Raw genomic sequence first — 144,179 nt, forward strand, 5'->3', positions numbered from 1 at the left:
ATCTCATCAGAGAAAAGGTTAAAAGGGACATAATCATGATTTATAACTACACACAAGCAATTAGAAAAGCTGATACTACAGAGATCAATATAAGCAATCAAATGCACAAAAGACCAAAATAACTTAAGGTGGAGCTAAAAATGCAAATAGAAAATCAAGCGAAAAATGTACCTAGGGTAATTAACTATTGCAACAGGAGGTATGAGTGAATTCTCATCACTTGAAGACTCTAAATTAATATTAAATGCCTTCCTAAAATATGTATGTTCAGTTCAAAACAAAGCCACTGAATTTAATAGAGAAACTGCTCGTTGAAATTCAATGGCCTGTTGAATTTAAAAATAAATCCTCATTATGGTGCCTTCTTGACTTATATATTTATAAGATTTATTTTGAAATATAACAACTAAATGGAAGGGGGTTACCAAGGAAAAGGTATTCTTTCTTTTTCTTCCCAGAGCACAGTAACATTTAAGACTAGATTTAAAGCTAAATAAACTGCAGCTGCATTTTGGAAAAATACGCCTTTTTTTCCCCCCCCTGTTTATTTTTCCTATTTCTTTTTCAGTTGCACAGTCCACTTAGTCAACTGTGTCTGATTTACATAATCATGTAGTTATTCTTCAGTTTTTCTGTTCCTATTTATAAACCATTCACAAACCATCCACTTAAGTAACAGCATGATTTATTGTAAGAATGATTATGGTTGTTTCACAGGGAAAATGGAATGTGATTAAACGAAGAATGAACAAGGACATTCTAGAAACAAAGCCTCTAATCCTACGAAAGGATTTGTAAATGAAACCTGCCTCTCAAGCCCCATCCCAAATAGCCAATGAACTACTGAGGGAATTCAGCAGATACCTTTACAGCTGCACAGCCAAGAGCTTAGCAGAAGACAAAAAAAATAGATAAAACCAAACCAACCAACCATGCACACAATATCTTATGGAGAAATGGTAAAGCTCCTAAAGCCATCTGCACTTTAGGGAGAAAAAAAAAAAAAAAAAAAAATTAGTGAACTGTATGTATACCGTTGCTGATATGACTCTTCCAACACAGGTCTGAATACCAAGGCTCTGGAGGGAGATCTGCAAGCAGATCTTTGCTCTTGGATAAGTTCCAGTGTCTGAGATAAATGCACCAACCAAGGAAAGGTTGGATATTTAAGCTGTGGATCCAGGAGAACAGGATCTTTTCTGTATGCAATGTATGTTTTGCAGGTGCCACAGGAACCCTAATAATCCACGCTTCCTACAAAAATGGCAAACAGTCTGATGGAAGAATATCAAAGTTCAATATTTTCACCTCAAGTACTTATTCTCTGCTCTCTCAGAAAGAACAAGTGGTGGAAAAACCCCTATTTACCAGTAACACTGCCATGCTTACCAACCAGCTACCCACCAGGAACCGCTGAGAGGCTCCACAAAGGAGAAGCAATGCTACAGAGCCCCATTCACTAGAAAAGACAACCATGCAAATGAAATCCCGCATAGGCATTCATACACAGTACTGCTCTTACACGTTCGTGTTAGTCCAAAATCAGCAGCAGTGATAGATCAACATCCTTGCTCATACACAGAAAAACCCGGTCCATTTGGACAGCGCATGCACCAGCAAGAACTTAGGAGATCCCACACTAAATTGATAGAACTGCTTCCAAAATTTATAGTTACAGAGCCATTCAGAAGAGCACAGTAATTTTTGCTAGTACACTGTCTTACAAGCCGTGGTTCCCAAACAGTGAGGGGGAGAAGAATATTTTAGGTGAAGCCAAGCATGGAGCCCCACAAAGTCAGCTTTGCACGATCTGTGTGAAATTCCCCCTTGAACTAGTCTAAGAGCTGCAGACGGGCTCAGCTGGGGGACTGGCAGAAGGCAGTGGCAACATCCCTGCTGCAGGGACATGGAGTTACCCTGAACATTGCCGGCTTTTCGAGGGGAACGCACTGAGCCACTCTCTTCAGAAGTAGCACTATTATTTCAGATAGAGGCAACTGCCCCTGTTACTACTGCAGTTATTTAGGTGTTGGCAGTAAGGAGTACAGCTGAGACCGCAGCTAGTAGTAATGCCCTGGCTAAAAGAAAAAACCTGCAGACTCAATACTTACAAGTTGTACGCTAAAATCTATTTTTACTCAAGAGTTATAGAAGGCTGAGAAACTTAAAATTCCAGGGACTCTTCTAAGATAATTATGATGTCTATGGCTGCACCCATGTTCTAGGGTCTAGCATTTCTGTGATGCATTTCTGTCTAGGGGTTGGCACCGCTTTGGTTTCAGACTCGGTCTTGTTAACCAACGAAATGGGATTCCCATGACCAGCTAAACTGGTTTTTCTACAAGAACCAATTTTGCGAGGAGCAGCAATGGGTGTCTGCAACTGCTGCATTTTCATAGGTAACTCTGAATCAAAGGAAGAACTACTAGCAGACGCGTGATCAGACTTCTCCCGGTTTTCCTTGCCCAATTGCTCTGTGTTTACGTGTGCTTTTGCACTGTACGGTGACTTATCGGAGGGTGGAGGTGGAGCTCTTCTTTTCTTTCCTCTGTTATCATTAGGACTTGTAATATCTCTTTTTGGGCCCAGATGCATGTTTTTCTGAACAACCATCTCATGAGATCCGTCAAAGAGAGGAGCCCATAAGGAAGATGCAGACTCTTTTTGCTGGCCAAGCAGGAACTCACCATCACTCTCTTCAATTTTTCTTTGTATGATATCAGCTAAGCCCTCATGTTTCACTGGAGAATCAATGCCTGTAATTTGAAGGGACAGCAATTAACTCGGATTAAAACATTACCGATGACTTTACTGCTACCTATTTCGTTATTACTATTCAGAATACAAAACCATATTAACTATGTCTCATAAAAAGTCTGGACTACTATTAAGAGTATTAATGGATGAAATGGAAAAGATTACGTATGCTTCCAAAGAGAACTGAGGTGACAGGAAGGAATTGTTTTCATGACAGCTGGATTGAGGAATGGGGTAGGCATTGACATTTCTTTCCAAGTAGAAGTAGAAAAAATAATGTACTACTAGGAAACCTATATGTACTTGATATTAAACATATTTTGTTGTATAGTGCTTTGAAATTTTCGTTTCACAGAAGGCCCATGAAAGTCTATGACTAAATATTCTTGTGCTTCCAGCCTGCAGAAAATGGGACATCTTTACATATATCATTTTTCTTTATGTGCTTTAAGACCGTCTTGCCCCATTTCTTATCCCTCATATTGAGTCTTCTACGTATACTGCAGTAATACTAGCCTCAAACAGCAGTAATATCTTTTCTATTGCATGCCACACGTTAATGATTTTCATCACATTTTTAAACACAGGGTTTTACCTATGGTAAAAAAAAAAAAAAAAAAACAAACCACAGGGTTTTACTATAAATAAGCAGGGAAAAAACCCTGGTATATTAGGAGTGAAACAGAGTTTGTGTTCTGCTCCTCACTGATATACCCGAATATCAGTAGAATTATGCTACCTTGTTACCTTCATAAAACTTCTATATAGTTGATTTACTGCTTTTCTGCTCTGCCTTCATAGCTTAGATAGGACTCTCTTGACTGTTCAGTGCTCTGATGCACGGTAACTCAATGACCCGCATGGCATTTTGAGCACCTTCACAGTTCCAATCTCAAGCAGCAAGCAGTCAGGCATTTATAGTTGTACAGTGTTTCTCAGCCAATACTGCATCGGATCCATTAAAACAAAGTGACCTACTTTTTCTAGTCTGTAAATATTATTTCTGTAATGAAACTATTAAAATAATCCTGCTGCATACCATTTTGCTCTGTAAAAATACAAGTCTCAAATACATGCTAGCTAGATTTTCCAAGCGTATTTTTCGACACCATTACCAAAGACCAAACAATTAGGTAAGTTATGTTAGGTAAGCCTTTAAATAGCTTTAAGAACAGCAAATTAATTTCATGCAACTAGTTAAAGACATTATTGGTTTGCAGACTGGACTATTTTACCTTTACATTTCCTGAGCTTTACACCACTCTTACGAAGAGCGTTTATTTCTAGTGACAGCTTTTTTGAACGTGTTCAGGGCTCCCTAGTTAGAGTTCAGATTGCAGATTTTTTGGCTCAAGGTATAAAAATGTATTCATTATTTGTGCTATTACAAATTCAGATTTAATATGAACTCCTTGGTATGCAATTATGTTGCTCTTTCATTGTCTGAATTGTCCTTGAAAAACTCAGTGTTTCAACATCAACACCAGAAGCCATCTGAATACAATGTTGTTTCTGTTACCCTGCAACTTGAAAAGACAAATCCCACTTACTCATATCATGGTAGACGGAGGTCGCTTCTTTTGTCAAGAACAAAGGTGGTTTCCGTGGTGACATAATCTCAATTTTCATAAATTCTTCACAGCAATGTTTCCACTGGCCTGAGAGAGAAAAGAGAACAATGACTGGAACTTAAACACTTCAGCTTGAAAATAATTGAAGTTATTAGGTTGTGTTAGGAGACTATCTCCAAAGCAATGCTAAACAGTAAGCATTTACTTGTGTTTAGCAGGAGTGCTCAGGATGCATTTGTATTTTCCACTCTGTACTCATTCTCTTAGCACAAAGGTCGTAAGGTGACCATAAAATAAAGGTCATACCTTTAATTTAAGCATTCCAGTAGTACAGTTATCCTATGCAGGTTAAATATCATAATTTGCCTTCAAATCCCCAAACCCAGAAAAAATAAAACACCTGAAAAAAGTAATAAATTAAGGTTAGGGAAGCTTCACCAAGCTATTGGGGACAACCTGCAATATACTGCAAACTGGATGTTATACAACTACGTTACAATGTTATAGTAATGTTCTGTCTTTAATAGAGGATAACTTGCCTTTTATCCGTTAGCAGACAAGGAAACCTCTTTTTCTATTAATAGATTTTGACCTTAAGGAAAACAAGACACAGTAAAATTACTTTGTTCATACCAATCATTCCAAGTTTTCTGAGCACATTAATTTTAAGAGAATTTTAGAACCAGGGAAGAAAAAAGGCATTTAAATGCCAAGTGACCCATTTTTTCTGAACCTAAGGAAAATGTCTCAAAAAATCCATCGGTATTCTATCTATAATGAATAAGAAGTAGTTCTTTTACCCCACTCTGCGCTAATTTAAAGAGGATGCCCTAGTTTTTGCTTGGTATGTTTCTTTAATTGATAGAGCCTTTTCTCATTGTAAATCAGAGCTAGAAAGGACTAGAAATATGAACTACAATGGTGAGTTTCCACAACCTTAATTCACTGATTTTTATTGGTGTGGTCTCTGACTAAAGTCTGATATTTCGTTAATTGACCTGGTTCTGTTTTCTGACCTGATAAAAATGACTATCGGAAACCAACTATACCTTGTCAATGACAGCATAATAACTGACAGCTTTGTACTACTCCTAATAAACCTGTGGGTCAAACTACTAAAGCAGAGGAAAAAAACAAAGACAAATTAATCTCTATAGTTCTTATAATAAATATATGGTGTTAATCAAGCAACACAGTATACTACTTCAATACAGTTTCACTGTTTTACACTAATAAATGAATTTTTTTCTCTTATGTAAGAACAGCGTTGTTCCAGGTTAGCCAAAAGATCAGGGTATCAATTCATCATCTCATTTGTATCATCTGTTCCCAAGCCTCAGGTGCAGCATTTACCAGGTTCAAGTAAGCAGTGTGTATTTGCATAACTGGACTGGAGCGTGCCTAGGTGAGCATATTCCCATGTAATAAGGGGTACCAAAACCTTGGAATTACCAACAGAATCATGTAATGCCTATTGCAATAAATTACAATTTTATTCATCCAAAATACTATTGAGCAAAGAAATCCCATATACATGTGCCTACTTACAAGAGTTGGCAGAGTCTGCACCCTAGCCACGGCCCCAAATGAATCCAGCATCCCCACCACTTCCCACTAACGTTTCCACACCCAAGGGTTTTATATGTGCAGAATCTCACCAAACCAACACACCACTGGTAGGATGCCCAGGCAGAGGTGGGCTCTTCCTGCTACAGTAGAGGAAGAGGTGGTGAGAATTTAGCAGTCCTTAAAAAAAATATCTAGAACACTGCTAAAAGAGACCAAGTTCTTTTGAGATTGATGGACATATTCTGCTTTTGGTTTCCTGCAAAAACCCAGACTGAAGACGTGGACTTTGGTTTAGCCAAATATTTGCTTTCCAACAGCTTAGACCACCACCTAATATTATCCCAAAGAACGTTTTTCTTCCCATCGTTGCAAACAAAGGCTTATGAGGCAATTCCAATTCAAATTGTTCAAAGATCCCTTTGATGTTACATAACACCCCACTCGGAGGGCACGCTGCCAGCACTGTCTGCTTACTTACTCAGATCATAAAAGTGCTGCCAGAAAGCCTCCATCCACTTATGAAGTTCGTCCCTACTGTCAGTAGCAAAAAGTTGCGTCACAGCCTCTCCAGACACAGGGTTGATAACAGAGAAGTTACTAGTTCTTCTCTTGGAGTCCTTATCCACAGCTCGAATTCTCGTTTCCTAGGAACAGCAAACTGTGGTCATGAGTTATTGCTTCAGCTCCACATCAGTTTCACCTTATGGCCAATGACAGTGTAAGGGAAATATCATCTCTTTTTATCTAATCCAGATTAATTTCCAATTAATAAAGAAAAAAAAAAAGTGAACTAATGTCAAGAGCTGCTCATAAAAATATTTTCTCATAAAACTATTAAAATGGTATAAAATACAAAAAATAAGGGAATGGAGCACAATTATTGCAGTTTAGTTCTGAATTACAGAATGTGCATTCTGTGTTTCCCCTCTCTCTGCCTTCGCCAGCTCATCTCACGCGGCTCGTTCTTCTCCACGGTAGTTTAGTGAATAATCTAAAAAAACAGCAAGCAGGGCCTTTCCTCTGGACAACCACATCGTTACAGCTACTGTTTGTCTCCTAATGTACTTCTGTGGGCATTGTTTATGTAATCTATTCTAAAGTTGTATCTATTTTATTTCATCTTAGTTAATCAGGACATTCGGGGCTAATACTACAGTTAAAGGAAACTTATCTAGTCCAAATTTAAAGGAGCATTTGTAGCACTAACCCATGCCGTTCTCGTAGAACAAATATCCAGCATGAAAAAACATTTTGTTCTAATATAAAAAAAAATCCTTTTTGTCACTTCAAAATAGACGTTTTAGTTTTGCCTCAATTAGGGAAAGCTACACAGAAACAATTAAAAATATCCATACGGGAATGTCTTTGCATACACGATTCAACCTGGCTGAACAAGCAACAGCCTACCACAGCACTGCTCCTGAAGGGATTTTTGGCGAACCCAGGAGAGCAGCACAACCCCAAGTCCTGGCGGGACGATGAGGCTCGGCACCAGGAAGCCGGGCGGCAGCCGACAGGAGCCGGGCAGGGCCCTCCTGCCGCACCGGGGTGCCCCTCGCACCGGGGTGTCCCCCCGCGTTTTGAAGGAAGGCAGCCACCACAGCCAGGGCTGTGCTCGAACGTCTCCCGCCTGGGTGGACGGTGAATCTTGACCACAGAGGTGGCCTCGGGGCATTCCTCAAAAGACGGTGGGGACAGACCAACCACGTTCCTTTTTACACGATTCAACCAAATGTCAAACATCTGCTAAAGATGTCAAACACACACCTACAGAAATTAAATTTACACATGGGATCCCATGGGGATAAGCCTAGTTCTGATACTCAGAAAAACAAAAATTATTCCACAGAACGTTCCCCAGATTTTAAATGCATTACTGAAGTAACCATTTGAAATACCAACAGCTGCTTGTAGCATATCTGATGGATATGCTCATTTAAATTCTTCTGTCTAAAAATAGGAGATGAAGTAATTCATCCATAAGTGCTCTATATCCCATTAACTCAGGTAACCATAGATACCAGCAAAAAAATTAAATCAAATAGATTAACATTTGACAGGTAAGAACTTCAAGCATACCATACACACAAGTTTATTTAATGATGTTTGCTGCAGGTTTTATCCCACAACTATGGTATTATTCAAAGGAGACAAATCCTCAAGCAACGATCTATATCTGATGCTTGAATATTTAAAGGAGGGATACAAGATGCCGTTACGGTAATGGGCTGATGAATTTACCAAGCTTGGGTGAACTATGCTACATGCCCAGTTCCACTTAACAACAACAACAACGGGAAAAAAAAAAAAAAAAAAAAAGCCCAGCACCAAACAAAACACAAAAAAAAACAAAGCAAGGATAAAAAATGTGTCTTAAGGTATCATGTTATAATAATGCTCAATTTTTCACAGTCTTATAGACAACTGACTCAACTCTGCTACAGTTATGGTAAAGACCAGAACAATCAGTGGATCAGAATAGGAAAAACTGAACTGAATCTTGAACTCAGACGACTCTTCTGGGGAAGCTGAAGCCAGTTTTACATCTTATATGCAAGATTAATTTTTTGAAGGTGAGGAAAGACTAAATGGGAAAATGATATTTTTTTTTTTAATGGAATACAAATACAAACTTTCCTCTATATTTTTCTCCTCAAATAAAAAAATCTCTTTGCCTAATATTACCTCTCTGAAAAGCTCATCTTTTAAGTCTAAAAGAAAATAGAAACAATAAAGGAAGAAAAAAAAAGAAAAAAAAAAAAAAGGAGAGAACAAAGTTTTTTATTGCTGAGGTGCAACACTTTCCTGCTAAGCCAATCCTGGCACACTGAGGGGCACTGATTATACAGATCATTTTAAGACATCAAAACAAATTATAATTCTTGAGAAAAATATTGAATAACCTAAGATCCATTTCTGTGTATCTACCTTGTGTTAAACAAGCCAAATCACATATAACAAACTTCTTTCATGTTTTTAGTACCAAAAAATAAACCAAGAAATTACAACACAACAACTGGAAACAAAATATAATCTCTTCATGTGTTGGTTTCTGCTGTAATGTTAATAACTTGCATGGGGTCTGTTTTAGGCAGGCAGGAGAATATGATTAAATTTAAAATTATGGCTTTCAAATACATTAATGCATAAGAGCAAATTCACCAGATCAGCTACAAGTATTTTCTCCTTTCATCTTCATTGTTTTGTGAAGTTGTATTAATTTAACATCCTTGTGGCCACTTGGATGGTAAGTATTATATGGAAAAGCAATATTAGGATTTCTGTGTCATTTTAGCTAGCTTCAGTGCAACGCTGCAGCTAAAAACCAGGAGAAGGAGATGGCATTATATGACCAGCCAGCATTCTGCGGAACACCAGGGAACCATAAAGCACAGTTTCCAAACCACTCAATCTGAGCATGTGTGTTATAAGGTCAACCGTGTGGGATTTGGGTATTATATCTGCTTTCCCTGCCCGCATCCACAATCTCTTTCAAGCAACTGCAGGACTAAATTGAGCGATGCTATGTGAGATACCAGACATTTGGAGGCACTTAGTCTGTGCTTTTCCAAAATATTTTCACAAGTATGAAGGCTTGTCTAAACCAAGCAGTGGGACAAAGTCTTTACTACAGAGAACATAGAAGTTTTCACAGCTCCTCTTTTTTCACCACTGCTGGAGTTCCCTGACACACACAGAGAATATTGCTCGTATTGCTGGCTCCCTAAACGTTTACACGGTCAAAACCTCATATCAATATCCTCCTGCTCCAGTCCAAGGGTGAAATCCCTGGTTTCCCAGAAATACCGCATGATTCCCTTGAAATTATGCTGCTGCAGACACTGGTACATTTTCTAATGAATTCCTCTACCTCATCTAGCCCAGGATGACGTTCCAAGAAGAAGGTAACAGTCTGCAGAAGTGCCAGCTTGATTTTGTCCTTTCACTTCTGCTACACTGTTAAGCAACCATGAGCCCATGGCTGCAAACACTTTGCTGTTCTTCATCCTGCTCACCTCAACGATTAGCACGAACACGGAGATAGCTCTGGGCCGGCTGCACTGTGTGATACCAGAGCAAAGATTGCACTGGCAAAGTGTGCCAGAAAGAAAATAATGGGCCTACATTAATTCGAAGTGGCGTCCCAGAATTCCTCAAGCTTCAGGCATACCTGGCACAAAAAGAGCCCTATAATCTATGACCAGAACACAATAGAATGTGTATTCCAAATACTGAGCAACTAACGGCAACTGCTGGCACATGCACCAATGTGCTGAGCTATCAGGTATAGGCAAGGCCTTTATTAATAATTTCAAACTAAAGAAAGCTTGAAAAAATTTCAGGAACCGGCTCATAAGGAATATTTCTTGTTCAAATTGGATTTCAGCAAATTTTCTTTGCTACAGAAAATATCATTTCTCTTTTCCTACTTAGTTGTGCAATATAATATGTTATAATCACATTTAGCTGGAACAATAATAGTAGCACTTGCATAATAGAAACTGCAGAACCATTCTTGCTCAACAGCAGTAGCAGTGAAGTCATCTGAAGTTGAAGTAATGACTTTGCTGGTCTTAATGGCTTCTTCAAGTCTCGATTCAAAGGGAATGGGAAATAAGGCTATCAGTGTGAATATTTTCCAGAGAGTTTCTCATAAATCCAGATGATTTCATTACTTTTCAGAAAGTATCTTTCAATTACATGTAAAGGATCAGCTTCACATTGCAAATGAAAATGCCACATATGCAACCAGAAGAGATTTTAGTTAGAACGTCTAGAGCTGATGTTCAATCTCAACTTTCATTTTGAAATTGCTGTTTCTATAACAACATGTAGCAGACAAGCCCATATGATTAGTTTGCTTTCACTTAATCCGTAAAAGAAATTTCTCAACAAAGAAATCAAAAAAATATCTGCAGACATTAAGTTATTTTCAAGAGAAACTGTTTAAGCAGTAAAGTATCCAAATACGTTTTAAATAGCAACTTTTTTCTGGTTTTAATTTAAATTGAAGAATTCACAGTCATATTCTCCAGCAGTCTGACATTTTTGTAAAATGGTATAAGAAACATGATTTATATACCTTCTCCATGTTAGCTTTAAGGGTACTCTGCAAATGTACGGGACAGTCTCCCAGCAAAGGCTTATTAAGCTGGGTTTTAGGTTCTAAGTGTTTTGGTATCTTGAAAGAGCAAAATCCCTTACTAGAATGTGGTTATTTTAAAAGGAAAAGCAAAACTAGGATACAGATCAAAACACAGAGACCTCCAAGGAAAGATATGAGGTAGCCCGATAGATAATTTTTTTAAATATTACCATCACATTTTAGAATATGGATTTAGCCATTCTATAATTTACTAAAGTTTACCATTTCTTAACTGATACTGTGAACAGCTGGAAAACAGAATTATGGCAAATGCTGACTAGTACAATTAAAAGTGACTGAAAGGGTAAGCAAGCAAGCCTTCTTAAAATTTAAATCACAGTCCAAATATTTAATGTAAATGCATGAACAATTAGAAGAAAAAAATGGTTTTGATAAAAGATATGGCACTAGCAGAAAGTTGTTTTTAATTAAGGAATCAACTTAAATCTTAGCATAGTTAAAAAGAAATCCTAACACAAACAGCCTAGTTTAAATGTTTGGTTTATATACAAGTCTCACTCTAGGTGAGAATGCAGTCATATTTTCCAGAAGCTTTAAAGCCACCAAAAGCCGATCTTGCTGTTGTAAGAAGCAGTTCTTTATTACTCTATGTCCCTATGCGTTCCCGATCATAGCCTAGCCTCTTTCTTGTACCACACAAGCATTTGTGTAGCCATGGAGTGAACTGGGTGAGAGAATTTATTAAGGGAACCACTGTTGAAGCGAACCTTCCTCCTGCCCCCCAAACGAGCTAATTTTAATCCACATCAGTTCCCTTGTCCAATTCATCGGCCAGCTGCCCTGCACAAAGCAGCACAGCAGGCTGAACAAGCGACTGGACGGGAGGAATGCTTCCTTCAGAATTAGGGTTGGCATCACGCGTTCACAGTAGTACAGCAGCCGAATCCAGATCGACCTGTGCTTAGCACAGTTTCCAAATGTGACTGTCTACTTATATGAGACGAATCCAGCTACATCAACTGCAAATAACATTAAATTCCTCCGTTCATCCTTATGTGATATTAACCCTTGATGACTGCACCAAAACCGGTTTTTGAAAGCATTTGTTCACTCTAACACTTGCCATTCTAGAAGGTCCTTCCAATAACATTCCTACGCTGAACACTTAAATTTTACTTCAGATGAAATACTTAATGTTTCTTCAGCCAAGTAGTAAGTAACATTTTCTCTTTAAGTTTTACTCAGCCTTTCCAATCAGGGTATCAAAAGCAGCAGTAATATGAACCTAGAGAACAGAACTTCCAAAGTTATTGTGCCCTGCACAAAACCAGTATTAAGAAAAGCAGCTTATTTTAAGGCAGTGAAATATTTTGAAAAACTTTCCAGCTCTCCTTCTAATTAAGACTGTGGCCAAGTAACACACAACAACAAAAAAGCTTTTGTTAAAATTCTACCTTGCTAAGGACAAAACTCTACCGGAGCATTGCTAAGGGACTGTAAGCAAGACATTTCCAAGGGCTGTCTTATGGAACTGTCATATAACAACTTACCACTTTTCCTAAAGAAAAGCATCCTCCTTTTTACCTCTATGTTAACCAGTTTAATGCAATAGAAGGAACTTATGTCCACAGCTAAGAAATTTAATGTCCTTGCTAAAAAATTCAGGGACTGCAAATTTCACTGAAGCATATCCCACCCACATGCTACCTATAAAGCATTTCGCATACCAGCAGCTTAGAGCCCAAATGACCATAGGTATGTCTTTAAACAAAAACAACCACCCCCCAAAATAAACAAAAACTCCAAACCAAAACAAACCCATACAGCCAATTGTACCTTGTGGATGGGAACTGTCAATGCTGGCTCCAATTTAGCCTCAATTTCTTCTGGTGAGTAATAACAAAAGAGCTTGCCACCTCTTAGTACGCAATACAACCTCCTCCAGCTAGTCAGGCTTCCTATCGTTTGCTAAAGGGAAGAAACAGTCAGAAATTGCCAAACATAAACTATAGATTAAGAGCATATTACAAAGTATACACAGATCAGTCCTATGTGATCAAAACTTAGCCACACTGAACTCTTTCCTGAAACAAAGACTTTCTGTTGCAGAACATTTCAGAATCACTGACTTTTCAAATGTTAGCAATGCTTTAAATGTCCTTTGGTGTTTTACAGTTTTCGCAGATTTACTGTCATGTGACACTAGTGATACAGAATCTGTGGATTCACGCAGAATGAAGTCTAGAACTGATGTCTTCTGTAAGAAGGAAACCACCTTTATTAGCTACAGTAATTACATAAGAGAAATAAAAAGAGTATCTCACTTTGGAAATACACACCACATTCCACAAATGTCAAGCAAAGACATTCGTCTAGAATTTCCACTTTCGCAAATTAATTTTCTGAACAGCTTTCATAAATGCATTTATAGTTTCATAACCAGTTTAAAGCTAATGACCCAAGCCCCTCTGTCCCTCTGCTACCACCTTCTGTTTTGGCTAGTTGTGCAATGAGCCAAAATAGAGAAGTAAGAAGAACTGTTTTTGAAGGGATGAATTTAAATATGGCTCACATCAGCAGCCAGATTCACCATGCTGCGATATGAACTCTTGGGCCAGCACAATGAGGGGTATGTACAAGGATGAGAGCCACTGGATTATTAGGATTGCTGCCAGCAAGTACCAGCCTAAACCAATTCTGAAACAACAATTATATTTGGTCTTTATGTAACAGCCTAAATAATTTTATTGATAAACACACCAAGGAAACATTTACTTCTTCGTGCTTAGGCACTGAAGATACCGTTTGTAAATGCAGCTGTGAGATAAATTTTTCCCTTGTTCTAGGTAGAACAGGTGAAAAATAACAGTTCTCATGGAACCACTTCAGGTAAAAGCAAACATTTTAACAATTGACTCCTAGTGACAGCTATTAACAGAAGAGGATGTAAACACAAGCAAGGTCTTCCTACCTGCTGATTAAGAAATCCTTCCATCACATCCCTCGCCATGCAGGAAGGCTGAGCAACTAAACGGCAACACATGTTTCCATAGAGAGGGAGCCAAAAAGAAGATTCCTCTGGGGGAAAAGACAAGGCAAAAAAAAGACAAACACTTAGTTCCACACATTTGACCTAAATACATAGTTTAGCTTTCTACATCCATTTCTATATTAAGATCATAAATGTAAATAAGCATTTTTTATATTTAAAGAAAGAGATTTTATCCTGTAGGATTAGATTAAAACTGATTTTTAGTCTTCAGTAAGTTTTTTTTAATTAAAAAAAAAAAATCCAAAAGAATTTCAAGTAAAAATGGAGCTATTGCTGTGCAAGAATAAGGTTTTTTTACATAAAGTATAGCTCAATCTCATTTCACAGCTAGAAACATTTTGAAAGATAAGTACAGTAGCCATCTCTTCTAAGTAGGATCCCTGAGCCCATCCCATCGTGGTGCACAGCAACATTTACACATGAGCACTTGGCTTCAGATTGTTTTACTAAGGCTCAGAATTCACATCTACTTCTGTCTTCAGCACTAGGAGCATTTAGGATTCCAAGGAGTTTCAAATGAATTGCAATATCCCCCCTAGCTCAGCTCTGCTATATAATGGGCTCTCTCTTCTGTAATTAGAAGCAGGTAATACAACTTTCCATTGACGTGACTCTGTCTTTGGTCATGTTTTAGAAACGCTTGTAATGAACCAAAATATCCGGGTATGTCACTTCTCACCAGACTAAATTATGTAAATTAATGACAGAAAAAGGAATTTGAAGGAGAAAGTATAAAGTACTAATAAAGAAAGGCTTACAAATATCAAAGAGACTCAGAATTATTCATCCAACCCTTCAAGAAACAAATGCCCCATAATCTTCAAATCTGTACTTATTCGGAATTTATGAAGTGTAAAGAATGAAATTCTCTTTGAGGTCAAGTTTACCCAAGTAAAAGATAAGTTCCCAGAAGCTACAGTGAAATTCAGTGAAAGTCCCATGCCTTAAGTTAACTATTAGAGGGTGGCTTATGGGAGGGGCCATCCTTTCAGAAAATAACGGACGACGAATCAAAACCTGGGCTCCTGCTACTTAGAACATTACCTCCAGTTGCCGTGTAATCATAGGCCCTGTGTTGTGTTCGCATCCAGGTTGACTGCTGCCAGCTTGTGCTGTCCCAGAGCTGAGGTACGGCGACCAACACAAATTGCAAGCACACATGCTTATGTCCCGTGTTAAATCTGGGCCTGAAACAACCTAGCTCAACTAAAGCTATTCTTCTACTTTCCTTATGACTAGAGAGGAAAAAGCTGTTCTTCATTCTGATACCCTTCCGTGGTTGTGAGGAAGGGGAAATAATGTGTGTATAGCTACAACTCGCATAAGACCGAGATGCAACTGACAGAAGAAACTCCCCAAAGAACTAAATTTTCATCTGGACTTGAAATTTTACTCAACGTAGAGTTTATTCAGCTGTGTACAGATGCCTATTTTAGAGCTGTTAAATATTTTATTAAAGTTGTTCTATATTAAGTATCAAGAAAAATAATCTCTTTAAGCTCTTTAGTTTACAAGAGAGAAAAATGCAAAATGTTACTGGTTTTTTATTTCCTTAAATTGGTACCATATGTACTTACCATTTCCTGTAATGGTAAGGTTGTGGGTCCTGAAATTGTCCTCAGCACTCTCCAGCCCCAAAGTGGTATATGCCAGCAAACTGTACTTTGCTCCACTAAATGTGAAAGAAAAGGCACGTTCAAGACACTTCTGTTTCATGTTGCTCAGGCAGTAATTAAAGGGAGTCTAGACATGCCTGAGAACACATTTGGGTACCAGGGAACGCTAAGGTGCAAGGCAGCACGTCAGTGACCACAGGCTGCCACCTCCCAGCCTCTTCCCACAGAACTCCCATATCTCTGGATTTCCTTGTAAATCAACACTGTCCCACAGCCTCTTCATCTGCTTCCTACAGCCTTATCTCCTGCCTCCACCCCGTGCACACCCCCAGTTCCCTCCCACCCCCCAACTTCCAGGCCAACGCCACCCGGCCCCATCAGGCAGCTCTTCCCACCGCCACTTCTCTGGGACCTGCCAGCCAGGGGACCCGCGAGCCCACAGACGACCCGCGAGCCCACAGACAGACGGCCCGCGAGCCAGGCTCACGCCAACTGCTGAGCCAGCAGCTGCCAAACTCAGGCCCAAAGGCTATGCTACCCAACCTCTCTGCACCCTGAGGATGCTGAAAGCGTCTTTCTTCTCTAGTCAGACACCAAGTAACTTTTAATAGTTTTTCAGCTTTTAGTCCTAGGCCTAAATCAACTAGATTTGGTAATAGGTTCAAAAATTGATATAGTTAATAGAACAACTGATGACATAAACTTTATCTGAAAATACAGGTTAAAAATTAAAAGGCTCCTCCACATTGCTCTGCTCTTTTGCTTTGCCTGTGTAGAATACACTTTATAGAAGAGTTGTTTATATATGTATTTTTTACTAGTATCTAATAGCTTGATTCTTCACATGCAGTAATCTGCACAGAGGTGCTACAATTAGTTTTGTAGCATAAAGCACTTTCACTTATTGTGCTTACAGGTTTCAGAATGTTATATCTTTGGTTTGGATTTTGCCTGGGAAAAAAAAAAAAAGAAAAAAAAAAAAATCACATTGACAATTCAGCACAGTGAACGTGGAATGCAATTCCTGGAATAAACTAGTATAAATTTGGTACATGTTTAACCTATTCCCCCAAATACTCTTCAGACCAAGTAACAGATTTACAGTCCAGTAATGCAGTAAGAATTCCACCTGGCTAATGGCAGTTTAAACAAAGTTCACAAGAAAACAAACCCCTTAAAATAACTAACTACTCTCCCTAACAGGATCTAGCATAAGATCCTTAAAATATTTTTAGTACAGCATAAGATAACTTAGTGGTGAAAAAGGTGAGAAGACACTATTGAACTAACATCACTAAAAAAATAGTTTTCTACCATAGTATTTTTCAAATGTTATTTCTACCAATAGCACAGTGGGAACATAAGCTTTTAAAATCTTTGGCTCTGCAGAGGAACAAGGCAGATGCCTATCTAGCCCTAACCCTAATGAAAGAGGAGGAGGAAAAGTAGCAAGTTTGTTAGCAAGGAGGCCTGTTACACATCTATCTCAAGAGAATAAAGAGAAAATTAAATATAACATTCTGGGAAAAAAAACACTGCTGTGAAACATTTCAAGAGGGCAATCTGAACAAAATCTCATCAGCATTTGTATATATTGCCTGCTAGACTGTTCCCTAACAAAAGATTCTCCACTGATTATGTTTTGCCATGCAGTTGAGCAATACATCACCATTCTATTTATACTGTACCAAAAAGTTCAGTTTCTTCTCACAGATAAAACTTCTGTGCTGATTTTAAAGTTACTTTTTTTATAAAGCATGACTAATTACCACAATAACCTTGCCAAAAAAAATAGCTACTTCACTTTTAAAATATGCTTCACAGTAACATTTTAGTTCTAAAATATAACGGTCATTCCTTTCAGCCAACTGCAATATAATTTAGAAAAGTTTTATCTGTACATATTTTTCAAATTTAACTGACTAATCGCGATTGTTGACTATGTTTTGCCTCTACATTTCACAGAATTAGCTAACTGCCTTAAATGGCAGTTTCTTTGTCTAACAAAGAATAATCTTTTTACTGCATCTCACTCAGTACTTTGCATATCTATAGTATTTTTCCATGTAATAACTTTAAAAAAAAAAAATCAGCTCAACTTCATAACATGCTGTGGCAAAGGTTCGTTGTTAAATCTGTTTGCTGATCAAGAGACAGAGGCACCAAAGCTGCCACACAGACACTGGCGTGGGAAGGTGTAATTATATCACCCTTTCTATAGATGCATATTAATTAATACATCTCAGATCTCAGAATCTGTTCCTCAATATTAATCCCAATGTTAGAAATCCCAGTCTTAGTTCACTCATGCAGATATATAGAGCAGAGGATTTGTGAGTCAAAAAAAAAAAATCTAATATGCTCACCTTTCAAACAGATCTTAAATAATAGAAGGTAAAAACAAATACAACCTTCAGGTACTAAAAAGAACCCAACTGTAAAAGTGAGACCACTAGGTTAGACTATGTACTTTTAGCAAAATATCCCTATGAGTTTGCCAATTCAAACCTAGGACACCATGCCTCCAGCCCAGTGGAGGACAATGCATAAAAGGCAATAACAAGTCTATATGTAGGCCAGTGAATAAACATGCACTTTACGGAGTGTCTCCAATGATTTTACCCAAAAAGCAACCTACTTACCCTGGAATTCAAAAGTATAACTGTGTTAAACGTTTTCCTTCTATGACAAATGTCAAAAGAAAAAAAACAAAACAAAACAAACAAATTTAAGCTAGAATAGAAAAATAAAGCAGGCAAAAGACTGTATAGAAATGGAAAGAGAGATAATTAAGAGTAGAGAGAATATCAGTATAACAGAAGTTAACCAACCTATGCAACCACAACCATTCAAAGCACTTTGTCACTAAGCCTTTGCAAGCAGTTACAAAGCTGACAGTTTCCTCACTAACCAGGGAGATTTCTAAGCCAAGAAGTCTGGCACAGAAGGATCACAGAGTTTTTGGAAAATGGAGAAGTTCACCCATGTGTGCTCTGAAAAGAATAAGACCTGTACAAATGAAATCTACAGAGAAAAGGTGTTCATATAATACAGAAAGTTCCCTTTTTTGTTGCAGTTTAATTTCACCTGCTGGACTGGTAATACTCTCTGGGAATACTTGAAAGATCTCTTGTAATCTTGCAACCTCTTCCCCTTTATAAGGGCTACATACCAAGGTCTTACTAATATAAATTCTGAGCCTATAAAAAAAAAATTGACAACTTATTTCTGCCTATAATAACCCATTTATTTCCAAGAATCTTTTTTAATCACCTCGCAAAGTCACCATTAAACACATCTTTGTTCGTTTAACTCTGTGTAAGAGTAACAGTCACTGAGAGATGATTATTTACAGTAGAAACAACAAGCTTCAAGATGGAAGAAAGCAAAATACAATTCCAGTTGAGAAACCAAAAGCAAAACCCAAGGGAGTAGGTAGCTGTTTAGATTGTCTACTGATACTTGTTTCTTAAAAGACAGGCAATCTATATTCAAGTGAGGAAGGCCAGCAAATAAGCTAGTGGTTATATCTGAAGCAAACTGTACCTAATGATAGTGTGTCAAGCTCCAGCTGGAGCTTGTGGAAAGCACAGCCACCTGAGATGATGCAGATTGAAAGACACATTGTCATTAGGTGGGACACACTGGAAAGTTAGTGGTAAAATTTGCTTTGTTCTGTTGATAAGATCTCTTGGATGTGTATTTTTGACTGAAACAGTCATATCAGTATACAGTAATATCGGTTTGAGAAACACAGAATACGCTTGAATGTTTCCTTTTAAAACCCTAACAAATAGATATATGAAGCTAGACTAGGACTACATTCAATACCTGACAAAAATTAAGCATTGATTCTTTACTGTTCAGCTGCCAAAAAAAAAAAGTAATTCCTTGAAAAAATTTCTAAAGAAAAAAAAAAAAAAATCAATATTATTATTATTATTATTTACAATTTAGGTACTTGGCCTGCTTAAATCTCAATGAATTAAAGTACTTGGGAAATAGTAGGCAGTTAGCTTCATTAAAAAACGCATAAAAGACTTAAGATAATTTTTAAAAGGAAACAGGTAAATTACTGGGAACGGCACTTATTTCTGTGAACACTGAAAAACAGTAAGTCATTTTAAAACGGTCTGTGCTGCAGTCAATTAAGAAAACCCTTGTTAAGCAGCCCGTAACTGCAAAGTGCCTTTGAGAGTCCAGAGTTTTACTGAAAAGCCAGCAAGTGGAGCGGCCCCCATGTGCACAGCATGCACCCCAGGCACAACAAACAGTTCGGTCAGCTTCATTAGGGGAAAGAGTACAAGAGAGGTTTCTCCTGTAGACATACCATACTTTCTTATTTCACAAAAGTTGTAGCTTTAAAGACATGTCTACCTGTCTGTCAAATACGAGCAAAATTGGCTAGGTGCAAAAATAATATGAGGGAAAGAGTAAATGTGAAAGGAAGAAAGAGAGGTAGATAGACAGAGGGACACAGATAGACTGATTGTACAAGCCTGATTTCCTCCAGAGATCAAACTAAAAATATTACAGAGTTTGCAAACAACAGTGGATGTACCAGCTAGAGCTAGCTGTGCAGCAGAAAGATAAAGCCTCCTGGTGTGCTTCAAGATCAGATTAGGCCCCAAGGCCGAGCAACATGGTCAGAATTCACGCCTACTTTCTCATTTCCTATTAAAAATGTAAATTTTTTTTTTCACTTGGGTAAGTACAGAAATAATCAGTTTCTTGGCAATTTTCCAAAAATTTACAATATATTTGGCTTATTTGTATTTTAAAAATGACAAAACCAGATTATCAATATATATGGCTTACTGGATGACCGGGTCAGCGGGCAAAAGGGATTCAGTGCTGTCTTCTTCCAGTGCAGCTTTGAGTTTCTTCCCTGTAGCTTTGCTGAGGGATGTTTTAAGCCTTTTTGCTAGTTTCTTAGGAGTGTTTGTTACATATAAAGACTCCTCTGTACAGCAACTATACACTTCAACCTTCACCTGGAAATCTGGTCTTGCTTCATCACTGAAGAGGGGGAGGAGAAAATTTCAGAGCATTTGTTAATAAACTGAGTATGCAGCCAAGGAACCCTGTTGCTGCCATATATATTAAATAACATATTTCTAATCAAGGGAAGGAATGCCATAAGATTCAGGCGAAGACATACATTAATATGGAATTAAAGACTAGAGTACACAGCAGTAACTATTGTTGAAGTCGTGAGATGGATGTTATAATTAAGCCATAAACAATTGCAAACAGGAAATTCAACGTTTATGTTAAAAACTGAAAAAAACTCCCATGTTATGGAAATACACAGGCAAGACATTCAAACACACTTAAATCTGCCCTCTGCTGTTACGCAAAAATCACATGATTGAAAACTTATCCATGCCTATGGTCCTAAATCAGGTTGAACTGTTTTAAAGACATCTTAGTCTCACCCCATCCCCTTCACATTACTGAAAAAAATCCTCTCACAATCAGCAAAATTCATCATTCATAACTTAACTATCTAGTGCTGCGTTGTTCTGTCCGCAGCCCGTGCTTTCTCTGTTTTCAGTTTTACTGATTCTCTTGTTCTCAAGCTTAGTCATCAAACCAGAAGTCTAAGCCCATCTTCCAAGTACAAATGATGTCATTACACACATGCCCATAACAAAATCGCCCCAAAGGCTTTTATAAAAAGTCTTTCTTTATCTTGCAGGATACAAGGCAAGTTAGAGTGCCTTTTCTGCTTTTGTTGCAGTATTTCACAGAAAACTATAATGGTCCAGTCTCAGATCTTTGAAAACTATCTTTGCCCCCACTCTTAACTTGAAGAGGCATTTAAGAGAGTTTAAAATATTATTGAAAGATCCACTCTCTCTCAACAACTTGGTTTTCAGAATCTGGATTTAAAAGTTTTCAGCAGTTCTAGCTTTCCAGTCAGTCTTCCTCAGGAGACTGAATCTAAATTGTTAATATAAAAAATAAAGCAGGGGGAAAAAAAAAAAAAGTGCCTCTCAGGACTCTCTTAAAAATTTTAAAGCAACAAAAAAGTACATGAGGACACCTTTCTACTCTTTTCCAGATTACTTTTAAAGCTAAGTGAATAATTTCCTGTCTAGTATTCTCCAATTATAAGGACTGTGGCTATAGCACATGCTCATATGTGTACATAGGTGTAACAGAACTTGCGGTGTGGAACAAGACTGTAGCCTGCTGTACAGAATAATACCTAAAACACTGGGTGCAACATTCATGCCTATACTTTCATAACGCTTTCCAGTTTTAGTATTAATTTCATTCTGTCCTTGAGGTACAAGTTTGTTTATCTCTCTATATAAAGAAGAAAGCTTCTGCATGGCAAAAATGAAAAGAAGTACAGTTCAAGTGGTACATCTACAACCAGCATCATTATGTACATAAAAAACAACCTTCCAGAGGTGGGGATCCACCATCCACTGAAATCAACAGGACCTCTACTGATTCATTTGCCCACAGGAAAACTAAGTGGACCTCAGCCAATCTTATTCATAATCGTATCCACTTTCAAAAGAAAACAGCAATATTTATACTTCATTCAACAGAAATAAATTATACTCACAATATGGTTACATTTTCAAAACAGATATCTGTTATTGCTTTATCCACAATAGCCACCTCTGTATCAAAAACCTCAGCTCCCATTCTGAACAAACAAAAAACCGCATAGCGCTGTGATTCTGGAGAGAGCCAAAGAAATGTTTTATTAGCCATATTGCACATCACAATACTAAATGCTTCCAGTAAGCAAAAGTAGAAGAAATGGTAATTCAGACCTCTGAGGAATTGCCCTCAAATTCTTCCCACCATAAATTTTCATCATACGATTTTATGATAATTGAACTATCAAAGTTGCTGTATAGGTAGAACAACATTCACAGAGGGAAAAAAGACCCACCTCTGCTCAACATTTTTTTTTTTTTCCCCTGATAATCAGGGACAGTTTTTGCTAACAACTTTAGAAATGTTAGTAAAAATAAAAGTGATTTTAAGAAAAAAAAAAAAAACAAAAAAAAACACAACCCTAACATTTGACCAAAGCCTGTATCATTTTATGAAAGTACGATATAGGATTAGACTATTTTGCCACGCTTAGCCCCTCTGACCCTATTGAAAATCAAAGTGAAATCAATGCCAGGTGACAGCTGGAACAGATTTAAGGTTAATCTCCATGACACAGCAAAATGCATGTACTTGAAGACTATCCAATAATACACTCAACACCAACAGACAACTTTCATTTAAATTTCTCACTGGAAACAGCCTCCAATATACTCCCTCAAGTGCAGACAAGACATAGAACAACATGTTTAACCAGAAGTTTCTCAGCTAGTCATTTAATAACAACACTTTTCAGTTGCCTCCTCTGGAATTTCTACTCAGGAGGACTTTTCAGAGACTAGGGTTTAAACATACGGAACCACAGGGCTTTGAACTAACTCAGCTCGCTAGAACCAACAATTTTAAGTTAAGAGCAACTACAGAACAACCGGAGTAAAATATAGACCTACTGAAAGGTCAAAGAAGGGGTTGAAATTAGTACGGACTTCCCCATCCAGTTTAAATTTACAAGCATAAGCAATTGCTTATCACAGTAGTTCATTTCACCTTACATACTTTCTTTATTGCTGAAGTGATCAGAGCCTTTCCACATTAACGGTATTCGAATATCTAAAGGGAAAAAAAAAGTAGGGAAATTAAGTTATAGCCAATACTGTAGATCTGTGATCAAAACAAATTACAAAAAGTTTCTTGTTTCTTTTCCTGATCTTCTGGAGGTAACAGGACCTTCTACCCAAAGAACAGCATAGTTATTACAATTTTCTTATCTATGTCAAAAGAAAATTCATTGATTAGTTCAACTTGGAAGTGTCATTTTTCTTTTAGACATTACACTAGGAAAAGACTATTTTAAATCTCACTTGAAAGTACTTGAAATAACATTTCAGAGTGACTGTGTAACAGTTCTGAGAAGTATTCACAGAACTCAGAGGTTCCGAGTCCATTATTATGCATAGATGTAAACCGAAACTCTGCTTGCCTTGTGCTGAAAACCACTTATCTGACTGCAAGAAGAAAAGCTTCCTGTTTTAAAGGAAAGACTGGGATACTTACACTGCAAACACTTAAGTCTTGTTTTGCTAACCACAGAGAACATATCACTTGTAAACACATTCTCAGTTAGAATTGTCTTAGGTGGCATAAAAAGAGTTTAGAATATTTTTTTTTTTTAACTCAGAAATACCCTTCTGCTTCGGAACCATAGTAGAGAGGCAATTTTAAGTCATGCCTGTCATTTTAATATTAGGAAAGTATTTTCTTACAAAAATTTTCCAATTTATCTACTCAATCCAACACAGTACTGAGTGACATTTTCCTCCAGTTTCAAGGACTCAGGTTTAGATTCAAAGTTTCTTATTAGTCCCTTGTTAAAAGACAGATGCAGTGGGGGCTTTAAGAAACCAATTTTGGATTTATAAGTACAACACAGTATTGTTTAAAAGTCTATGCAATATATTCAGTGACACATGATGGCAGCAGTGAACAGCACTAGCTCGACTGTCTTTTGATAAAAATCTTCAATATTGTTATAAAGGAATATTGCTGACTCCAGTGTTGATCTTCATATGAGGCTGACAGAAAAATCCACATATAGTATGCTAAGATGCAAAACAGTAGTGGTAATTTGACAACAGATTGTCCCGTATTCCTACAGGGGCTTACCCACAGAACTTGTTGATTTAAGTGAAAATGCATGTAGCCACTCTGTTTCAGAAATTACATAAAATTAAAAATTTTGATTTAAAGTCATTTTGATTGTATTACGGGAGATCTTATTATAGATGCTATTTCAGTTTGGAAACTTGCAAATTCATCTATTTTTAAGTGTTCATGAAAACTAATGAAGTTTCAACAGTGACCTGCCAGTATACAGCTTGAGACTGCCACAATTTTCTAAAAATCAATACATCACCATGTTCTGAAACTGCCTTTCACTTCTAAAGATGCACTTGCATAGTAAGCATTTCTAAAAACAGCGAGTTTTTTAAAATAAACAGAAGTAGTTTAATTAAAAAGGTTATAGAAGTCTCTCTCAAACTTTAAAAGTATATATATTTATCTCTGTCAGAGACAAAGCACAGAATGGTTCTTTCCTAAAAGACAAAGGGCTTAAATTTACATAAGTATGTAAAAATAGTTACAACAAAAGCCTTTTTTCATCTTCAATCATAGCAAACTCTGAATGACAATTTTAATGCACTCAGTAGGTCTCATTAACAATTAGTGTACTAGATTAAAGATTACTTCTGTATGCCACTTTGAATATCATGCTAGGTGAAAAATTTACACCTTAGAAAATCAGCAGGATATACATAGTCAATTGCTTGAAAAAGTTTAACATGATATTGTAAATCAGTTTTCAATTCATTCTTGGATTGAGAGCGCTGCCATTTATCAAAAACAAGGATCAATTTTCACACACCTTAATTTCAGTTACCATTAGCTGTAAATCCATGTGGATTCAAATTGGATACATTCAAGCACTGCAATTAATCAGATTTAAAGCCAATGATTCCTTTATAAAATTAAATTATGATTATGCTTTTTGATCAAGATTTACTGTATCGTCTTCTGACAAAGTAATTGATTGATAACATAAATTACATCATTTATTCACACATGTGGGGGATAAATAAGTAAAAATAATGGAAGTGTGAAAATCTGTGGAATAAGGAATACACTCCCCACACAGTATCTGACATACAGTTGCTTTCTGTAGGAGTACATTCCTCAGTACTCCTGCATAGCTGCTCCTGAACTTTTGGTGTTGGCCACATGATCGCACTTTTTTTTGGTAATAGTCTAAGCTTCTGGCATGTACTAACCATATGATACATTAACATATTTATAGTTGGATGGATTACTTTACCCTAAAAAACTCCATTCTACATCTTCAATTCTTAAATTACATCCCCTGTCGTATTACATGGACTACCACTCACTCCTCATTTCCAACCTCTCCCAGACAATTCAGTCACGACATCTCCCGATTCCCACTGCTTGTACTCCCAGCTGCATTCTCAACACGGCAGCCACACGCACAGGCGCTTGTGCCTTCCAAACACACAGGGCAACTCCGGCTGCAAATCCACAGAAGGTCGGTATACAAGAGAGAAGTGCAGCATGCTCAATTTGCTACACAAGAATTGGGAAAGACAGGGAAAGAAGAATAATGGGACGTTACAGACATGAACACACTGCAGCTGTGGAAGCAAACAGGACCTGATTTGGCATGCTAAATGGACAGAGGGTAATGGGTCAGAGGACAACACAAGGAGGAACCAGGGAAGCATGTATTAATGTCATCTCAGGATGTCCCAGTCATGCATCTTGCCCAGAGGCTCCTGCCCTTGCCTATCCCCACAATTTCTTCCTGTGTACCCCAGCTCTCCACTTCTCAGCCACACGCAGTGGAAAATAAGGAGTTAATAACAGGTGATCTACAGAAAGCATAGATCTCTCAGCAGAGGCCCAATAGAACACTTAGGCTTTCCTGCTGTAAACTGGACCTGGCTAAGCTTCCTGACACGAGTATCTGAAGAGGGGCAAGGCATGGGAGCATTCTAGCACCCACAGACTTGAGTTCACAACGAGGTAGTTGATGCCTCTTTCTCTTCTTCGCCTCAGTCTATGCCACGCTTCTGAGGATCATAACCTCCAGTTTGAGAACCACTATGTTAGTAACAGGACAGAATCATTAACAGATGGCACATAATAGGAAGTGGTGTATTTCACCCTTCTATTCTCTTGTCCCATTAGCTAAATGTTTCATATGCCAAACAAATTTTTCATACTAAAAATAAAGTCCTTACACAATTCTTATTTTCTAAAGATAACAAAAGTGTATTATATGATCCTAAACTCTTCACTGCTGATAACTCTATAAATCCAAAGAAAGATGTAACCACAGCACAGACAGGCAAACAGATGCTTTCATCCAACTACCATAAGGAGGAAAGACAGATACACATTCTGCAAACAGCTGTGCTGGCAGAAAACATTATTGAACCATGTGCTCATCACTCTTCTACTAGAAGCTACCTTGCTTAAAGATATGTCAAAATACACAGAATTAACTTAAACAGTTTAAGTAGTGAGTCCTTCTACACTATTTTATTTTCAATGAAGCAGGTCAGGAAGCACAAACAGATCTGTTAGCAAAGCTAGCAGAACAGCCACAGTGAACAACTACAGGAATGCTGAATGTTGTCGATTGGCATAGGCAACCAAAAGGATAAATTCATAGTGCTGAAGTTTGAGAACAGGCCAGGAAACAGTGTACCAGCCCACTGGAAATCATTGTTAAATACTGTTGTTAATAGTTCAAATTGAAACCATACCACTATACCTTTGCTGTAGTAATGTAATCTGCATTAACTAAATAACATTTGCATACTAGTTGTAATTCTGCCTTCAATTTGTTACACATACCCTGTATGATCACATCAAAATTTGTCTTTGTGAGGGAAAAAAAAAAAAAGTTATCAGCACATTTACACTTATTTAGCTTTGAAATATATCCAGTGTTTAGTGACAAACAGAAGAAAGTATTTCCCACTGTCAAAGTCCTTGAAAGTAAAATAGAAATACTAGGTAGGATCTATAAGAGAACGTGTGTAACTTAAAAGCACAAGTCCCCTTGAAGCACAAGAGGATTTTTGCCCCTGAACCACATATGCACTTTAAAAATACCATCTTATTTGCATAATTTGTATTACAAGTTACTGTCCAGCCAATTTGCTCCTATAATTAAGTGACTACGCAAACACTTACCTGATATAGCAACCTTTGCTTTGCATGCCACCCGGTCTTTTGTCCCATTTTCTGAAGACCTGCCAAAAAGAAGAAAAGAAAAATGAGGTTGAGATCTGTGCATTCAGACTTCTAAAACTCAACCCTTTAAACATTAAAAAGTGTCAGGGTTTTCATATTAGAGTTCATTTAAAATGTTTTTCTTTAAAATTAAATTTGGTATCTCTGGTTTAAGACATGAGCCATTATATTCTTGAGGATAATCTGGAAGGGAGGTATACCATCAATTTTCTTAATTCCCTATAAAATTTTACTCCAAAGCTTATTTAACCTGCATATTAAAAGACAAGTAGATTCATCTTCCTTGTCTTTTCCAGCTCCAACAGAATCATAAACATTATCAACTTTTCCCCTTCTGTACACGTCAGTGAATAAGCACCTTAATTTATCAATTCTATTATTGGTTAGAAAATTGTGTCCTCCTCTATTAATACAGACCAATTACAAAAAGTTACATTGCTAATATTGTGATTTTACATGCAGGCAGACAGTTTGCTAAGTAGCCAGTGTAGATCTCAAGGTCAACCTTAAAATGAATCAAAAGACTCTGTAGATAATGAGTAACAACAGAGTGCTCTCCTTTTATCTGCCACTGCTCATAACTCCTAATCAATAAGGTAAAATGCAAATTTCTAGCTGTTACCAATATCCTGACTTCCAGAGGCAGTTACAGTGTCTTCAGAACTCACAGATTACAAACCCACATAACAAGAAACAGGGACAAAAATTCACTTGAAAACCCTAGAATTTTCTCTCAGCCATTGCCATCTTACCTGGATTAAGCTTTAACCAAATTCCAGTCTTGAGCAAACACTGAAAAAAGAACTGTAAATGCACTATCAACTATCAAAGATATGATCTAAATGGTAGAGAAGTAACTCTATAGCATGCATCTCTTCTAACGACCTCCACTGACAATGCAAATGACACCTTAAGACAGAACTCTAAGTAATGCATGACAGACACAAACCAAATAAACAATACAGCTGACTATGACTGTAAGAAAAAAATACAGCTGTTCAGATATCTCCAAATATCTCTGCCCTGTTCTGGACATGTACCATCACCATTCTGTAGACACTGACATCAAAGACCAGGAGTGGAGTAAATCAGCATATATACATACTTTATATTATTCCATTGTTAAAAACATAAAAACATAAAAGATGAGTCACTATAAAGTGATAAAATGTGTTCGGCCCCTCACTGACACCGAGGTCTGGAGCACGCCCAAAGGCGGGCAACAAAGCTGGTGGAGAGTCTGGAGCACGAGTCCTGTGAGGAGCGGCTGAGGGAACTGGGGGTGTTGAGCCTGGAGACAAGGAGGCTGAGGGGAGACCTCATCGAGCTCTACAACAACCTGAAAGGAGGTTGTAGCAAGGTGGGGGTCAGTCTCTTCTCCCAAGTAACAAGCAATAAGACAAGAGAAAATGGCCTCAAGTTGCGCCAGGGGAGGTGTAGATGGGATGTTAAGAAGATATTTCTTCACTGAAGGGGTTGTCAAGCGTTGGAACCAGCTGCCCAGGGAAGTGGTGGAGTCACCATCCCTGGAGGTATTTAAAAGACGTGTAGATGTGGCACTTAGAGACATGGTTTAGTGGTAGACTTGGCAGTGTGAGGTAATCGGTTGGACTTGACGATCTTAAAGGTCTTTTCCAACCTAAACGATTCTACGATTCTAAAGGCCTTCATCTTAGTAGGAAAAAGCAATACAACTGCAATAATTACAGAATATCACAAGTTATAAGTGCTAGTTTTCAAAATCAGCTTTCACGATAATATTTTATACACTCAGAAAATGCAGTTCTTTCCTTCAATAAATTCCTCCTGAAAGACTGCATTTCTGAAAGCAAAAAGCAGCAGGACTGTTCCTATAGATACACGTGACTGGACATAAGCATGTACTCAAAGACTTTTTATGATAAATTGCAATATAGTATTTCATTAAAGTAATAACCTGAGAGCAATAGTGTCTCAGCACCATGATTCTCAACATTGCATCCAAAATATATTCCATTAGACAAAAAATTATAACTTTATTCAAATAAACCAAGTAATACTTTAGCTCATTCAACAGTTAAAACATGAGAACATTTTCAACTAAACTGATTTTTCTTCCTATTACTTTGCTGCAGTTAAGAAAAGTGGCCAGCAGAGGGTACCAATTAACCATGATGATTCCATCATTAAAGGGACCTTAACAATAGAAAGAATAAGTAGAAATAGGTGTATTCTGACTTCGAGAGTTTTGTTTTGTTCCTTCAGACTGCGTTAGGTACCTTTCTGTATGTTAAAAGTAATCAAGACAATATGTCTATTATGTTACATAATATTCAGATGCTGAATTATAGTTTAATATCAGTAATAAAATTTACCCACAAAAATATGACTTGTATTTAATTTTTTAAAGTAAAAAGAAGATACTGAAATTCTCTTATAAAGTAATGTTTTAAGGCAGCAGTAAAGTATGTTTGTATGGGGGAAGACGGAAGGAAGAGTTCAAATCCACTTTCCTAGACAGGCTGGCTAAGAATTCACGTAAACAAAAGCCTGCTTCATAATGTTCCATTTGAATTGGAGCTATTACTCACCACTCTTCGGTTCTGCAGGACATCGACTCTTCTTTTTGCTTCTGGAGCTCTGTCCGGTATGCAAGTATACGAGCATTGCAAACCATCAGGTTTTTAACTGCTTGCAAGAGTTGGTCCTTCTGCGTGCTCACCGCAAGTAGTTTACAGATGCCTTCTCGCATGCGGATTTCAAAGTTCACCTTCTCTTGGATGTCACATTCCTAGATATGCAAAAGACAAACAAAGGACTAAACAAAACTACAATTAACAATATCCTGTCTTTTTAACAGGCTCTACTTATTTCACAGTTGGGATAGAAAACCCTAGGTTTTAATTATATGCAGCCATTATGATGGTTACTAAACGTAAAATGATGGCTGTCTCTTCAAGAACAAGAGTAAAACAGCACGCAACAGATTCACTACATCCATTCTACATGCAAATTCCAAGCCAGGTAGTAACATGAAACTCACAGTAGCATCTGAAAATTACTAAAAATATATGTGCCTCAATGTGTCATTCATAGAATAACAACATATGGTCCCCTCATATGGTCATTGAGAGGCATAACTGAACAAAGCTTATAAATTAACAACCCACTTCTTACAGTGATTGCTACTAAAATAATCTCTAAACTCAGGAAAATATCTGAAATATTTTAAATCAGAAATTCATCCTCATTATTTCTTTGGCCATCTTAAAATGGGTTAAAAAATGTGGGGTTTTCACTTCTGATTAATACAAAATTCAAGTAACACCAGAAGCAAAAAAAGGAGAATATCCCAACACTCGACCGCTTCAGGCAAACAGCTGTGGTAGCTTCAATACTACACAGGGATCATGCCCTGCCTGATGGCACAGCCTTGCACACTTTTCATTCAAAACTGTGAACTAAGATAGAGTTGCCTGTCTAGTCACTAGAATTCTGCATCACTGGCTTTTTTTTGAAGGAGGGGTTTTTTTTAAGGTATTATAAAAACTTCTGGGAAGTCAGCTTTTTCCTACCTCCTTTCAGAGAAAACATTTATAAACATACATTATTCCTCACTTGGCACTTCAAAGAAGTCAATCCACACCAAGACAGAAGATAGTTAAGATGAAGGATCACAGTCAGCTTGCTGTCTCCCAAAGGGGCACTCGATGCCACTGATGCCTCTGATGCACTTTCCCTTGTTATGTGGCCAACCCTGGCCAAACCAAATATTTCTGACACATGAAAACCAGAGTGTTGTCAATGCATTGCAGGGTTGCATTGCAAATACATTGCATGTCGGTGATGAGTGAATCTTTTTCAACACTGAGCAAGAGTGTCCCAACTACCTCTGGAATTAAAAGCATCATGTCAGTTTTCAGTTTTATAGCACATCTGAACTCAAAACAAGTGCTGTAGGGATGGATCTATAAGCAATTGACTGAAACTCACGGTACAGTAATTTGAATTTACAAGTTCAGCATTTCCAGCTGGAAGAAAAGTAACTGCAACTGCTCTCCCTCAAGCCTCTAAACAGGACAGAAACCAGAGGGAGCTAATTCCACCACAACTCAAGCACCTGAGAAATCTAAAACCCATGAAAGGGGTGAGGGTGGACAACTTTCTTCTTTACTTGGGACTCACTCTGTCATTAGCTGCCTTTGACAAGAGAAAGTGACCCTTCATAGCAGTCACAGGAGGCAGGTAGAAGTTCACTACATAGTTGCCACCCATTCCCTCCCAACTTTACAAGAGTGGGTTTTACTGGCTTTTGAAGGCCTGATGCCATATGTAAAGATACATGAAGTTTCAGCTGCTGTTCCATCTGCTCACAGAGCATTTCTCCTTCCAAACCACCCGCCTCCATTACCCTAATGGAAAAGTAGCTCCAGTTCATAAGCCACACTCAGCACCAGCACAGCAGCATACTCAAGTTGTAATACTCTACTATATGGCATCTGAAACAGAGCTGATCCTCAGCTACTTCAGAACCCTATTCTAAAAACCCAGAGGCCACCAGATCCCTTCAGTGTTATAAGCCTCTCCTATTTCCCACCTCTTCCAATATAGACAGCAACTTCCTTCTTGTTAAAATGGGACCTAGAACAGAACAGAAAGTTCTCCTGCCTCGTATCAAGAGCCAGCAAGTCCTTAAGCCCCCATATGCAAACACAGTTTCTCATTTCCCTCAGGTAATAAAGGAGGTGGGTTCCCCCCACCCAAGATGATAAAGACCCCAGGCTTGTGTAATCAAGCAAAGCAGGACAAATATGTGTTCTACTGAATTTGCTAGAGTTTAAGACAATTTAGTCACACAGTGAGAACACAGATGATGATGAGACACCACCGTGAAGGAGGACACTAATAAAGCACAGAGGACTCTCCAGAAACTAAGTACTCTCAATCTGAGACCCCATGAGAAATTTTTGGAACATGCAGAGGTTACCATAACACAGGCTCTCTGGAACCAGTGGGGGGTTTGGCGGTAAACAGCTCCCAAAGCTCACATCAGATGTTTTCTGTAGAAGTTCTACTGGTATTCCCTACAGGAAATATATATGAAGGCCTGGGACCCAGTATGGCACCACAGACTACCCCAGTTTCCCCCTTGATTGATTTGCTTTCCAAAGTTTCAACCACAACCAGTGCAGGATAAAGCAGTGCACCAACACCTCCACATCCCCAGCATCTGTTCCTCTATCCACTTTTTTTCTCAGTGCTCACCCCAGAAGGAAGGGAGAAGCGAATAGCTTTCATCTCTTTTATTCCAAATCAGATTTTGTACAGCTATGAAAAGCTAAGCAGAGCCCACACCTGCCCCTAAGAAATAATTACTTGTTGTTTGAGCCTACTAATACATCAGCTGTTACAAATTTCATCTCAGAAGAGTGAAACAGTACTTCCCCCTAACATTGCCCAGGGTAACAGACCTCTACAATGACCCAGCACAGACCGTGGCTCCTCTCCGGGTCTATCACCTGGTACATAACTATGGTGAGGAAATACACTCTGCTAGTTTGGGGCGTCTACATGGATTCGTATCAGGACTTTCAGAGCTACACCAAGGATTTAGCCCATGCTATTATCTCAGCCAGGCTCACATAAAACATTCTGGACTAGCATTAAATGGTTTTGGGGCCATAGTTTAAATAATTGCACCATATAAATCTCATCTGAAGGAATGACTTAGCAGCCTGATTTGGAATGTATGAAGTTCTTTGTGTCTACCAAAAAAAATTGGTCAGGATTTTTGGTTTTCTTTTTTTTTTTTTTTCTTTTTAGTTCCTTCTAAAAATACGAGCACACCATCTGGACTTGGAGGAATGACACAGCAGTGTTTTGCCATATGCTGTCTACTAATGCACTGCTTCCCTTGTGGTCTCCATCCTTCCCCCACCAGTGGCAGCATAACCCTGGCAAGATTACTAACAGCTGCCGAGATTTTCAGCCCCACACTCCAGAACTGCCTAAGCAATACTTTCAGAAAGAGTATTTGTATTCCCCACCTAAGTATACGTAGAATGTAAGAAATTTTAAAGAATTTCCAGTTCTACATAGGTGACGGAGTCACAAAGCAAACAAAAAATCCAACAGCAGCAGCTAAGAATAGTGATATGGATGCTGCTGAAGGCAGGACAGATTAATATTTTACTTTATTTAATTGATAACTTAAATACAGGCTTTCAGAATCTTATTCTGATGTACACTTCTGATTTATTACCACAGTGGCTTACATCTAAACCCCATAGGTCTACTATACTCATTTAAAATAAGCAATTAGTCAGGCAGTGAGTATTATTCTAAAACAGAGGCCATGAAGTCAACGTACTAGCTCAGGGAATTGCCTAGCTAGACACACGAACGAGTATTTGTTGCAAAGGACAGTAATAGCTTTAGAGACGCAGTTGAGCTCAACTAACTCGGGTTTTTAAGTGAATCGAGGTTTTAAGAAAAACCTTCGTTAATAAGAAAACCAACGGCTGCAGGATTAAAGCGCTGGAAAGGCTCAAGCTCCACGCTCCGGGACCCTGACGAGGGCGAGCGGGGAGCCCAGCCCAACAAAGCAGCGGCACCCGTGGGGCGGGCCGGGCACCCGTGGGGCGGGCCGGGCACCCGTGGGGCGGGCCGGGCACCCGTGGGGCGGGCCGGGCACCCGTGGGGCGGGCCGGGCACCCGTGGGGCGGGCCGGGCACCCGTGGGGCGGGCCGGGCACCCGTGGGGCTGCCGCTCCCCCCACACCCCCGCTTCCCCGCACCCGGCCGGGGCCGCCTGGACCACTCGCCCCCTCCGCGGGCAGCCGGCCCGGGGGCAGCGCTGGCTCCCTCCCTCCCGGGGCGGGCCGCCCCCCACACCCACACCCACACCCCACCCCACCCCACCCCGGAGCCGGAGCCTTCCCCGCCGCTCACCGCCTCCTCGCCACCGGCGCCCGGCACAAACCGCCGCCGCATCCTCCTCGGTTCAAAACTCCCGCCCCCCGCAACGGCCGCCGAGGCCCCGCCCCTCGGGGCCGTCCGTGGGCCCCGGGCCCACCCCCACGCGCGGCAGGAGCTGGGGGGGCGGGCAGCTCCCCCCTCGTCCCGCTGCGCCCCAGCCAGCGGCTTGCAGAAACGCCTCAGCGACTGTACCTGGCGGTATTACCACCTCCCCAGTATTTAGCCAGAATAGTGAGTGTGGAATAATAAAGTCCAAGACGGTACCTTTCTTGGCTCCCCGTTTCTTTGTTCCGTGTTAATTCAATTTTTCTGAAACAGGCCGATGCCGCTTCTTTCTGATTAATTTTTTTTAAAGGAGCGGGAAGGAGAGGCTGGTAGCCGCCTCCCCGAGGGCAGTGCAGAATGCAGCTCTGAGGCGAGCCATGAATTTTTAAGCATGTTCTTAAGTCTCCTGCAGTTCATTTAATTATGCATCTTTAATATGATGGTACTTCAATAGCTGTGCTCGTAGCATGTATTGTGAAAAGTATATTATACTATTATATATTAAAATACAAGGGCATTAATTATTCATTGGATCGACTGGAGAGGAATGGGAGCCATCTCTCTCTTCTGCTGCCAGTTTTGCAGCTCTGGTTGTCTCCAGCAGATGCAACACATGAGCCAAAATAGTGTTTCCCATCCATCCCTCATCCCTGATTTCTTGGCTTTCCTCTGAATTCCTCCTCAGCGGGTGATGGTCACAAGCACAGATCCTCATTGCCTCGCACGTGGTTGTCAACATTTGCGAGAAGTAAAATGTGCTGGAACGAGTGAGATACACAGTGTTGCTAACAGCTTTCTGCAGAAGACAGAAGTCTCCCAGCTAACATATGCTTATTTGAAATATAAGAAAGTGCAGTTAGAAGGGAAAATTTGAAAAGCCTTGTTGCTTCATCAGGATTTCACATAGGTACTTGGCAACTCTGCCTGTCCTCTGACATTTACAACCAGGACACAAACACAAGGGGCTAGCCTTCAAGGAAAATCTTGAACTTCTGGACCAGAGGTGGAGGTCAGAGGACAGGGAGCTCTGCTTCCCTCCGAAGTGTTCGAGTCTCACCTTGAGGCAGGGACGGCAGTGGCAGCTCTTTCTGTCTCCATCTTGGGCCACGCTCCTGAGGCATTCAGATACTCATGAAACACCTTCATACCATCCTGAAGTCTTCTGCATACCATTGGCAGGACGCATGCCACAGCTGGGAAGCCCTACCCTAGGTGATATACTTACAGACACTACAGTTTTTCCTGGTTTCAGATACTCCCCCCGTTCTTTAGCTACTGCGACTTTCTCAAAAGAAGTCTTTCCGCACTACATCCAGCGGAGAAATCCCATCAGGCAGCCAAAAGGCTTTTGTTTAATCAAGGTATGATCCTTACAACCTGTGTACGAACAGCCAAGATATCTAAGAGTGGGTTTCAGGGAGATCAGAAGGAAAGTCTCCGTGTAATCCTGGTGCTTCATGCATCCCAGCAGGAGCCTCGCGTTCCCATCTCTGCTACAGAGTTCAGGATTTCAGAAACATCAACAGAGACCCAGCAAAAGAGGGGAGAACACAAGGTGCCGAATCAGAGTGCCTTTCTGCTTCACGGTGAGACATATCTCTTAAGGTGTGGTCTGGCATCTCCTGAATCAGTCAGGGATGGGATCTGAGCCTCTAAAATCTCCAAGTAATTCTCTGGGCTACAGAGGAAAACTAGGAACAGTAACACGTCATGGCGAGACCATTCCTGGAATTGAAAGCAAACAAGTGAAAGTCTCAAGTTAACTGAACTGCATTATTGTTGAATCAGTGCTTGACCAAAATAAGTGAGAAGGAGCTCCAGTCTCAACAAATATCGATGGCTGAAACCCTTTGATGAATTTTACCTAAACTATGGGAGCAGCTGGAAATGATAGCTTTACTGTAGAGATAAACAAATAAAGAAAGAATCACTATAAGTCTGTCTTACCAAAATTCATTCACCAACCCACGAGATAGTGTGCTACCACAGAAAACTAATGCAGCACATAAAAAAGACACATTGAAACACTTTTCACCCAGCCTCATCCCAAGCAGTTCAGGACTCCAGGTTAGACTCTAGAACAAAGCCACTGGTTCAAGTTTTCCAGAAACGCTCCCTGCGAGACTACCGAGAACGGCTGTCCCAGGTGGGAACCAGAAGGGCTTTGTCAGAAGCCAAGGTGGCTGCACGGTTGCAATAAAAATCACTGCAAAAGGACAAGTTATGCCCCAACCTATTTCAGGCACTCAGCATCTCTAAAGCCATTTTTGCTGGTGGTGTAGACAGCTCCCAGGAATCTGTGGCACCTTTCCAAGAATTTTAGATGCTAATTAGCATGGGTTTGCAGTACAGTCTGTTCAACAAATCCTAGTCTTAATAAGTCCCAAAATGTGACTACTAATAGCGTAAAGAGCCCGTGCCTGCAGCCCTTACACGTTCCTACTGACATTGACTTGAATTGGAACCCTTAAGAAATCAGTGGGAGTTAAATATGTAGGACTCAGCCCTAATTAACATGAATAGTATCTTCTCAAGCTCAGTGCCTATCTGCTCTTGAGATGGCTTAAATGCCCAGTTTTCCACTACATTAGAAACATGTTACTGCAAAGTCTGGCTTTTCACGCTCTTGCACCTGCTTCTGCTTTGGTCCCCCTCCACATCCACTTCCTAGCGACATTCAGTTTTTTCTTTATAAAATCAAGCTTCATAATTCAGTCGATCCATCAGAAAATTAAAAAATTAAACATTTCACTGAACTTCTAGTCCTTTCTCTTAAGGGAACATGAGACTGAGGCTTTAAACAGCATTTCTGCAGGTGTTGTATGAGGCGAGATGTTCTCTCCGCACCCCCAAGCCTAACTCCAGCTATGCTGTCCTGCTGTTGCAGCACACATACTGACTGGAAATGAAGGCTTTATGCCATCTATATTATCCAGAGATTTGGGATTCAGCTAGCAACTGTTCTGCTCCCTAATTTAAGAGTAATCCCAGCAGACAGCAACAATTAAAAAGGAAGCATTATAACCATGTTTTCTTCTCCAGATAAGCCTCCACTGAAGGGCAAAGAAACCAAGGAAAATCCTGCTCAGTCACTGCTGCACTAGTTCACAGAAGCCAGAAGAGGGTAGGGTGAATTAAACAAGGGATCTATATCGTGCCTTCTGGGGTTTCTTAAGCGAAACATTTATTTCACATGAATCACACCTTCACACCATCCTTTTATTTGCCACTCTATTTGCATTGCAAAGCATTTGGCTTCCTTCTAGTATTAGGGAAACTGGAGAGCAGAGGAAAGATCATTGTCTATCTAAATCACTGTTCTGCTCAAGTGTTACATCAGCATATTATTTTAAACGTTAGGCCCATCATTTTGGTTTAGCAGGTACAAAATGTCTACACCTACTCTTGACAGCACTGCAATATTTTTCTTAATTTCTTAGTTCCCACAGCTTGCTACACCTACTCCTTGAATATCATCAGAGTGTGCCAGTAGAAATCTATTCAATTCCTATTCAGATTTATCTTAAATGGAAATATATGAAGATTTGTACTGGACACATGGAAAAGAATTTGCAGGGCTTTTTATAACTGACTTCTGCTTATTTAATTATAAACTGGAAAGCAAACTGTTGCCATTGACTGCCACGGACTTTGATTACAATGGCATGCGGCCATTATAGATTGGTTACTCTGGAATTTAGGGTGTTTGCCTGAACGCTTACTGAAGCCGGGGCTAAGTTAAAAGGCAAAATTATTAGCTTAGGTAACTACTTTCTTCATTTCAGGCTGTTGAGGTCAGTCGAAGTCTTTCCATTCACTTAGCTGGGCTGAAAGTCAAGATGTAGTCCTACAAACCAAATGAAATATGGGTCACTACCTTACTGTCATGTGCTTCTGCTTCAGTTTTGATTGCTTTAGGTGAAAATTAATCATCTGGCCAATGACAGTGAGCTAGAGCCTAACCCTGTCAACTTGAAAGCAATGGCAAGAGAAAAGTGTGTGGGCTCCATTTTACCTAACTGAGCAGTGTGAAGTAGGTATCTTCTCTGAGGTAGTCAGGGAGTCAGTCATTGAAGATGTCATCCTAAAACATGCAGGTGCCTAAATTAGCTAGGATGCATCATCCTTACCTTTCTCTGATAATTACACACAGAGGCCAGAATAGCTTAAACTCTTATTATTTCAGGTGTTCTCAGATTAATTTTGCCCTGAGAAGTTGCTCATCTTCTGCTCAAGGTTTTTTAATATTCTGCAGTCCTCCTTCAACTGCTCTAGTGCTCAGAATGGCACTGGGGCCACGTTTCTGTGTGATGCCATCACCAAAACATTGATACCAGGTGCTTCAATGAACTGTTTTGTTGATCGCTGTATATTCCTGTAGGATTTCTAAAAGAAACTGTAAAAGGCTGAAAAAGCACAAGGAACTGTTTTTCCTTCTTCCAGAAACTGGCTCCTCTCAGTACTCCTAATGTCAATCCCCTCTTGAATTGCCTCCAGATTAAATTACTGCAGCCTCTTTAAATCAGCATGTATGAGATAAATGCACTCAAAACACATTTCATAACAGAAATAGTAACTCACAAAAAATCCATCCCTGTGTGAATTTGGAAAATAATTTCTGAGATCAAACCTGAAAACCTTAAAAATCAAATTAAATACTGCATGACTTTAGGCTGCAGTTTGATGATCCTCTGTGTCTTAAAGTTGCTCATGCACAAGACTGGGTATGAAGTGTGGTTAACCGAAGTAGACCAGTCACATGTACTCCTCTGTTTCTGCTTGGGAGACCAGGGGCATTGGTTTTGAAGCCAATTCACATGTGATCCCCACATAAGTACAGAATCAACCCCATCAGAAGCATTCTGTTGGACAAAGATCCTCACAGGTGATTGATAGCTTCACTAGAAGCCTTCCTCCAGCTGAGAAGACACTTATTGTGGACACAGTATCTAACAAAGTATGAGATTTACAGCCTTTCTCTAAGATTAGAAATTTATATGGTCTCTCTTTTCTGTGTGACTTCCTATCTCCACAGGAGCTGAAGGAATGAAATTATCTTTAATTCCTTTCAACATCAAAGTTGGTTGAAACTGGCTACTTGGATCCACTGCTAATAGGGAAACATTTACACACACAGAGAAATGATGGTCATACAAAAATGATACTGCTGTGTAAGCCCAGAGAGGTCCTTTCAGCTGCTCAATATTAAAGGGACGCTCAGTACAAAAAGGATTTCTCAGAGGTCACTGTCACTCCCATATCATACCTTTATACCAGGATTTCTCTGTTGGGTATACAGTCCTGCTTTGGTTTCTTGTGCATTTACTGCAGGTGGTGTTTGGTGTATAAAATATCCATCTGAAGCAATTGCATCCACATGTTTGCTGGGCAGCCTGCTGGTGAAGTCACCATTTTGTGTTATGGGAGAATCTAACTGGGTACTGTATGTTCTGGTTTTAGGGTTGGGTCTGTTACGATTTTTCCTAAGTGATCCTGCATAAGCAAGTGAAAAGTCACTGGATAATTTAACTGGATTGCCATTTTGAATTTGAAACAGGGAGCAAGTGTGCTGACAATATCACAAATCTAAAGATAAACTCCTATAATGACAGAAAATCACCTTCCTTTTTATAGCCAGAGGACTACCATCTATTGCTGGGAGTGCAGATGCAATACCCCTTCTGATAGCAATCTCCCAGGAAAAAAGATAGATTCTCCAGTTAGAGAATCAGATTTTTTGTCTGAAGGTGGGTACAGGCTGAATACTTGCAGATGGTCTTTTTTTTTTTTGTTTCCCATATGATTTAGAATATCTCTACAGAATACAATACTTGGCAAATGGTCTCTGCCTGAAGCGAGTTTGTAGTCTGGTCTGATTTCTTCCAAGTACCTGGAATGTAGGCATGCAGGAAGAGAAAAATGGCACAGCAATGTGGTTTTGAGGCCGAGTAACATAAACTGTCCTTTGGGCAGTCACAGGCATGCAAGTTCCCCCTGCACTGCAGCACTGCTAAGGAAGTAAATAGTGACTGCCCCTTAGCAAGGCATGTTTTGAGGTGACAGCTGTCATCCCAACTAGCCGAGGCACAATAGCCCATGTCTGGTAGGACGAGTGAATCAAGCACTATTTCTGTGCATTTCACACACTTTTTGGATTGTTTTGATCCTGTCTCAGGGGGCATTTGGCAGGAATCTATAGCTTACGGCAAACTCTTATTTTGCCCTAAGAAATGTGTCTCATCAGTAAGCAACTGGTTTGTCTCAATAGTTTTCCCAGTTATACTTAGGTCTATAACTGTCTATAGTTCTATAGTTCTTCCTGCCTTGTCACAAAGCTATGGTTTTTCTGCATTTTTCTGAGTCCTGAGTTGGATACCACCGGCATAAACAGGCATTTGTCACGCAGATCAGTCCAAGAAAGAGAGAGTGCCAAAACAAAAAGGATTAAGGCAAATGTTATTTCATGAAAATAACACAGTAAAAAACAAAGAATATCTCAGCACTATCAATATACTTTTTAAAAGCAACGTAATAACCATTTGTGGCTGGAAATTTCCATTGGAGGTTTTAAGCCTTCGGTCCTTAAGTTAAACCTGGCTTGGAATTATGTCCCGTTTCTCACGTAAATAGATACCAAAAACTATTGAGCAGTTCACCCACTCAAGTGCTTAAAGAAATACATCCATAGGGATGAAAGGATTTAAATTTTCAGAACTGCCAGTAAATTTTCCATTCCAAGCATCCCTAGTCCCTGTGTCTCCACCAAATTTCCCCCCTAAATCCAAACTCGGATGTGGTTTTCTCCTGCCAGCAGAGACCAGAGGCAAGGCAGTGCCCTTTCCTCTCCCCCTCAGAGTACAACAGCACTGTGAAATAACTTGCCTCCATGAAACCTCAAAAGCAACAAAAAGCATTTGCCATGGCGTGGCCGTTTCTGGGACCCCGCTGCTCAGGGAGGTAAGGCTGCTCCTGGGAATAAGCCCGGTGTCAGAGACTACAACTTTTTTTTACGGTGATGATTTTTTGCTGAATCACTCCAGCGTTGGATCAAAATTGTCCATTCACATGTAAGAGGAATTAAAATATATTTTTTCTAAGGTAGAAACACCTAAGGAGAGAAACTTGCTGCAAAGGACACTATGCCACGTGAACGCCCCATAGCTGAGGTGACACACATCATACCTTCTTCAAGCTCATCATGGTTTCACCTCAGGAAGCCAGTCCAGCCATTTTTTCCTGTTACCACAGTTCCCATTTGTGATAAGTAATAGAAGAATTTTGCTTTCGCTAAAAGTAATTAAAAAATTACTTCTTAGGCTAAAGCTATTATTAGTACAATGATCCAAATTTTAAGAAAAGTAAAAGACTTTACTACTGGGAAAAGGGGGGAATTGATCTGAGGAAACACCAACCCAACAGCCCCCCCTCTTGGGATGCTCACCAGATGATCCATATCAAAGGGTGGTAACTCCTTTGCAATGGATTGAGAAAGAACAGAATGGGCCATCTCTGGTATCCCTGTCCTTGAGATAAGAGAGGAACTGAAACCACTGAGCCATAAAAGACAAAGGAGCTGCAAATTGGCCCAGACTTGAAGGACAAGGTGTACGTGACCACAGGACTGAAGAAAGAAGATTGTAGAAGAAGCCAGGAGGCGTGCCGAAGGTGTTGAAACCGGCAGCTGTGTGGATAAAAGGGGGTTTGAAACTTAAACAATTTGGTGAGCCTGGACGGAGCTGCGACTCCTCGGCCACCCCAGCGCTGCATTTGCTCTCTTACCTTAATAAAGATTCATTAATCCATATTTGGATGTGATTGGCCTTAATCTACCTATAACACCTTGAATTCAAACCACAGGGAGGGAATGACATCGGGCTATACCTATGTTCTCCTCAATGCAAGATGGAAACATTTCTTGCTAATGGTGGTATTCTTTGCCTAATAAGATGACCCATTTTTACTTACCATTATGAAAAAGCAGGGGTTGAGTAGCAAATGTGAGTAACTACATTCTACCTGAGGTTGGTTTGTCAGAGATTTCTATCATCCTTCTAACGGTTTCACTGCCTGCTAAATGAGCTGAGACAACACTTCATGTTACTGTTAGCATTTTAAATTATAAATAATGGTAACAATAAGTAACACCTCATGCTTTTACAGACAATTTCATCTGGAAGAATAAAAATAACTAGTTCTGCCTGGGTGCATGCGTGACTTACACATATGCACATATTTACTCGCTTATTTTAAAAACCAATTTGAGTTCTAGGAAGCTATTTCTAGCACTTGATTCTAACCGTGTGTTTGTACAGTGTCATCAAAATGTAATTGGGCTGTTTAAAGAAAACCCAACAAACAGCAAGTAAATTTTTCATAACAGGTTCTTTAAGCAGTTAACACAGACCCAGAGGGGAAGTTATCCAAGTCTGATCTGGCACACAGAGGATCACCTTTTTAAGACAATTTCCAAATACATTTGTGCAAACTAAGGCCTGAAAGAGTTTTAGTCAACAAGGTAAAATCTCTGCTTTCTCTTATTCTTTCCTGATTTGGGAATGTCTTCCCTGACCCTGTCCACCAACAGTCTCTGCCACACTGAGTCATCCTATTTACATACATAGGCATTAGGTATTGTGAGCAAAAACAAGAGCATAAGCAAGCCACTACCTAACATAAAGACCATTTTTACTTCATTTATTTCATAGTGTGGACACTCACACTACAGTCTTAATTTTTTAAAAATACCCCTGCTCTGTCATACAGTCTCTTCCAGACCTGTATCAACATCCGTCTTGTAAATACCAGCCCAGGAGGAAGCTTTGAAAGGCACAAGTGGGTTGTTGCTGCTCAGCTGCCCTTCGAGTTGCTCAGACTGTCTCCCCAAACGTACATCCCTCTCCACTCTTTTAGTGAGGGACATGTTCTTTCACACACATATGTGTGTTGTTATATCTGTCTGCTACACAGAAAAGTACATGGTCTTGCTGAATTAATTTAAACAGGCAACTGGCACCAACAGGCACTGAAGCACCCAGAACTTTGTTGGCAGCTTTCATGCAGGCAGTACACACATTACTAATCTGAACAGGTTTTTCTCATCACCACCCCAATCACACAAATTTTTAGGCATTCCTTCTAAATTATCTTACTACGCGGCATCGCTAAGTTGGTGGAGAACAACTACATCTTTGACCATTTTAGGGGTAATAACTTTCATACATAATTGGCACCATATTAGCTTACATGCCGTCAACTGAATTTTACTGGCAGTCATCTCAATAGTTGGCTAGAAAGTCATCCTATCTCTCCGAGGGCTCAGATTTTTGTAAGGAATGAATCATCCTCTTGTTGCTAATGGTTTCACCTCTGGGCATTTCTAAACTAAATTTACGGATCTAACCAAATAGCCTGAGTTTAGGATAAAATGTTTTGTCAGAGAATGGGAAGCTGACCATGTGCCCTAACTCGAATCCTGGGTAGCACGGCAGCTTTCATGTAAGCCTTGAAGAGAAACCACAGGGGAAATTACACACCCTGGGAAGGCTCACCTGAGTTTAACATAGGAATTAATCAATCTGGAGATGGGAGCAAGCCCCATTTGGATGGGATCAGTTTTGGGCTCTGTTACTGCTCCCTGTGGGAGGATCCTTGGCTGCAAACTATACAAAGTTAACAGCCATCTGGGGGCAAGAAATTTGAGGAAAAGATAGAAAGCACCATGCCACAACACTTTTTTTTTTTTCCTTTGCTGAAGACATGTTCTTCCAGTTTCCTGCTTCATATGGTGCTCAAAGCATCTAGTCACACAGCCTTCAAGACCTACTGCCTGAAAGACAGACGTGTATGTGAAAACATCTGTTTTCAGGAACCTTTTTACATATCAGCTGTTACTTATCTTTCAAATTATAAGTGTTCCTATGTTTTCATTGCAGATGTGGCAGTGGCAGAAACACAGTATTTCCCAAGGACCATGCCTTTTACTTATTTAATTCTTTCAAGGATACATACCTGTTAAAATTATCTAGAGCATGGTGTTGTCTATTTGTTTGCTACCTGCATATATATCTTTAGTTCATTGCACTTTTTAGTCCATGTGAATGAGAACACTTTGAGAACTCCAGATCCTTCTTTTGAAAAGACTTCTTTGTGCTGAACCTGCTCACGTGCTCAGTCAGTGCCTTCAAAGTGGTAAATATTAAAGATGATCCACCACCTTGCTCTGCGCTCTGCAGATTTAGCAAAGGGTAGCATTCATTATAACACCAAAAATAAAATTGTCCTTTGAAGGACAATGAACTCATGCCTCATTTTGCACTACACAAGACATTGTTTTAATGTAGGCCATTTGGCACAAAATACCTAATGTAAACAAAGTCCCATCTCTGCATCAAGCTAGTGCCTAACACTCCCATGATAAGTTCCATTTAGATAAAAGCAGGGCTGCAACAAGGGACAAACGACGCCTTACCTTCATGCTGGCCCCATGTGCTCAGGTGAGTCTCACCCTCTGTGTCTAACAAATTTCTGTTCTTGACACATGCAACCCGCTGCTGAAGAGGCAAAGGACTTCAGAATGGCTGTGCAGCCATGCTGCTTTTCTTGCCTGGTTTGAGCTGTTGTTTGACTGCAACATGAATACTGAACATTGCCAGCAAAGCTAAAACACTGGAGAGAACCAGGCTCTTTCATCTCACTAGCTCCTAGGAACTAATCAGAGCTCTGTACTTTCCTTCTAAGTCTGTCCCTATACAGTAGATCGTGTCTTCCTTCTCTTCATCATACAGGAAGCCTGTTGGTTTAAGTGACCCCCCCTCCCGTTACTTTGAAAGCCCCATTAATTCCCCCCCATTCAGTGTCCTGCCCAGTCGCAGGAACCTCCAGTCTACCAGCCGTTCTCCCAGGACAGCAGTAGCTGATCCCCTAGACCTTTACACGTAATGCAAACTAGAAACTGAACTGCTCATATGAGTATCTGAAAAGAGGAGAAAAGAGTAAAGAGGAGGGAGAATGAGGGAATAGTAGCAAATTGTCCCTAGACATCCAATAAATCAATATACTTTCAGATGGCGTTAAAGACGCATGTCTGAACTGTCTTTGTGTTCCTATATATTTGGTGTCTGTCCTGGTAGGACGAGGAGGAGGCTTTGCCTGCTTGGGTCGGGGTTGGTTGTTGGCTTTTCCTGCTTTGGTTTCGTGTTTTGAGTTAGGCTATACTTCAAAGACAGATTCCTGACAACTCTGACGTGAGCTGCTATTACACAACCTTTAGTGGATCTTTTGTCCATAAAAGAGATGAAACATAGTTCTGCTGTACTCTCTGCCTTCTGCAGAAATGCAATTCTTTCTTCCTTAGCATGTTCCTTATAACAACGGTACATCTTTGATATAGATGCACCAGTATAACATTCCCACCCTGACAGGAAGATTCCCTACTTGGTATTTGCAAGCAGATAAATACACCCTGACACGTTTTCCATTGCTCAAGGGATCTTTAAACAGGGGTAAAAAATGATCTACCCCTGAACACTGCCACTTTCTGTGCTTGCCCTGTAACGCCAACACATCTATTCAAAGCCATGTGCAAACTCCAGGAGAAGGGAATACCTCTGCTTTAAAGGCAACTGGTTCTCACCTCCTTGGCAAAAGATACTGCTGTGAAAAGCAGAGTCCCCTCTGCCCCCAGCACAGATGTCGGGGATGTGGCAGCATGGGGGAAGGTGAAGCACAGCCCCACTGCTTCCCGCAGCGCTCAGGACTGCTCTCCCACATGCTTGGCTATGGCAGAGGGCTGAATTTGCCACCACAGCTTAACACTGTTCTTTTTATATCTCTGTTTATGCAAATTAAAAACTTCTAAAACGCCAGCGCATAGGATTAGGCACCAAAGCAGCTAATTAGTTATAGATGGCAACTCTCAGTTCTTTTATGGCCTTTTTGGGCACTTTTTTCAGTTGGGAAATCAGTGTGATTTATTTCACACGTAATTCCTCAAACGTGAAAGGCATGTGGTATGGACTTTTAAAAGCGATGTTCCTTACCATCCAGTGTCTGTTGCAGAAAGAACACTATCAGAATGAAATATCTTGAAATTCTGCTTTGATGGAGAGCTTTGTACTTTTTTTTTTCCTTTGGAGAAAATGTCTATATTTTAATAAGTCCCAATGAGGAAAAGGCTTTGCTGTAAGGAGAAATCTTTCTTTAAAGATATTCTGACAAGTTTTTTGCTGTCTTTCAGTCTCTTTTTTTGAGTGGGGCAGCTTCTTCCAAATAGAAATTACTCCCTTCCTGCTGCAGATTGCATCTCACTTCAGAAGAGCTCTAGGAACAGCAATTGCTGTACACCTCTCTGCTCTGTTCTCTCTTCTTGCAGTGCATAAATCTGGTACCTAATCCCACAACTAATACCTGAGCGGGAACCCACGTGCTGCACAGAGCTGGCCTACACCAGGCCAGTTTGTTTCAGCCATATAAAACATCCTGTCCCAGTTGAAGAGCCGTGATAGGTTTGTCCCTCACTGTCACCAGCGGTGTCCTGACCCTGTTCAGCTGCTGTTACTTGTCCCCAAGTACCAGACCTCAAAGTCCCAGTGCTGTTGCCAGAGGTGCTGCTACACTGGAAGATTTCAACAGGCCACCAGCGTGAGGAGCAGGAGCGAGACAGCTTAGTTAAAAGGCTCCGAGACAGCTTAGTTAAAAGGCTCCGACTCATTCTCCCGCACATTACAACTTAGAGCTTAGACTTCCATCCCCTGAGGAAAAGGCACTGGAAACTTGATACTTTCCTCTTGCCCTTCAAAATAGGCACAGTAAAGAATAACTTGGTTGGAACGCAGGCCCCCCAACTTTTCCTCTCTCTCAAGGTGTTAGTTATATTTTGTTTATCCTCCTAACTAAAGTAAGTTTTTTTGAGGAAAAATAAAGATGGCTGAAGTGCAGGCCAGACCCACTGCTGACACTCCTCCCCACCTCGTTCTGTCTTTTGGAAAGTATGCCCACAGCCATCTCACATGTGACACCTCTCACCAGGTATGGGCTAAATGGTGCAAATCAATCCAGAAGAGAATGCTTTGCTCTCTTTTTTTACCCAGAAGTGCTTGCAAAAAATATGGGTAGAGAAGAGGAGAGCTAAACAACCTTCTGGAGTCAGCTCTACCCAGGGGCTACCTACAGGAACACTAATGGGTTTGGAAATTCTGCAGAAAAGTTGGAACCAGACTGCAAACTGGGCGGGACAATCTGCTGCAGGACCAAGAGCACTCTCGCGACACGCTGCCTCTCCTGCTTCTGTGACAACAAAACTCATTTGAAAACACAGACTTGACTGTTTTGGTTTTTGTCATTTTTTTTTTAATTTCAAAAGATGGTAAATTGACTTCCACTGATCAGACTGAGGCCCCCCTGAGAGAGCAGAAGGCAACAGCTAACCAGCACTGAACAGTCACACAAACCCAGTATGTCCATTCAAGTTCTTCTCCTTCCCATTCACTCCCTTTGCAAGCAGAGTGCTACTCAATCAGTATGCTAGAAATGCACCACAGAAAGTCTCTTTCCTACTGGGTGGGTATGAATGCCCGTGGCAGTAAAACAGACCTTGTTCTATGTTTAATGTATCCTGAATATATGTGCATGCAAAGCTAATATGAATCCCAGGCTAAGGCACCACTACCAAAAAAGTCACTAAAATACTTCTTTCTGGTTTCTAAGGCCTTTCCTCGGATTTTACTAGTCACTTGTCACTTCCTCTCAATCAACAGAGAGAGGAGATGGTAAATATTAAATGCAGGTAGGTTTCACCAACTCAAATTATCATGTGCATTTGTGGTCCACACTCAAACACCAAGAAAAACACAGCACTTCCCAGCATACAAATTAACTGAGCTGAATAAGCATACCTATTTCGGGCACAGCTTTTACAGCGGAACGGCAGGACTGTGCTACTTGCCAGAGCCAAACTCACAATCCCATCTGTATGCAGTGGTAAACGGATGTGCAGTTGTGTGCATCTATCTTTATATACCCATATATAGCTTAGTCAAGCTTCCCCAACAGAAACTCTGTGCAGATTCACATCTCTTATAAACTATCTAGATCACTTAATGAAGACCTGGGTTGGGAGCGTGGGCACGAAGGTGAGAGACAAAAATTTCCGATACCCCTTTTCAAAGCAAACCAGTAAACAAGCAAGGGAATCAGGGGTTGCAGGATGGAGCCGAAGTGATTGTAGTGAATCCAGTTCTATGCCACATGAAAAAGGCCCCCACAAACCTGTCAGTATCACAAGCCTGAAGGGGAAAGCGTCTGCAAGTAAAAACAAAACTGACTCACCTATTTACCTCTCTAGGATGAAAAAAAAAAAAAAAAAAAAAGAGAAGGTAAACAGCCAGGGTAACTCTTGAAAACTCCTTTTTTAAGCCACCTTCAGCAAAGTGGAATTATCAGCCAAACGAAATTTATTTCACTTTTGAAATACAATTTTTAAGCTTGTAGGCACCCTCAAAATAGGAAGAGGTCAGATAATCAGTCTCCACCCACAATCAGCAACTACGGTACCCAGTGTGGCAGATACAGATCACTACCTGAACAAAAGCTGGATATTCTAAATATTCCACCTTCCTTATAGCACCAGGCAGGTTGGTACATGCTGGTTTCCTGTAAGTAACTTTTATCCTTCTGGAAATCTTATTGCAAAGTGTTTAAAGAGATATTGAAAGAGAAAGATGCATACAAATAAACTGGATAATGCCACCCCAGCACCTGGCAAAATTTCAGAGATGAGTCATACATTATGGCTGTGTAAATTTGGGCTTTGTGTAAGTGATAGTGTTAGATTCTACCCACTCCAGATTTAAATCGCAGGAGATGAAGCTCAGATATGTAATGGTTGATGTACATCCTCCACTCTAAAATGCACACTTACTGATATATCAAAAGGAGATTGTTCCTCTCCGAATGCTGAGAGAACGACTGAAATGCACATACAAATGGAAGCATCGGGAGTGCATAACTGAAGAGATGAGGAGCTGGATCTCAATCCAGCAAAACAAATACTTAGAGTGCAAGTAAACCCTCAGAAATCTTAAAAGAAGAATTACTGAGGCTAGATGGTGGCTGGATTCCAGATCTAACTGACCAAAACCACGTAGCTTAGGCTGCAGATCAATGGACTCCTTCAAAGCCATCAACATTTTCTGTTCCCAAGACCGTGTGGGCTCTCGTTACCATCAGCTGGAGCGGGCGGGTGGGTGTCACACCTTCTAAACGTGGACGGAGCCTCAGGTAGCACCCCACCAGGCTAAGTGCATCTCACCTGTATAGCACTCACCTGCACCTTTGAGTATCAGCACCAAGTACCTTCCCCTGATGTGGAGGAGAAGGTAGGAAGGCAATGGGCACAACAGAGAAATAATGGACAATAGAGGACAACAGCCAAGAAAATGGGGACCGAAACAGGGTCACATCCAATGTTGGCCTCCTTCAAATAGTCAGGATCCCCAAATTTGCAGGCAAGCACAGTTTAAAGCTATTCCCTCCTGACCTCCCTTCTGGTTTTTGGTACTGCTTGATGGCAGAAGAAGGGAAAACAATCACATTTAGACAAGGTAATAGAGGACAACTAACTCATGCAAAACGTTGCAGCCTGGATGGTAGCCCACACACTTCAGAGATTAGCTGAAGCTCTGAAATGCAATTTGAGTAACTTCCTTTGATGTGCCATCTGGTGAATCATTTACTGGGAATGTCTTAATCACATCAAAGGCATCTATCAATGCACACGGATTTTCTCAGTATTTAGGACTCTGCCTGTATGTTGCACTCAAGGAACACATATATTAGTACAGAATTAAACTTTACCGCAGCGCTTTCTCCCACAGTAATAAAAAACCTGCAGCATATTACCACTATGGCCTCAAGCACTAGTTTTTAGAAGAGCAATATTTCACTATTACCTCAAAAGGGCTGCTACTCTACAATCAGCCTTGCTCATGTTTCCAAAAATTTGCAAAAACAAACAGACATCTGTGGTATATTAAAAAAAAAAAAAAAAAAAAAAAAAAAAAAAAGCTTAGAAGCATATTCTGCTATTGAAGGGACCCACTGGCAGCATGCTCTAGCATACATTACATTGATGTAGATCTAGGGTAGATTTAGATCTAGGGTAAATTTAGACTAGATAGAAGGAAGAAATTTTTTACAATAACAGTGGTAAAACACGGGAACAGGTTGCCCAAAGAGATGTTAGATGCCCCCTCCCTGGAAGGGTTCAAGGCCAGGTTGGATGGAGCTTTGAGCGACCCGGGATGGCGGAAGGTGTCCTTGCCCGTGGCACATGGGCTGGGACTAGATGGGCTTTAAGGTCCCTTCCAACCCAAACCACTCTGTGAGTCTATGGCATCTGTGCCTCGTATTCAAAGACGGAAATGCCATTACTACTGCCTCCCCCTCCCTAAATCCTGAGGCTAAATTAGGGTCGTATTTACAAAATAAAAAGGAAAATCTTTCTGGCCACCAGTTTTAAAAAAACTGCACGCAATTCCATCCCCAGGAAGCCAAGGCAAGGTTATACCCACTCACACGCGGCAGCCTCGCCTTGCTGCTCAAACACCTCCGACCGCCTGTCCCTTCGGCAGCGCCCCCGCGCGCCCCACACACCCCGCTGACGGTGCATGACCCCAAAACCCCGACAGTGCCCAAGGCGGGGGGGGACGGGGCGTGCCGGGACGCGGCTCCCCGAGGTCGCGGCGGCCCCGGGCCCCCAGACCCGTTTGGCCCCAGCCGCGCTCCCCCCCCGCCCCCCGCCGCCGCCTCTATCCCCCCCGGCCCCGCCCCGCCCCGCCCCGCGGCCGGGCGGCGAGAGCGTGTGGCGGCGGCGGCGGCGCGCTCGGCCTGATTTACGGCTCTGCTGAAAACGGCTGCCCCGCCGCCGCCCCGCCGGCACCGGCACCGGGTCGGGTGAGTGCGGCGGCGAGGGGGCGGCGACCTTGCGGCCGGCTGAGCCCCCCCCGCCGCGCCGGGGCCCGGCCCCGCTCCCCCCCGGCAAGGCCCGGGCGGCCGCCGCCGAGCCGAGGGGAGCGGAGCGGAGCCGCGCCGCGCCGCCGGGGCCCTGCGGCGGGCCGTGCCGGGCGGAGATGGCGCGATCCCCCTGAGGAATCACCGGGAAAGTTTCCCCAAGTTTCCCGGCGGGCCTGCCGGGCTGCCCCGGCCCCGGGCGGGCGTGGACGCGGGCTGTTTTCTCCCGGCCGGGGCCCGGCGAGGAATGCAACAGACGGCCCGGGATGAAGGCAGGCAGCCCTGGCAGGAGCCGCTCGGCAGCGTCAGCCTCCCGTTCCGCTGCCCGCGATGCGGCGACCACACCAGGTTCAGGAGCCTCTCCTCTCTGCGGGTGCACCTGGAGTACGGCCACAGCTACGAGGAGAGGAGCCTCCTGCCCAAGAGCAGCCTCTTCTCGCCCCTGAAAGACGCGGAGCTCCTCTCCCCACCGGAGCCTGCGACCCAGGGCAGCAGCCTGGGGAGCCCCGCCGGCGCCCTGCAGCAAAAAGGGACCTACCTGAATTTTTGTGATGTGTCCTGCCAGAGCGCGAAGCTGGAGGTGGAGGCCGAGCGGCCCGTCTCCTACATCGCAAACTATGTGCCGGCCGACTCGCCCAGCGAGCAGGTTTCTAAAGCCGGCCTCCCGGCCACTGACTCCAAAGCCTCCTTCGAGGCGCACGTCAGAGAAAAGTTTAACAGGATGGTAGAGGCCGTCGACAAAACGATCGAGAAGCGAATCGACAAGCTTACCAAGGAGCTGGCGCAGAAGACGGCGGAGCTGCTGGAGGTGCGGGCGGCTTTCGTGCAGCTGTCCCAGAAGAAGCAGGAGGTGCAGCGGCGGGAGCGGGCCCTCAGCAGGCAGGTGGACGTGGCGGTGGAGATGATCGCAGCCTTGAAGCAGCGCCTCACCGAGTCCGAGGAGGAGCTTCACCGGAAAGAGGAGTAAGTGGGGAGGCGAGAGGCGATGGCTGTGCGCAGGCCGGCGGCCAGCACCTGCGCGGGGGAAAAGCCTTCGGGGGAGAAGAGAGAGGGGATGGCCCGGCTGCTTACTGACTGTGAAAGGGCCTGGTGCTCACCGCCTCCTGATCGCTGCGTTTCTAGAGTTGTAGCCGGTGTGAGGATGTCCCCTGCGAGGCAGGGGGCAGCTCCCCGAGCAGGGGGCTTTCATGCTTACCCTCCCCAGTGCCTAACTTTTACGCTCCCTACTGCCGCTGTTGCGTCCCTGGCTTCATGGGGGGTAGGGACAAGTAGCAGCTATCATCAGCATGTAATCTGATTTACACTGACACCTCTAATCTGTTATCTTTTTAAGAAGAGATGGGCGCACAGGTGCGGGAGGGAGTATGGAAGAATTCCAAATAGCACCCTGTCCCTGAAGTCGTCCCACCACGGTCAGCAGGCTGCCTGTGGAGTGGGATGGTCTCCCGTGCAGCAGCGAAGCTGTACTGGAGACAGTGCTGAAAAGGCCACATCCCAGCAGGCGTTCAGGGATGGGCACAGAACTGTGAAACGGGAATCACTTACGGGGGAACGGGAAGCAGATGCTTGAATCGTTCTGACTAACCTAGGCCATCTAAAAATACGTTTGTGATGCAGCCATTAAAAATGTGGTGATAGCTGATATATTATTTATACATGAACTACTTAGTTTATTCAGTACTTGCTGAAACCTTTCAGGCTTTTTGGAGCAACACAACTTATTTTAGAGGAATGCAAATAAAGAGCCTTGGTAATGGAGTGCTGCTAAACCAATTTATCAGCTTACAAAGGGAAGATGAGAAATGCTAGTTGCCATGACGCTGATCTTAGAAGAAATAAGGAAGGTGGTGTAGGAGTTCAGTGTAGGAAGTTTGGAGGGCTTTCATCATTCCTTCCTGTAGTTTAAGCACTAGAAAGAAGAGTCGATGATGGCTCCCGTATCAGTAGGAGTCATCTGTGTTGAGGCAGTGCAATAGATCTCCCAGAAGAGGGGACAGCAAAGGTGCTGAGACTTGAGCCTCCAGGGTGTGTATCTTCCTTCAAGTGATATTCAATAGGACCTCTGATTTTTTTAAATATCAGGTGATCCTCATGGAGGAGGAGGTTGAAGGACTCGAGGTGAAGCTAAAGATAATAGTGGAACTGAGGCAGGTTTGAAAATATGCTGGAAGGAGGTCATGAAGATAACTTAGAGTTTGGAGCAGTTTTGGTATTCCCATCTAGCTAAGCGCCCCTTATGGGCTCTTTCACAGTGTGATTCATCCTACTTGTTCTAGAAAAATATCTTGGAGGGGGAGGGATTGCTCTGTGGAGGTCCTTCCTCCCTCTGCAGACCAGAGGGTGACCTCAGGTAAGCAGCCATCTTAGGCTAGATGCTGAACTTCAGATATCTGAAGTTAAGTGATATGACTCTTACCCCAAACTAAATGCAGAATGTGTTTTTGAAATTCAAGGCTTGAGATCCACAGGAGAAACATGACTGTCGGGAGAAAGCAGAAACCATCCAGTGGATCAAAACCAGAGTTCTGCAGTACTGCAGAAGAAGAAAAGAGCTTGCTGATAAAGAGAAAGGGGGGTGAATAGAGTTAACTGGATAGAAAGAATGGGTATGATATGGGGAAGATGGCAAAGGATGCTGATCTGTGAAAAGAACAAGATGGCAAAAGTTGTGATTTTTAACTATATTAGGAATAGGCACCAGGAAGAGGCCGCTTGCCCTCTTGGCAGACTGCTTACTAGCAGCAGTGGCAGGCTGTGGTTCTGAGGCCAGAGAAGACTGAACGCAGAATGAGAGGAGAAGTGGGGAAACACTGTCCTTCACGCTAGGACATTGCTGGGCTCAGGAAAGGGGCAGGAGCTCAGATGATTGCTGTTACAATTCTAGCCGTCTCTAAAATGGGAGGGTGAATGTGTAAGTAGATGAGGAGGTAGCTCCTAAGTTGGAGTTACAGGGAAGACCGAAGGTTATTTGACTAGTAAGAAACACTAACCAAAAGAGGCAGCTGCACAAGAGACTTCACCAGAGAACCCAGGGTATTGCTCTTCTAGGATTACCACTAGCTTGCTTCAGCTTTCAATAAAGAAGATTAAAAAAACTTGGAAGCAAAAGCAGCAATAGGGTTGAGTGAATAGATATTACACAGTGGTGTGTAAATTTCTAAAGGTAAATGGGCCTAATGCATGCTCATGGATAGGATGAAAGAATATCATCCCAGAGTACCAAGGGGGAAAAGAGGAGAGTCACAGTATGTTCTTGCATGTGCCCATGCCTAGCCCCATAGCATTGCCTCTTAGAAGTCGCTATGAAGGTACCTTGAGGAGACTGGGAGGGTAGACAGGGTGCAAGAATAGGTAGAGTTTACCTAGGAAAAACTGAAAATATGTGTTTTTTTTTCTTGTTGAGATAGTTTCTGCATTTCCTGTCTTGAGCGATAATAGTGCCATAGAAAAATGCATTGTATGGCTTTCCAAGTCAAAGTTCATTGTATAATTAGCAAATTGAGAAGAAAGGTAGGTATAAAAAATGCTTTGTAAAAGCTGGATTAGTACTTCTAAGGGCAGCTTTTCAGATTTGAACCTCTAAAAATGCCTGGGACGCTTAGCTTTGTGCCAGCAGCAGGGAGGCACTGGATGGTATGCTCTAGTAGAGGGGAGAAGAAGGGATGTTTGTGACTTATGGTAACAACAGTGTCACTTGTCTGGTTTTCTCATGGACTGTTGGTAGATTCTGAGACCTGTCTACATACTTGCTCCTTTGCGTGTTCAAAAACTTTGGTGTGCTGAAAAGACTTTCTCCTTCAAAAAAGGAGGATCTCAACTTTGGCTTTGATTTCTGGAAGAAGTCCAGATGATTAGAAAGTCAAACAAGACTGCTTAATGGAAATTGCAGAAGCAGGAGTTCTCACTGCAGATTGTGGAAAGTTAAAGGCAGCCCTTAGGGACTGCTTTGATACTTGCTGACCTTCAGAAATAAATGCTTTCATCAGTTTCTTTGGGTTTTTTTTCATAAGCAATCTTGTGAATATGGATAACTTCTCTCAGACCTAGCATTGATAATGAGCCACGGAAGCGGAAAATTTTTTCCTCTTTCTAGGAGGAAAAAGAAAACACCACCTTCCATGAAACACCTCATTATCCTATTTCTAATGAAGTAAAGAAAACCAGTCTTCCCTTGGTCTCTGAATGGTTGTCCCTCCTATCAGAGATCATTGAATACGGTTCATGTAAAGGCAAGAAAGGGTTTGTAATCAATATGCACTTCTAGATCTCAGACTGAAGTATGGCTACTCTGGATCAGTCTGAGGGTTTAAAAAAAAAAAAACAAACCAAACCAAAACAAAACAAAAAAACCCCTCACAAACTATCTAAAAGAGGGGTGGTAGTGGTAGAAATTCTAGTCCACATCTTAGGTAAGGTCACAAAACTCTTCTCTGGAAGCTTATCTAGAGAAGCAGCTGAACACTTTTATGGGGATCCCTTCAAGTAAATATTGAAAAATAACAATGTTCTGATAAGTTACAGATGTTTATACTGGGCCCATATTTGAGTATTCCTCCATGTTCACCTACTCTCAGTATCTTACATGAATGAGCAATCACTATAAGTGATCAAATTACTCTGTAATACTGAATTTAACAATCCAGTATATTTTCATCTTTATAAAATGTGCCCAGATAAGACAGTTACCTATCTGATCTGTGAGGCTAGACCTACATCTACATGTAAGAATGAAAGAATTAACCAGGTATGGAAGTCAGAAAAGGATGGTGTTTGTGGGTTTAACCATCACTCCTGACCTATAAATTAGCTATGGGGGAAAAAAACAAAACAAAACAAATCCCCAAACTCAAACAGTTGGGATTTAAGAAACTTCCTCCTTAGAAGGATATACAAGAGGACAGAAAGTACTAGCACAATTGTACTTGGGGCAATGGCTCTGATTTTGGATCTAATTGTGAAGTCAGGTAGGAGAGCTAAGGGGATGGAAGAATGTGCATTATCAAGAATAATTTGGCTAGGAATCCCTAAGAAGGCTTAGGGAGGAGACATCAAAACTTTTTGTTTAAACATCTGAGTTTCCTGAATAAGGGGATGGAGCTCTTTTAGGCCTCACACCTTTCCTTTGTGGCCAGCCAGACACTGCGCTGCTGTGACAGGCAGTCCTCAGCGGAGGCGATAGACCTGAGGTCACTTTGCGTTGATGGGATTTCATTTCTACCTCTCTGTTCTATCTGTAAAAGCCTGTATGTCCTGAGCCTTTGCCTGGACCAAACATGTGAGATAGATACATAAAAACTGTCATCCACCAAGTGGCTACACTGTCAGAAGCTGGTTTCTTCCATGTGTTCCCCAAAGCAAGCAGCAAGTCTGTAAACTTCATAACTGTGTAGGGAGTAAATTCTTCTCAGAGTTAATTGTTGTTGATAATGAAGGCACTAATTTCAAATGGCAGCTCTCTGAGGTTGTACTGTTGACCTCTCATTCCCATGAGAGGGAGGAGTGTTGGTTTAGGCCATCAGCAGGCACAGGGCTGCCCATTTGAAGAGTCTGTACGGTCAGTAAGGTTATTTCTGTAGACTTGCCAGTTGATTACTTTTTGTTTGTTTTAAATAAAGCCTATAGCAGTCCAACAAAGGCAACAATAAAGTGAAGGTATCTTTTTAGTTTAATTTTATTTTTGTTCCCTTCCAAAAATGGCTGTGCTAATATGCACAAGGGTACATGTTCTTATAATAGTGTGATGCCCTCTTGGAGTTGAACTGTGTTGAGGGGTAGGACAGGTGGAGATGCCACACCAACTATATTAATACATAGTTGAAGTATCATTACTCTAAGTACAGAAAAGTCTTACAGCGGTCACTCTTGTCACTTATTCTCATATTTAGAAAGTCCAAAGGCCAAAGCCAATATTATTATTATTATTATTTGTGGGGGAAAAAAGAAAACTGTATGTTTTGGAGAAGTAGGCACAGCTACTAAAGACATGTCTCAGTTTACCAGCCTGCCTCAGTTGGGCCCTGGACAGTTTTGATGAATGATGGCTGCAGGGTCAAGCTTTCAGCAGAGCTGCTGAGCAAATGAATGATTTAATTAGAAAAAGTGCCCTGAAAGGGATTATTCAATGTTTGATGAAGGAGAATGCAACTTATAGTGAGTACTGTGATCTTAAAGATAACACAGAATCCTGCCCAAAGGGAATAAGACTGTATTGAATAAGATATCAAGAAAACCATTGAAACTAAAACCAGCTATGAATTTAACTTATGGAGGACACAGAGACTTGTTCTAGGAAGTTATGTAAGAAAATGAAACTGGTAGAATTTGATTTTCAGTAAGTCTGAACAAGGTACACATTTGAAGTTATGGTCCTCAACTGGAAGATACCTTCAATGGTGACTTAAACAATTTCACTTTGTCTCTTAATTATAGGGTAAGAACATCAATGTAATACATTGCCATATTGCTTGACAACTATTTAATCAGTCTAATGCATTTGTTTTGAGACTAACTGGTCATGCCTCTGCTCTGGCATAGCCTGGAACTGTGGTTCCAGGTGGGGAGCTTCATCTTAAATTTGCAATTAATTGAATCATCTGTGCAAGTTAACATCTCAGCAGTGGGATTAAGAGTTGACTTTTAGAGATCACTGCAATTTATGCTTTAAAACAACAGCTTTCCTTAAATACAACTTTCAGTTGTACAACAAAACAGTTTTGATTTTGCTCAAAGTAGAATACAACCACAGCTACACACTGTTCTTCCACCCTCGGTTTCAGGTGGCCCTGCTCCCTCTTCCCAGTTTCCTTTCATCTTCCCACTCAAGGGATTACTCCTCCCCAGCTGCAGTGGTTCAAGTGTAGTATGACTGTCCCACAGAATGGCTCTTAATCTTCAGTGTCACCCCAGTAAGTTCAGGGCTCGGATCTAGAGCACAGCCCACTGAATGGGTGCAACTGGTAGGACAAAAACTTTCTGAAGGGAGGAGGTGTGAACCTCTTAAATTGAATGTGCTGATAGTGGTGTAGGAATGTAAAACCACAGCCTAATAAATAGATAGCAGCTTTCAGGCAATAACACCAATGGATGATAGATGAGGTCAGTGGCCTTAATACTTAATGATTTGTACATATTTTAAAAATTTTCACAAGTAAATCACTTGTGAAATTTTCACAAGTAAATCACTTTACTACGTACTGTAGTAGGAATTTTCCCATCTTTAGGTAAAATAATAATGTAAGTGTTTGGTTTTCTGCTGGTTTTAGGCAGAGTTATTCCAAATGCAATTCTCTAAAGGGATTTGATACTTGGGTGCAGAATCTGCATAGAGCCTCATGCTTGTCTCCACCTACAGAGCAGTTGCAGTTGTGTCGTAGTTGCTGTAAATAGTCCTGGGTCCAGTATTATGCATCTGTAGGAGGGCTTGGTCGAAATGTGAGAAATCATTAGCCCTTCTTGTCAGTTGTTAAGGACCTGGAGCTGTCACAGCCTCTGCATCTACTCTGTGTATCACATGCTTGACTGCTGAAAGCCATTCAAATAACTAAAGGTATCTGAGGGATCCACATGTCAGCAACTACTCCGGTAAACAAAAACTGCAGCTCACTAGTCCTCCAAGGAGCACTGTATAGTGGTAGAGTCAGAAGAATAAATGTCACCTAGTCAGTCAATGATTTATAACTTTATTTACCACATCCCATGCTGTTATATGACAACAGCCTCCGTAAAGAAGGTTTCAGAGTAAGTTTCAAGGCAGGCTATCTCCAGTTTTTCTGTGAGGGCAGCTAGGCTGCAGTTGAAGTGCAAAACACCAAACTAGTTAAGTCTGGTTAACTATAACAGGTTAACTCCCTGGCAGAGTCACATTAAAATAAAAGCTTTGTCATCAAGTCTTTCTTGCCTATAGTGAGTCCTTCCCTCTGCACTTGTTTTTTCAGCTGAGCACCTTTGAGTTGCCTGCTGCACTGCAATAAATTTTCCCTGGACTCCTCCAGGTCTGGAAAGAGCTTTTCTCCAGCAGCCTGGCAGTACAGGCACCTCCTGCTCCTCTTGGACACCTCCCAGGTTGCATCCCCCTTGCCTTTCTCTCTTGCTTGCCTTACCCTGTCACCACAAGCTGCTGGCAGTTCAGCCTGCCCTCTGGGCAGCAGCAGCAATGATCCTTCCTCCTGCAAGGTTGTGTCTGACAAGAGCACCCAAGACAAAGCCATAAACCCACCTTTCTCCCTGCTGCTCAGTCGCAGCCCTTTAACAAAATGTTTTGCTATACAACATACCTTAATATTAGTATAGTAAACTACGAGCAAACAGATAAGATCACTCTGCCATCCATTGTAGAAATTTACAGTGATCTGAGCTACACTGAGCATCATCATCTCCACTCAGAAAATATAAAGGCAGGATCTAGAGCTTACAGTGCTACAGCAAGCGCCAGGGTGCAGCTGTGTGAAAAGGGGCAGGATCCTGGCTGCAGGCTGAGGGGCAGGGAGCAAAGTGGGAAAGAGCAGAGGAGTTCACAAGGGGAGTTAATGACTCTGCATAACCCTTTCTCAGTATAGCCCCAGTGCTCCAGATGTAGGATAGTCGGTGCAGGGTAGCAGAGACCTCTCATTAGAAAGGGCAATGCTTCAGGTCTGAGCCAGGCTTTAACAAGTGATTCCTGTTTCAGGTGAGCGCCGCTGACAAGGCTGTTCTGTCAAGACAGAGCCCAGCAGGCCCATGCTGCTGCTGTGCTCTGGTTTATGCCTCTACCAAGTGGGCCCCAGAATATTGACGGGCTCAGCATCCCCCTGACTTCATGAGGAGGAGTATCTGACCTCTGTGAACATCCATTTTTCCACAAGCATAAGAGCAGAGAGTAAGAGACAGAAATTGTATCACATAATCCCCAAAAACTTGGCAGAGGCCTGGAGAAATAAACTGAAAGTAAAATACAGAACATAAGCAAAAAATCATCACAGATATCTAGAAATAGAATTGAAGGGAGAGGCTCATCAGTATGGCTAAGAAAAAGTCTGGGCAAACTACATGAGACCAGAAAGGCAATTAAACAGATAAACAGCAACTGCAGGAAGCTACACCAGTTCTTTGAACCATTTCCCTATTGTTTGTGGTGGGAGGAGAATAAAAATTCTTCTGGGAACTCCCTTCAGGTCAGCAAGGTATAGCCGTGACATGAAAGGGAGCTCTCTGAGGAGGAGGTGTTGGAGCAAGTAGAGACTTACTAGCAGTCACTCCTCAGCTCTTGATGTTTCTCTTCTGAGATGAGAATGAAGTGGAAACAAAGAAAGTAGCTGAACTGACAGAAGTGCTGCTTATCAGGACAAGACGCGTGACCAAGATCTAGTGGGTGGGTATGTTCTGGCTTCTGTCTTTCTAAAAGGAATTTACACAGTGCTGGTGCCATTTCAGCCCAAAGGAAAGTTTTTAGATAAAAGTTATTAAAGGTCGGTTCATAGGCAGATTAACAAACAGAGAAAAATCATGGAAATGCTACTAACTGCTGCTACTAACAGTTCCTATGAATAATGGCATGCATGATGCCAAGTTATCTTAAGTAGTCTAGAAAGCAAGGAAAATACTAGGGAATTTATTGACATTATGTGTCTGTTCTCCTTCTGATAGTTATTTAAGTCTTCCAGAAAAAACACTGCTTCTCCCTGACCCCCTTATGGCACAGCTCATTAACAAGGTATTTGTAGCAAAGGAAAATTTGTGGATATTCTGTTCATGCTGTGGAGTGGGCGATTAATGGATGCTCTTTAATTACCTTTGCTGAGACATTTACAAATGTTAGCATTCTTGCAACTATCACCCTTGTAAAAACAAACGCCAGGTACTCCGTGTTTGTGGCCTCCCACTGCAGTGAAACACACAGGCTGACTGCAGCCCTGGGAGGGATGTCCTCCTGGTGTCCCAGGCTGGTGGCCCCCGCTCTGCCCAGCCTTCCTGCTGGAGGCCACTCACAGTTCTCCTTCCTGACCCAAAAGGTAAGGGGTTTGGAGCTGACCTGCTGAGTTTCTGTCCTTCTGAGTTTCCTGTCCACTGTAAAAGAGGAGCCCAACAGAGTGCCAAGGGCTTCAGATTGCTTCTACACTAACACAAAACCAGAGTGGCATCGTGAAATCAAAGAAGTTACAATGCTGTGGTGAGAATAGAGCCCTAAAATTGTCCTTAATGAGTTTAGATTGGCTTCTTCCTAAGCGTTCCTCAGTGGCTTTTTATTACCAGGTTGCTCTGGGCAAGCTAATAATCACATAAACTGTACAGAGTCTTGAAATTGAATAGATTAGCTGAGTTTAACCAACAAGGTACCTCTCTGTTTCTTAAACCAGATTTTTGGGTGAGTTAATATAAACTAGTATTCATCCATGTTCTTCATCCAAACAATACATGCTTGTTTTTACCTCATTCCTACCATTAGATCAGCCATGAAGAGAGCCTCTTGCTGCACTCTGCTGTAGTACGGAGCAGGCAGACACAGCCTGAATCCTAGGTGGCCGATTTCCATAGCTGACCACTTGTGCCTAACTTAGCACAAAACAGCTCACTGTTAAAACAACTATATTGAGTTAAAACAATGAAATGCAGAGAAACTTTGGATTTGTTATAAACAGGTGAAGCTTTGAAATGTTATTTCTGCCAGAAACTGTTTCCTAGTTTCTACTTGAAACGCTTTTTCCTCAGGCAATGTATTTCTACCAAGCTATCATGCCCTTTCTCATTTGGCAAGCACTGGCTCCCGCAATTCCCACCCCCTCAATTTTGTACAAAGCAAAAATTAACATGGTTTCGTTTGCAGAGCAAGAACTCTTTATCCAAACATTCATGAACTGGGGGAGGCCTACACGCTCAGATTTACCATTTTTTCATAATACCTGATTCACTCTGTAACCAAACTTCTCCCACCCAGAAACTCCTCTGATATCAGAGGTCCAAATGGTGGCCCAATTACTGCTAGTAAACTGTTAGTATGCAGAGCATTTCAAAATGAGCTATGTCTCAATACAGAGCTGGGACCTTTCACAGTCAGTGGTGCTATCTGTTTCTTCCCGTTGTGTTACCAGACAAGAAACATTTATGAACTCCTGACCTAAAACTCGCTCTTCCCACGCACATACTCCTTGGTCTGTAATCTGTAGATTATCTGTTAATCTCCCGTGCTCCCACTAGCTCCAGATCAGAGCACTGCACTTTGACATATTTGTAGGATTGCAGCCAAAATGAAGTTTAATGGCCACAGTAGCTCTTTTTAAGTTAGGAATTGCCCCAGTAGCAACATTAAACTACCATTGTAAAATTATGATGAACTGGAAAGATGAATTTTGGGATTCATCCATTTCTCTTCATGTTTCAGGGCTGATATTCACATGAGTAAGTAAAGAAAAAAAGAGGAAGTGGCTGTAGCTGTCTCCAGATACCTCGAGAGGTGATGCTTAATGACATTTCTGCCCTGTGGACCACTAAGGACTCTTTCCAAGAGACCTAATAATGGGACAAAAAAACCCAAACCAACTGCCCATAAACTTAAATTCAGCTTTCAGGTTTCCAGATCTTCACTGAGTCCATAAAAAGGTTGAAATCCTTTAATAGAGGTGAAGGACAGCAATTAGCCACCACGGGCTATCACCATGAAAAACAGGAGAAGCATCAGTAAATTTTTGACAGTGGCGACACCAGGGCCCTTCCTATTATTTAAATGTGGCATCTTTGCAATGTGTCTGTCTTGCAGAGAGGTTGTTACTTTCAACCACTTCTTAGAAGAAGCAGCAGAAAAAGAAGTACGGGGAAAAGCCAGGCTCCAGCACTTCATTGAGAACTTGTTGCAGCGCGTGGATCTGGCAGAAAGGCAGCTAGAATATTACCAAAATCAGCAGATGGTCTGCAACCACACCGATGTCAGCGAGCACGTGGTAAGCCAGCAAAGTCCTTCCCTTCACTGTCACCCACCACCAGAGGGAAAGTACTTGAGTTTGAATGTGGGTGGGCTCAGTAGGTCAGGCTAATTGCTACTCCGTACAGATCTGGATTTGTAAAATGTTTCTTTAGATATGTTTTATTTATGTTTTAAGCTGCCACTTCACATGAGTGAAAGGAGCAGAGAGTGTAAGAGCAGCAATAGCCAAAGATGGCAAAGAGAGAGCAGAGAATAATGAAATATTTGTCAGATACTTCTTTTTTTTTTTTTTTTTTTTTCCCAGCTTTGGCTATTGCTGCTGTTACCTCTGCAACAAACACCTTTCCTTTATGTTACTTAGTGACTTGGCAGTTTTTTGGAGATGTCTAAAGATTTTCAGGAAAGATGTGGATCTCTACAGAGGACATGTCAGCCTGCTGGCAAATTGGCTTGTTTTCTGAAGTTAGCTATCGCAGAACTCTTAGAAATGGTGAATGGATTCCCACAGGCCTGTTTCCCACAGATTAGAAACCAAAGATACCCGACCACTGTTTTTTAAAATACGTTATTTCTTTAAAAGCCCTTGTTACTAATACTTAAACTCAGTATTTTCTCTACAATGCATTACATTTATATGGCAGGTTTTAGCCACATGACTTCCAAAGAACATTTCTGTTTAAATGACTACCCCATGCTGCCTGGGCTAAGTAGTTGCTCATCCTGGGGTGTGAGAGGAAGGGCATTTGATCATGCGCAGCACTGAACAGGCGTGCAGTGGTGGAGAGCAAAGGTTCCCAAAGCTGCTTGGAAGACAAAGACCTGAATAAATGTAGATGTGCTGAAATCTAGCACAGGACATCTCAAACAGTGTCTGTGAGAACATTGAGGGGGGACCGCAAAGATGGGCCTCCCTATTAAAGCATCTCCCCTGCTCTTGATGTGTTGACCGGGATCCCTGGATCAGCATCATCCCTTGGGGAAGGCACTAATTTTTGAGGCAGCTGCCCTGCTTTCTGAGTGACTTCAGCATTCCTCTAAAGTCATCCATCCAAATACTGACCAGCCTGACCTTCAGGAGGTAATTACAGAAAAGCACACCATGAAATGGCTCCAGACTCCATCCAAGACAGATGACAAGCAAAGTTAGGCTGGGCAAAATTCCATCTGCAAAGTGTGGACAATACCAGGGACAGAGGGAACATTTACAAGAACATAACCATTTTCAGATGCCAGATCTGACTTGCTTGGCTCAGTGACTTCATTAAATGATATTCAAAGGCTCAGTCTAGTAGCACTGATGGGAGATCAGTACTAAGAACCAATTTAAGCTGAGCTGGCATTAAACACCTCCTTTCTTGACCCTCACTAAAAGAGAAACTAGACAAAGTGTTTCCACACTGTGAACCAAACTGTTGTAAAAAAATCAAGTCATGCAAAGTTGTGCTGGCACTGAGGCTATGCTGTCCCTAGCTGTTCTCAGGATTTGAGGTGAGAAGGGACGGAAATGCTTTGCTGCTGCAGGCAGAGCCAAGGAGTTGTAGCTGGAGTTTCCTAGCCACTTGTGTAAAGGAAATGTATCACTACAAAATTAAAGGCTCTGAAAGTTAATTTAATACATTTTATTCAGGCACTGTCCCTTATTAATTATCTTGAACACAATAATTACTTCTCATTGTATCCATACTGTTTAATCTAATATGAAAGATCTCTGTTCAGCCCACACTTCTTTAGCAATTTACTTTGATTATGGTTACGATAAAAATAATGGGGGAAAAATCCAACCGCTAACAACTCATACATTACAAATTTTAAAAACGGATGTAATAAGCTGGAGGAGTAATAATCTGTAAATGTTATTTTTTTTCAGTTTCTTTCATGACCATTTTCCCAGTTTTACAGCAGCTGAGAATGGAAATACAGTTTTGAAGACTTAATATATTTTATGCCTGTACTTTGATTACTTAATAACGTAATGTTAACAACCTGATTCTGTTTTCTTTGCAGTTTACAGACATTTCATTAAATAAGAAACCCAGATGCCTGTATGTATATCTTTTTATTTTTCTCTTACTTAAATACACTAACTTGACATGCTTACATTTCTGCTTTTGTGTTTCACCTTATCCAAAAGTCTGAATCAGGTTGGGTTTGGTTCAGGTTCTATACCAGATTTCTGCTAAATCAGAGCTAAAAACAGATGTTCTTTAAAGAAAAAAAAAAAAAAAGAATAATTTTCTGTTAAAAGCATGACTCCTTCCTCATGACTCTAATAGCCTATTGCAAAGCTACAGTAGTCGAATCTCTTCAGCAAACAGAGGCCAAGTTTCAGCTGAAAATATCTTTAACATTCTGTAGATAGGAGAGAGACAGTTGTAATTTCCTAACTGACAGTAACATTGTCGACTTAAAAATCACATGTAAGCAAACAAGTGCCCCGACAAGGCTGGGCACTAACAGCATCTCAGGTTACCCAAGCAGCTGTCCTGGGAGCAGCAGAACCAAGTGGGGCTTGGTTTCCCATGTGTCTGTGACTTGGTCATGAGTCCCAGCGGCTGGTTCGGAGCATCGCGGGAGCTGCTTGGCCAAGTGACGGTCAGGCAGCATCTCCTTCCTCAGGGCAACCTTCCCGAGTGGGGGCACGAATTTCAGTTGTTTTCCCACTGCCATGAAACACCGTGTTGCATCACCATAGGTCTGGGACTTCTGTGTCCCTGCCAGATTTCTTTGTGTCTGACCAACGGGTCCAAGAATTACTGGAAGACTGAGACACACATGAACAGATGGGTGGGCTGGCAAATAAACTACAACGTACAGCCTACAGGGTTGGGTGGGAGGGTGGCTTTTTGGGTTGTTTTTGGTTTTCATAGATCTGAGTCCTAGCAGGCAACTGGCCAAGTACCCTTTTGCTGATAAACAGTGTTTGCATCAATAATTAACAGCATAGGGCTTTAGCTTTGTTTTTCTACTTTTTGTTTTTATAGCTTCTATAGCTTTTTTTTTCCCTGTACTGATTTGAGATTCTTGAAAAACCTGATTGTCCAAAGTAGATTTTGAGTTGACTGTGTATACACTTTTCAAGCTTCTAGATGTCTTAAGATGATTGGAATCAATGAAAATAGAATGAAAATATAACCAGGGAATTCAGTGATTCGGTGAGATGAGCCCTTCCACTGACAAGTCTTTAGTCTAAATATAATGCAGTTTGGTAAAACCCATTAATTGCTGACAAACAGTGGGAGTTCAAAGGCATATCTGAAATTGTTTAGGCTTCTGTTTAACTACTGATATACTTCTCCTTTGAAAACACACTGTCAAAACTAGAATTTAGTAGTAGTCTTTATTTGGAGTTACCAGATTGAACATATCCCAACTTGTGCTATGAAGCAGAGAGGATGCTGAGAGGTATAGGAAAGTTTTAGTTTGCTCTGCCTGTTCTGTGTATCGGTCCAGCATTTGCATTCACCCCACCAGCTCTTTTTAAGAGCTCTAACTCAGCTCAGTATGTAAAATTAGGTCTTAATGATATGTACCTGTTAAAAAATTGAGAAGTGTTACTATCCATCCAGAAAATTCAGTGTAATCTCAGGGGGTTTGGGGCCACTGACAGCTTGCGTTGTTTGGCATCAGTGGATGGACTTGCAATTCCTCTTGCTCCAAGGCCTCTGCCTTGCTTCCCAGTTCATTTTCTCCAGTTTCTCCTGGATGTTTTCGGGAAATGCCCCACTGAGGGCACAGCAGACCCTTCCTGATGCTCACTAACCATTTCTCAAAGGCACTGAGGCTTGCTGGCACAGCTGTGCCTATGTCAACTTTAAATGCCAGCTCCCATTGTGAAGAAGCTAAGAATTAGGTCTCAAAATCATGAGACCAGTCTTGAAAAATACCTGATGTTTGTGAAATGCATCAAGAATGGGATTGTTCTTAAGGGCCTGTGGCAGTGGGGTGCATTTAGTTACATCATTTCAGTCTTTCGCCATAATACGACAAATTAGGAATATGTTTGAGTAGAAGTTCAGACTCTCACAGTCAGTTGTATCGAAGAGCTGCCATTTTCCACGAAGAAACATTTTCCACATCTGGAGCTTGCAGCATTGCATTTCATGTGTAATGACCTGCATCTTCATCTGTCCTAGATACCTTCTTACCTTGACTGTGAATTAGGGACAGACGTCCATCTTCTCTACCATAAACTCATTCAATTTAAATACTGTTTAGCTTCTTTAGGCAATCCCCTTTGATCATATTAACCTTGACCACCTTTGGGTTTTAATAGCATCATTCAGTGCAGCAGAGCTGTGAGTAACATTAGTTGCAATCACCTGCAGTAACTCCTGCATATGCTTTGGGAATAAATAATGTAACTTTTTCACCATAACAACATAAAGAAAAACAGCACTACATCTTCTAATGACAACTAAGTAGTGGACTGTAACAAACGGTGGCCAAGAAGTGATCATAAACTGGAGTGGCCAACATTTGTGTGTTTACACAAGTCATTTCTAACCCCCAGCAAGTGGTCAGAGCCCAGGCCTACACCAGGCCAGCACGGCACAGTGCCTGCAAGCTCCAGCTTGGACCTGCATGGCATTTTCCCCACAAAACTTTAGTGAAGACTGGTTGGCAAAGCTGCCAACCAGGTAAAACTGTAAGGCTCGATTCCCATGCTGTCGACTGGCCCTCGCTGCCTCCCACCAAGAAATACAGAGGCTTTCCTGACACCCTTCTGGTATTTCAAAGAGTAGGAGAGGGCTTGCGCTATACACACTTAAACTACCACAGCTTTTTCCAAAACTAGCTTTGTCAAGTGTGCAATATTGTTTAACTCCCAGGAGAAAGAATGTGGTTTTCAGAAACGACGAGCTATGGAAAATAGCCCTGCGGGAACCCTTAAGAGATCGATTTGTACATCAGCACATCTGTTGTTCACTTCAGTCACGGTAGCTGGGCAGACATGAGCTGGTGCCTTATGTTCATAGTGCTGCTGTTACACAACATGTATCTGCTGTAAAACATTTTCAAGATTATGTTAAAAGGGATTATAATAATTTTATTTAGCTACTCTGTGGAACTCCGGTTTCAACATAAAATTTCAGAGCAGAGGGCATGGTTCGGCCTTCGCAGCACCAGGCACTGTGCTGTCACTCCACCTGACCTCACTGATTGCAGAAAATCCAGCTGGGCTTGAACCATCACAGAGAGAACAAAGAATTCGGTTTATTTTGGCCTTTGAGCTTCCATACCTGTCTTCCCACCAAATTCTGTACTCCCCTCCCATTTCCTATCAAAGCCTAAAAGCAAAGCTAAAGTTTCCCTAAATGTGTTGCCAGCACAAAGACAGAACGTGGAGTTTTCTGAGATATTGGCCATTAGTAGCTGCAGTTCCATGGGGCCTGGCCTCAGCTTGGGGCAGCATTGAGATCCCACCAAGAAGTTCCTGCACCTGCTTTCTACTGTTGCTGGTGTTGTGTGATCTTCAGTAGACCATGGGATGTTCATTCCTTGCAGAAGGTTGCTGTGAATGTGTGCATCTTTAAAATCATAGTAGATCACCAAGTTATGAGAATATAGATCTCAGTAAAGTCTCAGCACTCCAAAATTAGCAGAATGTTATCTGAATAAAAGTGTAGATGAACATGCATGAAGAGTCAACCAGTAACACCTGTAGGGGTTCTTACAGTGAGAGATGCTTCTGAGTATTGAGAAATGTAGTTCATCTTGCAGCTCTGCGTTTAACTTTCAGCTTGGTCCTGTAAAACAAGGCTATTTCTGTCTTCAGAAATGTAGGGGTTTGGGACATTTTGGGACCTAGCACTTTCAAGATTGAGTAATAGCTATTAATAATCACCGTTATTAATTTCAGGAGCCGAGGAAGTCAACACGCTTCATATAACATCCCTGACGTAAAGCCTCATTCCTTTCAAAAAGGAAGAGTCTTGTTGAAAAAAGCAAAGGATGAAAAAACCAGCTTGCAGCCACTGAAATGCTTCTATGAACCTGTTGATTGCTCAAGAGAGATATGGAGAGCACAGAAGAAAGGTGACCCAGTCTGCTCTGCCAGGAAAGTGAGTGCAAAATCAAAGATGGGTAAAAAGGCCAAACCGCTATAGGAATGGTTAGCAATATATAATAACGCAGGAGCTTGGCTTCAACAGAACAAGTATTGAATGAAGCTAGTCATCCGACTTTTTCCGATCCATCTGGCCATGCCAAAATGTATCAGATATAATATATAGAAATATATACAGTATGGAAGATTTATATTACTTAGTAACGCCATTCCCTCTTTGGGCGGTATAAGAGAAGTGACATTTTATTCAGTTTACATGGAGATTTTTCTATTTATTCATTCATTTATTTATTTATAGAGCTTATTTTAAATGACTGCAGTTATCTTGCTGGACAGTACTGTGGCTGTATGTTTAATTATTTTAGTGGCAGCATGTGGCTTGGTAATTTATTTTCCATCTGTGCTGTTGCTGAAGTTCAGAAGAATCCATTTAATCGGCACATAAATATTCAGTCTTTCAGCTTCGGTAGGTATAAGATCAATGATTACCTGTTACCTGCACAGACATACTTAGATGCAAAAGGTCTACTTGAGATGCTTGAAGGCTGTTTACAGCAGTAGATTGCTACCCAGGATTTTCTGCCATAAGCCCAGTTGGGCGCACTTCCATATTTTATTACATATATTAAACTGCTCGATCCTGCCAGCAGCCACGTTGTCTGTTGGTACAAGTTTGGGCTCCTCCAGTGTCTCAAGCAGAGTTTTCAAATTCCAGAAGCTTTATGGCTTTGCCATACGTACCAGCCTCTGGTGTCACTTAGCGGGGAGACCAGAAGCTGGTACCGCAGCCCTGGCAAGCACGGACTGCGTTGAGCCAGAGGAGAAATTTCCGTACCAAGTGCCAGCAGCAGGGCATCAGCTGTGGCGCAGCAAGGGAAAGGCTAAAGCAACGTGTTACATTGCATGGCACCACGCTCAATGCCTCTGCTTGGCTTTAGGCATGAGAGGCCTAAAATGGCTATGATCATAACCAAAAATCCTCCACATTTTTATCTCTGAAGAATTGTTACAGGGCTGAGAGATCCCCGAATTCCAACTAAAAACGCAAGAGCAAGGGAGTTAGAAATGACTGCAGGACGGGAATGCGCGTGTTTACATTGGTTTGTGCCAATTAAAAGGATCCTTATTTATCAGAGTATTTATCAAGATGATTTTTTGTGTGTACAGGTTTTTGGTAACATGAATCCTTATGCCATGTTTACAGATAAGAACATCTTGTTGATGTTACTGATGAGATTTGTTTTCTCAAGAAAAAGAAAAGATAGGTGAGACAAGTCTGTGTAATTTATTTTTTAAATGCTCATAACAGATGTAAATTGTTTATGTGGAAAGTGATTTTTACAGTATGTGTACAAAGATTTGTGAAAAATGTTTTTCATTTTTTATAACTTTGACCGTAAGCAGAACTGAGTATTAAAAGACAGTGTATCACTATGATTACTGCTGCAATAAGCACCTGAGTTGCAATATTTTTAAAGCAGAAGATGACCAATCAGTCAGCTAGGATCAGGTAACTACAGATGTCATACATCTGTCAGTGTACAGAGCTCCCAGAAAGTAGCAGAATGAAGAAAGAGAGTATTATTCCTCACTTTTATTTTAAATATTGTATATGGAACAATCAGATACATGTTTAAAGTTTCTCAACACTGTTTCAGTAGAAAGTCACAGTGTAAAACCAATTCAGGTATTTAGGTTGTAATGACATTTTAATAATTATTTACGTCACAAGGCCACACTTGGCCTTATACTAGGCGTTGTGTGTGATGAAAAGGAGTTGTTAATTGTGTTGCATGGGCTTGGGTCAGATCGTGTGTTACGACAACTTTCTTAGGCAAGCCAGAAAACAGAAACATCCTTGAGTTTTTTCTGTTGCTTGCCACATCCTTTCACAAACCTGAAAAAAAATGACCCTTTCTGAAGATAATAAAGGTTAACTTTAGAAAGATAATAAAGTAAAATACATTCATCCATTCCTTTATGCACTTGACACTGAAAGAATATTTTTATTTTTAAATGCCTATCTACTCTGTTAGTCACCAAAGTTAAGTGCAACTACTAGTTCACAAATTAGATGTTTATTTTATTATTTATTGCGCCAAAATCTCGACTGTAAGTTGTCCTTTTGGGGGAGGAAGAGAAAAAGAGAGTAAAAGAAGTTGCATGTTCTTAAAACTTTTCAAAGCCTAATTTACAGTTACTTGCTGAACAAACACCAGGTTAGCTAATTAGAAAGAAATTGGATTGTACTGTAACCCCTGATAAAAGTTTTTAGAATATAAACATTCTAATAATAAAGATATATTTCTCAGTTACTGTGTCTTTTAACTCTGTAAAATACAATGTTTCTTAGAAAAGCCTACCCAACAGCAGAGCAAAAGACAAGAAACAGCAGCCCTGCTTGGACTTCTGTTTATTCCTCAGGTAAAACACCACGTTGGTGAAGTTGGGCTGTGGTCTCTCAAAGCATTACAAATTAAACTGAAAGACAGCTACAGCACTTTGCCCACATAGCTTGTACGTGTCATCTGCCCCTCTCCTACTGTGATGATGCTTGAAAATTGTCCTTGAGATAACCCACATGGTCAGCTAACCTGCCCAAAGTAGAGGCTGGAGGAGTGGAGGGAAGGCTCAGGCAAAAGAAATTAAGGACAGAGGGGTACCCGGGGAATATAGGTGATAAAGTCTCCCTCACATGTTGACAGTTGCTGAGTCATTTCATCAGGCATTTCCCTGGTTAGTCGTGGAAAGAGGGTTTTCCTCGTGGGGGAACCAGGTTCCTGTTGATAACCTATGGGAGAGGTGCTTTTGAAGACTAGATGAGGAGATGAGGTCCCTTTTGACACCTCAGAGTCTGAATAACGTTCCCCAGGAAAAAAAGGCTCCTTCCCAGTCAGGTTCACACAATTTACTAGCTCATTTTTAAAGTTAATGTCTGGTCATCAGCAGAAGTTGACTGCTGGATGTGTGTATCACATCTACAGTTCATGCCCCATTAACAAAGGTGGAACGCTTGAGAAGGATCGGTACATGCAGTAGGCTGAACGTAAGTGATGTTAGCTTGGGGGCACTTTACAAGGAGATAACACTGGAATCAGAAAATGTAAATTTTAAAATATTTTTTAAATCTGGAAGTGTTCTGACAAAGTTGACCACTGATATTTGAAAATTAATATGAAGCACAGTTATTACATTTTGCCTTTTGAGACGTGTTGAAGACACCTAGGTGGGTTGTATGCTCGCATCAAAGTGAAATTCAATGGGACCTGGATACTTCATTCCCACATATATTTTTAAAACCACACCTCATCTATAACTAAAAACATCTCAGAGCAGTATGCATACTGGCTGGGCCCTTACAGGTGAGCCTTCTGCTTAAAACAAAATGTTCTGACCGACATGTAGGCCAGGAAAACAAGAGACTAATTGAAACCTAGACCTTTAATTAGAGCTGTACATAGGTAAACCACAATCATTTTGAGATGCTCCTGCCAGTTGAAAAGAGCATGTTTTTAAAGCACTTGATGGCATCTGACCCTTACTCTGCCTCAGTAGTAACAACAGTCTCCCTCCACCCAGAAGAGATCTGAACACATTTATTTTGTTTCTAGAAGAGTTACTGGAAATACTCAGTGGGATATTCATATTCAAAGGGATGGCCACCAATTAGAGTAATTACTAGGTCAAACAAATTACCACTTCTATCATCCTTAATAATCCTTCCAATGCCACCGGCTCTTTCAATCTACTTGAGCAAAATCCTGCTCTTCTCTCTCCTTATTCTGCGTCACCAGATAGTTGCCTCTATTTGTTCTTACCTCAGACTAATGCTGATTGTTTCCATACATCCTGTCTGAAGTGGCTAGAGTGGACTATTTTAGTGCTCTCTGCAGTGGGCATGGGTATTATTTTTAATTCTTTTTTTTTTAGAAAAAATAATCCCAGAAGTGATTTTATGACATGAAACATACAACAAGCTCTTAAAAATAGATCTGTTGTGACACGAACAAAATGTCCTTTCCCATTTTGTTGCTAATGCCACCCTCTATCTAGCCACGCTTTTTTTTATTCTGGTCTCTTGAATTTTCATTTGTACATCTCTCCAAGGAGAGGGGGAGACAAGCAACATAAGTTATATGCAGTCACTGGCTTGCCAAGCCTTTTCCGCCTCGCTGTCCCTGTCCTAGCATGGCACACTGCAGGCAGGTAAAAGTTGGCTTGAATTTTTCATAAAATTGTGGAAAAAAAAATACATACAACAGATTTGGGGTTCATTATACTGTTATGAAAGAGGAAGAGGCTCATCTGAGGTGAGAGGGAGAGAGAAAGAGGAGGAGAGATACTCCACTTGCTTGAGAAGTCTCTTTCAAAGATAAATGTGATGGGTTGGAGGAATTTACCATGGGCTGGTGTGAGATGAGGGAAAACCAGAGTTATGCACAAGGCAGCAGTGAAAGGATGGGGGACTCGTTACTGCCTGATATTTCTTAGAGACTTTGACTTACAAAACATCAGAATATGTATGGCCTGACACATTCAGTCCTTAAATCATGCTTTAGACACAGCTTCTGAAGCCTAATTACTGATTTCAAAGTAATAGACTTTAGGACCAGGGGCTTCCAAGAAATTCCCCAAACTCTGTCCATGGTATTTGTTCAAACCATAGTTTATTGGCTTACAGTGGGTAACTGTGCTAAGCGGGCCTTGTCAGCAGGGTGGATTTCTGTGGTTTTGGTACTTTGTCTCTCCGATCTCTGCTCAGTGACTGGCAGTAGCTGGCTGGGCACCAGCACTTCTGTCTGGACTCTACCCCAGCTGACCCTCACCTGGTTCCCACAGCAATGCTTTCCTTTACATTACTTTGCTGATTTTTCCGTTTACTTCTCAAGCTCCCTCCTTCTTCTTTCTGCCAACTCAGTACCTTCAACAGCTTCTCTTATGCAACAAGGACCTTTCCTGGGCATCAGCCTGCTAATAAGTCACTGCATCGCACCACAGACACATGCAAAATGCTTTCTTTGGCAGGCTGGGAGCAACTGCTGCACTAAAATGGCAGATTATCCAGCTGTGAGCTGCATAACTGCTTCACTTGCCCTTCACCAGTGCGGCAGAGGAGATGGAGCATTAGATATTATAGCACACATGCACAATATTGGCATTTATCCACACCCCAGCAAAGCTCAAACTGTCTACTTCAGTCATGACTACACCTACACATACTTTCAAGCCAGACTGGGGAGCAGAAGAGCAATAGTCATGTGTTTAGATGAAATGGCACATTTGGGCCATACAGACAAAAAGTGTATGAATATACAGCTCTGCAAGAGATCCCGACCTTACAGCATTCAGGTATGTGGTTGGCTTCGACTACCTGAACTACCTGAAGCCTCAGAGGCAGGCTGAATGGGCTGGGATACAAAAAGCCCTGCCTTTTACAAGTGTGCAGAGTTTGTGCTCTGGTGCTCTCTGCTGCAGCCGCCTCTCTGGACCAGACGGTTGCTCGCGCTTTTGCTCCTGGCACGGCCTCCCACTTGTTCTGCTGGCTTTACACCGCCCGGGGGGCAAGCCCGCCTGTTGCCATTCGTGCTTCTCATGCCAGTTTGCAAACGGATGGTGGACCAGCAAGGAAAAGTCAAAGGTGTGTGTTTCCGAGAAGACATCTGAAGCCCATCACCCCTCAGCTGGAGAATGAGGGTAACCTTGGCCAAGCATCCTACACTTCAGAAGTATTTTCACAGGACTATTATACATATGGTAATTGCCCTTCGCTGAAGTACAGCTCAGGCGGGCGTCACAGACCCCTGCTCCCAAAGGGATTTCTGATCTCCCACCAGCCAGCACTGGTCAGGGTATTTTTGTAAGAGAGGGGAGGCCGAACACTGGTCATTTCAACAACATGCATACGTGCAAATTCAGTGCATACACACATACGTGCAAACTACAGCTCAGGTGTGCGCAGTAGGAGAGTGTCAAGGAAACAACTGAAAGAAGGTTGGGTTTGTTCCGATTTTACTTTTTGTTAAGACTATATCACCATTAGATAGAAACCCCAAAAGAAACTTCTTAAAATAAAACTACCAACAAGCTAGTCCATGAATTGTGTATACACCTTCCACTGAAAACCACTTTTGTCATCACAGAACGTATTCCTCTGAAGCAAATTTTCAGAAATCTTTCCCCCTTGCAGAAAATAGTAGGCTCAGAAGATATTTTTAAAATTTTTCTCATGGGGAAGAAAAAACAGCCAGAAAAACTGAAATGTTTTATCATGGACCAGCATCACCTCAAATCCATGAATCTTACACTAAGAAACTCGCTCACCAGTGAGCCTTTAATTGTTTCTGTGTCAGCCTGCTTGACCTACCAACCATCCCAAGGCCCAGGGTATAGAGGCGACCTCCTAAAAATGGCATGGCTTAATTATCTCACCCTCTGAGGCTTTGTGCAAGCACCTGTTTAAGAGGAGCACGTGAAAGTCACCGGTTTTGCAGGCTGCCAAGGTATGCCGTGGGGTTCGTGCCAAGCTGTGCCGGGGCCACCCCTGGGCAGAGGCCCATCACCGGGATTAGCCTGAGGAACCAAGGGACAGATCAGGCATCGCCCAAAGCCTGGTGGCATCAGCCGAAGAACTTCAGATTTATAGGAACTGAACCCATTTCTGTGCCAAAAGCCACGACTCTCTGGCTCCTCGGTGCACCTGTGAGCTGCCAGCATGGCTGCGCACTTCCCGAGCCCGCCTAGGCTTACCGCCAACCCTACAAAAAATTGGGGGTAATGGGAGGTATGAGGATCTGTTGAAAAACTCTGTTGCACACAGCAGCTTTGAAAACAGGGTTTAAAGGCACAGAGGAAACATCTCAAAGGGCAGTTTGTGAGCACATGCAAGCTCATCCTGCCCTTCTCCAGTCCCCCAGAGGCAGAGGAATATTCCAGCCATGCTGGGAGCCGACTGGTTGGGAGAGAGGGCAGAGAGCGCCCGCTCTGCCAGCAAACACCCTGCCAATGTACTCTTAAAGGCATCAAACATTTTATCCATTAGCAAATAATGAAATTAAAAGCATAATCACAACTATAATGAAGGAGCCGTAACTCCTCTGTCGGTTAATTTCATTGCCATGGTGAGCACACTGGACTGTTGGGAACAAGTTTTATTGTAGAGACTCTCTCTATTTGAAGAAAATGTTACCAGACATTATCAGGATTTCACCCACAGACTACCCTCTGAGGGCAACTGAGGGCAACAGGCAGAAGGCAAAAACCTGGGTCCAAGGGAACAAAGAGGAACATTTGCCAGGGGACAGGCAGAAGGTTAAGTTTCCAGAAGCGTGGGTGGGGAAGATGAAAAGGAAGAGGCAACTGATGCAGTCGAAACAGATCAACACAGCACGTGCTAAAGAAGGGACCAAGGCAGCAATATAGTTTCTATTCCCATCTATTCTTTTAGTGGGCTTCAGCAACATCACAGTTTTGTTAACCATTTGTTAACAAGGAATTGGAGGTGCCCATCCCACCTCAATACTGCATAGTATTCCCACCCCTGTTTTCTAGGGTACACCATTAAAGGACTTACAAGAAAATTATTCTTTTTTTTTTTTTTTCTTTTTTTTTTTTTTTTTTAGGGACAGGGTCTTCTATTCCTTTTGTTGTAAGTAGATGAAAACCTACACCACAGATCTCCATCTCCTTAGATTCCAGGACTGGGGTTATATTACATGTGAATCTGGGTGAGGTGAAAGGTCTGTTCACATCCTGGGCAAAAGCTAAAACACTTCCATTTTACCCATGTACGCAGTCGAGGTGTCTAGGAGGCAACACGTACGAGTCAGTTCAGATGTCAGTTTGCATGAAGCAGAAGTTCCTTCCCTGCACGGAAGGAAATTTCACGTTGTCATAAAAGCCAGTGCGAGTCCAGAATCAGCCCAGCAAATGTGTAGCCTATCTGAAAAATCGTTTTTTTTTTAGGGAAAAAGCCTTAAAAGAAGACCCAAGTTGGCAGATGCAGCCAGACAGAGCATTTTGCCACTAGGTGGAGGTGGCTGACAATGAATTGGTGCCGCCTGGCCGCTGTCCCGCCGCACCCGAGGGGTTCACACCCTCCTCACCAGCCACGTCCCCCTCGGGGGGTGTGTGTGTGTCTGTGTGTCACTTGAACCCGCTCTGCTGTTACCAGAGACAGCCCGCTCTGTCTGACCTCAGCTTGAGTTATACACTGGTTAGAGGACTTTACCAAATACATGAAAGTGTACTTTAATCAGCTAGAGATGGTGAACGGAGACCAACAAATGACATACTACCGATGGTCACCTGCAACAGGATGCTAGTAATAAAGGTAGTGTCCATAGCTGAGTCAATCCCAAAATCACAGAAACTGAACATAAATGATCAAAATTTCTTTTTCTGACAGAGCCATTTCTACACAATAGACACCACAGTCCACCAGCAAAAAGCAGAGTTCTCTGGAGCAGCGGCCGAAGGCTGAGGCGCAGAGCAGGCTGGCGAGGCGCAGGGATTTCAGCACATGAAGAAGGAAGCATCGCTGGCAGAAGAGGCCAAGCGTGCCTCTCCCCTGCCAGCAACCGCCCGGCCACAGACCCCTTGGGCTGCGGGGCCAGACTCTGCACCATGCCACAGCCGGCCCCGGAGCCCTTTCCCTGTCCTGTCCCCTTCTGTGAGCTCAGCAGCTACTGCCCGTCCTATTAACCAAATGACATTCTGCTCCTTTGTAACCTTAATTAAGGGGTTTTATTCTTATTATAGAAATTAAGTCTACCTGGAACAAAATAGCAATTTTCTGTTATAAAATGACTTTCTGAAAGACATAAGAGGATTAATGCACTCGGCAATGGCTAATGACTACATGCCAAATGGCCCTTTGCTTTTAGCGTGCACCCATCTGCTCCTTGATGCTCTGCCACAGCCCGCGTGCCAGAGCCTACGGAAGACCACCCCCACCAGTAAGGTACCTCTGAAATGGGCTGAAGGTCCCATCCCCTCTGCAGGGAGACATCTTTGCGTCTGCAGCCTGCCCTGGAGCAAAAGGCTTTGCTGCCAGGGAAGAAAGGCATGGGCGAAGGAAGGGAGAGGGAGAGCAGATGGACCACGCACGGGTGGGAACCATGACAAGGGAACGTTCCCCACAGTCCCGTGCCTGGTGGGCTCCTGCTCAGGTCCCAGGCAAAGGTGACCAAAGCTGTGGCCGCTCTCACCTAGGTGAGTTATTAACGATTAGTTCAGTGTACCCATTACGCCCATCATTATTACATTTATCAGTTCAACATGTGTACAAGCCTGACAATCAGCTGTTTCCTGCCCCAGGAAAGTTTCAGCGGGCTTTATGGTTTCAAATATATATCTAAAAGGTTAGGGTTTCTTTCCAAACAACATTAGATGTCCTAAAAATGTTTTAATCCATCTGGCATAGCTCCTCTTTCATTCCAGAAATGACTCTCACTCTTTCCTGCAGTGTTTCAAGGGCCACCCTACCTTTCTACACCCTCACTACCAGTGTCCAACGAGGGAGGCAGGCCTGCCTGGCTGAAGTGACCAGTCACCCACCAGCAGCACCAAAGTGACATGCTGGTACAAATGCAGTATTTGCCAATCCCAGAGCAATCCACAAACAGAAATTTGTTTTTATGAAACATTAGTCATTTTAGATAACAACAAATCGGTACAAATCCCATATTCATATAAATTACCAGCTCTGAATAGTTGACCCACTTTATATATAATCTTGGCACAAAATCTTGACTATGAAATTTGAGGCAGATGAGTTTCATTTTGGTCAGCTTAGAAAGAAAGAAATTAAAAACATGTTAATACAGGGCTCAGAATACGGGCTTCTTTCCACTTTAACTCAGGCTGTTTTGTTCTTCGTGCAGCAATATAGGGACTGAAATCTTCTGTGAGTGTCCTGTTTAGATTGGCTGGAGTTTGGTTTCCCATGGAAGTAAATTCTGGTGACAGACACAGTTTGAACCTGCCCTTTGAGTACTGTGCTACAAGCATGGCAAGTGTCACTCTCCTTGTTACCATACCCCAAACCTAGTATTACAGGGCTCCACCAAGAGACCATTCTACCCAATGCACTGTGCAATGGGGCAGTGCACAGATTTCTGAAGCCTGCATTAAGGAGAGAGGTAACCGCTACCTACTAGGTTATATGCATTTTATAGCTAAAAGCCCAAAGCATTTCTTATCTGAATTAGCCTACCAAATCTCTGGGACCACAAGAACTTGCTGTTTAACAAGCCTCTGTGGCTGTTGCGTGGTTGTATGGGCTGTCCTACATTTTCAAGGAGCTGCAGCAAACCTGGCTATTGCTGGTTTCTCCTTGTAGAATTTGAAATTGGAGCCATAAGCTTTGGCTGTACCTCCCATTTAAATATATGAGATTTGTTAATGAAAATACAGGCTATTGGGAAAATTAAATCACCTTCTAGGGATGTTACAGCTGAATCAGAACAGTAGGTCTACATCACAAATTGGACAAAAATTCAGCTGAGCACCTAAAGATGGCTGAAGCCAACACCGGCTTGCACTAACAAATAAAACTCAGTCTTATGGAGACCAAATAGAGACCAAACTCTAATCCATCACCCAATCCTTTTCTAGATGGATACCAAGACCCATCACTGTGTCCTCTTCTCTCACCTCCAGATTAAAAGAAACATACTGAGGAGCCCCAAGCCGCCAGCAAGCTTAACCTTCATCCTTGTGCTGAAGATTCAATTCAAAATCTAATGCAAACTTTTAATCAGCAACAGCACTCATGCTGTATGTAGAAAAACTTTTATTGTTAATAACACACAAAAAGAGGACTGAGAGCAAAGCCATTGATTCGCTGTAACAGAACAGCACACCTGTTTTACAAGTGTATAATTTCTAGTTGGTAAAGAGTTGAGGTAAGGGAATACAAGCAGACAACTCCCAGGTAACCAGAAGGGAGAACTACACACAAGAGACAGGTCTAATATTCAGAATACCTGCCGACATTAACAATGTAATCCTGTCACTAATCGTAGCTCGTAATGAACAGTGGCAATGGGGTTCTTGGGAATTGGATGGACTCACATAGCTTGTTATTTTAAATAAATACCATAATCGTTATGAAATCCCAGCAACTAAAATATGAAAAACAGTATGAACTACCAGTCTTTTATGGGACAGAAAGAATTATCCATAGCTATCCAAAGGCTAGTTTGGCTTTCATATACTTGTATATAAACCATGAGTCACTTTACATCATCTTGCCTCCAACTCTTTGCAAAACATAGAGGTTTTGTTAGTGGTGTTTAAGCTAACTGCAGGTATTCTAGGTTTAGTTTGTGTGGGATGGAAGAAATACTAGCCTTTTAAGTAAAAGGACAGAAAATGTAGATTTATATTGATACAAGGAGAACAAGGTGAGGAAGAGTACATAAGCAACTGTATTATGCAATTCTTAATATCAAATGCTTGAGGGGAGAACTATGGCTATTTCTCTTCTTATGACGACAGAACCAGCCCTGCTCCTGCAAGGAGAATATGGTTGATCTCACCTGCAAACCCACTGAGAAGGCTCTGCAGGAGCTACCCTGGCACACAGGCAAGCCGACATCCTAAAGCTGTATGCTGCGTACAGACCCATAGTATTTCAAGGCACACATGAAGACTCCTGTCTTACAGCAGTGTCCCTGTTGCTTGCCCTGACTTCGCACCTGGGGCCCCGCAGCAGAGGCAGGGAGCGTCGGGAAGCCCAGCTCCTGCCACTCGCCCCCAATGACAGGTCACCGTGGTTCTCTGTTTCACTTTCTCCACTTACAAAATTCAAATAACGATTAGTCCTTTGAACACTTCCAGCCCTCTTGATGGAGGCTGCTACAATTACAACATTACTATTGCAGGATATTAGATAAGCCTTACTGCTCTGTGGTAGGGTGTCCAGGTGAGTAATTTATCCATTTTACAGAGAAACTGAGATATTGAGATGTTAATTCAGTAAATTGGCATAAGAATGGAAAAAAAATATATGATTCATTTTCAGTTTCCTCTCTTAGCAGCTACCAAATGCTCATGGGAGTACAGAGGGCCCATCCTAACAGCTGCCTTAAATTTTAAGTGCACTCAAAGAAAGCTTCTCCGCTAAAGAACATGTGCATTTTCAACTTCTAAACCTGACATCAACTCCAGTGCTTTGCAGCAACCTGCCAACAGCTGGCAGCGAGTTGGCTGCTGCCTCTGCCAAAGAGGATTAACACCGAATAATGTTGACTAGAGGTAGAAGACCTAATTCTATTTCTAGCCACATTGGTATAAAAACAGAGTGAGTAATGTTGTCTACATAGGATGGATACAATGGTGTAAAAGGATTGCAGTTGGAGAGCATCGGGCTCAAAGGAATTGCTGGTATATTTTTTTCAAGGAAATATGTGTTCAGAAACTAATGGAAATGTTAAATTTGCTATAAAGATTTCCAATGGAAGAGTAACATTGCTTCCAATAATCTTAGCTGCTGTGAATAAATGTAATTAGGACACATTTAATTTTGTTTAATAGTTACCCAGAAATGTTATTTGCAATCTGTAAAGTACTATGCCCCTAAGTGTTACGGGTAGCGTGTGATTTTGTTAACAACAAAACAGGCAAAATATATTGCGAGCTGAAATCTCTTCTTCCCTCCTCTAATAAAAGCTCTCCTAACCCTTCATACTAGAATAGCTGCAGTAGAAAAAGGACTCTGAGGGGTTTATTTAGACTTTGTTGGTTCTTGTTGTTTGTTTTTACAGAACAGGAGATATTTCCCAGTCTACTGTGTATCATTTCTCTTTAGGCAAATGAACAGAAGGACATTCACAATTAGCAGAGCAATTACAAATGTTACCAAAAAAAAACCAACCCGAAAGCTTGCAGTAGCCATAGGCGCCGCACAGAGTCCCCCGGAGCCCCTGCTTGCTCGCCATCAGCAGAGCCCTTCTTCACATGCTTTCTGAAGAAACCAAAGGTACAAGGAAGCCAACCATCCTGTGGCTTCTCCCCACCGAAACCCAGCTGCAGGAACCCCCCCCGAAGGTGAGGAGGGAAGGCAAGAGGTGGGCAGGCACAGACTCTGAGTTTCTGAGCAGGTCACCCCGGCTCCCCTGACATGTTCAGGCCACAGATCATCGTCTTGCCCCATGTTAGACAGAAGAGCTGTGCTGGCAGCAGGGATGGGCTGGGACAACCAGCCCAGAGGCAGCAGCTGATGGGGTCGGCATCTCCAGTCACTTGGACCACCCTCTCCCTCAGCATCTTTCTGGGGATTTTTAAGGAAAATATTGCTTTCTGAATTTACTGAGATTTAATTGCCCTTCTCTGAACTGCTCCAAAGTGAGAACTTGTCTTCAGCATGCCCTGGCCAGCTGGGAGAAGCCATACCCCTTCCCAAGCGCTTCCCTGACCTTCATCCTTCCCTAGGGGAGGACGAGGCACCCACAGCGATGCTGACTCTATGGGTGACACTAGGACTGTATGTATGGCCACCAAGTTACAAAATCAGGCTGTTTGACAGGCACACAGCTGGGGAGGAGCTGCTGTATGGGCTGAGTTGCAGAGAAAGGGATTGCAGTTTTGCCTTCTCCATGCTTTCTGATGAGAAGGCGGTCATCCCCTGGTAGCTCAGTTTTGGGGACAAACCAGAACCAGCTGAGTGTCTGTCTGGACCTGAGGAGGCAAACTGACTTCCTTGTAGACCAGCAGATGATTCGGTGGTACTTCACAGTGACCCTTCCCTACTGCTAGGCTAACCCTAAATTCTTTCTTGAGTTTCTCCTCGCTGCGGTGGGCTCAAGGACACGATGGGTTACGCAGCAGAGCCAGGCAGAGTACTTGATGCTGCGATCTCATCCGAAGCCAACACTGCAGCCTCGGCAGACCTGCCACGGATGTGCTGTCCCCAGCACCCTGAGCAACTGCCACAAGGACAGAGCGTGGGATGTGAAACCTTGTCTTCCCAATCCCAAATACTTTCAGTATCAGGAAATTAATAAAAACGAATACAATAAAGGAATACACAGAGGACTACAAATATCCCCTTTCTTGTATCTGATTTGGACCTGGAGTGTTTCCCAGCTTCAGTCTAGTCACTCGATAATCTGAAGTGGGGAATGCTACATAAATTACTCATTATTCCCACCAGATGAGCTGTCAAAGGCTGCGGAAACTAGTTCATGTTCACTTCACCTCTCTCTGCTTGCTCCTTGCTTTTACTTTCCACTCTACTAACTAAGGTCTGTTGTTAAACTCTTTTGTCTCAAGACACTAAGAGAGAGAGAGAAAGAAGGAAAGAAATAAAGAAGCCCTCCACCAGCATTCTGGAATTTTACTTTTGAACAAAAATCCAGAAGGACACAATAAAAGCTGAAGCAACTGGTCTTTCTCTGTGAGCTCATCATTACACCCCACAGCTGTCAAACAGCCTTCACAGCCTCGCTGCCTGCCTGGGGTTACCACCAGTACAGATACAGGTATCCAGCCCAAGGACTGCAAGAAAAACATGGATCAAACTCCCCTCCTGCCAGAGATGATCCCTAAGAAGACTAAAGGCACCTCTGGGGCAGAGCTTGTGCATTTCCTGAGTTGCAGCTTCTTGCATTTATTTTCAAAGCAAATCACAAATGTCAGAGTATTGCATAAGTACTGAGTGCTACTGCTTTGCTGCAGCTGGCGTAACTGCTTGGCACACCTAGGAGCTCCAGCCTCCAGGCCAATCAGCCCAGAACTTGGCGCCGCAACTAAAGTAACACCCCACTTCGATTTTTGTAAATTAATCATTAATCTTCGACGCTTCCAATTAGTCGCTAATACCTATATTTCGGCCTGCCCCTCATCCCCTGTTTGTTGCTGCTTCCGTGCTGCAGACAGCACAAGTGGAAGAGCGCTATTGCTCTTGAAAAGGATGTTTTTACATATGGCTCTGCCCCAAACACCTGGAAGTACTTGTAGACCTGGAAAGGCAAGACCAAGTACTGGGTGGCCCTGGAAAGCCAAATGTCATTTCAAGTTTGCAAATGCTTCCTGTCATCGCTTTTGGGCCAGACCAAAGCCCTGGAGGGAGCTGTCCCTAGGGCTAGGAGAGACAAAGTTTGAACCCAGGATGAAATCTGGCACCTCAAGTCCCTCTGGCATTATCCTGCTGTTTCCAGCATGCCACTGGCTGGCACACCTCGGCACAAGCTGCCGCTGGGTTTCTGTACTGTGCAACATCAGGCAACACCTTCAATTTTTCTGCAATTGCAGCACAGTGCCTTACTGCCCAACGCCGTACGTCCCAGGCTCCGCAGAGAAGGGTATTTAGCCCTGTCAGGCACCATGGCAGCCCCCTCCAGCCGGGAGGCAGCCAACATCCCAGGGCTCAACAAGAAACCTGGAAGCTGGGGGATCAACCCAATACAAAATCCCTCAGGGCAGCAGCAGTAACAAGGGGACATCTGACCCAGGACGGAGCCCAGCATCTCCCTGTCTCACCAGCACAACAGTTACAAAACCACCGAGCGATGGCTAGAGCTGCTCTGCTCTCTTTTTCTCAGTACGGAAGACTTTGGCTGCAGCCAAGCGTGGACACCAGTTTACTTCAACTCCACCGCAAGCCGGCTGGATGCATGACAGCTCCAGACTACATAGGACTGAAGAAAAATAGGGTTGGAAAGGCCCCACAGAGGTCATTTACTCCGGTCCCTCATCCCCAAGGCAGGATCAATTTTCCCCTCATCATTCTTGGCAGACTAAAAAATGGAGAAGAATAAAGAAACCAAACTTCAGGGAATTGGGGCAGGCTAAGTATAACTATAAAAGCATAGTCTGAACAGGAATAAGGCTGAATGTGCTTATTCCAGAAAACCATGCCACAAAAACAGTGTCAGGAACTTGACTTTAATTCTTTTTTAAAATAAACAAACAGATCTGGAAGCTTTAAAATCCAGGGTATGGGTTGAGAACTATTTCATAATCGTTAGTCACCTACATAGTCAACCAATGAGGAAACACATCATATCACATCCTAATAAGCAGTATGCAAATATTTTTGCAATCTAGTGCTAATGACACCAAATATTATTAATGTCATTTGGCACACTATTGTAAAAATAATATTTAACAACGTATTAACTGAGGTTGTAGCAAATGATGTATTTAGCTAATTGTATGCAATTAAATTAGAATTAAAAAGGGGATGTTTCATAATCTTCCTTGCTTTTCACTAAAAATCTAAGCAGGAAATTCAATAAATGAAAGCTGCTGGAAAATCACGTGAAGCATCAAGGGCTGGAAGATTAATATAGCACAAGGCATCATATGTTGTTCATCTAACTTTATTAAAAAACACACGATTGGACATTTCATACTGATCTGAACTTCACCCTTTTTTTTTTTCTGATTCCTCATCCTATCTATTATATCACCCAAGCTTAGATCTGTTGCATCATTATATCCGGAAACGCACAAAAAATATCCCATGTATGTGATGAAATTCCTGTGTCTGGACTGTGGAGAGAATGCAGATCCAGTACTGTACTTCATCTTGAATAACTTCTCCCTATTGCATGCATGTGTGCTCCTTGCACTTTTGTCAGTAACTGGTAATACATGTGGGTAAAAATGCAAGTGTTACAAACTGCAGCACGGTTTCTGTTAGGAGTTTGCTCTTCGCTGCACCACTGGTGGTTAATGGTTTGTGCAAATAGGAAATGCCTGGATGTGCTTGTGCTTTTGGAGAGGAGGACTGGGAACTCACCCTGTGACTGATCCTTTCTGCAGTTAGTTATTTCAAGGATTTCTCTGTGGGCATTGGTCCAACTTTGTACACACAACTGTTCTTGCAGTACTTGCAACTCAATAACAAGGACTCATGCATACAGGTTTGGCCACTAAGGATACAAATGAATGATTTATCTGCACATTAAAAAAAAAAAAAAAAAAAAAAAAAGACAAAACCAGCTGCTTGTGCAGCACCATGTTTTCATTTTCTCCCTTGGTTTGGGAAGTGTGCATATCCTCTGATTGCACGGACATAAGCCTGACCCTGCTTATGAAGATCAAGCTTTGCATTCACCTTCTCTCCCTCTCTCTTGCAAGGACAGCCCTGCCCCAGCTCCTGCTGCAGTCACAAGTGCTATCAGTGCTGACTACAAAAGAAGCTGGATCAACCTTATTCACCACGCATTTTAGATTGCATAGTTCTGGCACAAAGCTTTGGCAACTTGTCAGGATTTTTTTTTTCCCTGATGACCCCAGCTGCTGTTTCTACTGTCTTGTGCAGGCATCTGTATCAGCGGAAAGCTTTGCTAATGCATTTTGACTTTTGTATGGACATTGCTCATTCCATCTACAGAGATGTAAAGATCTGCAGAGACCCACAGCCTTCCCTTATGTCTGTCCGATTTGCTGAAGAAGCAGAGTTTGCTGGTGTTTGGTAACCCTCCACCTGCACACACAGATTCCTCCTCGGACCTGAGGAGCAGCAGAGGTTGATGGCAAATGAGCAGTTTGTCTGCTCACAAATCCTTGTTTCCAGCCCGAACTCAGTGAAGGCTTTTCCCATGTCTGTGTTTGCTACCTGCCAGAGGAATGGGGCGTGATGGGGAGGCGGGAAGGACAGGCATTTACACAGCAGGAACCTGCAGAAGAGTTGTCTGTCTGTGGAGGTGGGGGCTCAGCCCTCTGCGTGTGGGACCCCACGCTGCCAGGAAGTGGGTACGCATGGGGACCACCTTTCTGTCAGGCTTTGTCCCACACTGCAGGGAAAGTTTGAGGATCCCTCATTTTAATTCATTGTCTGTAAAACCTTTATTCGGACACCAGGGACCTGCATCTGCTCCTAGATGCTAGTAGCCAGACTCAGTTTTCATTTCTAGCCTAGTGGGTGTATCAGAAAGTGAAAGTTAAAGAACGGATTTCCTACTTAAACAGAGAAACTTTGCTTCCACACACTGTTGCAGTTACTGACCAGGACTTGCTGGAGGCAGAGGGATGCTCCTGTTTGCCTTGCTGGTGCTGGCTGGGGGTCCCAGTCCCCAGCACCTCCTGCCACCCCCCACCTCACTGGCTCATTCTTCAACATCCTTCTACCCAACAGTGGCAACTCAGTGAAGCACTGCCACAATTTAAATAGTTATTTGCATTTCATTAACAATGACAACATTTATTTTAATACAGTTAAATCAGAGTAGCATTTAATTTAATTTTAACAAGATAGTTATTAAGCTAACCAAATATCAATTGATTGCTGAAGAAACCACATTGTGAAACAAATAAGTTGAGAAATAAATCTTGTTGCCAGGCCATTAATGTAAAATCACATAAATAATAAACGTCTAATTAGGTTCTCTCTAATGAAGAGCTCCAACTGTTCATTGACATTCTCCGGGAGGGCTGGTGTCTTCCCAGGTCGGCTCTTGGGAGAGAGGGGCCTCATCCAAGCGCTCAGAAGGCTGGACAGGCTGACCCAGGTTGGGCTGCTGGGTTTAAAGAGGAGCTCGGCCTCCATGTGCGCTGCCTGGCTGGGACAGCCTTGCTCCGCACCCCTCCAGGCACCGGCTGACACAGACCTGCAGCACCTCTGGGATGCAAAAAGTCAGGGAGCAGGGATACACCACTGGGTTCTGCTCCTGTCAACCCGTGGTGGCTGCAGGGTGTGGGGGTCATCCCCCCGACAACTGCCACATCTTAACCTTTTCCTTCTCAGCACGAGCAGTTTACCATGCTTTCCTGCAAATTATCCTGTGTCTGGAGCACCAAAACCGGTCAGTTACAGCAGATATAAACATTTCCTTTTCTAGTATTGCTAAGGATTTGTAATTTTTGTCCATTTGTATGTGTGGATATAATTTTCAAGGGGTTTGTTTGTTTGCTTATTTAAACACAGATCTCTTAAGGGGAGTTATTTTCATAGCTTTTCTGACCATCTGCTCTGTCCAGCTGCACAAAGCAGACCAAAAAATCTCACCCAGGCAACTCTGAATCAAGTCTGCAAGTTCTGCTTAAAGCATATTATATTACATGCAGGCTCAATTTAAAGCCTTCAAGTGATTGAAAATGCACTGAATCCATACAGAAGTTGCTTTGATGGTTAACTATGCCCACCATGAAAAATGCACGCCACTTTCTGAGCCTGAATTTGTCTAGCTTTAATGTTTTTCACTGATTCTTCTCGTGCCTTCTTCTGCCAGGTTAAAAAAAATCACCAACAATCAAAAATAATTTATTTAGTTCCAAAACTGCCAGAGGATTTAGGTATAAACAAACTGAGAGCAAACCAAAGAGGTTTGTCTGGGTAGAGACAACTGTCACAGGCAGCCCTTTCTTTGCCAGCCCCAGCAGTCCCTCAGCCTCTGCCTCCCGGGGGCTGAGGCAGAGCCTGCCATGGGACAGGGCGAAGGCTCTTCTCTCTGCCAACATGATTTTTGGAGGGACACCATAGCAATTTCAAGGACACAAGGTCATAAATACAGTTTACTAAAATGCAAATGACCCCTCCCATTAGAAATTTATTCTTTTTTTTTTTTTTTAATAGGCCACACCTCTTATGTTCCTCACCCTTGAAAAAGAAGCACATGAAAAGAAGACATTGCACAGCCCACGGCCTCAAATAACCCACGCAAAACTGTACTCCCCCTAGAATCTCCTATACAGGTGTACAGTCCCCCTTGCAACTGGATTGCTGGAGGAGACAGAGTTGTTTTCTGTTCTGGTTTGTTTTACGGATAGCCCACGGGCTGTGCGTATTAATATTTGGTGAGTGCCCAGTGAGAAGCTGCCGTGTGCGCTAGAGCTGGGAAAGTCCCCAGAGAGCTCCTCTGCCTGAATCGTGTCGGGGAGGTGGCACTGAAGGACTGCCACCTCCCACAGACAGGCACTGGCAGCGGGGGACAAGAGGTGGGAAGGAATGCGGGGAAGCTCGGACCCGGGCATCCACATCCCCTTGCTCCCTCCAACGCCTGAGGAAGCTTTTCCGGGTGAACTGGGATCCAAAGTAAACCGCAATGGGTTGATTAGTCATGCCCATTAGATAACCGGGACCTGCACAATTAAATTCTTGTAGTAAGTGTGGCTGTAATTCATGTTAAGGCACAAGGGCTCATATAGCTGAAAGCACACTTCTTCTAAGGCAAGGCAACACGTCCAGAGTATCAAACACTGGTACAGGCTAATTTTGCACAATTTTGCTGTACTATGCTGAGGCAATGAAGCTGCTGCAGTAGTGTCCCAACTCTGCATGACCCTGCCATGTGATGCCCAGCACCAAACCTGACTCCCTCCACCCTGCTTGCTGGCACACAGGGAGCCAGCCCCAAGCAGAGGCTGAAACAACGCAGCACATACCTCGCTAATCACAATAAAAGCAGCGACCTGGATTTTTCAGTGTTATGTTACACAGATCAGGAGCTACGATTTCTAAGAGGGAAGCATGTGTTTTGGAATATGATCTATTTCTCCAGGAGGATGTGATAAATACTTTTCAGCTAATTGTTTTGCGCCAAACCATTAGGAAATCATCTCCAAGGAGGACTTGTCAGCTTGGAAGACACTCAGGATTTCACACCAAATTTTAGGCTTGACAGTGATCGTAGGGCAAGATGGGTGGTGGCAGCAAGAGATCCAACCTGCCTCAGGTAAATCCCTACATCAGGGCTACAGCTTCACTTGTAGCCAATATGCAGTAAACCAAACTTAGATCTTTCTTGCATCTTTCCATTGCTGTTTTCCAAACAAAGCAACTTAAATACATCTGGGAAGAAAACTAAGCAATTAAACAGAAAATGTGAGTGACGTGCAGTATAAGCGAAATTGCTGTTGAAAACTGGCTGAAATAGCTAGGGCATGCACATGGGCATAGAGACTACTACAGGCTGGGGAGAAAAGGTTGTCAGCCACAGAGCCAAAGAAGACACATCAATCCCTTTCACAACTAGAAGATGCTCCTTTTGCTGGGTCACAGATGCCCATCACCACTGAAATGACCAGCACGCAACAGGTTAAAGTGGTTACGCTGAAAGGGGAGAGAGCCTGAAGAGCAAATATTGTTAGCACACCCCTCACAAAAGAGTAAATCATTAACTCCTCCTAATTAGGTGCCACTCCCATCTCACTTCTTGGTGTTACCTGGCTTTGAAAGGACAGAGCCACCGCACGTGGAGGTTTAACAATACAATCACCTCACCCCGTGACTAAGTGGGACCATACCGACACCACCCATCCACCAGCTCTTTTGGTCATGGCAGATGAAAACTCATTTCCCCTGTTTACCGTCTTGCGATAAACCTCCAGTGGAAACATTTTTTTCCTGTAAGTGAGAGCATTTTAAGAAAACACCTACAAATCTCTCCCCAGGCCTTTGTGTCAGCCCTGAGAGCCCATGCCTGCCAGCACAGGGGGCATCTGCGAGCGCTCACGCCGTCCCTCGTACTTGCGGTTACGTGGTGACCGCCACAGAGAGCCACCACCAGCACACAAGAATCATTTTCTTTCTTGCAAGGAAACAACAAATAAGAAGCCTGAGTTGATGATAACAGAACTCTTCATGTAACCCCCCATCTCATCTGCTCCCCCTCACTTGCATGTGCTTCTCTGCCATCCGACCAGCACTATTATCTATTTTAATACCCGGGAACAACATGCCAGGAAGGGTCTCAGAGAAAGCACAAGGGCCTGTCTGCTCCCTCCAGCCTCTGGTGCAGGCCCATTTCTTCTCCCAGCCCGAGGGGCACAGCAGCCACTGCAGGGGGGAAAAGCAAGGTCCTGCTCAAGGCAGAGCCGAAGGAGCAAGGGGGAGAACCAAGCACAGCCCCTCAGCCTCGGCAGGCAACGCACCCTGCCCGGGCATGCGCCGAGAGGCAGGTCTGGGTGTTTGGAAGCAATCACTGCTTAACTGCATTAAATGCTACTGATAACCACGTTACCATTTAGTAACTGATGATGTGTAATGAATGAAACTCTGTAAGCTTAGGGAGCCGCATTATGACTTAGGAATTATCTCCTTTCCCAAGGTCTCCCTTTACAGGGCTTACTAAAATCTGCTTGGCACAGCATATCAGTTTTCAGGTACAAACAGTTTGGAAAAAAAGGGGGAAAGTAAAGCAAAGCACAGCAAGTGTGCAACAACGTTATTGTGAGCTCAGAAGATGTTAAATGAATTAATTCGATTCATTCTTAAATTTAACTGGCAAGATTGAATGGTTCACATTGAAAGCATGAATAACTATTTTGTTCCGTGAATGACTATAGTTTAGTGACTCTTGATGTCAGTGTATTTTGCCCAGGGTAAAACTTGCTATATGAATTATTCACTGCTGGGTGGATGGAATGAATAGGGTCATGCTCATAGACAGGATGCCAACTGTGGTTATTTGACATGATGGGGCACACTTGATGCTGACAAAGGACAATAGTTAATTTACAGTGTGGTACTGGGGCTCAGTCATTCTCCTTAAGATCTTTATAGAAAGCATGGCACTTTTTGTCATGTACTCCACATTAAGATGGATTCCGTGTGCCAAAAAACACTGAAGCATAGCTCACTTTTAAAAATGTTCACTAGTTTAAAGGCAAAAAAAAAAAATCTACCTTCCTGTCTTGTTTGGCTGAAACATTGCTCCAAAGAAAATGTGTTTAAGAGCAACTTAAAAACAAATGGAGGAACACATCTATATATCACTTGAGCATCTTGTCATAGATGCAGTAGCTGATAGCTGCTAGGACCTCTCCTTGATAGGAAAGGATCTGGCAGCCTCTCACAGAACAGGGTCTCGGACTGGAAATAATAGTGCTTTTACCTAAGCTTTTATTTCCAAAGCCAAGAGAGAAGAGACCGGGCAAAGTTTCTGCACGAAAGTATTTACAATGAGCAATCGGAGTAGGACATTTTCCCAGCCTTCTTAAAAAGCTGTTGCTTTAATGCAAGCCATTTGTAATCTGGAAAGACAGAACGCAATTCAGCTTGATCTGACAAATGGGCCACAAAAGTTTACTTACGCATAATAATGATACATTCATCTTCACTTTACACTTCCCAACTGCATGCTTATTGCAAACATCTGTGTTGCTGAAACGACTGGCATTACAACTCATTTATATGGTTTAAAAATAGTGATAGACGAAAGCCAGGAGGGGGAGGGGTGCAAGGCACTTTTTCCTCCCAAATTTCACAAATACTTAGTTTCATCTTTGAACAGTATCCTGTGAATGGGCTGAGTCAGTGCCCTTGCATGCATCGGTACTGCACTGATAATACACAATACTTAGAAAAAAGGTTAAAGGAAAGACGACTAAAAGGTGGCTTTGATTTTCCCTCCACGTCACACATGCCCTACCATCCAGTTGAAGGAGAAGCCACTGCTTCATAGGTCAGCAGCTCCCTGGCTATGCTCAGATCACCAGTAAAACCACTCAGTTCTTAATGCCATCCCCAAACTCAAGTATTTCCTTGACTTATGCAAAAATGGTACACTTTCTCTCAAACTATGGTGTGCTGGAGACTGTGCCTACCTCTGAAATGAGCCTGACTGAATTTGCCTCATTTTCATCCCTCCTGATGATGGACGATTTAGCATAAATCCTGACTGAAATGCAGTTCGCATGGTTAACAGTGAAATGGGATAGCTCTCCTTGGCTCCCAGCTCTGTCAGGTGATGCATGTATTTGCTTTTTGACCAGATGGCACTTCTGCTTTGTAGCTGCACATGAAGTATTGAATTTCTGCGCTAACATTTGGCAAACAGATAACATCCCTGGGGAACCTGGATAAAGGTTAGTATACCAAAAAGGCCCCCGAGTAGTCTTAGGAGGCTTTCTCTCGTTGGCCATCCAGGTATTATTATTTGACTGCCTTCATTTATGCCATGACACTGTATACGCTTCAGTGTCATGTGAAATATCTCAGCAACCCTCTAGCCAAGCTGATGGACTGGATGTGATCATAAGAAGCCATTGCCATAAAACACTTCATAACTCTTCTCTTTAAACTGGTTCATGGCTTGCTTGCTTGGTTGGTTGTTCTGGTGTATCTCTATATTTACAGGAAAATTAACAGGTCTGTGTATTCATGCCAAGCTAGTAGAAGATGAGAAGTCAATTTTGAACACGATGTATGAGGCATCTCTCTTTATAATAGCACTCACATGCTATTCTGGCACAGCACTCACAGCAACATGCACTGAGGATGCTGAGACCACAAGCTAAGTAGTGTAAAAAAATCTCCATTACAAACACTTCCCACTCACACAATTCACTGTCTCAAAAACACTGGTCAAGCTTTCCACATGAACCCTTCTGCAAGGCATTTCATTTCATCATCTCTCTGCTTACCTTGTTGCTAAGGATTTAGCACCAAACTAAGGGCCATCTCTGCCTGGAGGAGCAATGCCTCGGGTCTCACAGCACCGTGCTGCTCTCTGAGGAGGCTACCCAGCTAACAGACCAGCTTCATACCTGCCTCATGCTGACACAGTCCCACTCCTCGTCACTGTTTCTCTCCTAGCACCACGTGAATCACCAAGCAACTTGGATGAACTTGGCCAAGTAAATTTTAAATCCCAAGAGGTGCCAAACTGAGTTTATATTTTCACATGTGGGTGCTCTGGAGATTGCTTTTGCACATTGTGGGTCAGCGCATTGTCATTGACAGGGGAAAGCCAAGTACCTTGCAGAAGCTACTGCAGCAATTTCCTCCCTGCATGTATGCTCCGGAGGCACCGAGAGCCCTCCTGCAGGCTGGACTCGTGGTGATCTCAGTTGCACACTTGCGTTTGACATGACTGCCTTATACTCATGTATATCATTATTAACTAAAACTACAAGAATAAAGAAATAGATTAATTATTAGGAAAGGTAAAAAGTGGGAGCTTATTTTACAGATTCTGGCAGCCTCAAAAGTATCCCTCAGCCCAGCACACCAGCAGGCACATGGGGCTCACCAGCTCGGTTCTGAGTTGCAATATTTCACTTGCCATTTCCTCCTGGGCAAAGGAGCAGAAAAAGGAGCAAGCTATTCCCACTCTTGGAACAGCATTGCCCATTCCAGCTCTGGTAGGCATGGGAGTGGCAGGATGGGTGCCTGACATTGTGTGCACCACCCCACGGGGAGAGGCACGGAAAGAGGCATAGCAAGGACTGCGGGGTGCCTGCTGCAGCCACGGGGCGCCGGCTCCAGCCTGCAGCACAGGGCACACCAGCCTCTCCCTCCAGCACTTCTTCACCTGCAGGTATATGGAAGGCAAGGGAGGAGGAAAAAGAAAACAGCTGACAAAGTATGAAGAGTAAAGTACCAAAATGAATGAAAAGAAAAAAACCAGCCCACTTTCCTGATTAATTTTGATCTCTGCATTCACCAAAAAAGGGGCGGATGGTGCAGCAAAGCAGGGCGTGCAACTGTGTTAGGAGGAACGTATGACTGAAATTCTGCCTCACTGCCACCTTCTTACGAATACACTCTGGAAATATGGCCCACTTGTAAAACAGCTGAACAAGTGCAGTGCGTCGCAGCACTTATGCAACGGCACGACTGGAGGGTGCACAGGGAGAACTGACTCCTTCTTAGCCCTTTCAAAAAGAAGAGCCTGCACTGCTCTGAAGCATACAATTGAGAAGCTATTAACTTGAGGTATGTTTTCCAACCCCTGCTATGTTATTTTCAGGGCTGACTGCTGCAGACTGAAGAATACTTCCTAAATTTTTTTCTCTTTCCGTATGTTCTGAATGTCTCTCTTGTGTAGACATTTGTCCAATTTCAGATAATTTCATGTCTGGAACGTCTACATAAATCGGTGTGTGGGACTATCAGAAGGCAAAAATAAACACACCGTTGCAGGAATTGCTTCTTAACGCCAATGACTTTTCATGGAGAAGACTTGTGCCTTAGTGTATGGGTGCCATTGACAAAAATCTACTGCCAGCAACAGATCTGGATTTTGTTTGTTTGTAACAATTTCTAACAGTTGTACAATCTGTCATGCACAGAAAATCCCTTTCACTAGGAAAACAGAGCTACTGGGCTCTTCACTGCTTGCTTTGTTGTCCCTCTGATTTCAGGTACATTACTGATGAATAATATCCTATAATAAAACACAAAGATTGCAGTAATTGGACACGTTAAATATTGGTGAGGCAGTGGGCTTCTGGATTGCTAAGCAGTAATTCAACAGCACCCTCTTGAAGCAGAAGCACACTGAACTGTGTCATTCCCTGCTGCTTCCAACTCCTACTGACACTGGTAACCATCTTCCTACAAAGCACAGTTGGACGAAACATAAAGAAAAAGGTAAAAGAGTGCACCTTGCCATCCATACACACTCAAGTACCAATCAGCTAAAGGCCATCTGGGAACAGAAAGATACAGCTATTATCTTATTTCACAGTCCATACTCCCATTGCTGGGGTGGGATTTTTTGAAAATACACATGCAAATTGCATCCTGCTATTTAACCTGGGTTTTTTCACTGAATTTCATAGGAACACTGCCCTTTCTGCACACAGCTTCATTAGGTCCGTGCAGGTAGAGAATCAAACTGGAACTGGTTTTTTTTGTTGTTGTTTTTTTTTTTTTTTCTTCTTCAGAAGTCTGCTGAATTGATGGACAGAGCAAGCTCAGAGCTGGTTACTGCCTGCCTCAGCCATGGCTCGACGCATCGGGAGGTAACAGCACCAGCACCAGCCGCTCGCCCCTCTGGCATAGCTACGGAGAGTCATTCCTGGCAGCAATAGCTGGTGCCTCCCCAACTCCAGCTCACAGCTTATCTGTTTGTTGGAAATCCAAGTTCAGCTACAATCGCTGCAATAGTACCAGGCTCCAATCTGGGGATCAGACGAGATCTTTTGAAGTTTCCAATGTGCTAGGAAGTTCCTCTAAGTAATAAAGGACTGAATATCTGACACGTGCTGTTTTACTCAATGGAAAACTCACAGGATGACTGAATTAAAAACACAGTGCTCTGAGAATTCTTCCCCTTTGATCCCTGTGTGACATTCATTTGTTAACTGTTCCGTTGCCCACATCCCCAAGGGAAAGATCCCAGGCTAAGCAGGAGCCACATACTCAAGTTTGGGCAGTGTGCTCCCCAGGCAAGCTGCAGCATCCCCTCCTTGCTGCCATGCCCCATGGAGGAGTTTGGCTTTAGCTGTTAGCAAAGTGCTCAGAGACATGCCTCTGCACATCCTTATCCTGGCTCTGGGACATCTCTTTGGTTTGGACAAACGGCCCCCAGGGGCCAGGGCTGCAATTTTGTTTGTCCTGGGCCTGCTTCTGGTCACTGTAAAAGTAATCATTCTGCTCAGCTGCTTAACATGATGGGAGAAAAGCTTGTGGAGGTGCCAGAGCAAAGCTCCTGGGGCTGAAGTCCTGTGTATGCACATACACACACACAAATATGCCTATTCCTGTCACTCAGATTTGTCGATCCACTTGTCTTTCTAAGAGAAGAGAGGATTGGGAGAGTGGACTTTCTTCTCATGAATGCCTTTTTTGACATTACTTGCCTTTATCGCATGATTTGTCCCCAAGTGTCACAGGGCCCTCGGACAGCCGTCACCCACCTCCTGCCTTGGGCTCTTCTCCTGTGCATCTGCCTGGAGCACGAATGCAAAAACAAACATGCTAGATACAGAGGCGTTTCTCAGACTATTACAAAGCCTATTTTAACAGATGACTTATGTCTGTGGAGTAATGTATGTGGGAAACAGAGATACACTTCACACTTTTAGGAAGCTTAGAAAACTGTGATACTTCTAGGAATACAAATGACACAGGTACATTGAAGAAGCTCTATCAGCACCCTGTTTAATTTCCTTGCACCTGGATTTCTATTCAGTTTCTATACTAAGTACCATTTAAATAGCTAACTGAAAAAAATTTTCAATTATGTTCATGAATATGGATAGTCCCTGGTTTCTGTTGTACAGGATTTTGTTTACATAGGCAATGGAAAATTTGTTGTGGTTCACATATACAGAAAATATTTCAGCTGTAAACACCAGTTGGTGAAGTTGTGCATCACTCATTCAGTACAATCTTTGGGTGCAATGGTTACATTTAAGCACCCGTAATCTCTTTCAGGCAAATCTACCAGCTAGATTTCCATTATTTTTTATTTAACAGGAGGTAAGCGATCAGCTGTAGAAAGGACATTTGCAAGTGTGAAAGCAAATGAAACTGTGGGGGAGGAAGAAGGAGGGAGGATGACGAGTGCTTTACTGAAGATCCCAGCAAAATATTGTTACTAGATAGGATTTCTCACAACAAAATGATTCAAACAGAAGGGACACATCAAGGAGGACACGGACAGAGCTGTGATCTACAGGAGTGGAGCTCAAAGATGTTGTGGATTTGGACTATTCAGAAATACCACACAATGGGCTCTTCTAAAGATCACGGTCTATTTTTCAACAGACACCCACACATCAAAATACTGCCTACATTTGGTGAAATCTAATAATCTCGTTCTTGTCACTTGTAACTACTGGAGTTCAGGAGCTGAAATAAAATTCGGTTAAATATCTGCTACTTATTTCTTCAAAAGTCTTTCTCCACTCTTGCCACTTTGAGAGCAAAATTCAAGGTCTGCAAGTACAGACAGAGGACGCTAAACTCCGCTGCACCTTATATCCATAGGCAGAGACCAACTATACTTGAAAAGCTACTGAAATAGAAAGAGCAAGTCTCTGGAGAAGCCTGAAAGAGAAAAAGCAGCCAGCGTTGTTCTCTCCTATAATGGAGGGATGCGACGTAAGAAAAAAGTTTGAATGTCACGTGGGTTGAGACTTGCAGAAGGTGGGAAAAAGTATTCTCCATAGGACATATTTTTGGAGCTGCTGCGGGAAATCTCTCTGCAGGCAGATCTTGCTGTGGGGGAAGCTCACACCCTGCCGTGAGGGAGGACTGGCCCATTTGGAGCTCAGGATAAACACTTGGCAGGAAAACAAGCTCCATCAAGGATCTGTATCAGGACTGGGCATGTCAGTCCTGCAAAGATTAACACATATGCTAAGCTTTCTGCACATGAATGTTCCCACTCTAATTCATGGGTGTAAACATATGCGTGTGCGTAGAATCAGGACCTCAGAGCCTTTCTTCTCTATATCACATGGAAGTTTTTCTGGCTGTAAACGTGCAGGAAGCGTTTTGAGCAGAATTAACTGAACAGCCTCTACTGCAGGCCGGAGTGTTTTGAGACCAGCACATAGTCAGAAATATGACTGGTCCATACGGCTTATTGCCATACGATTCCCTCAACAGAAGTGCACCTGATAACCAGGAACTATTGGTTTTATTTTTTTAAACTGATTTTTTGATTGCTGCTAAACCTGTTTCTCATCTTCTTAAATGTACATTCATATATTGGTGAGTTAGCATTCATCTAGACTCAACTACAGTTTCGTTTGTAGCATACGGGAGCCGTGTAAAACTAATCTGACTAATTATTTATTTTATTACAGCTTTGTCCAAATTATTTAAGACTGTTCACACTTTCAAGGGAGTTTTTGTCTACATATTCCTTACTAAGCCCAGTTCACTCAAGATTTGATCAGATTTATGTCATTATCAGTGTTCTTTCCCAGGGGATTTAGGATGTTTAAGATCAGTGGATCGTTACATGTACCGTGGACTTTTTATTAGTATTCTTCTGATCATCACATTAACTTGTCATGCTGAGCTGCTGGAACTCAAATTTTGAAGTAAAATGATTAAATGAAATGTGGTCAGAGAGGTCAGCTCTTCAAGCAACAATGGTCTTGATATTCACATGAAATATTTGTTTGTAGTTCACCAACAACTTTCCTCTATAGAAGGATAATTTGTATACTATCTGACCAATGTGTTGTTTGCTATCACGAACAGAAAAGCTGTTCAATGTACAGCAGGAATTAGTCTTTCTGGGTCTCAGGTGACTGCCTTAAGCAAGAGTATCTCTCCTGTGTTGGGAAACTGATGTCTCTTCACCAATTACTTCTGCCTTTTTGTAATCAAGGACAGGAGGGAGAGAACTTTGAGGCTTGGATTCGGCTGCTGACTTGACTGAACTATGAGTAAATCAAAGGGGAAGATGAAAAGAATTCCTGGGAAAGTATTTATAAACCCGCAGGACTGAACGACAAGCATCCGAGATTGCTAACAGAGCTAATAGAGGGAAGTGCGATACCTTGAGCAGTGATTTTTGAAAGTTCATGGAGAACAGATGAGGTGCCAGAGGATTTCAGAGCCACAAAATACAGCACTCAACTGAGTTATAAAAAGGGGCATCCAGGAATTTACTAACCAATTCATTTAACTTCAATAGCAAGTAAACTATGCAAGGAGTCATAAAGGAGCCATTATGAAAACTTAGAGCAACCCAGAATCATAAATAATTGGGTGGGAAAGGGCTTTAAGAGGTCATCTAGTAATCTCATCAGAAATCTCATAAGAGTAAACATTCAGCAAAATCTGGTACTCGGATATACACATTTCAGCTGGCCCTTGTACACATCTGAGGAGAGTATTCAGCCGTTGCTTGGGGAGGGGGAGTGCTCCTTGAACAGAGCCCATTTTAAACAAGGGGCTTTCTTGCCTTTTCTGCACGGTTTTGTCTCAGCATTGAGCTAAAATCCCCAGAGGTGACAAGAGAAATTACAGCAGCTGGCACAGGAAAGGAAAGCTGTTAAACTTGATGATCCTCTTTTTCAAATTAATATATCCTGGACAGAGACTCAAGTAACAGATCAGCTGGGGGCGAACTCTGATAACATAAGCAGTTAATGCTGGGGCGGAGGGGCTGGGAGGGAGAGTGCTCTGGTGAAGGGAGACTGCAAAAAAAACCCTCTCCTGCCGAACACTGTTGGGCAACAGAGAGGTCAGCCTGCCTTGCCGGAGAAGGAGAGGCTGTGACTGGCGCCAGCAGGAAGAGGAGCCAGGGTGCCTCCAAAAAAACGTCCACCTGGGCCAAAGGCGGGTGCAAGGAGCTAGCCGTAGAGGGGCACATTCAGGGGTCATCACTCCCATGACTTGAGCTGGGTGCTTCCTGAGCTACCTGGAGCAAGGGCTGTATGTCCTCGCAGGCAACGCACAGCCACGGCGGGGAGGGTGCCCACTGCCCAGGGATTGGCATCATGAGAGCAGCCAGGAAACCCACCAGTGACTGTGCGGCATCTGCCACCACCTCGGGGCAGCCAGCAAGGGGAGCTCTGCCACGGACAGGGACAAGGGCAAAAGTTACTTTTCTCTAGGCCTCGGAAGGCTCTTCATCCATTAACTGGAAACTTTTAAAGCTTTTATTTCAACTCATGCTTCTGCGAATTTTTATATAGTTTAAATTCTTCACTGCAATGCTAAATGATAACTTCTAGGTCTGGAGTACTATCCTGAGTTTAGCGGAGTAGTTCAGGAGATCCAGGGAAATACTGAGTGACACAGGTTAGATTAGGAAACCAGGATGGGGCCTCTGGTGCTCACCCTAAAATGCTGAATTGAAACCTGACCTTGAGAGAAAACCACTAACCCTGAAGCACCGAACTGCCGGTGCGGTACAAAAGCATATCGTCCGAGGTGAAACCCTGCATCTTTCCTTCTGCTCACACACAGCTGCTCACCAAAACCAACCTGCCTGAATGCTGAATAAAGTAGCGATCTGAAACTGAAAAACTTACCTAGGACTTTGCCCAGACAGATACAAGTGTATTTTCCACTTAAATGAAAAATGACATGAGGCCATTTTGAAAGGAATGAGAAAAAAGTTTACTTGTCATTAGATATAGATAGTAATAACCAAAAGCAATAACCAAACCATGTGAGGAAAGTGAATACAGACAAACCGCTAAGCTAAATGAGAGGAGCACCAATTATGTGCAACTGAGCTCTTATTGTATGGCATTCTGATTACTTTAAATTACATTTTTTTTACAGACATCCATTTTTATTTTTGCTTCTAAAACAGGTGAAGTTCTTTTCAAGTATTGACGTCAGCTAGCCTCATCAATTGTTCCTGTAATAGCTCAACTACCACTACAGCCACAAATGCTATGAAAGAGCTAAGTACTCCCTGCACAAAGGGGATTCGGTTTGGTCATTGCTGCAGCACACATGCATGGCCTAGTCTTTTACAGCATAGTAATTGATATTGATTTTGTGTGGTAGAGGTCCCTCCCTCTGTGCACTGGTCTTTATTTAAAAAAAAAAAAAAAAACCAACCCCCCAAAAAAAAAAGAGTTAAAGACATCATGATCCATCTTGAAAAGAAATCTAATTTTTTTTTCCTCTTCAAAAAATGCAGTGAATTTAGTGCTCATCAGATGTGCTGGACCTAGTCCATGGCAGACCTCCAGCATGATCCACGGGAGAGCAAGTCTCCACGTGGGCCTGCCTGCGCCGCTTGGCTGTGCTTCTGGGGTGCCCCACTGGGCCAGCACACCAGCACAACTTGGACTTTTCTTCGGTGTAAGGGCCCCCACTGCTCAGAGGCCATGCGGCAAGAGTACCATGACCAGCTACAACCTGGATTGGAGGCCACCAGCTCTTCCAGGCATCAGCTGGCGATGTGGCTGCCAGTTCAATGTCCCTGGTCACATCCAATTCCCGCTGTGTCCCGTCCCTTCCCCCCCAATTATTTCCTGTTTGGTCTTTCCTTTACGTTGACCCTTAATTATTACTAATGCTGCATCCTTCTCTCTCACAGGAGTCCTGGATTGCACTATTTATTTATCATTGCTCTTATTTTGGTTTTGAAAGACATCTACAACTTGGGGATGGGGGGAGATTGGATGCTACTGTGAATGCCTGGTGAAGGTTCAGTGGAAAATTTCAAGCTGTGCCAGGCTAAACAAGGAACGCCATGAGAGCTGCAAAGGCCAGCTGAGTGCAAGGGAGCACTTCAACTCCCTGGGGAAGTCAAGGGAAATCTACTGAAAACACTGAAATGACACTTTTGCTTCCTTCCCATTTATCAGATGAACCCAACTGGGGTTTTACTTCCAGGTGTGAAGAAGGCTTCTACCAACAGGCAGTTTTACACACCCCCACAGAGGGAGGGCTGGAGGATACTGGCAAGCTGGCCACCCTCAGAGTCCCGAACGCCAGCAGCGTGCGGTGATGAGGCCTCGCAGCATCACGCAGCCCAGCAGCTTCCCAAAGCCACGCGGAACCACTTCTAACCACCCGCGCATGGCTGCTGCTGAAACCTGAACCCTTGGATTCATTCACTCCTCCTCTGCACCTCGAGAAGGATTTCACGTTCACTGAAATGTCTTCACTGGCCAGAGATTTCAAGTGCCCTTTGATGCCGTTTTTGTTTAGGTACAGTGTTCATTTATGAGAATTACCTTTCACAAGCACAAGCATACCTCTTTCAGCAAACTGATGGACAAACATCAATGTCAGAGATTCGGATGGCAGCTGACTTTCTACCCAAGCCTTACGGATAAAAACAAACGTTTTTGAAGGTCTGTGGAAATGTGCTCTCCCATGAGATGTCCAGCACCTCTTGCTGCAGCCTGGGCTAAAAATACTACAAGTATAGTTCAGGCTTTTGTCATTCCCACTGCCCACGGGAGCAGGATGTGCAGAGGCAGAGGATCAGAGGATATAAAAAGTTCATCCAGGACTCTCTCTTTTTTACATTCTTAAAGTGGCCCCAAACACTATAAGCTTCCTATTCAGCTTTGACCGGAATGTTTGTCTTTTTCCCGACCTCCCTCAGGCCAGTGTGAAGAGGGAGTCAGAGCCTGGGCTGTCACTTTGATGCTGCTTTCCTGCGACTCTCACAGCTCTCATGGTTCCCATGCCCACAAATCGGTCATGCTTCCCTGTTCCTGCTTGGCAGAGTTGAGCATCCCCTACAGTGCCTGTGTACCAAAAACTCAGCAGCAGGGCTGCTGCCAGCTGAGACCCATGGCAGCCCTCGCCCACCTCTTGCTGGTATCTTGTCCTCTGCTAGAACAAGGCCAGCGTAAAATGGACTCCCAGCTGCACCTCGTAGCACCAACATACATTGTGTCCCACAACGTAACGTGTAGGGCAAACTGGACCTATTGCATCCTCACAGGATCTCTCAGATTTAGGTCAGGATATTAACTGAGCCTAGCTCTTCTGAAAATGCTATAAAGCAAGATTACATTTCTTCTTTCTGCTCATTTTTCTCAATCTAAGATTAAAAGTATTTCTTGCTGAAACCTGAAATCTTGCTGATAACCCTAAAGTCCTAACCCAAGTGGTGGTGTGATTTGGAATGAGGTAGTGACCATGTATATAAGATGGAGAAGATACAGAGGTTTCATTTCCTACAAATTAATTCTCTACAAGCTGTGTAAACTTTCCTTAGTATAAACAAAGTCTTTACAGACAAAGATGATAGGGCTTTTTCCCCTTTGAATTATTTAGAGAAAAAATAGAAATGCAATTTTGCTGTCTAGGCACTTCAGTCGGTACCAGCAGATCGAGAACTGCTCTTGTTGCCTTCCGCAGCGCACTTCCTCACGCTTCTGACTATAAAATGAATGTAAATAAACTTGCAAAGAAACAACCTTGCGCAGCCGGATATTACTAAACAGTTTCAAATTTCTACACTAGATTAACACCAATTTGTAGTTATCCTCTAATAGAAACACAACGATCTCTTACTACAAAAGGGCAACGTGCTGTGAAGCCCACACAACTGCCCATGGCAACACCATGGTGTCATTTTTGCTCCCATCACTTTTCTATGCACTTATTTTGGGAAGGCTCAAAAATTCAGCTCTAAAAATGCATCAGACAGTAATTCTGCAAAAGAGGGAGTAATCCACATAAGCAGTGTGGCAGCCTGGCTCTGGTTTATGCTCTCCATTGCCTGCGTGTGTACAGCATGTCCCAATCTGCCGCGGAGGCAGCGAGGGGAGCTGCCGATCCACTTTGCTCTCACTGTTGCACTTCGGGTCTGACGAAGCCTCCTGGGAAAAGAGGGGAGTCATCCCTCCTCAGGGAGCTGAGGGCACCCTCAATTTGGAGAGGGAGTGTGAGGCGGGGGCAGCGATGACTGCAACACCTGGGGGGCTTGACATGCCTGCTGGGAGGAGTGGGGAGCACCCTGCAGCCATCCTTGGTGGTGATGGAGAGATGGTGGCTTGCCTGGGGACACCAGGGAGTGGGCTGGAGGCTGTCACACAGGAGGCACCGGGCTCAATACCAGGATTAGGGGAAGGACATGCCCTCCAAGGACACAAGAAGGGCCTTTTATTTTAGCCTGAGATTTTTTTCTGCTTCAAAAAGTTCCCCTGGTGGAGCCAGTTTTCTGAGAAAACATGGCATTGGGGCGGCCCTGGGAGTCTCCACATGTGCACATTTTTAGGAGGAACACGGAAGGTCTACCACAGGGCCTCACTCACAGGCCAATTAGACGTGGCTTTGCCAAATAGATAAACAAGTCATTATGGACAAATATAAAAGTACCATCAGAAAGCAGCAGTATCATCCTTTAAAAATATTCCAAAGTACTTAATTCCCACTCATATTTAAATGTACGTAGGACCAATTAGAAATTCTATTTGCTGTTATTTGTTTTCCTTCATAGTATTATTTCATATCAGTACATTGCATATCATTTAAGAGGAAAAGTGCTTTCATACATCAGAAAGACATTTTTGTCTCATTAATGCCCTATGCCTAAAAATAAAACCAGAAGATTTAAAATGAATACTCGTGATATTTGCCTACCCTTCAAAAAAAAGATCTCCATGCCTAACGACGCAATTTCCTAGAGAAGCAGTGGACACCTCCTCAGAATGATGCTATTTAGAGCAAATAAAGCGGGGAAAAAAAAGTCGCTGGTGCTCATGGCTCCCCACGTGGACCTAACTTTACCTTCAAATGTTTTTGCACGAGCCCATGGGGAGCGTTCGTGCTGTGTTGCCCAGGGCTGAGCACTTGGGCTGAGGCGCTTGGAGCAGCGGTGCTGCCCTGCTGCCAAGAGCCCCTGCTTTTGCCTGCAGTACCAGCAAACAAAGCTCACTGGGAGATAGTGTCCTGCCTTACTCTGGCTTGCCCTGGAGTACTTGGGGATTAATTCTGGAGGGCAAAATTTCAGAGTGGCGTCTTCGAGAGAACGTGGTTTGCATTGAGAATAAAATAATCAGAAAATATTTTGTCAGTACAACCATCTGTACTTCTCTGAGCCTCACTGGAAAATACCACTGTTACCCAGTTCTCCCCCTGTTGATGATGTAGATCTGTCATGTGCAACAGCCTCACGCGAAGGCAGGGCTACCTCCTCCTGTGTCACTGCTGTCTGCAGCCACTGCTTCTCAGGACAGATAAAAACAACCCACAGCTGAGATAACAGTCCACAACTCAGCTTTTTTTTTTTTTTTTTTTTCCTTTGCCTTATCTCTCCCCAGTGACTCTAATACCTGTTTCTAACCATACCAGTGGTCTGACTTTCCAGCTTTCACTGGAAAAAAAACAAAATACAAAAAAACCCCAAAAAACAAAACCCACAACAGTGAGAATATATACCTTAATGCTGCTGCTTCTTAAGTTAATAAAGCCAAGTATGTATTGGAATCTGATTTCTCACTTTTCTTTATTAGGTACTTTATCATTTGGGCTCCATTTTCCAACCTGATTTGTTACTACAAGATAAAGCAATTATGTGCTCAAACCTGATTGCACTGTAAAACTCCAGCCTGTGAAACTATGGCCCAACAACAGACAGGGATCTGCTGGTGATAGTGTGGCTAGCAAAACCAGATCTGTTATGTGTGACACCTGAGGAAAGCAGTAACTGAGAGTCCGTGCTATCCCTCTGTTCTGCTGCTCCTCAAATCTCCCTGGAATGGCACAGCACCCAAACCTGGCAGAGACCACCAACAGGCCTGCCACAGAGGGCAGCATCATGGGGCCAAAAGCTATCCAGACCGAAGGGGAACCACAGGCAAGAAAAGGAAGGGGATGGTAACCCGTGAGGGTACCAGGTGAGAAAAAGGAAAGCAAACCTTTTGCTCAGGAGCTGCAGAAGGGTTTTGCCCAGCAAAGGGAGAAGCCAGCTATGCTGCTCCCTAAATCGCTACTCGGATGCGCCGCGTGGTCCCTACTTGCAGCCGCCTCGGTGCTGGGGAGCAGTGCCCGTCCCCCTGGCCCCTCGGCCGGCCCGGTGGGCTCAGGCTGACAGGCCTCCCCGGGACCCCACTGCCCCCCGCCGGGAGCCCGACCTGGCAGCCCTGCCCGCAGGGGTTAGGTGGGGGCCAGCACCCTGCCAGCCACCAGCGCTGGGGCCAGCCAGGAGGAAAGGCGGCCGCTGGCCCCTCGCCAGCACATCTTGCATTGCCTTAAATGCTGTGTTCTGACTACATGTCCTGTTCGGTATGAAACAAACCTACCGGAGGAAATGAACAGGATTTTGCTTTTAAAAGTATTGTGTCAGGTACATTAACAGTTCTACCATACGCGTTACTCAGCTCTTCAGAGAGTGCTTGGGTTTCACTTCTGCTGTAATTGTATCGGCATCTTGCTTCAAGCCTCTACTTGGCTTTCCTGCTACTTAATTTATTTTCCTTTGCAGTCATATACTGAGCCATCTACAGCGCTCTGCTGGCTGCTGAACCTCTGGAAACACATCACACCAAAGTGTTTTAGTGAGTCACCTATGGCTCTTTTTTGCAGTTTTTACTTGTGTAGCAAATACCAACTCTGTGTTTCGGACCTATTAGTTCAATGATTGCTCTTTTTTAGCTTAGTAGTTGCTGAGCACAGGTAGTAAAACTGAAGATTTCTGTGGTGGAAAAGCAGCCATTTGTCACGTTTTAACAAAATCTCTGACACGGAGGTGGCTGGCAGAAATCAAGGTACTATTGTCTAGTTATTAATACAATAAAGGTGAATATAAACCCAGTTGGCATCCAGGAAGCAGTGAGTCATTAAGCGGGTGCTGCAGCAGGCCAGCAAGTGGTATCAGTTCAGCTCCCCCAGCCCTGGAGCTGGGGTGAATGCTATTCAGTCTATTTATCAGCAACATTATTTATTCTGTGTTATTTATTGGTGGAATATGTGAATTTGACAGTGATCTGTGAGTGACAAGGAGCTAAGAGGTGTATCAAATGCAGGAGCCATGCATCATAAATGTAGATGATATAAACAACTGGGAGATTTGTCAGAACAACAAGATGTGACCTTTAATGGGAGGGGGTGGGAAAGCAGATGTCAGACTATACCTGGGGCAGACATTTGCAGAGGGTGGATAAGCCAGGCTCACTTCTACAGAGCAGAATTGAATGGAGGAGGTTGGCCACCTGCAAGTGCTATCAGAGCTGCCATGCTCTTGCAGATACACCAACTTCAAGAGGAGGATTCTTGACTGGAGCTAGGCGGTATGCAAAGTCACAGAAAACTGAATTTTGCAGCTTCAGGGAAGAGGTGGTGCAGCCCAGAGTCATGTAGCCTGCTGCTTCCCCCAGGGAGGAAGAAGGGGGGTGTATTTTGGGATGGTCTGGATCTTCCCTTACCCACAGCCACTGTCACATGCGCCCTGATCCCATCTCACAAGGCAGCTGCTACTCTGGCTCTCCAGCAGCCAAGGTACAGCTCTTTAACTTGGGCATTTCTCTGTATTTGCCAGTATTTAAAACCAGGCAGAAACAGACTCTTAAAAGTAATTATTGATCCCACAGGCTCATTACAGATGCCTTTACTCCCCCTGCAGTGATTATGAGCAGATAGAGTGTTTCAAACAGCAGGGTTGTGTCTACATGTCTGCTAAGTGACATTTAAATGAGTTAACTAGTACCTGCGAGGAGATGCATTTTACAATGATGGCCTTTTTTCCACATCCCCCCCCCCCCCTCTTTGGCACAGAGAAAGGCAGCCGGCAGAGTGCTTCCCTCCACCACAGGTGGGCTGGGAAAAATGCTGCATCTCCCTGGTGGTCCCCCTGCACCTTGCTCATCTCCCCACCTCCTCCTGCCTCCTCCAGCCTCAGCATGCTCTATCTCCATGGAAGTCCATATGCGGTGGGAAGAGCTGCAAGGGGGAGGGGGAAGCATTTTTCTTGCTTTGAGACTTGAAACAGCTTTTTTCTGGACTGGGATAATGCTGGGATCCCTGGAGGATGAACTCCTGACACCAAATTCCAAAATTCAGAGCAACTTTAAGGTAGCTCAAGTTTGGAGGCCAAAACTGGCTACCCTAGAATCAATAATCATCCTTTAAAACATGCACCTAAAAGGATCTTGGCCAAAGTTGGGGGGAGCTGTCACAAGTAGATCACAAGCACTCTCCATTTAAATGCTTTGAGAGTCCTGGGTGTCAAAACTAAAAGAAAAAAGGGTCCCAGGAGCCAAAGCTATGGCACAAAACCAGCCATCTTACAGAAAGTGGGGAGAGATATTAAAAGTTAACTGCTCCAGGGAGCCAGCAGATGTTAAATAGAGTAATTAATTTAGTCTGAAATGGGAGAGCCCTTTCATCGGAGAACTCCTGTCCCATAAACAAGGGACAGACGTCGATCTGATGAGGTGTCCGAGAAAACACTTTTCATCAGGAGAGGATGCATGAGAATTAAAGAACAGGTGAGAATATTGCTCAGGAAAGAAGGTCATCTCTAACTGGACTCACAACTGTTTACAGACAAAAAAATCACTTCACTGCAAAGAGATAAATGTAGTCTCTGTTGAAACAACTGCAAGGGGTCCAACACTTAGGTTTTACGAATTATATGAACCCAAATAACAAGGAGGAGGGGGGGGCATTATCTACAGCAAGGATCCTTGGGGTCTGAGGAAGGAAGGTGACAGGCGCCGGCAGGCTGCGAGAGCCAAGCGTGGAGCCGGGGAGCCGGCTGCTGCCTCCATGCAGCCCTGCCCACAGCTTTTTCCTGCCAAAAAAGCTACTGCTCCAACTCAGCCCCATCCATGAGATGGGATTCACACCCCGCACTAACCTGTGCTGATGGCAGGGGCCGCGGGGAAGGTGGGTGGGAAAACTCCTGGGGGTCCGTCCCAAAAGGCAGGTGGGATGACATCTGGGAATAGACCCTCTGTGGGTTCTTGAGGGTGAATTCACAGTAACAAAACATCTCAAGAGGATCTTGTGGAAAAAGTAAGGAGCCCTTCCCCCCTCAATTCTGGCAGTTTCCAGATGGGAAGCTGAAATGAAACTTTTTTTTGAAATGTTCAGAAACCTTTTGAACCTCATTAGTTTTCATTTCATATGGCTCTGCACAGAAAAAGTATATAAACCTGCAGCTCTTTTAGATGAAACGATGTAACGTTCAGATTATATCGACCGGAGCAGGGAGGGGAACATTCGTCTCAGTAATATTTTAACAAAAGACGTCATTTTGTGCAGTCTTTACAATGCTTTCTTATTTCAGGGGTCATGGGAGCTGCATAACACCAGGTCTTCACAGCCTCAGAAACCAAATTACTTAATTTTGAGGAAACAATACCTGCATGCAATTAAGCTCTTAACTTTACTCATGTGAGTAGTTTAAATTAGTGCATGGAGAATACTTGCAGGCTTTCAATTGCACACATGTAAGTTTTGGCAGGGCTTGGTTCTTAACGATGTTAATCTTGAAGCCTTGCTTTCTTTGTTTTCAGCAGCAAACCTAGCAAAACTATAAATACACTATCCACTTTGAAAATCCTGTAAAATCAATTTTGGAGACTTCAAGGAAATCAAAGGAAATGTGATAAAATTAAAATGCTCCCACTTAAATAAAATTTTATTTCCCTTCCAGTAACATACAATATTTAATTAAGAGTTTTAATACATTCAGTAAAATATGAGCATATTATTAACCTCTTCAAAACGACACGATTTACTGTAAAGTCATTACCATTCTGTTCACTCATGTCTGGCCTCTTTGTTTCAAGTCTGCTTTCCCAGCTTACAGTATCAGGTCAACAGACTCTAACATAAATGAGTAATGCGTCTGGAATTTTTCCTTGCAACACCAAACCTCAGACCAAGCACAGGCAGAAGGGCCACGCTGTGAATAGGATGGGAAGCAGCTTCAGCTGTACCTCTTCTATCCATTCTATGTCCTGTCCCACTTTCCCTTGCAATAGATTCCTACATGGGCTGCTGTCTGTCCCTGACTTCATTTCCTCCTCTTACAGCTCTCAGAAACAGCATCTGGACTTTTGGAAGTCCAACACCACCCTTTCTCAGGGTCCAGTAGACAAAAACATTGTCGTGCTTCCCACGTCCTCTTTCAAAATCTGCAACAGTGACCTCGGAAGTCATGAGGCAAACTCTTTTCTGCCAGGTGGGACAGTTGGAAGGGACCTACTCAGATAAAAGTATTTGTGGCCATTTCTGGGGTGCTGCCTGAGGTTAACTCAGTGAAGCAAGGGTGTGCCCTGCTTCTTGCTATCTGCCTGAGCTGGAAATGAGCGGCTCGCAATCAGCAGAGCTTTGTTGACAGTGCTGAAGGTGTCATGGCACAGGAGAGGAATGTCGGCCTCTTTCCTCAGCACTTTAAATTTCGATAGCCTTCAGGTTTGGGGGAAGCGGGGTGTCCTTCTGAAACTTTCTGTCAGTAAATCTAGTGTTTTGTACGGATATTAGCAAATAAAAACCAAGTTGTGTGAAAAATGTCAGTTCTATTTTTGCCAACTAAAATATAACAGGAAATTGTATGCTTAACATATGTGGCGAACTGCAAAACTGAATCACAGATATGTAACCACTATTATTAAGAATGGTAAATACGGCTGTGGAGTTGAAACAGATTATGCTGCTGGATATTTCCTTTAATATGAATTCCAGATATGGTGCAGCTTTGCATATAAAGGCGAACAGAAGATCGTTACAACAACTTCAGGAAACAGAACTGCATTCTTACAAATCGATCATGTATTTATCTGGACCTCTAATACACTGATGGGAAAACAAATGTATTATGGTACCCAAACTAAATAAATGGTTTCTGAATACATTAATTTCAAAAATACACCAATAGCTTCAGTAGGAAGGACCTGAATATGAATGTCTTACAAACACAAAAAAGAAAAGAAAAATCAATCTGAGCTGCTGAGCCACGAGCTATTTTAAATAATGCCTGGAATCCAGATGAACTGAAGCCTGTCACACCCCAGATCTGAATCATAAGTGCAGGTCTCCTTTGCAATGCCCTGGAAAGCCCCGCACCAAAATCACAGCTCTGCTGAGGCGTGAGCCGGTGGAGTGCCCTGCAAAGGGTGCCCGGCCACCGCTGCGCCGGGAAGGTGTGACACCAGCAACCCTGAGGACAACTGCCTGGCCCCTCCTCTGTCATCAGAGTAGCTACGCAAGCAGGGAGTCTTAAAAACAGCCACCAATAGTTTTATTTATCAGAAGAGAAGGGTGTTGGAAGTTTTCTGTTTGTTCTTAGAAAGCACTTGTTTTCCCAAATAAAAAGCCAGGCTTCTTTCCACAGCTCTGAGGCTCAGGCTAAATATTTTTTCACACTAACTTTTTCCCAGCAAATGGTGTAGTTACTCCAGCAGCTAAACTTCCCCTTTCCAGCCACCGGTCCTGCCAAGGCCAACAGAGGGGCTCCGTGTGGAACAGATCATATGCCCGAGAGAGAGGCAAACCTCTCAACCCTTCCACTGTCCTTTTTTAAATTAAGTGGAACAAATTAGAAGCAACTAATATTTGTACCTAACAATCAACCCAGTGTCCGGGAGTCCCATTTTTAGATGCTCAGCCAAAAAGACACAGTGTGACACAGACCCAAGGAGGTAAATTTCTTTAAGAGCTTCAATTTCCTAAGCAAAGAAACACTGTAACTCTTAGCGAAAAACAGGTTTCAGGCAGCATCGGTAAGAGGAGGGAGAAGGGGGAATGGAGATAGTATATGCCAAAAGTCATCCGTAAGGATTTTCCCTCCGAATCCCTATCGCTGTATCCATTGCACAGGGATGGAGTGATGATGAGTGCTGATGGTACACGGGCAGTAACGATGAGTGGGAATTGGCTGCTCCTCACGGCCAGCCTCCAGTCTTTGCTATGTTGGCATTAAGCTTGTACTCAAAGTGACGATTGCACAGAAGAACCTACCTGTGAGAAAACAGAGCTCCTGGCAGCCACCGCTGACACCAGCTCCCCAGCTAGCCCCCAGCCCACAGCAGTGCCAAGCCCATGGGTACCTATGCGCGGCTGGGACGGGGACTCTCTCCCCAAAATACATCTTGGGGAAGGCTCCCAACATACTTAAGGTTGAGGGCTACTAATCTAATTTCTTTTCAGACTGGTAATTTGTGACTCACAGGCAGGCATCTATTTTTAGGGATGGCTTCAGCCAGCTCCAGATGGAAGCTCAACAGACTGCAGCCTCCAGCAATCGCAGCCACTTTTACAGCCCAGCTCCTGACACGAGTCCCCTCACAGCTTTGGCCGGTGCAACTCCGGCAGTATTACCATGCCGTATTGTAATTATGTATTTCAACCTGTGGGTCCCCCATTTCACAGGTTATTTAGAACTATGTGAGAAGTGCCTTGGCTTTGCACTGTTGTTCCTCTCCCTGCCCCCTCAAAAACAAGCTGGGAGCCTTTTCCAAACCATCCCGTCACCATGCACAGTGTCTTCCAGCACGGACTGTCTGATATCCTCTGAGTCAGCTACGTCCGATGAGCCACAGCTGGCCTGGAGCTAGGCCAAAGACTTTTCCCTTCAGTTTTGTTGCACAATGTGATCTAAATAACCAGTCCCATCTAATTTGTTTCCTTCATGGGTCTAACGAAACTGTATTTCACTTCATGAGGTCTCAAGTTAGGGAAACATCGTAAGGTCAGTGTCCAAAACCAATTCAGACAGCAATACAAATAAACATCGATTGGAAAAAGAGACACAGTTAGGGGAAAAAAAAAAAAAAAGCAAACCAAAACAAACTTTTGTGACTAGACTATCGCTTTCATTAGCATCATGCTCTGGAATTTAAGTTTCATCTGTTTCTATGAAAAATATGAACGAAGCAATGTATAACCAAGGAATGAATTCTTCCCTGACTGTGTAACTTTTCCCTTCTTGCAAATTTGTCAAGATAGTCTTTTACCAAAACTAATTTAAAAGAAATTAAAAATCTTTGGAATGAAACTGAATCACTAAAGCTCTTTAAGGTGAACATTGCTAAAATGTTTGAAAGTCAGTTGTGGCAGAGACTGCATTAAAAAGTAGCCCAATATAGTTTGTTATCCTTATTTTTACTTTATCCTGACAGACAGCACTTCTTTGGAAAAGCCAGCATATTTCAATCTTTTCTACTTTACAACTTTAAAAAGCTGTAGTGTGGTCTAAAAATTAAGTTTGATTATCCAATGACAGAATTTTGAAAAAAAAAAAAAAAAATCAGGTCTACCCTAGAGATAGCAAAACTTTAGGATGCCAAATTAATTTTTTTGTTGAGGCAAAAGTTTTTTTTTCATGCATGCATGTATACATGTGTAAGTTTATTCTCTAGTATTCTATTCATATTCTAAGAATGTCTTGCATTTTGAGGGACAATATACAAATTATTTTTAGTTGTAAATTATATTAGAAAGGGGAATCTATGGTGTGATTCTGATAATGGAACAATCAAATCACATTGTTTAAAACCGCGTATGTGCTTGCAAATCACACCCAAATACAGGGTGGAAAACAAGCAAAAGGTCTGGGCTGTGCCATACACATCCACTACAGGATAAGTGCACCTGTCCCAGGTGGAAGAAGCTCATGTCCACCTAACAAAAGGGCAGAGAAACATCAGTTTGCTGCCATCACACCTGGCAGCCCAAACACAAGCAAAGGCCAGAGGAGTATGCGAGACTGTGCCGCACAGCATCAGTGTTTCTCAAGATTTTGTGGAACGTTTTGCTCTTGGTTTTGGCTCCTCAGTCTTGCCCAGACAGAAGTCTAAGCAGAGGATTTAAACGATCGCTTGGAAACTGCTAGTCAATGGACAGATTTTGGCCCTACAACTGGTGCCAGTGGTGTGAAGAGGATGGCACTATCAAGGAGAGATGCTCTATTGGCACAGAGCTGGACCAGCACCCTCTGTAAAACCCTTCTGATGCAAGATGAAGGGCACGGCCAGAGCACACCTTCCTCATTTTTAACAGCCTTGTGATGACCCCCATGGAACTGGTGAGAGCCACCGTGACTTTGTGAAAGCTTCAGACCACCTTATGTTATGAACCAGGCAACAGCCCGGGCTGGTGCAACACAGGGGCTCCCTGCTTGTCCCCCTCTTCCTACCTGAGTTGGCAGCTCTCATGTTGGCTGCCCTCAGAGGAGCAGGTATGATTCTCTTTCTCCAGGATTACAGCTGCACCCCAACCATCAGGTTAAGAGGTTTCCATCCAACACAGAACTTCCACCAGTGACCAGAAATGGAAGAAAAGCTAACAGCAAGTCATCCTACAGGAGTTTCAAAAGCCAGCAGATTCCACACCAGGGTGGAGAGCTAGTTTTCAGTCTGACCGGTCCTCTTATTTATTTGTTTAAGGGCTACCCCGGCAGTGAGCAGGAAAGAATTCCTTCCCCATGTAGGAGTGTGCTGCCAAGTTCCTCTGACTTGCAGCAAGATTCACAAACATTTCCTGCTTCCCTCCATCCCCGAACATGAGCAAGAAGCCTATTCAACACCTCACAGCAAACAGCAAGATCTTTCATACCTCAAAGGCATAATTTAAATATGGGAAACAAATTTACCTTTTCATTGAAAACCTTACTTTGAGTATAGCCAACTGAATGTATTTCCACATAAACTGGCGATAAACGGAGAGGAGGAACTCGTAAAGAAAGAGAAGTGCTAATTTGCCTGTGCCCGACTCAAAGCAGTTGCTAGCTACAAGCACTGGGGCAGCAGCATGCGTGGAAGCACATTGTTCTAATGGAGTTCCTATCGCAAAAATAAAAGCTTGCACATGGTGAAAATGAGGTACAAAATCTTACGTTCTCTTCCTCATTAGCACAGCGGGACAATAATATCAGAGGTGTTAACTGGCAGGTGTGTTCGTAGATAATCACTCACGCCTGTTGTACAGTGCAGCAGAGAGAACAGAAATCAGGTTTAAAAGCTATCATGCACCAGGTCGCTTTTCACTGTTGTTGGGTCCTATGGCCATAATGTATTAATGTGGATAATACATGTTGTTCAATAGCTCTGTAAAGCCTTTTCTCATGGATTTTAACTCTGACAGAGGCACAATATGATTTCTAGAGGTCAAGTTCAGTCCTTAGAATAAGGGGAAGGGCTGGCAATGTCACCACAACTTGAAGCATCAGGCTCACTGTACACAGCAGCAGTCAGTACACGTGGGCAGCAGGTCTGGCTCACACCCCCAGGCTGCACCAACAGCACGGGTGTGTGCTTCCAGACCCGAGGCCTTCTGTCCCAACAACAGAAATAAGGTGAGAAACAGTTTCTAAGAGGTTCCTGGAGACATTTTCAGAATTGCAAGCTTTTAAAAAGGCTCCAACAGATCTAGCAGGATCCACTGCAATCGGTGGAGACAATCATGGTGACCTCACTGCTCTTGGTAACCTGTCTCAAGGGCTGACCCATTTGTTCTCCCTCTGGATGAATCACTTTTCAGACAGCCTGTCAAACCCAAATCTGTCTTGTTTACAGATACAAGTCTAGAATTTACCAATTTATAAAAAACCCAAGAAATTAACAAGTCCAGTGATCAGCCCCAGAAATAATCAACTACACCAACTGTGGCTTTTGCCATCACCCATTTGTGGATAAAATGTGACTACTCCAAGTAGTAAACATCAACCTGGTAGATCATCAGGCTCACTTCAATCTATTTTCCGTTTAATAAAACCCTTTTGATTCTTTGTCCCCTTCTTCAAATATTTTTTTTTCTTTAAGCAGGAAATAATCTACACTATTCTTTGAGTGAATCAAAGGATATTGCTCCTATAACCTATGTGTGCCCACCATGGAGTGGATAGAGTGCTTCACCTAAGAGCTCTTCTTCTGTTTTTGTGTTTGGATTTTGTTTTTTTGTTTGTTTGGGGTTTTTTTTTGTTGTTATTTTTGTGTTCTGGGGTTTTTTGTAGTTGGTTTTGTTTTGTTTTTGTTTTTGGTTTTGTTTTGTTTTTTTTTTTTTTTATTGCAGACCTGTGCAATGAACCAGGTCTTCAGATGGTGTAAAGGAAATTGTTGCCAAATTGGCAGGCCCCTACACCAGCACCAGGACAGAAACCGACTCCAGAGCTTTAAGGGGAATTAGGGGAAACAGGAGACACTACTCTGGATTTCTAAATGCCAGAATAAGACTGATTTTATGCACAGGTTGCTATTACCCACTGTCAAGCCAGCTCCTGCCCTGTCTGAGGTTGGTCACTGCTCTCAGCGGGAGCTGAATTGGGCCCTTTGCTCTCTCATTCACATTTTGGCTGAATGAGGAATGTTTTCAATCAGGGTGGGATGGGAAAAATTAAGAGCCTTTTAGGAATGGCATATCCTGAGTTTCCAGAAGCCGTCTAGGTCAGCCCATAGTCTAGCCGGCCGGTGTGCTCATCCCCAGTGTTTACACTGACAGTGGAAACAAGCCTGGAACAGCTGCAAACGATTATGCCTCTGACCCTGTCACGGCGAAGCCCTGTAATGCAGGATACTTCCATCCACACTGCACGTTGCAGCAGCTAATGCTCACTTCCGTATGAAAATATCCATGCTAAACTCATTTCATTATGGCTAATTAGTACCCAATCGAATTCTTTTAAAAGGTGTGCTTTGCAATATCTGTCATCTGAAAGCTTCCCGTACCAAGAGGAAACATCTGTCTTCTCTGCAGTGGATTGAACGTAAAGGTTTTCTGTTTCCACATTATATACATATCCCAGAGAGTGTCAGAACAGAGTAAAACACGGGTTCAAAATCACAGTGTGCTCTGCTACTGCCCACAGCTGTGAGTACCATCGCTGAGGACTCCCACCCATCTCCATGCTCTTTTCCCACCATTCTCATCTTCCCAAAAGCGGCTCCTAAGCCTGTGTCCTCTCCCACGACAGCATCTGCCCAAATCAAAACTCCAACCTCAAGCCATACCCACACCCTGGGACCTCTGCCTCCTTCCTTATCCCCACATCCCGGCTCTGCTCCCACAAAACCTACCCTGCATTACCAGCCCAGGACCCCTCACCTGCTCCTGTCACAGCCTGGCCAGCTACTGCCCAGACCTGCTCCTGCCCCTGGGCCGGGAAGTTCACGCTTTGCCACTGCCCACAAGCGGAGCTGCAGGCAGCAACAACAGCTTCTTACTACTATCACCATACTACTTACCATACTGCTTTGAAGAAGTCAGCAGGAGCTACCCACTACATGATTTAGGCACCTCTGGAGTAAAACCCACTAAGAGTCAGGCCTGGCATCCACCCATGATCTTTTTCTCCCTCAGCTGTGCATGAGCAAGGAAAGTATTGTCATGAATTCCCTCAGCATGAGTGGATCCTGGGCTGACACGGAAAGGATTGCTGTTATTGCCTCAAAATAATCCTGGCACAGGGAGTGTATAGCAAGGTGTTTTAGGAACAGAAACATTAAGAGGAAAACAGAAACCAGCAACCCCGTTGGCACGACAGAAGGCATCAAATGCCAAGTCTTTTCATATTCACAGACTCATGCAGTTTATGGGCTTAACCAAATGCTTCGGTGAGAGAAAAAGAATAATAGTGGAGTCACTAATTTATAATCCTTGAGACTAATGGAAAGTATGATTGGACCATAATAGTGAACTCATGCTCTAGTCTCTTTGGCCTTATTTTATGTTCTTTCCTTCTTTCTCTCACAAACTTTTTAAGCAGCATTTAGATCTAAACTCTCTCACACAAAGAAAGCCTAAAACAAGCTGATAAAAAAAAACATGGAGTTCAACAGTACAACAGCCCAGGACTTTGGCTGAGCCAGCAATCGGTCAGCCTACATTTTGCTGTGTTCCTTGATGGGCTGAGAATAGACACTCATACAAGTGTTATTCTTTGCCCTTCCTGATACAGACTTGAGTAATGAAAATGGAAACAGCACATAAAGCAACTCTGGCTATTCTGATGACTGAATTGAAAAGTTTTCTTCCAAGGGGTTTGGTAATTGAGAAAGCAGATTAGAAAAAAAAGTGGCATAAATTATTACTGTAATCTCTCTGAGACTAGAAAATGTATTACATTGACTAATAAGCAACAGGAAGAGACTTTACATTTCCCTTTACACTTACATTTCCAGTTATATGGTTACAGAATAAGTGATTAGGAGGTTATTTTATTTCTAGACTCTCAATGGAGAAGACAGAAAACAGAAGAATGTAGCGAGTTTGAACATGAGGATAAAATACAGACATGGCTCAGGAAAAGATGCCAGCTTGCAAATGGCAGAAGAGAGGCCAAGATCACAGCTCACTGCCCTCCACCACCTGATGGAAGCTCACTGTAAAATGTTATCCTACTTTGAGAACAGTGTTTGTGAGGTTACCAGCAGATGGGCTCAGTTAGTGAAGCAGCAATGAGAGAGAGAGATGTGTAACAGACAGGTCACACATGCTGGAGTCACCCTTTAACCTTAGGTTTTCTGAAGCGCCCCCTGAGTCTTTGCAAGGACCTGGACCACTGCTCGACATTATCCAGAAACACAAATCTTCTCTTAAAACAACATACATCTTCTCAAAATGTCACTGGAATGACAAGTAGTAAATGCCCCAGCAAAGCAGTTCACTCTGGTACTAAAATAGCAAAAGGCAAAACCACAAAGGCCAACAAAAGCACTCATTTAGCTGGGGAAAAATACTGTCATGAGCACTTGGGAGCTTACCCACCAGTAGTGGGTAAGCAGTGTACGGTGTGTCACAGAGGCGGAGTGCTGGACTGGATCCTTCCATCCCATCTTACGTGTTCAGTGTATATGCATTATGTGGCAGGCTTTCCAGAGCTCAGCAGGAGCAGGGGAGAAGAAAAAGCTAGCCTGTGATTAGTTTTTAAAAGAGATCGTATCAATTTCATGCAATAAATGGAAGCGAATAAATGTCAGTGTGTCACATGTCTGCAAAGTGAAAGCTGGTTTCAGGTTCAAACTAGACTGCCTGTTTGAATCAAAACACATACCTAGTTTCGGTATTAGTGAGAAGGACGACTGATCTGTCACTCGGTAGATTATTCTGATGTTTTACTATTGATATTGGGATTTTACGTGCCAGTGCTGGACTGTTCAGGTCCTGCTGTTCATAAGATTTGAGCTTTCGGATGCGTTAAGTGGAAGACTGCTGAGTCCTGATCATTTCCAGCCATTTCTTGCCAAAATAAATGGTAGCTAGATCAATATCACTTGGCTTGACGCTGTCATAAGCAAACTATGTTCAGCTGTAGTTTGCTGCTCAGGCTTTGCATTAAGGGTAGAAAAATACAAACAGGTAGAAGAAAAGAGACCATGGCCTTTGAAGGCACCACGAGCCGGGAGGCAAGACAGATGGGACTGTCAATGTCTTGGAGGATAGGTTTGGACTTAAAAACTTTTTTGACTGCTTGCAGAAATGTTCTGGGGAAAAAAACAATTCAATAGGGAAAATTGAAAGATGCTTCTGTCAAGCAGGAAGAATCAGCTTCACAATTACAGGAGAAAAATAACTTGTCCAGGCAGCAGATCTGAAGAGAAGGACTTGGAGGTAGACAGGTCACGAAGGAAACCAGGAGTCAGTTGTGCCACGGTATTGCAGACAGTCAGTCAGACGCAGTGCTGACAGGAACAGACTGGGCTAGGGCCCTACACTGCTCATGGAGTCGCCTGGCCAGTGCACACATCCCTGCTCCCAGGTCCATCTTCTCCACGCCTGCTTCCAGGGCCAGGCACTGCACCTGATGAAATATGGGAACGACTGGAAAGAATCCAGGGAACAAGAATGATTAAAAGGCCAAAGAACAGTACCAACAGGGAAGAGAGGGGAGGAGATGGCATTATGTCTTCCAAAGAAATGAAGACTGGGGAACTCATGGAGGCAGCTTTTGGATATGTTAAGTCTGTGGCTTGGAGGAAAGGAAGAATCTACCTTCTAATGCCCATAATGTAAAGAAGAGTGTAAGAAGTGATGAGTTTACTGTACAGCTGGGAAGATGGAGTTGAGACATGAGATAAACCCTTTTAGTGGTGAAAGAAGAAAAGAACAGCTACAGCTTACATTGGGAAGCTCCAAAGTTTCCAGCACCCGGGAATACTTTGGGCAAGCACCCTTCAGAAATTGAAGGTAGTACTGATTCTACCTTTGGCTAAGGGCTTTTTGAAGTCCACCTAGCTCCATGACTACACAGAAATCATCTTTCCTGACCTCTGGTGAGCCGTGCCACTCTGGACTGTAATACTCACAGAAATTAGGGAGTCAACCGGAACACTGAAAACAACAGTTCCAGCACATGATGGAAAGACTAAACCTTTATTTTAGTCTTATAAGAAGAATATTATATAGAACAAGGACGTCATTTAAAACTAAGGAAAGGAAATAGTGCCTTTAATGGCAAAGGTGGCACTCGCCTGCATGGTCAGCATACTACTTTTTACAGTGAGTTGTCATCTAAATCTGTTCTAGATACCATATATGCTGGAGTTTCTTGTTTGTCTTTGCTTTTCAATCACAACATCTTATCTTCTGCAAGAATCTGGTAAGCACAGAGTGACATGCAGTAGCTGGAAACGCAGAGCATGACTTGGACTTGTCCAGCCCTGAGACAGACAGGCTGTTTGCCCCAGAGATACCCACCCCCTCCCCGTGAATGTGGGCAGTTAACAGAGACTGGACACCTATGGCTAGAAAGAAACTTTAAAAAGTATTCTCCACCAAGAGATTAACCATCCTTCTATGAATATTTTCTAGGCATAGTGAAAATAAGCAGGTATTACTTCTAAAAAGTTGCCACATCACAGATAGACATGTAAATAAAATACCACTTGCCTCACAGTGACACAGGGACATAGTACAAAGCTACCCAGGAACACACAAGAAGTGAAAAGGGTGATATGTCACTGTTAGAGAAGGGAAACGAATCAGTTTTAGAACTCTTTTTCACTGGCACGCAAGTCATTTGAGACCTTTGTGGACCTTGGCCTCAAAATACCGAGCCACCCTTCCACTTCAGTAGGATACATACACCAGGAGCAGAACATGGCTGAGACTCAACACCAGCACTAGCCCCAGGAGGGACCACTTGGCTCTCACAGAACTGCCTTTTGTCTGCATACCTGCCCAGCCTGTGCAAGAGAGTCCCAGGCATTCCCACCACAGACTTTTGCAGCAGTGCAAGATTACTGGTTTGGTTTTGATCCAAATGTGTTTACATTTGTCTCACGCAGTCCACTTTGATGTCTTTTAAACATACCCTGAGCTTGTACTTGCCAAAAGAATAAAATACAGCCTTGTTTTCATTCATATTTTAGTTGCGAAGTATTTAGTCCAGAATCATTTGCATCGTGCTTTAGAAAGAGGTAAATGTAGGCAATAAGAAAAACACTGAACTTGTTAAATGTGCATATTATTGTCTTCACAGAGCCATTTACCTTAGTAAAATTCTGTGCTATGTTGAAAGAAATGGAGGTGAAGCACAACCTCTTACAGTGTTATCTTCTACACACTCATCACTTATGTCCCCTAAGCATTTAATTTTCCTACGGTATGAGGTCAGAGAAAGTTAGAAATTACTGAATTACTATTCTGCTGTTGACTGGGCTGAAAGGCTGTAGGACAGTGAGTGACACTAGTGATTGACAGTTGTCAACACATCTAGATCCACTGCTGTGCATCGGGTTTAGTGACCACCTCTCCCTGTATGTTATACCAATGCCTCTCATCACACTGTCAACCTGCTATGTGCTCTACAGACTAGAGTATCCAGCATATAGGAAAAAATTATTTAGATAGTGCCACAAGACAGAGCTACCCAGGGTACTTCAGCCACTTTGTGTCACTAGAGTGATACAGATTTATATTTAAAAAAAAAAAAAAAAGGCATCTCAAGTGCATCACCAACGCAGCAACGTGTAGCCAGGAGTAACAGGCAGGCCTAGCCCACTGGGTACATTTATTCCATTTGGTGAGTTAGAAACGGTTCCATCCACAGTATGCATGGTCTTAGCTTTAAGCCTTTTTTTTAAAAGTACAAATGCCTTGTCTTTGAAAAATGAAAAATAAGTAACATAACGAATCTGTGTTAATATTAGAAGGAGCTGTGCATCAGCGGTTCATATTGAATGGATATCGGCATTATGTTCACTGGTGCTAGGATACCATGGTGATGGGCCCTGAAGAATTACCAAAAATAGATTAAATGCATGTGGCAAGTGATAATAAGCACAAAATGTTTTCCATACAGTAAAAATGCCGCAGGAAAGCAGAATAACACATTCTACAAATCAGCTCAACAGATCAACAACTTCCAGGCAGAATACTCGGGGATCTGAATGCGTAGTCAGAGCTGAACTCCTAAGCCCAAAATTGCCAAGAAACCAAATTTGGCAATAGTGTCTGCACCTAAAGAAATTCAGACCAAGGAGACTGGCACAGGATCTGCTGTTGCTAGCAAAAATGTATGAAAGGAGCTGAGAGGTTTGGATTTAAAGTAAGAGACATTAATCACTGGGTAACACCTACCACAGTAACTGCATCTTTCCAAGCTGCTGGAGTCTCATCCCTTTTTGTATTGAGTCAATCAAAATATTAAAAATGTCATTTTTTGAAGCTGTGCTGAGCCAGGCTGCTTGTTTGCTGCTGTATAAAACAAATCACTCGAAAGAGTCTCACTGAAGCTGCCCACTGATTCAGCAGGGTGTTCATATACAGAATTAAAGACACGTGCAAGTGCCAGCAGCTCTCGTGCGGGAATGACAGGAGACAGCACACCCCACTTTCTCATTAACAACCACCATGCTGCATTACCACAAAGCGCATGACATCAAAGGGACATGAAAAGTTTGAAAAGGCACCGCTACTTGCTCACAACTGCCAGCAGCACTTTGCTCAAACCATTCCTTATGGAGAAACGTGCACAGCAAAACCATTTGTTTATGAAAACAACAACTACCTAAAGCCACATTGAAAATTCATCAACTGGGATGTTTTACCACTACCGAGGCGACTCACTGTATGTAGACATGTATATAAATATTTAGGTTGCTGATCCAGATGTTAAGCCACCATCAACCCAAAGTGACAAGCGTTTCTGAAGCAAAATTTCGTACACCTCACAGCTTGTAAGAGCTCCCACTGAAGGGTGGGCCACCAGAAACAGGTACCAGCAAGCCCCTGGAAAGGGATATCCCATCAAGAGCAACATGCCAGAGGCATTCAGAGGACAGCATGGGGAGCTGCCTGACAAACGCTGGAGGAAAAGATGCCAAATGCGGCCCTTTGGGGAGAGTCCCAGATTTCCACAGCTTTGGAACCCTGGTGTTGCTGGGGTCAATACAAAACACTCGGTGCCAATCAGCCAGGGCAGCTCTTCCGAGGGAGACAACAGCAGGAGAGTCCTCCCGAGGTCGGTAGGATTTTTTAATGTGCAGGAGCAACAGAGAGATCTAATTGCAAAGTCTGTTACTAGGTGACACACCAAGTCCTGACAAACTATACTGCGTGGTATTTTGATATATTGGTCTATGCAGCAAACTCTGTGCCAAAAATCCACCTTCCATCATCTCCACCCTCTGCTTCCTTGGATGGCTCAGAAACAGGGCCTCCAGAGCACATAAACCGAGAGAAATCTTCTGAAGACCAACAGGTTAGGGACTCAAAACCTCCTGGCCCTCCCAGTCTTTTCTGTAGGAAATTAAAAAAAAACCATGAAAACTGCTAAGATGTTTTCTCCAAAATAACTTCCACCTCCTACTAGAGAACAGACAAGAGACTGAAGGACCTGTATCAAAAACAAAACCCAAAAACTCTCACAAAAGCCAGAGAATCATTTGGGAAATTAATTTGTCCCAGTAAAAAGATGGTTCACAGCCACAGGACCACATGCATCTTTTTGGAGTATGGAAACACTGAGAGGATAAGCATCGCCATTCTCCATGCAAGACAGTCCTTTGCTTAAGCACTTCAGCTCTTAGCCAGAAGAAACAGGTTTTATTTGCTGTTTAAGCAGTTTAAAACCACAAGCTGACTGGGATAATGGGGCAAAGCTTCTGTAGGGTTTACAGATCCCAGCTGGTCCTGAGGACACAGTGTCTTTCTCAGTAGCCCTCACACCTCAGTGCGATCAGGTAAGAGGAAGAATATCAGCACAAGATCTCGGACCCTGTGGCCACCAGAGAGCTGCTGGCCTTGGTCTGGCTTCGGTAATGCTCAGAGGACCCCTACATCAGCGAAGGCCCACTGCAACACTGGCCAGCCTTACTGGGGAATAAGTGCAGTCTGGATATCTGCGAACTTGGGCCACACTACAGAAATACTCAGGTGACTTCCTAAATCAACTTCATATTCCCTTAATGGCATAGGAATAGCAGGAGAAATGCAGGATCTATAGCAACAAGAAAACCTATAGAAGAAATATATATGCTGTATTAAAAATAAGAAATGAGCAAAGGGGAAGATTTGAGTTTACTGTTCACTCCATCTTAGCTACAATAAAAAGCACAGTATAAACTGCAATATATTTTGTTAATTATTGCAATACTTCACATTTTAACCTGAAAGCGTGCTGACAAGTGAAACCAAACCCCTGGTGCTTGCTGAGCCTTCCCTCAAAGAGCAACGCAGCAGCTTGCCACTGTGCCTCAGGTCATGCCCCCCTGCCCAGCATTGTACCCCTGGCAAGGGCTGGCAGACAGCTATCCTGCTCAGAGCAAAACCTCATCTTTAAAAGCTGCGTGTTGACTGAAAGCTTCCACAAATACTGAAACACATCACAAGACCAGCAAATAAGACAGGACTGTACCCAGGTCAGGGCTCCTAGCTGCATCACTTGCCATTTAGTACCTCTTTTCTTTCCTCGCCCCAGCTGACCCAGCAGTGCCACAGTGCCGTAGCAGGGCGATGTTACCACAGTCCTTTTCTCTGGCGTAAGAGGAGGACTTCAAACCACGGTTGATGCAGTACCCACTTACAGGCCTTCTTGTGTGCCTGCAAGTTACATTTTTGTGTGCTGCCATACTAATGGTCTGTTCACAGGATCAATGTTTTTGTAGTACGGCAAGTACCGTGTCAAGGGCAAGTGCCCAACACATTGTGAGAGTCATCCTCTGAACAGCTTGAGGGGCTGCGCCTGGCGGCTGTGATTCCGGATGACCAGAAGGCACGGAGAGATGTCGGACAGGCGGTAACTGCGGCGCAGAGCTACCGAAACACACAGACACCTTTACGATAAGATCCGAAGGGGATGTCTGACATCTGCTTTGAAATTCCCCAGCACTTGTGCCTAAGATGCTCAACACAGTGATCAAGAAAGCAAAGGCCTGTTACTTTTGTTATCACAAAATAGTGCTCTGAGATGATAAGACTCAGTTTCACTCTCTCCTAATCTTCAGGTACCTAAGAGATTTCACATGCAAATTCTAGTATTTGACATTAAAATTAAATTTGGAGACAGTAACACAAGGAAAAGCTTTTCTGAAATTAGCACAAATAATACTCCCAACCGCACGCTACTTTAAAAATTAGCAAACTCAAAATTTCAGGCTAGGCAGAAGAGTGGTTTGCAGTAGACAATTTAGATCACTGGTTATTGTTATTATTCAGCCGCACCCGATCTGCTCACTTTCAGAATCTGATGTCTCCTGAAAGCTCTCTAGGACTCTCCTTTCACTGACCTATCTTTACATGAATTGGAAAGGCTTCAGGGTGTTGATCAATCGTTTCCTTATTAGAAGGAAAGACCGTTGCTTGTGGGACTTGGTTTTGAGGAAGTAACTGGGGGAAAAGAGCCATCAAGCAAAGGGTTTGAGCGGGAAATGCTGCTACCTTCTTCCCAGCAGCAGCCTCTCTTTGTTGCGCGGTGCAACTCAACTGAGACCTAAAATTTCAGGAGGTTTCCATTCCTTCTAGCATACCAGATCCCCCAACATTCAGGGATCCAAAAGTAAGGAGCCTTCTCAGGCAGAGCTACTGTATGTACGAGCAAGCAGACAAGCGGCGTCCTTTGGGCATTACTGTGAATTTCACGTCCGTCCTGCTCCTTCCCCAGCTCACGCCGTAAACCGGGGAGGGCAAGCGTGACCTCAGGGGTTAAGGAGGCTGCCGGGGTTAAGCGGGGAGCTGCCACCGCCCCCCGCGGCTGCGTCCCGGCCCCGCATCCCGCCCCGGGGCGGCGGGCCCGGCCCCGCGGAGCCGAGAGAGGGCGCCGGCGCCCCAGGCAGCGCCGGGACGCGGGGAGCTGCACGGCCGGGGGGGGGTCGGCGCGGCCCCGGGGGGCTCCGAACGGCCCCAGCCCCCCGGGGAGGAGCCACCGACGGCAGCCGCACGCTTGGAAGCGGCTGGCTTGCTTGCGTGCTTGCTGCCGGTCTGGGAGATGCCCGAGGTCAGGTGTGCTCGCAGCTCCTGGGTCGTAAGGCGGAGGCAGGGAGATTCTCGTGGAAATAGGCAGGGGTGGGAAAGTGGGAGTCGGAGAGGTGCCTTTGCTTTTTTTCAAAAGAAAAAAAAAAAATCTTATACACACAAACGTCTTTCAGGGCTTTGAAGGGCTCAATTCTCACAGGAGATTGCACACATTGTAAAAGAAAAAAAAAAAAAAAGTAAACATCCAAGATGTATTGGAAGGGGCAACAAAAAAGCAATTTTCAAAGCACAGTAGTTCACCATGTGTTTACATCTAGTCCAAAAACACTGAAAACAACTTCAGAAAATTCTTCTTACACCTAACGTGCTCTCCTGCTACAGGAAAGCTGTTGGCCAGCTCTGCCAGCCTACAGCCTCACCCTTCGGCCAAGAGGATTCAGAGAAAGCAGCTCCTCTGGCAGCGCATCCCAGCTCGTGCCACCATGGCTCCGGGCCGTCGGGTCCCAAACAGCACTCCTGTTGACATGGACATCTGTATGGAGACAGGGAAGACTCTGAAAAAGTAGAGATTTCCAAACCACATTGCAGAGTTTATGAAAGATTCGCCTTTTCTATTGGATTGATCTCTTCAGCTTCACATGAAGCAAATTCAGCTAGTTTCTATTTCACAGAGTCCTGAAAAGCATTCCTTCTCTCTCACCCAAACAATTACTCTAGAGTTTCCTTGAGTGTAGCTAAAAAACTGATTTTATAAAGTCCTGCAAGCTAAAGAGAAGTCTGGTCCCCATACACTAACATTACTACTTCTTAATATTTCATATGAAAAGCGCTGTTTATTCTGCTCTGTTGTCTATTTTGTAATTAGGGGTTCTCTTGAATGTAGGTCACAGAGGCAGGGCTGTATCATCTCATATTAGCAAATATTGCATAGCTGAATCAAGGGACGATTTCAATAGCCTGTAATAGTTCTTCCTAAATTTTTCCAACAAACATCTTTAGACCACAGCCTAAACAAAACATTGTGATGGCTTCCGAGTAATTTTGGCCTGAAATATGTTGCTGATGTGGTGTCCAGACCAGGGTCAGGTTTATAACTCAGTTTCAAAAACCAAGGTTAATGAAGGCTTCTGTCCCCAAAATAAAAACTGCAGGACCAGAAGCATTGGTGTTGAAAATCCCCCCAGGGTGAGCCTGGGTGCCTGCAGTCTCACTCATCTTCTGACTCTCCAGCCCAAGACATATTCCTAGGCTGATTCCAGATTAGGCATAGTGCTAGAGCTTCGCTGAGGAGAACCAAGACCATTACCAAATTTTATGCATCCCGTTGCAAAAGTGGAGGACTGGTGTCAGTAGACTTTCCCTCAAATTTTTGGCCTTAACACATTTCTACTTCATTGCCTATGTTAGCATAAGGAATCCCAGAAACAGAGGCTGCAAGAGCATAGTCAGCTTGACGGTTATCAGTAGATTCAAACATCCTGTGCTTCATTTTGCCCTCAGCTGTACTCATGTACTGGGGTAAAACTTGGTTTCCCTGTAGCAAGTTACAGACAAGCTGCACATCTGAAATTGTTCCTGAGCTCCATGTGCCCTGAAGAGGTAACCTCGGAGAAATAATAGCCAACTCCACATACCAGCAGGTTCTAGTGAGCACAGATACTTTCCCAGCCTGTGGGCCTGCTGTGGTTAGACAGAAGTTGAAAGAATCAAAGCTGATGATGGCTTTCAGTAGACTAAACTACTTTCCACTTAATTTTGGCCTGAAATGGATTCCTATCCATTGACAGTCTCCCAGATTCACACCTCCAGAATACCTGCAGCAGAACCATAATTATTACTCCAAGACCTCAGAAGCAAACTAAAATTTCCAGTAAAGATGGGCTCCTAACCCACAGCCTACACAAGGGTTAAATTCAGCAGAAAAACTACAGAACTGAAATTATTAAATAATTTTGCCAATCTAGAAGATTGGCTCATGGCCATCACTTGCAAAGTCAAAGGAGTTCTTAACTGTGATCTGAAGCAAGTTCCCAGGGTGCTGTTCTGAGGTGTAGGACTAGCTGTCTCCAGAAGAGAAGCTGCAGAGTCAGGATGACTACACAGTATTGGAAAATCTGGGAGAGTTAAATTGATATTGGTACATGAAGACTCTGGAGTCATCTTCTTAACTGAAAGGCTAAGTAGTGTCAGAGGCACAGTCAGGCCTACAAGTAGGTTTTACACCTTCTGTAGCAGGGGTGGAGGGCTGCCCCTCTGGGTGTAGTGAAACACTCCCTGTTCCTAGTTGCCCTAATGCTGAGCCAGTACTTCATGCTGGGTCAGCCATCTCCAGGCTGGAGGCTGCAGAAGCAGGAGGGTTTCACTCCTGGCTCCTTGGAAGGTCTCAGCACTTGCTGACAATTGACAGGACTAGACATCAATTGCTGCTTCTTAGCCCTGAGGCAGGGGGACCTTGTGACATCAAGGCCAAAGGGCAGAAATAAGACTATGCCACACGAGTGGGCCTTGCTACTGTCTTACTCCATTATCACTCATTATCCCAGCTGTGGAGGACCCAAAGATGAAGCAGTGCCTTCAAGGCCAGCTCTTCCCTGATCTTACACCCAACTTTTACTCCCACCTTAACCATAGACCATATCCAGCCCAGGCTATACAACACTCAACCAATCTCTACTGGTAGCAGAGTTTAATATAGCAGTGCAGGTTCTGCAAGATAACTGCAGAGGAAGGGAGGACATAAAGAGGTTTGATCTGGAGAGTAGAAAAGTAGCAGTGAGGGGAAAAAGCCAGGGGAGGGAATGAGCTCAGTATTTCCCAGGCATTATCAGCAGGCCTAGACATCACCGGCAGGAATGAAAAGGAAAGTAAGAGTTGGTCAAGAACATGTGTGAAAGGAAAGCCTGGTGGATAAGAGGATTGAAAGGAACAGAAAAAGCAGAAACAGGTTGATTGTTTTTTTTTTTTTAAATAAAGGGGGCAAGAGGAAGGGCAAGAACCAGGCCTATATCTGTCACTCGTCTCCCCCCGCCCACTCTGAGAAGCTTCAAAAGAGATCTGGAAAGAGAGAGGAAAAAAATGACTGTCAGATATTACTGTTCCAGCCACTGACTCATGGCAGGAAACTACTGATACTGTAAACTAGTACTGTAAGGTCAGAGACTATTTGAGTTTTACCAAGGCTCACTGCAAAAGGAATGATGAGGATTTGTCCCTTTCATAACTTTTGGTGTTACTGTAGAACTATTTCACCAAGCATGTTTGAAAAAAACTGCCTTTATTTTAACATTTCACATGAGTGCAGATGGTTCTTCTCTTCCTGTCTTTCTGCATCTTTGTTTTTATTGCAACAGATGGTTATTAAGAGAAGGACATGGAGAAAGAGTAGAAAAAGACTTCAGGTTTTGGGGTGCTACTGGATGTTTGGGCTACTCCAACTCTTATAATTGCTGTGCCACAGAAAAATTATTTTATTACGATCTTATCCTTCCATCAAATTAGTCACTGACAGTTGTCACCATCTATGTGGCCTTTTCAGACACAGTCACCATCAGCCTCGTCAGTGCAGTACATGTGCAATGGGTGGAATTACGTCCACCAGGATGGCATAGCCATCCTAATTCCCACATGAACATGCGGAAGAATAAAAGCAGTAATTTGCTGTTGTGGAGAGGGCTCAGCAGCTTCCTTCCGGACCCCCAGGAGAGCATCCTTACACTTCCTGCACTGACTAGACCCAGCAGCCCAGACAGAAAGGCTCAGCCATGTTTTGGGGTTTTTTATTCCCCACCAAGAGCTGACCAGGTAGATCACCACAGCATTCGCAGCTGCCAACCCAGAGGCACATGCTGGCCATTTAGGCAAATCACAGTTTTCAATTGCCAAGCCCTTTTGGAAAGGTAAGATGCCACCTAGCCCCAAAGTGCTGAAGCAGCACTGGGGATTCATAGAATCATTGAATTATTTGGGTTGAAAGGGACTTTAAAGACCATCTAGTCCCAACCCCCCTACCATGGGCAGGGACCCCTTCCCCCAGCCCAGGGTGCTCCCAGCCCCGTCCAACCTGGCCTTGAACCCTTCCAGGGAGGGGGCAGCCACAGCTGCTCTGGGCACCCTGGGCCAGTGCCTCACTGCCCCCACAGGAAAGAATTTCTTCCTCATTTCTAACCTAAATCTGCCCTCTTTCAGTTTAAACCTGTTACCCCTCATCCTATCCCCACACCCCCTGATAGAGAGTCCCTCCCCACCTCTCCTGTCCTCCCTTTAAGCACTGGGAGGGTGCTCGAAGGTCTCCCCTGAGCCTTCTCCAGGCTGAACCCCCCCAACTCTCTCAGCCCGGCCTCCCAGGGGAGCTGCTCCAGCCCCCCCAGCATCTTCGTGGCCTCCTCTGGCCCCGCTCGAGCAGCTCCGTGTCCTTCTGCTGTTGGGGGCCCCCGAGCTGGCCCTGGCACTGCAGGGGGGTCTCCCCAGAGCGGAGCAGAGGGGGAGAATCCCCCCCCTGGCCCTGCTGCCCCCCCTGCTCTGGCTGCAGCCCAGGGCATGGGTGGGTTCTGGGCTGCGAGCGCACAGTGCTGGCTCACGGGCAGTTTTCCATCCACTAATATGCCCAACACAGAGATAGCAGGGGAAGGAGCAATACAGCATGGGACATGGATTCTTGGGGAACTGTTAGCTGTCCCCTACTATTTGTTAATTAACATTTTTAATGACCCACTTCAGTTTTGCTGCTGTTGCCTAGGCATACCCACTGCAGCCTTGCAGCCACCCACCACAATGGACACAGCTAAGAGGTTTTTGTCCCACTTCAGGAGTTAAGGCGTAATGGGATGATTGTGTGCATCTGCTACAGTAACCCACTATACAACCCACTAAGCAACTTTTCAACTCGGTCATCTTAAACTAATTGCTTCCATAAGTCCCTGGAGTGTCTATCCAGCTCATCTGAGTCAGAGCACCAAGCCTGAACCAGCCTCGGTTGAGTACAGTTCAGCAAGACACATTCTCAAGAATACCCCTGTGCTAGTAATGCCTGCCAAATCAAGGAAGTCATTCATACCAGGGAAAGACACTGGTGACCCTGTCCCCTTCTTCCTCCACCGAGAAAAAGCGAAACAGAACTTGACACATCAGGCAGGAGGCATTTAATCCAGTGATCCATGGAACAAGGGGATGCAGGAACATTGTAGGGCAACATTCCACACAATCCTATAATAAACTGGGAAGTCACGGCTGGAGGCAATACACCTCATGGCAAGCTATGGACAAGCACACACACACAGGCACCTGCTGTTGACAGCAGCACTCAAGAGCCTCAAGTGTGGAATCCATCCCACCTTTTCCTACAGTAGCTTTAAAGGCTGCTTAATAGCTTTGCTGTTTTAACAAATAAAATATTTTATGACATTACATAAACTAGCCAGTATCTGCTGTATTCAGTGCATCACCATAACATGTAGCATGGCTGAACTTAAAATATTCCTGTCAGAGATCACTGGCCAATCAAAAAAAAAAAAAATCTATTCCCTTCTTGTCTGGGCTTACAGGTACTGATGAATTTGACGATGATTTCCAGCAGGGGAGCAATATTTGTCTCAGTTTCCACACCAAAAGCAGCCATGGAAAAGGGCAAAGAATATAATGACTCAGAATCACAGGGCGGAGACTAATTAGCAGCAGATCAGGAGCAAGCAGTGGTCTCTGGAAGAAGGTGCTTTCATGAGCAGAGCACGATTTTACTCATCGCCTGTCTTGATCAACTGCAGAGGTTTCCATGAAACAAATGCTAAGGCTGCCTCACTGTCACAAACTAAAAAAAAAAATAAATGTGAGTTGGTTTGTTTATTTTAAAATAACTGCCTCTGGTTTGGGACCTTCCCTGTTCTTTTCTTCCAGCATGCAGTTTATCCTGGCAGGGAGGAAGCCCCCCGTAGTAGCCAAAATCTCCCTGTACAGCAGAAGTGTTTATCAGTCAGTGCCTCCATCATCTCTCTCAGTTCACTGAGGACATATAGCAAAAATGTTTGCAATCAATGCAAATGAGCTACAGGGTCATTTCAACAATTGCTTCTTTCAAGACATGCTATTCCCCTCTGTGATTTCAGGCAACAAATGAACTGATAGTACCTACCTTTTCACTGGGTCAAAACCACTACAAAAACATGTTATCTAATTAGTTATCACATTACCCCATCATCAAGGTGAATTTTATTCCTGCTGTAACAAACCTGTCATCACTCTGGGTTTATCAGAAAAGTACGCTGTGAACACACTGAAAGATAATTCTTGTCTTATAAATGATTTAGCTGATTTTTCTAGGAATATACTGGGAAATGCTGGAAGAACTGAGACTTGAATCTGGGTCTCCTGGTGCTCCTGCCTGTTCTTACTGGGACTCATTGGATTGACTCCTAGTAAATTTTTTTGACTTCTGAAAAATCTATTGCTTACTTAAGGAAGCTTAAATGCTCAAAATCCCAAGAATTGATTTGTTTATTTTTAACTAAAATAGCAAGTGCATTTCTCAGGAGCTGACGTATGCCCATTCATATTGAGAAAGACTTTGGCAATTAGCATTTATCTTTAGGGCTGATGGAAGACACCGACTTTGGGAATTTTAAATTCTCCATTCCTCAAGATAAAACCAAAGGTGAAGAGCAGAGGCCAGGCTCCTCCTGCCATACTCTGCTCTCAGCTCAGCTGGGACCACAGAGGAATCAGTCAGGATGCCCTATGAACCAAGAGAAATTAGGCTGTCTGTTGAACACCGTCCTCCCTGCCAGCACAGGTGCCTCTGCACAGTTCCCCAGTCTCACATGGGCTGGGAAGAACTCCCTCCCGAGATAATAGACACTGCCTGAGCACCACTGCTTTAAAAGAACACCATGAACACGGGCAAATGCATGCCCTGTAAAATATTTTGAAGGGTTTTAACAATCACCTCGTTATTTGGTGACCAGGAGTTTGACAAGCAAAGGTGAGAGACACCACCCACTCACCCCAGCTGAGGTCTGAGCCATGCTGTCAACGTGACACAGTGACGAGGCCCTCCGGCTCTCTCTTGCCTTACTGGCCTGTCATTACAGCATTTCCTTAAGGCAGCAGGAACTCTGGCATCCCATAAATCCTCCTCTCCTAGGCAACAAGCTGATTGACTCTCTACTTCCTACATTTCTTTGTGTTTTTTCATTCATTCTTAACTGCATAATTGGTAGTTCCATCCACCAGGTTTCCTACTTCTGCAGCTTACGATTTTTTGAAGCAGCCAAAGGGATTTAGGAACTTAAACCTCCCTGCAGAAGTGGTTGGGCAGGCTTTTGCCAAAATCAGCCAGGCTAGGAAAGGCACAGAAAGCACTCCGACACAGCGCAGCCTGGATAACCCCCCGTGAGTGTTCACACAAGCCGAGAAGGTGTGCAGCAATCTGGTGGGATGGAAACAGTGATCAGTGGGGACAAAGCTCTTAATTTATTTTGAAAATACCATCCATGGCCAGTTAAACTTGTTTCCAGGGCAGCCTGGCCATGCATGGGAGCATGCTCTCAGTTTTGTACCCCTCGGCAGCCTGGAAGGCCCTGTCAGGAACAGCACCTGTGAGCAGTGGTGCTGTACGTAGGACAGGCCCCACCGAGGCTGCCCTCGTCCCTCTCCTCAGAGGGCATGACTGGTAAGAAGTACCTCAGAGCTGCCCATACTGTGTCAGACCTGTGTCCTTCAGACAGGCCTGCCAGAGTTTCACGCCATGTCCAGTGCTGTGTGATGACTGCACAAATGTCATCCCCACTGGTGGCCTCAGCCTCTTGTCTGGGGCATGATATCTGCCAGCTCGCTCCCGAACGTCACCTCAGATAGAGAAGGACACAGCCCCACAACCTCAAAGCTCGTTCCGCTCTTGTGACAGCTGCAGAAATTACTATGGAGAAAACCAATAAATGTGAGACACACTTTCTCTCTCTACAGTTCATCATCAGAAACAAGGCGAGACGTTAAGAGACCAAGCGGCTTTCTTGGGTCTCGCAGCAACCGCCTACAGCCCACCACTGCTAACCACGCTGCAACCCACACACCTCAACTACTCACTGATCTTCTGCACAATAGCTATATGAGCATCGAACCAATAGATACGGTTGACTTACATATACAAATCTTAATTATGTGTAAGAAACCAAATTCATTACACCTTCAAGTATGGCAGTTTTAACTTAAATTTTTCAGGCTTTTCCCTATCTTCTGCTGGCAAAACCACTGTATTTTCTCATACATGCAAGGGAATTTTCCCACGTAGTATCAGGGGGAAAAAGTATATACATCTCTCTCTCTGTAGGCTGCCTAAATCACCAAGCTTGCAGTGAGTGATGCAGTAGCTAGGGAGTAGCTAAGAGGATTGAGCCTGTGCCTGCTCAGTGGGAGGCACGAGGATCTCCTCGCAAGCTGTCAGCAGATGGCTGCACGCTGAAGGTATCTCCCTAGTGACACCCATGGGAAACAGCTGGCAGAAACCTAGGATGAGGGTCAGTTGCCTGCACAATTTGTCCAACACAATTTAACCACCTCTGGGCATCTGCAGTGCCTGCATAGGGCTGAGACCATGGCACAGGACACTTGGGAGGCCACTGCTCCTCTGCAGCAATATCTGGAGTCCAGGCGCTACATGCGTGGGCACCCCAAATGGCACTTAGTCCTCTGCATTTACGCACCCAAATCATTCCTCTGCAAACTGAACTAAAATCAACTGGAAAAGCTGGTAACTGCAAGAACTCAAGTTACAGCTCTGACTGCACTGTTACAATTAGAGTTTAGGGTTCAACATGTGAATATCACGATCTGATAATTACCAGGAAAATACCAACTTAAAGGGCAGTGACACACCCTCCCTGCTCTGTTTACAAATGTCATGGTCATATGAGATACTAGTCAAACACATCAGCAGACTAAAAATAAACCACAATAGGATATGTTGATAAATATTTATTTCAAAACAGTATAGCATTTTACATGACTAATGTTAATGTGATTTCAGACTGAGAAGAAAATCACCAATGTTGATTGCATGCTAACTGTGTTCAGAGGAGTGAAACAGGTAACTACCAGCAACCCTGGCATTTTACTCTCCTATTAGAAAATGTTACTGGGTATCTCAAACAGTCAACACCATTATTGTTTTTAATACAGCAGTGAGTACTAGCGCATGACACAACTATAAGGCCCAGAGGTGTTGTCTTGGAAGAGCAGTGGCCATTTATAAGCAACAGGGTTCATCCTTTCAGTATTGGGTGGGCTGGCTTCATGCACCAGCCAGCAGAACTCATATTACAGAGAGGTTAGAAAATGTCTGCCGGGACCTTTAAGAAGATTTTATTCCTAGTTAGATCACCATCAAACCATTTTCACAATAGCATCTGCCACTGAACTGTTGCTAATTAGTCAGTCCCCCCTTCAGCAAGGAAGGAAGACGTGACAGCAAAGAGGGAATTCTTTTTAAAAATGGCCCAAAAAGCCCCGATAAGGATTGCAGCACTTTGTGGCCTACACCATGCTTGTCACAGGGCAGGGAGAGAAAATCTGCATATCACAGCGTGTTGCAATCACTGTGGAAACATCTTTCTCTTCTTGCTTCCTCTCCACCCTTGTTCAGAGTTAAGGTAAGATAGGAAAGCAGCTGCAGCGTTCAGTACATCCCATCCAGGGACCCAGGACAGCAGTGGCAATGTTCCTTCAGTGTGCTCTATAGCCTCAGTTGCTTTTTGGTTGCTTTAATGTTTTCTCTGTTAGTATCACTTCTCTGACTGTTGTGAGTAGCGCAACGAAAATTCATGGAATATCTTGAACGGTTTGGATGGTATAGGAATAGATAGAGACCATGCAACAGACAATGCAGTCAAGAATCTACTGAAGCACATGGTTCTGCTTTTGGGGAAGAGAATTGGGAGAAGTGACTTGACTTGGGGAGAGGGATTCACAACCCTATGAAAGTCTATAGAGTGACTATTCTAACACTTAAATCAAGTAAGCTTTCCATTCTGCACACTACAACCTCCAAGTGAAAAAGCAGGGCCCTTCCACAGATGAGTTAACCAGGCTGAAAGGTCCATAGGGAGTAACACAGGAGCCCCAGGAGCGTTGGAGTCTGCATCTGGCGCTCTGGTCTCCCATAGATGTCTGGACAGATAGAGCCTGATTCCCAAAGAATACAAGCAGCTTTATTAGAATTGTTTGTCCATCTTTCTCCCAAGAATACGGAGTGGGAAAGGGAGATTGATGGTTGGGTGTTTCTGCAATTCCTTGGTGAGGACAGAAGCATATGGTCTGGGAGGCTTGGAGAGAGATCTTTGAAAAGAGAAAGTGGTGTGCTTCAAATGAGACACCCATCTTCTTCTCTAGGATGATGTGCTGGCAATGCCAGAGTACAACAGGCTGCTCTTCTGGTTCCCTGAAGACAGGAAAGCCTGGGTGTGAACAGCAGATGCTCTGTCTCCGCTCTTCTACCTCCTTCCGAACAAATGAGGGCCCACAGCACTGAAAGGGGCTGCTGCTTGTAGCAATAACACACACACCATGGTAGCCTCATCTATCTGAAGATCCACAGAGCATCACTTAAGCTACAAGCCCACTACAGCATCTGCCCACTCCTAATACTAAAAAGGCCTCCTAGAAACTCTAAGCATACTGGTCCAAAAGCAATTTTCATTCTATCTCAGGTTGCAATGACACCAGCACCGTGTCCACCCTCCTTAAATGCACTCAATTGAGCAGTTTGCCAAACACACTTGGAATCTGAAGGGCCAACACGGAAATAGGGTATCCATGCTGACAGCCTGAATTTTAGCACTCAAAGACAAAAGGATGGTTATAGAAAGAAAGTGAAAATTTTAATGCACATACTTATTCTACTGTTATGTCATGCAACTGCCTAAATTGCATTAATCTACAAATTTTTTCTACAATTGGCCACTTTCATGAAATAAAACCTATTTCTGGTGAAAAATAATATAGACAGATCAACACTGTGCATCATTCATGGGAAGGCATTCAGGGCAGTGGGAAAGGGTCATCTTCTGAATACTGCACAACCCATAAACAGATAAAGGTTACATTCAATTCTTAAGTATTCAGAAATACACATAAAAAGGAGACCTCCTGTCAAGATGTCAGAAAGCTCAAGAGGGAAAGGACAGCCATGGATTCTCAGGAACATACTGCTTGAGAGCTCTTCCAAGAAGATGTAATTTCAAACATACCCTCCCATACCAGGAATTTGCCAGGTCCACAAATACATTTCTCACTCTTGGATAAAGCCATCCACTTTGGAGAGACTGTCTCATGGGGAGCTGACAACATCAGGACAGCCTGATATCCCCTTGTGTCCTGCCAATTTTTTTATTATTAAGGAGTGCTCTCCTTACACAGAGTACATGACAGAAACATGCCTATACAGTAAGGTAGATTTGACCAAAACCAGCAGCAGGAAACCCTTCAGAAAAAGATGTTCTTTCCAAGTACTTTTTACTCTTAGTAGTTATACAAGTTCAGAAATTAACATAACATTGTGAAGTGTTACCTCAAGAAATACATATACTTTGGCACTTTTGCTGTGTTTACATGGAGCATTGCTGAAAGCTCATGGACTTTCTGAAACGTGTCACAGTGTAAATCTCTGCTTCAGTTGTGTTCCTTTTCTCTGGATGGGAAACTAAAGCAAAGACTTAGCACTCTACAAAGCTGAGTGTATGATAATCACCAAGTGGAAACTCATGTGAGAATCTAACACATCTCCCTTCCTTTCTAAGACATCCTTTGATGATCCTGGTTAGCCATGGGAACGCAGAAAAATATATGTGATCTGACTTGTCAACCAGTCAACAAACCATGCCAATCTCCTTTTTCCCCTTATTTATTTCCCACAAGCCTCTTCTATAACCTTTTCCCTTCCACATACACCAAATACTTGAAAATATTCCCATACTATTGGATTGATAGTTTTTTGTAATGGCCCCTAGTGTGAAAATGCTTCGTAACATTCTAACACAAATTAATAGTTTTACCTAGTCTCCTTCAGTACATACACTTATCTTCTTCATGTCAATGACATTAATTTAAATAGAAGATGTAATAAAACAGGAAAAAGTATTTCCTAGTAAGGTGTTAAAAAGCTGATATTAATACACAACTATCATAGCATGTTCATTTTTAATTATATTCTGTATGTGGTCATTTCAAATATGCTGGAAACAGAGGAATTATTCAATAAATACCTTTGGCAAATATATTATAGCAAAAATAATTACAAATATATTCCAGAGATACTGACACAAATTTATACTACAGAACAGAAGCCATTAGTTAAAAGGAAAGCAGTAGATACTAATCCTTGTGGTAGAAGAGCTATTTCAAAATGTGTACTCAACCACATCCTCCTTAGTATGTACTTACCAACATCCAGCATAGTCTTCCTGAATCTGCAGAAATCCTGAGACAACAGCTCAGAGAAGTGTATAACTACACATTTCATTAAAATTAAGGCACACTCTGAAAACTGACTATAAAAATTAGGCATTAATACAGACAACCATGCCCATGTTCAGCCCTGGAACAGGGCTCTCTCATAGCTTTCAGACTCAGTGCAAGGGCTGGAGGAGGACCATCATCACAACAAAGAGCAGGAATTAATAATCCAAGTCCCTAGACTTGAGGTCCTAGACTTCAAGTCCCACCTGCCCAAGTTCGCAAGAGAAAAGGAAAGAGAAGACACACTAAAAACTTCTTTCAACTCTAAAGTCTCACAAGTGTAATCCAGCTCCATGCTTTCCAGGGTGGCAGATCCACCTAACTCTGTCTACCACAGCTGCCCATCCAGCCTCATCAAACCTCCAAAACACAAAGTCAGTTCTGTCCAGGGAACCTGCAGAATGCTTAGCCTGTGGAAAAGACTCTATCTGAGCACAGCATAAAACTGAATGTACTTTCAGGTAGTCAAATACAAGGAGGAAGAACAAACTGCTTCTAAGCTTTATGCTTTCCATAGTAACAGCTTAATTTCTGAGCTTACCTGTAGCTGCCGTACAGCTTGGAGTTTGCTGCAGATTCATAGCCGTCCTCACATTTCCACCACAGAAGTAACAGGTAGGAATGTTGTTCTCTTCTTTCTGGGAGCAAACAAAAGACAGATGTGATTTATAGGTATTTATTGAAAAAAAACATTTCAGTCATTTAATTAAAGACCAGTGGAATGGAGCAGGAGAAGGGAAAACAAAGCCAGTTTTAAATTGGCTTAACAATCTCCAAGCCCTTTTATCCACACCTCTGCATACACAAGAACATTGTATGGATGCCATGCTGACAGTAAGGGGTGGCCAAACCAATAGGGGGTCTACATGGGCAAATTCTCAAGGAACTCAGCTGCTTGTCCCAAATGTTTTGTTGCACTGCTAGAACAGCTAATGCTCAAGACTACACTGACATGGAAAACACCTGATCTAATTTGGATTTAGCCTCGGTAGTAGATCTTTAACACCAGCACAGCAGGACACAATGAAACTTCTGCAATTAAGTGAGCAACAAAGCATATTCCTGCTTTTCTTTTTCTTAGTAGTTTCTTTATGATGGCATAAGAAGCCCTGAAATGGATGCTTTTAGCACTTATCCTAAATGGTTTGTTTTAAGCTTAGGATTTTCACATGCTAAAAACAAAGACTCTTGTCCACCAAGGATCCTACAGACCGCTGAAGAGCTAGAGATACCAGATTTTTGCAAGGCCCAGCACTGTGCTCTGAGGCTGGAGCTTGCTGCTTGATAGTCTCTCCTGAGACTACCATGGTGTTTCCAAGGCAGAAGTAGCACCTATTTTTCTTCCGTGCAAGTTTGGGAGTCCTTTTCCCACCCTTCTGCAAGTGAACTTGCATTCAAAACCACACTTTATGCTATTTTATTGCTACTCAACCCAACAGCTCTTCAGCGAGGTCCCTGCAGATGGAAGCGTTGGTGAGGGCGGCTAGGAGGGCCTGGCACCTCCTCACCACCTCCACAGGGCAAACAGGGAGGGAGGACAGCCAAAAGCACATTAAGAGAATTGAATCGAGATCCTGTCGAGACTTTAAAGTGAACATTTCTAGAAAGGAGGGTAGGGGAGAGTCACAAATCTACACACATTGCCTGGCTTCCAGCTGTTCCCGTGCAGCCATGCTCACAAGTCAAAGGCTGCCTGGCCGCCGACCCACCACACTCTGAGCTGACGGCAGCCCCAGCCCAGCCGCCATCTCCTCAGCCCCTCAGGGCAGGAGCGCCACCCCCAAAGCGCCGCCTGCTGGGGGGAGCCAGCCAATCACATCACAGAGTGGAGACGCGGTGCCCTATGGCTGTGGGGCAGGAGGCCCAGAGCCCGCCCACCGTGGGGCTGCCCTTTCCTGGGACACTGGAACCAAGCATCTGCAAAGCTGGAAAATTCCCTCCAAAATCGAAATTAACTTCTCTGCAAGTGCCTGAGGGAATCAAACAGTCCGTGCAATTACTGGAACAGGGGCACTCTGCCCAAATACGCAGGAGAGCCTTGCTAGGAGCATCTCAGCTCCAACTGAACGCCAACAGGGGGAGTAGAAAATGTATAAAAAATGGGAGCTGCAAAAGCATGAAGGTCTGGGCTCCACCGCATGGTCCCTGGTGGGCCCCTCCCAGCTGTGGGAGCCGTGGGGAGACCTCAGGAAGAAAATAAGCTCCATTTAAGATAAACAGCTGCACTCAAGCTCTGGTGCTGTTGCTGGCAGAGCCCGTGTGGCGTTGCAGAAAACAGTGTCAAGAAAGGGGAATTGAAAGCCTTGGAGGGGCTCTGGAAAGCCGCCTTCTCTGCAGGCTGGCAGCCAGCCAGCTGCCGGCTCACCCTTGCACAACCGCTCCCTGCGGCCAAAACACCCAGAAAGGGCAACAGGCAGCGGGCAGGGGTTGTCTGTGTGGGCACAGAGGTATGACCCGGTTGTGGAGGGACCCAGGACACCTCCCCTTCTCCACAAGTCCCTGGGACACCTTGGTCCGTGACTACATCCGATCCTCCCTGCCAGCACTGAGTCGCCACTCAGAGCATCCTCCCCGCAGGCTGATGGAGCTCAGGGCAAAGGCAAGTCTTTTTTATTGACATTTCCATCCCTAAATACATGTTCACCATGGAGACCTCTCTCATTCATCTCTGGTCCCAGGAGAAACAACTTTGTAGGGCTCCAACTCCTGCCCGTTAGCTCAAGCCAAAAGGAATAACTATAAACTAAGAATAAATACTAATTAACCTGAATCTTTCTTCATATCGTGATTTGAACCAGACGCTGTATCTATCTTTAACTTTAGGCTGCTTTGAGATGCACCCTCTATCCGCAGCAGGCAAAAATAAGATTCCTTCTTTTGATAAAGTTAATTGTGGGCCTCAACAAGACACATTTCTTGGCAATACTGTGCTCTTATCTTTAAATGCTGTGAACTCACAAGGGTTTGGAAGGCCATATATTTAGAGTGCCACCAGTACAAAAAGTTTTGTGATTGAGGAGAATTTAATCCAGCAACTTTCCCACATCCTGCTGGAAAAAGAGGTATGGTGAAGGCAGATTACTTCTCGCAGCGAGGACAGCTTTTGCAGTGCACTCAAGTGTTGAGTAGAGGCTGTCCCATAGAGTCCAGCCAAAGGCTGCACGGGAGCATGGCTGAGATTTAGTCCCCCAGTGCAGGGGAGAGTGTAGTGGAAGACGTACGCTATCTCCTGCTGGGCTGGTTGAAAACAATAGTGCTTTATACGGGTTTTAGCATCAGAGAGAGAATAATACAACTGTGTTAAAAATTAAGATTTATTTTCCCGAGTATATCAGCATTTTCAAAGCTGCTTTGTTTTGATTTTCTCCTTTGTTGGAAGTAACTCCAATATTTTCTAAATTACACTGTTGAAAGCTCATGTAACAAAACTGTGTTTTTCATTATGACTCTTGGTAATTATGCAGGCAACATACATATAGAGAGGAAACTATACAAACCAGATTTACTGTAAAAGCCAAGCCCTTTCATAAATGCAGCTGTGTTCTCTTGTAGAGAAATAGGTTATTTGGGGGGAAATATTTTTGGACTTCAAAAAACAGTGACGGGGATACCAAGAAACTCTTGGCAAGAGCTGGGCAAAGCTAAACTCTGCCCACTTCCACCTCTCAAGCACCTTCTGTGCAATGTAGTCTCACATCAGCTAGGTTGGTAGACGGTATTAGTGATAAAATCTTCCCATTGCTTCGGTAAGTTTTAACAAGCCTGCAGACGAAGTCATATAATTATGCCTCTACCATTTTAAAGTTGCATAAACACTGTTTAAGTGGTTTAATAGTGTGATTTGTTTGTACAGCACAAACATCATTTGTATATAGTATATTTGTATATAGTGAATCCAAAGACGTGTCCAGCAGCGCCAGCTACCCAGGTGATGGCACACCTTTCCATCCGGAGACCTTCTGCTGCAGAATGCCAAGGGCCTCTCAGTCTGCAGGACACGTACCTCGCTTGTGAGGCCAGGATGTTACTCACCCCCTTGGTACCTGGGCACGTGAGGAACTGTTTATGTGTCAGCACACCTGGTTAGCAAGTGGGTCCTATGAAATAGAGACTATTATTGGTTGCCCTGTGTACCTGACTGCAAGTGCCACATCCACCAGCACCTACTGCTGCCCCTCGAGAAGGGCAGCAAGGCAAGGAACCTGGGCGGTGCGTGTCCCCAGAGATCATCTCCTCAGCTGCCAAGGGAAAGGTGGAGAATGCTCTTCCCACACTGCTAGAAAGCCTCAGAGGGCTAATCCCTAATAATTTCAGTTTATTGGCTCTTGCCTGCAAATAAGAGGAAACGGTGTAGAGCTGTGAAGAGCTAGGCTGATGATAATAGTTACCTCTGCTCTCCTAGAAAAAAATCCCACAGATCTATGTTGAAGGAAGGAATGACAGCTCCCAGGAGCTCCATCCCATAGGACAGCTGGAATAGATACTCACTAGCCAAAAACATTGAGGATGAAGTACCGTTCCACCTTCTTGGTGAGCCAACCACCATCTACCTCCTCTCTGTGTCCTGCAAAGTGACTGTGTTTCCTAAGGTCATAAGACACTAAGCATGAAGAGAGAACCATACGGGACAATCAGAAGTTACTTAATTCTTACCAAAACTGATGGGAATTATATAACCAATTTTTTTTTTTTTGAGAACCCTGCTAAATTTAATGCCTGAATTGATCTAAAGTATTTCTATTTAGGGTATTG

General features: G+C 43.1%; 2 protein-coding genes across 4 annotated transcripts; one reads left to right on the forward strand and one right to left on the reverse strand.

The window, feature by feature from the left end:
- Positions 1 to 560: 560 nt before the first annotated feature.
- RTKN2 (rhotekin 2) lies at positions 561 to 52,451 on the reverse strand. Of its 3 annotated transcripts, none has more exons than XM_033004280.2 (12): positions 52,368 to 52,451; positions 30,159 to 30,358; positions 27,529 to 27,587; positions 23,311 to 23,364; positions 22,256 to 22,373; positions 20,491 to 20,691; positions 15,634 to 15,728; positions 13,976 to 14,082; positions 12,841 to 12,972; positions 6,376 to 6,541; positions 4,308 to 4,415; positions 561 to 2,756 (listed from the first exon to the last, which is right to left on the reverse strand). In XM_033004280.2, the coding sequence occupies exons 2-12, from the start codon at positions 30,317 to 30,319 to the stop codon at positions 2,203 to 2,205; spliced, it is 1,755 nt and encodes a 584-aa protein (XP_032860171.2). In that variant the 5' UTR covers positions 30,320 to 30,358; positions 52,368 to 52,451; the 3' UTR covers positions 561 to 2,202. The 3 variants fall into 3 exon arrangements, with proteins under 3 accessions (XP_032860171.2, XP_032860170.2, XP_042644636.1); XM_033004279.2 differs by lacking the exon at positions 52,368 to 52,451 and adding an exon at positions 34,809 to 34,885; XM_042788702.1 differs by lacking the exon at positions 52,368 to 52,451 and adding an exon at positions 34,518 to 34,549.
- ZNF365 (zinc finger protein 365) lies at positions 51,430 to 71,867 on the forward strand. Its single transcript, XM_033004281.2, has 4 exons — positions 51,430 to 52,559; positions 63,325 to 63,505; positions 65,494 to 65,531; positions 69,350 to 71,867. The coding sequence occupies exons 1-4, from the start codon at positions 51,844 to 51,846 to the stop codon at positions 69,594 to 69,596; spliced, it is 1,182 nt and encodes a 393-aa protein (XP_032860172.2). The 5' UTR covers positions 51,430 to 51,843; the 3' UTR covers positions 69,597 to 71,867.
- Positions 71,868 to 144,179: the final 72,312 nt, after the last annotated feature.

This window comes from Tyto alba, unplaced genomic scaffold, assembly GCF_018691265.1.
Source record: "Tyto alba isolate M040663 unplaced genomic scaffold, T.alba_DEE_v4.0 Super-Scaffold_1, whole genome shotgun sequence".
Classification (NCBI taxonomy): domain Eukaryota; kingdom Metazoa; phylum Chordata; class Aves; order Strigiformes; family Tytonidae; genus Tyto; species Tyto alba.

Bases quoted from the DNA above. Each gene is read 5' to 3' on its own strand.
- RTKN2 (XM_033004280.2), bottom strand. From the start codon at position 30,319: ATGCGAGAAGGCATCTGTAAACTACTTGCGGTGAGCACGCAGAAGGAC. The intron at 15,729-20,490 runs GTAAGCCATATA...TTTCACATTTAG, and splicing joins CCCGCTGACCCGGTCATCCA to TGGAGCAAAGTACAGTTTGC. The intron at 12,973-13,975 runs GTAGGAAGACCT...TCTTCCCTTTAG, and splicing joins AAGGATTTCTTAATCAGCAG to CAAACGATAGGAAGCCTGAC.
- ZNF365 (XM_033004281.2), top strand. From the start codon at position 51,844: ATGCAACAGACGGCCCGGGATGAAGGCAGGCAGCCCTGGCAGGAGCCG. The intron at 52,560-63,324 runs GTAAGTGGGGAG...TCTGTCTTGCAG, and splicing joins GAGCTTCACCGGAAAGAGGA to AGAGGTTGTTACTTTCAACC. The intron at 65,532-69,349 runs GTATGTATATCT...TATTAATTTCAG, and splicing joins AATAAGAAACCCAGATGCCT to GAGCCGAGGAAGTCAACACG.